Source organism: Antennarius striatus, chromosome 3 (assembly GCF_040054535.1).
Source record: "Antennarius striatus isolate MH-2024 chromosome 3, ASM4005453v1, whole genome shotgun sequence".
NCBI lineage: Eukaryota > Metazoa > Chordata > Actinopteri > Lophiiformes > Antennariidae > Antennarius > Antennarius striatus.
This window is the reverse complement of record NC_090778.1, coordinates 24,088,727-24,232,905: the sequence shown is the minus strand read 5'-3', so window position 1 is coordinate 24,232,905 and position 144,179 is coordinate 24,088,727. Positions and strand designations below refer to the sequence as shown.

The window sequence follows — 144,179 nt, the reverse complement described above, 5'->3', positions numbered from 1 at the left end:
AAGAGCTCTTGATTTGAACGACTGCCAGTATACTCTACAAATATAGCCGCTTGTGTATTTTTAAGTGTACAGTGAGAGCAACTTTGTTTGTAGTCGCTAATGTCAAATAAGCTTGTAAATGTGTAAAGCTATTTTCACAATTCCCAATAGCAAATTTCACCCTTTCAACCTTTATGAGTTAAACTTATGAGTTAAATTGTGAGGAAATGTTTGATGTATATATCTGTGGACTTGGATTTCCAGACCTAGAGAAACTGAGTAATCTTAATACACATAGACTTCTTCTTCTTTTTTTCTTTTTTTTTGTAATTTGCACGGCAGCAGTTTAGTTCGACTCAGCAAATGCAAACTGTCTGCTCCCTTTAATTCTTCTTTGTCTCCCTTTGCTTTGTACATTTCAGAAAAAAAAAGGCTCCCCCCCAAACAAAACATGTGACACATGTTCACCATAAAACAGCCCCCGATGATCAGGTTGTACTAAACACCAGCTGAAGGTCACCATGAAACAATGGCAATTCTTCAAAATGAGACTAAGACCACTGTGGTAGATGGCAGAGCCGACATAAAGACAAAAATAGAGTGGAGATGAGGGCTAGAGTGGGTGGGATGCTAGGGGTGGGTGGCTATTGGTGCATTTGAACTTGTGGTGGGCTAAGGAACAGGGGGCCCATAAAGAGGGAGGGCAGGTCAGGAACTGATAGCCCACAGGGCTGGTGGAACCTCGGCCCATGGAGCATGCAGCCAACTTTCCAGTCAACACATGAGTCAGTCAGCAGAGATGCGCCCAAAATAAATGGCTTCCCTGTTCCAGGCGGAACCACACCCTCTCGTGGTTTCTTAGAGGGCAGCGTGGGCAGGCCGGGCGACCGCCCCTCTGGGGTTTCTGGGACCGGGATGGATCTGAAAGGGGGAGGTGGCAGAGGTTGAGAGGGAGTTAGGTGGTGAGTGGGGGCTGTGAGGGGCATTGGGGGTGTGTTTGAGTTCCCAAAATGGCAACATTAGGGTGAGGAGCTGGCAACCCCTCAGTCTTTTCATTGTTTATTGTTTACCCGCACCACGGACAGTAAACAATGCAACGCCCTCTCTTTGGGCGCCCTGCGGCCGAGACTGGAGCTGGAGCTGACCTTGGAGATCAGGCGGTGGGCAGGGCCTCCTCTGACTTCCAAACCTTCATCGTCTCAAACACCAGGCTTCTATGGTCCGACTTAAAATCTCTGTCGCCGTTTTTTCCTATAACTTCTTTGTCAATCTCTCCACATCATTTTCATCAGTTTATTTTCTCAGTTTCTCTCATTCCTGTCTCTTTACTGTCATTCAATGCCCCCGCATGAGTGACAGCCGTGTGTTGACTTTCAGAAATAGGTTACCGAACGCTAAAACTAATCTCCGCTTCAGTCCCGGCGGGACAAGGACGCGGGTTGTTCACCCAGCTGGAGGTTAGATGCACTAACTACACTTTTCGTCCTCTTCTATTTTCTTTCCTCCCCATCTTGCTCTTCCTATTCTTTTCATTCTCTCCTTCTCGCTCTGTGTATGTGTGCATGTCCCTGCCGATGATGGGTCTCGTTAGCTGTCAAGTGTCATCTTTATTAGTACGCTCGGCGAGTCAAAGCAGTGACAAGAGAGAGCTGGAAGTCGGTCTTTCATTACCCCTGGCGACGGAAGTGTCATTCTCTCCATCTATTATTCATATTCTCTTTAATTTAACCAGGTAGAAGTGGCCTTGCAGCACAGCGCCCACTGAAACACGGACAAGGTTTTTATTTTATTTTTTCCCACAGTGAGGCAATCTGCTTAGCATTTTGTCAGAGAAATTATACATTCGACACAGGACTCGCAACTTCAAAAAATGCATTGAGATGACTGCCATCTGTTAAAAATATTATGAATATTTGGCACGAAGTTATCAATGCATTACTTCATCACATCATTGTCGTTTCAAACCATGTATTCATGAAAGGCTTGCTGTGATGTTTGTATTAAGACCAAACTGCTAAAGCATATCTATGTTTCGTGCTTGAAAAGAAAAAAAAATGCTAATCACCACACAATTAATTACATGAATATGATTAAAAAAATGTTGTTTGTTATTGTGGGGTTTTTTTTCTTTGCATACATTTCTTAAATTTGCTCAGGAAAAAAAGCATATATCTTAAGGGAGTACCACCTTGCCTGCATTAGATAAAAAAGATCAAACTGTAAGTATACACCCTTTAATCCAAACACACACACACACACACACACACACACACACACACACACACACACACACGCACACACACACACACACGCACACACGAACGCACACACACACACACACACACACACACAGATCTACTAAAGCCTTTTAGAGCTTCAACTTCTCAAAGTTGGAATGATAAGAAGTACAAGGGGCAGGGAAAAGATTGAGACAAAGGAAGAGGGAGATGGAGAGAGGTAGAAAAAAAAACTTTACATCTGCTAGCCTAGAATTAGAGCGTGAATGTATTGTCACTCAACTGAATGTTGCAAACTCCAGGTTCCCTCAAAAACAGGGACGTCTCCCTCACCGCCTTTTCCCCCTGAGGACTGGGTGCGTTTGGGGAGATAATTGACGAGTCCCCTGGCATGCAGCAAGAGAACGAACGCCACACTCAGGGACTCACAGCCACACAAAGCCTGGCTCACTGTGTGTGTGTGTGTGTGTGTGTGTGTGTGTGTGTGTGTGTGTGTGTGTGTGTGTGTGTGTGTGTGTGTGTGTGTGTGTGTAAACATCAGTGTGTTCGTCAAAACAACAGCCTGGAAGATAGCGTGTGTGTTCCTGTATGTGTGTGTGTGTGTGTGTGTGTGTGTGTGTGTACAGGATGTGTCTGCGTGCACTTAGACGTGTGTTTATCAGAGGAGGAGGAGAAAAGGGTGATTATTCCTTTCTTTGTGTGGCATAATCCATTTCCGCTAAGCTTGAGAGAGCACCCAAGAGTAATGAGAGATGAACCTGAAAGAGCCAGACTCTATGAATACAGTTCTGAGAAAGGCGTGTGCTCTTTCTTTTTCTTTTCATCCCCCTCTCTCTTCTCTCTCTCTCTCTCTCTCTCTCTCTCTCTCTCTCTCTCTCTCTCTCTCTCTCTCTCTCTCTCTCTCTCTCTCCTTCCTTTCCTCTGCCTCTCCATCCTTGTGCCTGTGGAACACTTCTGTGTTTGACTAACAACTGTTGTGTCTGAGCTTTAACTTCCTCCTTGCTTTCTCAAACTAGAAGATGGCTACGCCAGATCCAATGTGACAGATTGAATCCCACCTTTTCTTTCTTTCTTTATTTAACTAAAGTTGAAAACTCCCTGCCTGAGTAGAGGAACTGAAGGCATCACAGCCACGTACAGAGGAAAGTTTACAGACAAAAGTTCTGTAGAGTTGCAAAAGTATGGTCGGATTTGCAATTAGAGTCTTTTATTCAAAGCTTGGTCATTTTTATCAGTAAATCTGTAAGCAAAAAAATTACATCATCTTAATATTTGTAATAGCATTAAAGAAGTTAATTTTAAAGCTCTAAAATTCTTTCACATGTATCCTCAAAAATATAAGAAATTTGTGCAGTTTAATCAATTAATTTACAATTTTTTATTTGTTTATTTATTTATTTATTTTTACAAAAAATAGATATCAAATGTTAGAATATAAGAAAGAAATATGTTAAAATTTCAAGTGATGTCAGACTTCAAGTGGATAAAAGCGCACTTTGGAACAGTCTGAAAAGAAACTGTTCAAATAAAAGCCCCAAGCTTCCTATAGGAGCTGCTGCATGCATTCCCTACAGCTTCTCATTCATTTAGATGTTTTATTAATTTTTAAAAAAAAGATGTACAAAATCAAAAAAAACACGCTTCAAGAAAATCTCTTATTTCTCCACCATTTCTGGTGAAACACATTTTCCTAACTAATAAATGTAATAAAAGAAAAATGACACATATAAAAATTTGATTTTTTTTCTTCTTTTTTCGGCTGGGTGGTTTCAAAAAATCTGTCTGTCCAATCTCATTAGACGAAAAAGGGAGAATCCAGTCAGACATGACAAAAAACCATGATGCGGGGCCAAGTTCCTTAATATTCTGACTGGAACCTTATGTATTTCCCCTCTTGACAGATGTAGGAAGTTGGAAACTGTCATACTGACATTTGCATAGGAAAATAAGAACAGGCCCACACACATAAGAAGTCTTTCAATTTTTAAGCAGGCGGTTAACACTTTCATAAAGTCACAGTGTGACTCATTTAGCCATCATCGCTTGATCGAAACTCAACAATAAGATATATTAAACATTTCAAACTTTTATCTTCAATTTCACTCTCTAAAACCTACAGATGAGGCCAAATTAACACAAAATAGGTGCAAATGTTTCTGTGATTTTTGCCATTTCTGTGTGAATTTGTGTGTTCATGCGCACTCCAGCATATGTGTGTGCGTGTGTGGAGAGAGAGCGCATGCCAGCAGAAGACTCGGCTGTGAGTGCAGTAGGCTCTCGCACTTCAGTTTGTCCCCGCTGCGCGTGCTCCCACCCAACGCCTCCATTCCAGACCCCCTGCAGAGGCCTCTGATTGCCGTGGAAACCGCAGTTAAGGAGAAAATTAGGATTGCCTCCTCCCTAATTTAAAAGTACAGCTTAATTGGTTTCATTTATTACAGATGGAAATGCAAACTAAATGTTGTTGCTATCGCATTTCATAGGTGCGCTTATTTGCTTGGAGACATGAGATGAAAATAAATTATTCAAAAATTGTAACGGCGATTAGGATGATGGGAAACTGCTACAGTGCCACACTGGAAGGAGGGATCCAGAAAGACGATGAAAAATGTGTTCTAACCTGCACTATTTACCGTGCACACACACACACAAACACACACTAACACACACATAGAACCGTTCAGCACTTTTCCTTCAAGGTAGACTCAAGTGGGTTGAGTGTAGATGTGGAAAATTACTGCACTGATCCGACTACCCGTTGCTCAATCAAGACTCCAGCCTGTGGGCTCGGTGCAGGTATATTTATCTCTCGTGGTAATGAACCTTACATGCATGCAGACATGCAGACAGTGTATTGCAAAAAAGCATTTTGATATGCAAACACGTTCCATACGGATATGCATGCGTGTTTTGCATGTACCCGTTGCGCAAACCACCTAAACATTAGCGCACAAACAGTGCATATAAATAGAGTTCAAAACAATTTTGAAGTCGACATAAACACCAGTCTGCCGCCCTGGTTATCTCTCTCTCCCTTGCCGCAAAATTCCCTGGATCAGGGGCGTGCATGGTCGTACCAGAGGGCGACAGCTGTCAGTGGTCACCTCTCTCTCACTGACTTGTTCTGTGTTGAACCATAAACACACCATCACCACGTCCTGGGGCCAGGTGAGCATGCCACTATCCCGGGCACAACACAAACATCACTCCCAGTGTTGTCTCTGTACATATACGCACGGGGGGTAGGCAGCGGCGCATGTGCGGTTGAAGTTTATTTCTGGATGTATTCATTACACAGTGAAAGGGTTGCAGTTGGGACTCGGCAATTGTGGCGCCAGCGTGTGATTGTGGCAAGACAGCCTGACCGCCCAAAAATGGCTGAGCTAACAGGGACGGGAGTGCAGGCGAGGTTTACACTTGCACTCGCTAGCCTTTGGCAAGTCACAGTAGTCTCCTCGCGGCCCTGCCCGACGCACCTAACGGTGATTATTTGTGCCGTCGAAACCACGTCGCACTGCAACGATCTTGAATTATCAAAAAGACCTGAGAGCGTGGAGAGAGATCAAACGCCGAGAATCGGAGTTTCTCTGCCTTTTCGTTGAAACTTCACAAGAGGCTGTCGCCAAAAGGAAAGATGGAAGGCAAAAAAAAAAAAAAATAGAGTGAGGAATGGAGTTATGAGACATTACTCCCGTGGAGAAGTAACTGCTCCAACATCTGAATACGAAGAAAGAAAAAGCGAAAGAGAGTGAGAGAGAGACAGAGAGAGAGAGAAGAGGGAGAGAGAGCAGTTTATCTGATGGCTTTGCACATTTGAAATGGTGGAAAACTTGCTCCCATCACCTTTGCCTTTCAATGGCCTGTGCTGCTGAGGGTGATTCACTCTGAGATGTTGTGTAGCTGTTTTGTGATGAGAACACCCTCAGGGAGAGACAGCGGGACACGGAGTGTTAGGGTTCAGCTGTGTTTGCTTGCTTACGACCCGAGGAGGAAAAAAAAAAAAACAGACATAAAATCAATGATGAGACTGTTAGTGGAGGTTTAAAAGGGAGCGTTTAGAGAGGATCCCTGGGTGGAAGGTGATGTAGCTGCAGTTTGTAAAAAGCATGTGATCCAACTCCGCACTGCGAGAGAGCGAGGGGCCAGACAGCTCCTATGTGAAATGGTGTTTTTTTTGTGTGTATGTGTGTGTGTGTGTGTGTGTGTGTGTGTGTGTGTGTGTGTATGTGTGTGTTTGTGAAAGCATATAGGAGTGATTGAGCCAGAAGATGAGTGAGCTTGAGAGCATGCGTTTATATGATTTCGGGGGGTATTTCTGCAAGGTGGAAGAGTGAAGGGGTGGGAAGTTGGCGTATGTGTGTGTGTGTGTGTGTGTGTGTGTGTGTGTGTGTGTGTGTGTGTGTGTGTGTGTGTGTGTGTGTGTGTGTGTGTGTGTGTGTGTGTGTGTGCGGACTGTGACATGCATGTGCATACAAAAGCTAGCGCGCTGGTTATCAGTCTGGTGTGTGGCTCAGGATGATAAATCGCATCCCATTCTTTAGCGGCGACAGCTCTCCGTGGCAGCAAATCTGATTCTGGCCTCTTAAATCAAGACATGTGGTTGAACGGAGGCTGTGAGATCTGAGGTTTGCAATTCCTCTCAAAGAGAATGTCTGAATGGTCCTTTTGATAAGAAAACAGCTTGAAGCCATCCCACACAGGCATGAAAACAGCATGCACCTCCCGTGTGAGAGCCAAACAGATTGGAGGAGATGCGATGCTGGATCTGTTCCTATTACCCAACAAGCCAAGTGTGCGAAGTGATTGACAATGATTAAGTGTAAGAGGGTATGCTAGTGTCATTCCCTGAAACATATTTCCTACTTGTCAGTGTGTAGGAGGATTGGGCAGAGCCTGTCCATCAAAAAAGACAGGATGAATGCTTAGTCTCTATCATTTGCCGATCTTATCTCTATGGATCAAATTACTGTCTGACAGATACCTGAAGTCTCCTCTGATGTTTTTGCAACTGAATTGGTACGTGTAAATCTTCCAATGTGTGGGTCAGCTCCACAAAAAGAAAGGGTTATATGAAGCATAAAAAAACAAACAAAAAAACAACAACTCTAGCCTTGGAAGGGAATCATGTAAGTTTTAACTTGGAATCTGCTGTGGCGTCGCTGCCAAGTTTCAGGAAAACAGCACTTGTTGACAAGTTAGCTGAATCGTGATCAAGGCACCTGCCACACTGACAACCTGAAACAGGCACCATTTGGCAGTGCACGGGGTCGCCCGTTCCGTGTTGAGAAAAATGATGTGCCAAATTCCCCTTTCAATCATGTCATACGTGTAGAGGATCCCAACGGCTTTTACGCTGTTGGTTTTGGATCACACTTAACCGATAGCTTAGATGTGTTTATTCATGGCGCCCTATTAGGGCCATGCTGGAGATCACTGTTTTAATAGGACGTGCAGGTTTACGTACAAGTTCACCAGCTTGTGTTTCATTAAAGATCTGCTCTGTTAGCAACTTTGCAGTTAGCAACCTGCAGATTTCATCGTTTGATATATGATCTCTGTTACCACAGCAGCATGGCATGATGTAAATATTGAATACAACACGTGGCCCAGTCAATTATTTTAATGAATTTCTCTTTTTGTTTTTCATCACCTGTTTGGTGAAATCTATGAATTCATAAAGTGGAGGGCGATCAAAAAAAAATGTTACAAGACTTTTTCTCACATCTTATTTCAAGAGGCTGTTGTCAAAACGGATTTAATCTAATCCCTCTACCCAAACCTGGAGTGTTTTTTCTCTTTATTTAATTTAACTCCTATTAAAGTAAAACAGGACTCAGTAGAGCACACATCTTTGAAAAGCTCACTAGTCCAATTTAATTCAATCAAGCCTTAATCAGAATCAAACCAATGCTTTAGCTTTGCAACTATAATTTAAGGTTTGTAACAGCCAACTGTTCACATGTGTGTATACATATTGTCCAGATTACCCATGTCCATAATTATTCCATATTAGATTTATGAATACACATAATATTTGTCATAACTCATATATTATTGTAAAGAAAAGGTTTTATTTGCATCTTTAAAAAATTTAAAGGGTCCGATTTTGATCCAGGTTTTGCTTACTTCATGATAAGTCAACAACTGAATGGACATGGCTGACATTTTCACAAGAAGGAGACAAAACAAGAAAAATAGACTGTGTGCATGAGTGTTAGTATGTCTGCAAGTGCCCCTGCGGTTCACTGGCGCCATGCTCGGAGTGCACCCTGCCCCATGCCCCGAGTCAGCTGACATAGGCTCCAGCACCCTGTGAACCGCAACCGGAAGAAAATATACATACATATATAAATGTACGTATATATAAATATACCCTGTATATGTGTGTATATATATAAATAAATATATGCATCCTATATATCTATATATATATCCTATATATATATAATTTGTTTTTTGTTTAGTAGGTAGTCACGTGATACCATAAGGGCATTCAATTGGATGATGGCATCCGGAAGTGCGCTACGTTCCATGAGTCTCGGAATGCAGTGCACTTCTGTGAGACACAAAAGAGCTTTAAACAGCCGATAAGCGTTTAGGAAAGGTAATACAGACAGAAGGTGGTGTAATACCAGTATGGGGAGGGTGTTGAAATGTTTACATTACCGTAAATAATAAGATAAATAGTTTGTCGCTACACTGCGGAATTCGTTATTCGCGTGTGGTTCCTGGAACACATTGACCACGAATAACGAGGGTGCACTGTATGTATGTATATAAAAAGCACAACTGCAAGTAATACACATGCTTGAAAACATCTGGCGGTTAATTTCAAAGACTTCACATGCCGTCAATAACAACATATGACCAAAATGAAGCGGCTGAGCCCGGCGGAGAAATTGTTATATGTCATTTCTTCTTAATCGGTGCACAGGAAGGCATCAATGCATGCAATGGTTAATTAGTAAAAAATGAATGTGCCACGCTGGCAGTGTAAGAGGAAGAGTGAGATGGAAAAAAGTGAGTGGGAAGGCAAGGAGGATACTGAAGGGGGGTAACAATAGTTGCAGTCGGTGCTCTGTGTTTAATTTTTTTTTTTTCCAGGAGCTTCCTCTCAGGTATGCTGAGAAGAGGCATGCAGTAGCAGCAACAGCAGCAGCAGCGGTGTGTCTTTGGATGACCTATTTAGGTAATTGCACTCTTCATTAAAAAAACTCCATCTGCAAGAGAAATTACACTTCCCCAGTGGAATCTAGGTAACATAATCTCCCTCCGGCGGACTAATTGCATGGCATGATAACCACATAGGCTTGGCCTGCTTAATATTTCATCTCTTTTCAAATAATTATGGATCAGTAGAGAGAGGTATTGATTTGATTCATTAACTTCCTGCACTGATCCAAGGTTAACGACTACACAGATCCCCAATTACACGATAAAGATCAACCGGTCTATTTCCTTTGATTGGCTTCCACTTTATTATTGGCAAAGGTTGTATTGAAACAATACGCAGATTTGGAGGCGAGAGGACTAAGGAGCAGGTGTACTGTAAATGCACCATGCCTTGCAGCTATAAGCACATTATTGACAAGTAAAATGAAAGTGTGTGGCTGCATAATCTGCTTGGGAACAGACTGTGGAGATATTTTCTGTAACAGGGTTGCATTCCCAGTGAGACGCGTCTTTGAACTGCTGGCATCTTTTACTAATGGGAAGGACACACTGTTGCACATCCTCCTCTGAAAGTGTTGTGTGTTTTACTGAGAAATTGAGAACATTTCAATAAATTAGTTTCACAGAAGCAATAAGGGCCACATTTCAACCTTGCACTTTGCTCAGACACCTGCTGTGCTCTACTTGTGAACAAACAGGTCTTTAGAAGACAGGGCCTCAGGCAGGGTGAACAGGTAGAGGCAGCAGATCAGGCTTTGACTCTAGGGTGACTTACAAAAGAAAGGTTTGGGGGCATGTCTGCAAAATACTGTGCAGAAATTATGCAAAATCATATGTTGGATTTTACAGTATATAGATTTGTAAGAAAATACAATGATGTAATTTTATCATTATAGCCCTAGTTTTCTTTTTAAACCTCCCCTCTTGAACACATAGTCCTTTCTCATTCCGCTCCTCTGATTTCTAATCATGACTTAATGTGCTAATACACAATTTCAGTCTTTCAGTCCAACACGTTTGCTGTAAAGTATGTGTTTGGCCGCTCCAGGCTGATATGGAACAGACGTGAATGCATTAAAATGACTGTAATGTCCAAATTTCCTCCCATTAAGTTTCTTCTCCTCTCTCTTTCCATAATCGTTTCTCTTATTTCCGCCTACGCCGGTACAGGAGAGGAAGCTCGTCGTCACCCATCCGCCGATGAATTACATTTCAAATTCATCACATAGAGGACGAAAAAAAAAATTAATAAGAAGGAGAGGAGTCTTTCTGAGTGCAAGATTTCTTCAGTGAGTCTGAGAAGTGGTCATTTCTTGCAGTGGAGAATTGCACCTGGCTGTTGAGGTGATTGGCTGAATCCAAAATACATGATTTTCTTCAAGATCACAATGTGGTATTTGTTCTAATCTACCCCCCGCCATAGTTTTCCCTTTCAGTCTATGTCTAGGGACCTGATTGTCTACGTGGCCAGTGTCTAAAAACACACAAGCACCCTACAATGATCACCTGCTCTGTATCTGGATGCCTGCGAACCCTTCAAACCCTGTTATCTAATGTACAACAGAAAATAGCCACCACTGTATGTGTGTGAGAGTGTGTGTGTGTGTGTGTGTGTGTGTGTGTGTGTGTGTGTGTGTGTGTGTGTGTCTGTGTGTCTGTCTGCCTGTTTAGTGTTGCTACGATGCAATGAAATATACAGGGGCTTGAAAGTACAGCCAGGTGGCCAAGTACTTGTCCAGTTCTTTCTACGGTTTCACCACTGCCAACAAAATGTAAGCAAATAGAGGGAATTATCCGAAGGACATCTGGGTAGAATCAAGAACATACCAGCGATTATGAAGCGGCATTGGGAATAAAATCAAATCAAAAAGTTTCTCAAAGTTGGTGGTACCTTCATTCCATCTTTATTTTGTCTTTCTTTGATTGTTCTTTCCACTGTTTTTTACCTCTTCCCCTGTTCTTTCTACCGATGCCATCTACAGGCAGACAGTGAAAACAGGTTAGGGTTTCCACAGGGTGCACAAAGCTAGACCCTGGAACCTATAGGGGCCCAGAAGGGAACTACGCCAACTATTCCTCCAGTCATAGAGGCTCATGTTGCCTTTCACCATCCATCTGTGGGCATAGAGAGAGTGCAGACAGGCCAGCCTGCTTCTATTTGCCCAGCATTTCCATTCAGGGTGATGAGGTCTGCCAAGATTTCACAGGTACTGGTAATGTAAGCCTTGCTCCTGGGGTCTCAGTAGTCTAATTTAGGGGGTTTAGACAGCAGCTCAGGGGCATAGCAGCGGCTCGGTTGAATGGCTTTGAGTTGGGTCGGGCCCGTCTCTCAATCAGCCAACCTTCATGGAGCAAGACAGTCAGAGGAGTAGGAGGGAAGCATGGGCACTGCTTTTACAATTATTCCCCCCTCCTCAGCTTTAAGCTGTCTGTCGCTCTCTTTCTCACGTTACCTTTGTTTATCCGCGTCTTTCATGTGTTGAGGTTCCACAGCGTACGTAGCGCAGTGGCGTTCCCAGAGGGATCAGTCCCGGGCTGTTGAAATTGCAAAAATTGTAAATTTTAACAAGTGTTTAAAGTGAACGGCTGGGGACACGGGTCCGTGACTCCCAATGTTTGAAGTGTTAACCTGGGTACAGCTCATGCTAGCTCATGAAGGGGATTCAGAATGACATGTTTTGAGAAGTCTGGTCATAGCGGCTTACTGGATTTTCCCAGAAGTCTCACGCCATGCCAACGCGACTTGTACTGGCAGAAGGTTTGCACGCTTGAAATTACAAAAAAATATAAAGAACAGAAATGTTTGTTTTTCTAATTAGTTACTGCTAATTGAGGCCCCTCAAATCAGAAATTAAAGCAGACAAACTCAACCTGAGTTGTAGGCTGTTGGGAGAAATTGGATAATTCTACAAATCACCCCAGCAGGTACCTTCCTCAATTTCAGCTGTATTCGGGGATAGACAATAAAAACTACAGAGGGAAAATTATAGCAGAAATAATTCCTGTTTTAAGTAACAACCCAGTTACACCGGAGCCATTCAGAAGACCCAAAGAAACACTTGGAAGGGGTTAATTTGAATAATGAGTATAAATACTCTCTGAAGAGGCTCTGAAGCCTCTTCATTGCCCACTTCATAGGATTTTATTTAAGTAATTACATGAGCTGCGTCAAGGAAGTATTTTTATGATTTTATTGCCAAATAATTGTTATGTTCTCATTACTTCTGAATTAGGATGCTTTGGTCAAGTATTTGCACTACATATTCTCACTTTATACAAGTGTTTATCCGGCAAAGTAATACACAAGCATAACAGTTAAGCTGACTTGTATAGACATATGTGTACATCCTTTTTTGCAAACAATAAAATAAAACCACCATCAAATCCACTTCAAAGCTTATGCTCACAGACATTTCTTTGTCTGTACTGAAGGCCTCAAGTTACCCATTGATCCGATTTTGAGTTCTCGTGGTTCAGTTATGTCCCTCTCAAGATCTGAAAGAATCCATCTAGGTTACTCACTGCACTCCTAAAACCAACCCCTAAATCACATCCATGACATCTCTCCATCATTGGTTTGTTGCCAATTTACCTCATGGCAAAATCCCATCTGAGTTCTACTCCACCTATCCCCACCCCCCCACCCCACCCCCTTCATAGCTCCCAATTCAAACATTGGACAGCCTCTGGATAGACGCAGTTCAAGTTGTTTTTAGCCAGACATATCTCAAATGCAGCGTTAACAAAAAAATACCCCGAAGACACATATCAGTTTGGCTGAAAACAGGGTGTTAGGACGAAAACATTCAGAACCCCATGTGAACCAATATATCTGATGCTCTCCGGAGACACTGCGCTTCGGCTTCTGGTTTTTGAGACCAGCAATTTGGTTTATCCTGAGTTTTATCCCAGAGGAAAGTTTACTGTCAACATGGTGTTTATTATGTGAAGGTCAGATCTTTCACAAAGACAAAAGCTGTGTTTGTCTGACGGAAAGATAGCTCCGAATTTGCTCGCAGGGGTGAGTCTAACCTCAACGAAAATGATCATTTCTCATTGTAGTTTCAGGGCTGTCCATCAGGAGGAGAACTCACTGTTACGTCCACTGAACTCTTGAAGTTTTAACTCCAAACTTAATCCAGAGTTGGAGTTTTATAGCTCAACAAAAACATAGTTGGATATGGCACATTCCTATCTCTCAACAGACTTTTAACCCTAAACCTGGACTCCAATGATCCACTGTGTGCAGCGGGCATTTATCAAGTTTCATTTTACAAACTGTTGCACAAAGAGCTGAGTGTTCTCGGAGTGTACTGTATACAGATCTCAGAGCCTACATGATCTGCATATGTGTGCATTCAACCTCGCTATACTTAGAAGGGGATATTTCTTCTTATTTCTTATATCTCAGATGCAACCATGAGGTCATTTTGACATTGTGCTTATTATTGAACCTCAGTGGGTTTTTTTAAGAAGGAGAAAAGAGGAACCTGTGAAAAACATCAGTTTACCCATTGGAGTTTAAGGAAATGAAAAACCTCTGTTAAAACGGAGGCAACATCTTCTCTAGGGAGTTTATGATTGTAAAAAATTCGTTATTAAATTTTCACCCATATTGTAAAGCACATTTACACTATATAACTCACCAGAAACCCTTATGGGCACCTCACTGCTGCTTCACACGTAAAGCCCTCGTTCCTCGCGGTTAATGCATTCCAGGAACCACACATGATTAACAAATTCTGCGTTAGAACGACAAACTATTTATCTTATTATTTACATTATTTTAAACGTTTATGACCCTCCCCATACTGATGTCAAACCACCTTCTAACTGTATTACCTTTTCCCACACTCCTATCGACTGTTTAAAGCACTTTTGTGTCTCACGTAAGTCCGAAACTCACAGAACGCATCGCACTTCCAGACGTCGTCAGCCAATAGAATGCACGTATGGTATCACAGGACTGCCTACCAAAAATACGAGATGAGATAAAGTCATGAGCGTTGATGTGTGAATGCGCGAGGGCGCACTGTATACAGAACCATGTGCTCACAAACTCATGCACAACAAGAGAGAGACCATTTTTCCTCAAATGGGATACGACAATCCAATCAGGCGTGCAATCATGCTAAAACAGAGTAAACATGGCCAATTACAGAGCATTTTGCCAGGATACTGATTTGTGTGTGTTACCCCCAGGCTACAACGAGGCAAACAGAAGCCCTTGCCCGACTGCATGCTGACGTCCTCCCTTCACTTCACTTGCCTAACTGGATGAGGAATGACAAGTCAGTGTGCGTAATCTGTTAAAGGTAGAATAACAAATACCAAAGAGCCACTTTGGTTCCTCTATCCTCCAGCAGCCATTTCCTCCCCTGGAGGGCAAGTTGGACCAGGATTTATTAGACATAATTAACTGAGTGTGCTGCTCTTGTGGTAGCCCCCAATATTTAATTCACTCTTAAACAAAGACAGTCAGAAGGGATGTGCATGTTCTTTTAGAATACCTTTTCTTAAACGTGCACCTCCGCCTCCTTGACTAGGTAAGGGATGCTTAATGAATTTATCAGCTAACATGGCATAAATGGGTGTGGCCATGTGTATAACCACGCACGCATGACTGATCAGACACTGAATTATCAGAAAATGACAAATGTGAAAGGTATGGAACGGACTTTTAAACAATGATTACATTTTACTCAAGATGATTTCAGGTGAGAACGAGTTTATTTGATAAAATATGAACAAAAAGATGAATGCATACAAAATAAAAGCTGTGTTAGTGAACCCCCAGTGATAAAAATGTTGCATAATATACAGTTAATGGATAAGATAAGATATCAAAATAAAATGTTAACTTTATAACATTTCATAAAAACAAAAAGTATATTTTTAGGTATATTTAAGGGGTTGCTTTTTATTGAAATTAATCGTAATTCTCACATCCTGTTAAAAACAAACAAATCTTTTCTCATTTCCTTCAGTTGGTGGCATCAGTGGCTCATCTCTGTGGGATAGCGGTGGTGGTACTTTGGGCATGAATGGAACCAATCTCGCACAGAAAGAGGAACTTCTGTTCTTCCTCATGATGGATATTGTGGTGGGGAGGGAGGACAGTGAGTTATGTCTATCTGTTCATCAGTTTGTGTGGTTTCCAATCTGTGTTGGGACAGTCCGAGAATTGGAAAAACCCCTGTCAGTCATGACTGTCTGTCATCCCTGCCAGACAGCAGTGTTGAAACACTACAATTCCTGCAGACGTCACCTTTTGCCAGCTTGGTCCATCTGAGGCTTTGTGGTGGGTTTGTGGGCATTTAAGCATGGATTAAAGCATTGGGATGTAACACGTCAATACGATGTTTTCTTTCTTGCTGTTTTGTAGTATGTCCTGCATATGGAATGTGTGAAAGAAAATTCGCACCAATTAAGAACACACATTTTGCACGTGTCTCTATCTCTTTGTGTGCGCACACAACTCCACACTAACACAGGCCAATGTGTGCAACAACAAGACCGAGACAAGGGATGCCCTCCAGCTGCTTGTTCCATCTGATGAGGCAGAGTCAAGCTCTGATAGATCCCATCTACCTTGCCTTAACCTTAATTTGCTGGAATACGGCATGTCAAACAGCCTCAGGGCCAATGGAGTCTGTCAGCCAACTTCAAATGTTTTTCATTTCTTTCTTTTCTGTGACAAAGGGGTTCAAATGTGCATCCACTCAGGCAGCAGGAGATCTCGGTAGCCAGTGTTGTGTGATTTCAAAAACCCATGTCATAATCATATAAGTTTTTTTTTTATTTTTTAGATGTTTCTTTCAATTGCCCACATTTCGGCCATTGCCATATGTAATCTCCAAGTGGGTGTCTGTGCTTACAATGAATGAGATCTAATAAACCACACCATGATTACTTGACAAATAAACATATGCTACTTCTTGCACTAATCTAACCCACACTGATGTTACCGGGAAGTCTTCTTTGTTTGGCATAATTCTGCATGTGTTCTCAGTATAATACGCTTTGTTAAAAACACACTGCTTGGTCTCCTAATACTGGGTTGTCATGAAATGCAGACAGAGACAGACATTCTCAGTTCCCTATTTCAGCACATGTAATTGCTTTTTACTGTCAGCACAATGTTACTCACACTGACGATGTAAATGCTTGTTGAACGAATTCTTGAATTCCCCACAATAGATAACAATCCTTTCTCACTGTTCTCTTGTTTAGTTAGGTTATGCTATTTGATTTGCGTAAGGACAGTTTGCAAGCATCTCTGACAAATATGGATGTTTGCGTGTGTGAGTGCAGCTGTTTGTTCTTAATGCCTCTCGCGGTTGCCTTCTTGGCCTTTAATGCCGGAAGTCACCCACCAGTCACATGTGACATTGCTTTCTTACACTCTCATGTTGACATTGAGCACAGATGGACGGAGTCCCTTCCAGAACAGTTTGTCCTCATTTAAAGAAGAGCTGTTTGTCCTTCTAAACCTTGCTCACGATTCTCATTAACAACAGCAAAAACATAGATGTTTGTTCTACAACTTGGAGCATAATAATGGATTAAGTATGAATGCTGTTGAGCCACATTGATGTGTTGCTGGATTTATTTAATAACAAATACCATCCCCAAAATCTTTGGTTCTTCGTCTCCTTTCGGCTTTTCCCTTCAGGGGTCGCTACAGGAAATCAGTTGCCTCCATCTAACCCTGTCTTCTGCATCCTCTTCTCTCACACCAACTACCCTCACGCCCTCTTTCACTACATCCATAAACCTCCTCTTTGGTCTTCCTCTAGGCCTCCTGCCTGGCAGTTCAAAACTCAGCATCCTTCTACCAATATATTCACTATCTCTCCTCTGGACATGTCCAAACCATCTCAGTCTGGCCTCTCTGACTCTATCTCCAAAACCTCTACCATGTGCTGTCCCTCTGATGTACTCATTCCTGATCCTATCCTTCCTGGTCACTCCCAAAGAGAACCTCAGCATCTTCATCTCTGCTACCTCCAGCTCTGCCTCCTGTCTTTTCCTCAGTGACACTGTCTCTAGACCAAACACCATCGCTGGTCTCACCACATTTTTCTACACCTTTCCTTTCATTTTAGCTGAAACTTTTCTATCACACATCACACCTGATAACAAAATTATAACGTATGGTTTCATTTGCAGGATATTCTCATTTTCAAAGCATAAAATAATAATTAATATGAGACGATACCAGGAAATGCTCATATGATTTCCTCATCATAGTGCTAGATGTTTGTGTGACGGGAAGCTTTTGCATGCTCTCGTACAGAACTAAGGTGCTTAAAAGAAACAGAAAAAAAAAATACCTGAAAGAAGAAAAAAGAAATTTCCACCAGCCAGGTCATTAATGAGCATTGCTCATGCTGTCATGGCAACTGTTATCACAGTGATGTCACTAATGCCATCCGAGGCAGTGCAAGTGAAAATTATTGTCAGACTGAATTAGGATCCTCCATTTGAACTCAGCTGGTTGTCCTCTAGGCCCCTCATTGATTAGATATCAAATTGAAAGAAGAATAGGACTGCTGAAACTCAGACACCCTGATGTGAGAGTCATCACAGGATACGAACGCAAGCTGATAGAAGAAGGCTGACCCTATCCACCAACCTTGATCAGCATCACTGTTGACATATCTCTATTAGCCGTGGTGCAAACTACCATCTGCACTCACACTATAATTGCTGTGACATTGCCTGAGATGACTGACGTTCCTGCGCCAAACATTTTTGCCGCGTTGTTCGGAAACAAAAGTCAAATCAGAGGAGAGTAATAAAAGAAGATAAGTTCAAGATGATGCATGCAGCATTGCTCATCAAATTTGACATAATTAAGTGAAAAACAAATTATTTCAACTCTTTGGATGCAGGATTTGTTTTGTATTTATTTAAAACCAAAATTATAGGTTCATCAAGCTGAGCTTTTACCGGAAAATAATGAAGCATGGCGTAAAGTAATGCGGTGCTGCGAATGATGTCAGTTTAATGAGAACCATATTGGCCCGATGGCAGGTGGTGTGGGGGAAAGGGAACAAGTGAAAAACAGCGTGGAGCTTTAAGAGTCGGGCTCTGGAATAATCTGGATTGATGAGTCTTGTTTGGTCAACATGTTTGTGTGCTCTGGAATGCATGAGGTTGTGGTGGCGGACCACATGAGAGGAGCCGGGATAGAAGGCCCGATTCCTGTGGTCAGACATCGGCAGAGCTTCTTGCCCCATTTCAGAAAAAAAATGCAAAACCTCACTTGTGTTTGCTGGCCTGCTGTCGACAATAAACTCTCAACTGAAAGCCCGTTTAGTTACCCTTCAAATTTCCTGACTAGTTTAATATAGACATACATATGTTCCATTTAAACAAGCCGGGGTCTCATTATGTTTCTCAAATGGAAAATCCTCCATGAAAGATGGGACTTTGAAACGGACACATTGTGATAATAAAGACATTCTTCACTATGAATGAACATCAGAATGGTTCTGCTCATATGTGTATTTAAATTAATAACCCGCCATGTCTGCAACCTGACTGCTGACCACAAACTACAACACAACCTCGCCAAAACTAACTTTTAAAGTTGTTGGGATAGTATCGTTATTCCGATCCCTTTCAAGATCATGTGACAGCACTAATTGCAGGTTATGCATGCTGAATATGTCTGAAAATCTAAAACCAAGCATAAAATGTAGCCTCTGTTTCAATGTCCAGGACTTTTATGTTGAAGTTGAATCGTCTGTAAATATTTCGATCCAGTGAAAAGAGAGACAAAGAATAGCTTGGTGATATAAATGACAATTTTCCCATCACTTTCATTAGATGCCGTGTGAGCAGCTCACTGACCACAATAATTGTATATTTCTGCAAATAATTTGTTTCATACATATTGCATTAACAGCATGTGTGCCATTACTTTCAGATTATGTTTATATAAGACTGTATCATATGACCTTGTGTCAGGCTCACTGGTAGAGACTTCTGTTGAATTTAAGATGTCACATATGAAAAATGTGTGTGTGTGTGTGTGTGTGTGTGTGTGTGTGTTACATATATACATATATATATACACACACACACACACATATATATATATATATATATATATATATATATATATATATATATATATATATATATACATACATATATACACACACACACACACATACATACATATATACAGTACATATATATACTGTATATACATACATACACACACACACACACACACACACACACACACACACACACACACACACACACACACACATATAATATATACACAGAACATGTGGAAGTTGTCTGCATGTGTTTCTGCTGACATTTTGCGCATACACCAGAGCCATGTCACAAAAATAAAACAGAAATGCGAAAGAAAAAAACGTACATTTTAAAATAACTACGTTTGCAGAAATGTACGATGCCAGCATGCATTCTGGTGACTGAGTTAATTTTAAAGTGGATGTTGTTGGTCATGACCTTTGGATCCAAGGATTCGTGAAGAGTCCAAGCTGGATCACTGATCACTGCTCCAGGGGTCAGTCCACCGTTCTCTCTTGGGGATGGCTGGCTTCCCCTGGGTTTTGAGGCCATTGTTTTTTGACTTTGTCATCCAGCTATTTCTCGTGGTACTGCTTTGGGTTTTGCTAGCTGGGAGCAGCAGTCTGTGCTGTGGTGGCTGAGGATGCAGTGGTCTACCGCCTTTATTCTGTGGCAGAGATCATGATCAGGGTCAGAGGATATGATATAACTATACGGTTACCCTTCTTCAGATGTAAACAAAAAGTCTTTTGTTTTTTGGTGTGTTTTTGAATGTGGCTTTCAGATGATGGACAAACTTCTTGTCTGGGAAACATGTAAACTACTGTTTCTTAACATTCTTTATACATTTACACATCATACAACTTCAATGATCATTTAATGAAAAGCAGCTGCAATATAAATTGTTCTCCTACCCCGAGCAACAAGCTCATTCAGCGTTTTCTTACCAGACTTTTACTTTTTCATTCATATCTTACAATAATGCATGACAATAATTGGCTTAGGCTTTTAAATGATGCAGGAAAAATGACTGCTATTACCTCATAGGGCCATGCACACAGCATGACGTGAGCGCATTGAAAGGTTAATCACTTACAAGCAAATTATTTAAAACGGAAAAATACAATATTCAGTGAAGTGAAATAAGTTTACTGCCTTCTAGCAAATGGGAATCCTAATTTTCATTCTTTCGGTGGCTCTATGAGGTTGTTTTTTGTTTGATCGGCTTAGTTTGAGTTCTGATTTGGATGTCGATGGATGAGGAGCTAGAGAGCTACAAAACACAACAAATGCTACCTCAGAGGAGTTGTTACCAAATTCTTCAGTTGTTCTCAGTTTGGCAGAGCATCAGAAATTCAATCACCACACACTCATTGCTCAGTTTTCAATTTCTCATAGTGAAACAAACCAAACATTCTCTCATCGACAAGCCATGAAGTGCTGCCACTCATACTGACTGACATCTCTTAGCTGCAGCTAATGTTATTATAGATAAATAAGGAGGATGTATAATAATCCATATATGTTATTATCCCATTATGAAATTCTAGCCAGTGGCATCGCTCTTTGGAAACTTTTAGACTTGACTGTGTTTGCTCAGGGCCTATTAATAAACTAGCCTTTGAATGATGGAGTGTGTCCCAGGCAGAAAGCACATGCCACTGATGAGACACACACACACACACACACACACACACACACACACACACACACACACACACACACACACACACACACACACACACACACACACATGCACATAGAGAGAGAGAGAGAGAGAGAGAGAGAGAGAGAGAGAGAGAGAGAGAGAGAGAGAGAGAGAGAGAGAGAGGAAGGCTGACTGGACCAGAAAGGACGACTTCCACAGCTCCATTGCTATTTACAGTAAACCTCGCTCGCTTGTTCAGACACAGCTTTTTCACTCCTGCTCTTTATGCCCGGGTGGTGCCAGCACATCACACCATTTGACTGCCACCAATACACTGGCCCGCTGCTGCCTCCACCTCTGTTCTTTTTCTCCCATACCGGTTTCTAGTCAACTGCCACCTCATCTACCCCAGCAGGGATTGTTTCCTTGTTCTCACAACCCACTTTCCTGACCTGCTTCTCTGTTAGGTCCGTACCAAAAAACATCCAGTGGCTCAGATGGCTTATGAACAAAGCATACTTTTTATATTGCAAAAAAAAAGCAAAAAAAAAGAAAGAAAAGAAAACACTCATTTAAATAAAAACCAGTGTCTTTGAGTTATAGGATTGTAATTACAAAGAAAAAAAAAAGCAAACATGATTTAAATGCGGAAAGTTAACACGAACGCATACAGCATTGCTTGTATCTTAGAAGAATAAATTCATCTGTCTGCATTCACTACATAGATTAATGAAAGGTTTAGCATGTGTAGGTCTGGGCATAAACTTGTACACCAGTGTGTCCTACAAACAATTTGACCTCTAGGACAGATGCAACCATCTGACCGCTGTGGTTGCATGCAAATCTGGGTGGAGGAATTCAAACCCTGCCACCAGGAATGCTTTTCTCCATAGCTCTGCATTTCAAAAGCCGATGGTACACATTCCTAAAGCCGATCTCTCTAAAGCTTGACTCTTTCATAAACGCTTGTCCGAAGCTAAGACCTTCAAAATCAAAAAGCGCCACTTCAGCAGCTGAAATTTTTCGTCCTGGTTAAGTTTCTTTTGATCCCCGTAGCAGGGATGAGTAACAGGCCAAAACAGCAGCAGACACGATGTCTGCTCGGTGTGTGTGGTGATCACACATCTTTCATGGGAAGACCAGATCTGTGGCGGAGGACGTGATTTTGGTTAGCGTGCACTCACACACTAATTTTCACAAATGCTTGTGGTCGTGTATTGCTGTGAGCTATTCTCCCATCATTGTAGCAAGCGCTAACAATAGAACACACCTGTTGGTGTTGGTTATTACTGCCGAGACACCAGACACCATGTGCGGGATGCACACTGGGCTGACTCTCAGAAATCCCCTTGGGGAGCCTTCCATGTCTGCTTGCATGCAGAGAGAGATTCTGTCATTGCACACACATCAAGAAGGATATCCATTTATACATACACTCTGAACACCAGAAACACAAGCGTCCAATGGGCGTCTCCATGTTGTGAGGATCACATGCGTCCAAACGCTATAAAAGGTATTACAACTTCAATCCCCCTTGGGTATGGTAGGTCAGGTAGGCCCAAAGTTTAAAGATTAAGAGGAGGAAAGCAGCGTTATTTTACACGAATGGCACAAAGGGTATCAAGCTCACAAGCCCTGTTAGGGAAATATGGGAGCATTTCGAGACTGGCTATTCAGAGCATCGTGCTGAGACCATACAGTTCTCTTCGGCAGACCGCCAACATTCCCTCCCCATCCTCTCATGACTTACTTGTGCTCCATTACCAGGTCCCCATGCTAGTCAGAATGCACAGTGATGATAAATGTTTAGGGGAAGTCCCGTTCTGATCTATATTAGTATTACAAATCCAATCTCTTGGGTATGTCCTGTTAAAAGAGGGAAAACTTTAAGATCCCAAACTTCTACCAGTGTAGACCCAAACTATCATTTACCACCATATTGTTCACTGAACCGAGTCATCGGAAACACCCGGGTTTTAATTGCATCATAACATCCAAAGCAGATGCAAGCAATGATGAAACATTTGCAGCAAGAAATTAGATTTTTGATGACTCTACAAGCAAAGCCTTCAGTTGTTGTTAACAAACATTTGGGATAATCTGATGTGTGCTTACAACGGAAATGTTAGATTGAGAAAAACCTACATGTTGTTCACCAACTTTTTTATGTCAAAGACCCCTAAATTCAAATAAGACCAAAAAAACCCTCCTTAGATAAGACTTTGCACCGGATGATGTTTTATCAAAGGAACTGTAGCTCGTGATTTTAATAATCCTAAATTCTACTATTGTGTGATTTAAGGATGGAATTACAGTGAAAATAAATTCTTTCTTATTTTGCCAGGAGCCTCTGGAGGTCCCTGCAAGCCCTGCTTTCAAAACCACTGATGTAGACATTAACTTTATCCTTGTTTAGACTCAACATTTCATTTTCTGGTGAAGCATTTGTTAACTGCTCCATGTTGGCTACCGTGCACTGTGGAGTAAATAAAAGCTAAGCCTCAGTCTTTTCATGTTATAAACAGTCAGAGAATGGCCACTCGCTTCTATAACAACTGGAGCTTTCAACTTTCCTTCTAAATTTTGGATGCTATTCTCTGGACCATCTTGTATCCTGAAATTTGGCAAGAATAAAGGAACATTTTACCAACAGACTGGGAAAGTGAGTAGCTAACCCAAAATCAGAGAAATATAAAAATAATTATTGATTGTCAGTGAACATTTGTCAGCTTAGTGCTCACAATTAATTTACAGTCCATCCACTTACAAAAGACCAAACCCCGTCTTCTTTTGTCATCCACAGAAATCAATTTAGGAACCAGAGAATGGCCTCTCTGGCCCACTCATTATCCGAGCATACGATGTTGCATTTGTAATTCTCATGTAATCAAAATTGCCATTGATGTGTGCTCTCGTCCCTCCAGCAAGTCAATTCATGAAACATAGAGGTAATCACAATAACTGTGTAGTGACAGAATATGCTGATTATGTGATTAAGTGTGCATGTAATTGGCATTATTGTTATTTTTAGCTAGAAGTTAATTGCTAATGGAGATCCTAGTAATTGGATCACCCAATGGCAACACTGCAAATCTATTAGCTCCTAATAATTGCTGCAAAGTGAGAAGAGAAAGAGTGGGTGGAAGGTGTTTATGGGGGATAAGTAGCTGTCTCTGTGCTGTTCAGGGGAAACAGATAGCATTTGTCAAATTTAAGATTTACTGCTTTGCACTTAAAATTGGGAAAAATGTACCGATGAAGGGCTTTATGTTCTGTTTGAACTACGTTTAGAAATTAATCGTAGAGTGCAAGAGAACGGAAATGCAAACTAATCATAGAAAAATGGGAGGGGGGAAGGAAAACTGAATAAAAAAGTAAGCTTAGAATAAAATGGCGAAAGAAAGACAGGAGCCTGTGCTGCATCATTTGACAGGGGACCTCTTCAGTGCTATCAGATGGAGGCGTCAGAATGATGAGTCTCACGCTCACCCTCTCTCTCTCTCTTCCTCTCTCTCTTTCGCTGTATGCCTCTTTCCCCTTGTCTTCTTCCAGAGCAGGGACCAGTCGCTCACTGATAGAACAGGCCCATTAGGATCCCGCTATCACCCGCCACAGCGGAGAGATTGAAAGGCCCTGATAGCTGCTCTGAGATCCCTACAGTCCCGGGAAAATCACTCCATATCAGTCACTGGATCCCTTCCTTGCTTGAGACGGAGGGAAAGGGAAAGAGGGAGCAGACGGAAAGGGAGAATGAAAAGGCAGGTTAGACACCTAGTGTGAGTTAAAGAGGAAAACACAAAGAAGAAGAAGCTAAGAGGGAATGACAGAAACTGTCAAAGAGGTAGAAAATTCCAGAGCGAGACAAAAGGAAGGGGAAGTGTGTGAGTCTTTGTCTTACTGTCTACATGCTGTTTACCAGAGGAGACAGTAGCAGATATCCAGAATGGCACGATGAGCCTTTCTAAAGACGAAGCTTATATTGTATGACAGAAAAGAATCCCGTCTTCCAGTGTCAGAGTTTTATGCATCCACCAGTGACAAAAAGTAAAGATTTCAGATGCAGACTGCCATGTGCATTCTCACGGTCTAGTTATTCTGCCGTTCGTCTTTCTACTTTGTTCGAGAGCCATCATCACCTCTAAGCCGCCTCCAGGGAAATCCAGTCATTTAGGCTTCGGGGTCGAGGGTCCACAGGTCAGGCCGGGGCAGGGTGGAGGACGGGACGGGACGGGACGGGGGAACGAGGGGTACAAAGGCATGTCCTTGTATGGTTACGCTCTTGACTGGCGTGGCAGAGGCCGGCTCAGTGGTGCTAAGCTTGTGTGGCCTCCTATCACTGGGGGGGGGGGGGCAGCAGATCCAGGGCACTTAGTGGATGATTTCCAGAGAACAGACTTGGATAAACTTTGTGTGTGTGTGTGTGTGTGTGTGTGTGTGTGTGTGTGTGTGTGTGTGTGTGTGTGTGTGTGTGTGTGTGTGTGTGTGTGTGTGTGTGTGTGTGTGTGTGTGTGTGTGTGTGTGTGGGTGTGGGTGTGTGTGTGTTTCTGACATTGTGCTGTGTAAAACTAGGACATATTATACTGTACTGTATATCTCAGTGTCGTAACTCCAAATGTACTGTACATTAACGTCACCTGTGTGCATATGTGATTTGCATGCATGTTCAAAAGGGCAGCACATCTGACTCATATTTATGTCATCAGTGGACTTGACTCTGTGAGAAATGACTGATTGACTCATAAAGGTGAAAGTAACATGTGATGAAAAACGTAGGGGAGCTGTTTATCTCGCTTCTGATTGAATGAATGAGTCACTCAGATCAAAATAGGTTGCCTGAACCGGACTTAAAGTGAGTGACTTCGGATGTAAAAGCAAAGTTTTTTAGATTGCGGTGCGTGAAACTGTTAATCTATTTCCTCTGTGTCGTACGACGAGGAGCAAAACGCTGTGTCGCTGGCATTTTGGCTGCTCTAATAACACCTTGCCATTGAGAGGGTAATGAAGCATGTCTGCTTTCTTCATCCTGACAGAGAATGAGAGGGCGGACACACACACACACACACACACACACACACACACACACACACACACACACACACACACACACACACACACACACACACACACACACACACACACACAATGATGCAGAACAAGAGCTCTCTGGAGGTCAGTGTACCGAGTGTGACTTCAAATATCCTTTGTACATCTGCAGCAGAAAGAACAAGAGGGGGATAGTGAAGAGTGACAGGAGCGTCCCAGCGGTTTGCCTCGCCTTCACTGTAAGGCCGGTGCATTTGTGTCGTGCTTAGACCGCGGGACGCCTCCTGTACTGCCTGGGGGGCCCGTTTGAAGAGCTCAAGAGACTCCACTGTGAAGTCGCTGAGTGGTTTAACGGTGCAACTAATGCATCCAAGTTCCAGATCCGACCCAGCCAAAGTAGCAATTCCACGGAACGCTAGATTTCTATTAATTAAATCATAATTGGGTTTTATATATTTATTTGGTGGAGACATTGGCAGGGAGAAGAGTAAGATTAGGAGATTTGCATGTAAAATGTACGAGCTTCATTACACTACCTTGTCAAAGACCGAGTAATTCGCCTGCCTGCGGGGCACACAGATGGCTCTGTATGTTTGCTAATTTGCTCTCCTTTCAAGGTCATTAGTTCTGTTTGGGGGAACTAACGAAAAGTTTATTTGAGGTGGGTAAGTTCCTGAAATGTTTGCAGTGTGACAGCTCCTTTGTTGTGTGGACTGAAGAGTAGAAAGAGAGTTCAACATCATCAGGTTTCAGAACAGAACGAGGCCCAATTTAAACAATGAGATTTAACTCAAAAAGGAGTATTTTAAAATCTAATAATCTAATCAAAAGATTAAAATATGCAAGACCAGATACATAGAAATGACCTGTTTCCACAGCCAAATCAGTGGTCATGTGGGATATTTTTTTCCACATTTTGCTCTCACCAGCACTAATGTACAGAGTGTACTACCTGTATGCTATCTAAACAGCACCCAGCCACGTCTCCCTCAAGCTCATTACTCACTGGAGGTCTGGAAAGCTGAATCAATTTTTCAAAGTGCAATATTCACCATTTTCTCTTCCCTCTTTAGATGGGTCCTGTTTAGTTTTCTTGAGCAGGAAATGAGTTTTGACATAATGGATTTTTGCCCAGCATTACATAAACACTGACAGAATTGGCACAGTGTGAGGCACAGGGTGCTAAGCCTTTGTTTGCCCATAGACCTACTGGTCCTGTCACTCACATGCAGTCATAAAGAAAATAAAATAAATAAAATAGATGCTTGTTTTATTTTGCCTTCACAAGTGTTTGGCAATTATGAATCACAACACAATAATTTACATAAGGAGGACCATCAATTTAGTATAAACCTACACATTACCAGCTGTTTCTGCAAAGCAGAGCAGAAACGGAGTTACATTGTATTATGGGCTGTAAGCCATACAGCTTGTTCCTCTGTTCCCGTTCTTTGTAGTCTAAATCTGAATCAGTGATGAGCACGCTTTGATGACAGCTATCATTTCCAAGATTGTCTGTGACATTTGACTGACGACTTAAACAAAAGGCCTAGCAGAAAACGCTAGCAGAAAACGTCTGAACCCAAGAAAAATCAAAGCCGTGTCAGCATATCATTTTAAAAGAAATATATCGGCCACACAATGGCATTTGTTAGGAGAATAAGAGATAGATGTGGGCCTGTATCTGAGTATATGGTGTTACTGTAAGTGTGATAATTCAAAATTACCATGTCCAATCCTCTGCCTTCTGAGATAGGCATAGGCGGTGCTTCTTGTAGGGCTGTGTTTCATTTAATTATGAAACATATGAGGGGGAAAAAAAAGTTTAATCAGCCTGGGTATTATTGGGGGTGCAGCGCAGACAGTACTGCATAGCAGACATAGAATAAAAGGAATCGGTTTTATTACGATCTAACTGCAATTAGTTTAACCCTTTTTTCTCTCGCCATTTGTAACGCTATTTGGACCATTTCACAGAGCCTGGAAATTTGGGCAGTAACAGTGAAATTGATATAGTGGGGGGAGATATCATCAGCCCAGAGGGAAGGGTCGGGTGGGGAGCGGGATGCCTGCTTATTTCGCAGTCTGTCCTCGTGGCTTAAATCAAGCTAACTAGTAACCACTGATGAGTCTCTATTACACCACATCAAAGCTTTATCATTCATCTATCTATCTATCTATCTATCTATCTATCTATCTATCTATCTATCTATCTATCTATCTATCTATCTATCTATCTATCTATCTATCTATCTATCTATCTATCTATCTATCTATCTATCTATCTATCTATCTATCTATCTATCATCTATCCATCCATCCATCCATCCATCCATCCATCCATCCATCCATCCATCCATCCATCCATCCATCCATCTATCTATTGCTCCGTCTCTCCATCTCGCTGTCTGTCTGTCTCTCTGTCTGACTGTGACCTTAAAGTCAGGTCATAGTCCTGAATCTAATTTTTTTCTTCATATGATTTCAGAAATGGAAATTGAAATATTTTCTTTCCAAATGATAATAATATGACTAAGACATCTCATTAGCATACAGTGCAGGGAAGAAGTCTTTAATGAAGGTATCAGAAGGATCTTATTGTCTGGGGATTAACACTTTCTTTTTCTTAAAAGCCATTATTCAACATCGTCTAATGAATGTATTGTATTTATTTGTGTTATTTTTGGTCTTTCTTTATGTTAATTGGCTGTTTTCATATTTCTGCATTTACTTTTTTTTGTGTTGTTGTTCAAAATAGGGCATTGCAATTAATTCATTCTTTTTGCTGTATAATTAGAGGTTAGATTTATGTTTATTTCAGTGCAACTTTAAAGTTGAGATTGACAAAAACTAAAGAATGCACTTGTTTAACATGCCATTAAATGTCAACACTGTTTGACTTTTATTAACTTTTGAAAAGCCCTTGCTTTATAGTAAGCATATCAGATTGTACATCAGAAAAATACACCACACCAAGATCATGGAATATAAACTTTTTATCTGAGTGCGAAGAACACACAGGTAGGTGTAAATCGAGGTCCTGCTATAAATAATTGCAGTAGGTGACAAAATCAGGTGATTAATTTATCTTTTAAATTAATTTTAAAAAAAGCTTAACAGTTGTTCATAAATGCTGTTGAACTTACAGACCACATGTAGTCTCCTACATCTTTCCTTTCTGTTTTTTAATAATTAAATTGACCATGACCAAGGAAAATACTTCCTTCTGATTGGTTGTGAGTCTTCTTGCGTGAGTAAAGCGACATGTATTCCCTGTTATTCACTGGTAGAACCAAAACAAGTATAGGTTTAACAATCAGGATTTATATTTTTGACCCACTCTCTCTGTGTCAAAGGTATACACATTACAGTGTACATCAATGCATCCTGATTTACAAAAACAGGAGATTTAAGTTTTAAATTCAAAGCCAAATTAGCTCAAACAGTTATTTTTGGTCGTACTTGGCTCTGATCGCAGAAGCAAGAAGTTCAGCAAGATGCTAACATTGTCCTGGCAATATTCTCTTTGACCGCTTTAGATTTCTCCGAACCTCTGCTGTTCAAACTGAAGGTGTGAGATTAGATGCTCAGCAGTATAACACAAAATGGCACGATTTGCAACTCTTTCACCAAGTGAGGAGAATGTGTCTTGATCATTGGCAAAGCAAATGAGCAAGGCTCTGTGCCACATGGCCAAAGACTGTGAGTCCGCTGTTGGCAACCTTGGAGGAGATGGATACCTTCCAGTCGATGCCCGGGGCTGAGTGGTTCTCATAGCAATATGAATTAAGGAATGCTAAATTTGAATGCAGATAATGGATCTTAAAATTTCTTTTTGAATTTAAAATAAAAAATAAAAAACCCAATGCATATAAACTAAAAAAAACAATGCATCTAAACTGTCCATCTCTTTGTCCATTGGATTACACTTTAATCTGTAATCATCACAGTAAGACTTTGCAAAAATTACACCATGAATTTCCATGAAACTTGGTGGGAAGATGGGTCTTGGGCCAGAACAGACAACCAATTTGGTTTGGATCCAGACAAATAGGATTTTCTTTCACTTTCAGTAACAATTAAAACATTTTTCAACATGTTCTTTAATTTTTCAGAAAATAACATGGATCTTAATGAAAAAATCAGGCAAAGTTTAGGGGCTTGAAGCTAATGAGTGGGTGCAATTTGGCGTGGATCCAAACAATTTTGATATCGTACACATTTCATCCAATGGGCTGAAGATGGACCAATTACTGAAGCACAAGCACTACATTTAATTGATTTAAAATGTGAAAATTTAACTTCGATGATTGGAATTTGTATAAATGCACACATTTTACTTTCCTTTCAGAAATAACGCAAATAATGAGAGTCCAGTACGTTCAAAACAACTGTTAGTTATCCCTGTAGTTATTAGTTAGTTGTTAGTCATTATATCAGATAATCTGACATAAGAAGAATAAGAAGATCACAATTTGTGACAAGAATAAATGAAAAGGTGCTCTAGATCCACAGAACTTAATTATGTATGCTCTTATATATGCAGTAAATTAAATATGTAGGGTGTCAATGGACATCAACATGAGAATGATGTAATTTGTTCTCAATGTAAGTGGATTTTTGTATATGCAGACCTTTATAAGTGTGTTAGTGTGTGTGTGTGTGTGTGTGTGTGTGTGTGTGTGTGTGTGTGTGTGTGTGTGTGTGTGTGTGTGTGTGTGTGTGTGTGTGTGTGTGTGTGTGTGTGTGTGTGTGTGTGTGTGACAAGTCGAGCTCTAATGGCTTTGTGTGTGAGAAAGGAGACAGTCTGTACTGGTCTGACAGTGAAAAGAGGATAACAGGGAGATGAGGAGCAGAGAAAGAAAGAAAAAAGAGGGAGACAGAAAGAGAGGGAGGCACTCAGATACTCATTAGCCACCAGACGCTATCTGGAGTGTGTCAATAGAGTCATGTTAGTGGGGTGTTAGAGCATTGACCAAGATACGCTGAGAGAGGCAGAGAAAGACAGAGCGAGGGGTGCAGGAAGGGAAGGATGGCGAGAGCTCCCCCACCATTGTAGCACCTGTCACACCTTGAGATAATCATCCATCATGCCTCGCCACTGACTGGAGAGTGTGTGGTCCTTTTTAATGGTCGCCATTGACACAATTCGTCTTCCACGCCACCCACTGCCTGTCACCAAATTGCTACTCTTGCAAGAGGGGGGATAGATTCTATTGCACCTGTGCTGAGATGAGATGTGTGCATTATTTCCTCTAAGAAGTTTTGCCAAGAAAGGTGTGAGTCCTTTGTGTTGATAGGAGGGGAAAACACTGGCAATTGCATTTGTCAAAACTATGGGAACTTGGGAGGTCCTCGGTTGATGGCAACGTATGACAAACAGTCTTTGATGTCTGATGAAGCCTGATGGCAGCACTTGATTTCATAAAGGATGAATAAAAGTCACTTCAGCCTTTGAGTTCACAGCCCAGATGACATTGAAATATTGTCAGCTTTTCATCTGAGTGATTAGATTCCAATGAGAAACCCTCTTGAATTAAAAGTTACTTGGTAATATGATTGCAGGAATAAATCCATCTGTAAAAGAAGCCATGACAGCCGGGCAATTCATGAGACCATGTATATGAATAGGTATGTTTCAGTCCCTCCATGTCGATACCTGACCTTCGCACAAAGACTCTGTTGTTTCTTACAGACCCACATATGATTTAACATCAGTCTAGCTATGGCAGACATGTACATTGAGAGACATATGTGTAGAAAGACAAACGTCTAACTGTGCGATAACTTGCACGAGCTTGTGTGAAAGCCCACGAGCAAAAGGTGTCACGTGTGCTTGATAACTTGAAATCCATAGCGCGTAACTCACCGAGACTCTTCGTCTGCATGATGGCTCTTCCTGGGGAAGCTGTGGTAAGGTGAGCTCAGACGCTGGAACGGGCGATAATAGCGCATCTAACACGACTAGATGTCCCATGGTGCAGCTGGGCACGCGAACGGAAGAGGCCTAGCTAATGGGAGGACCACGGCAGGAGGGAGGCAGGCACCCAGTGCCTCTGGCGGCCCTTTAATGGGGGACCACGGAGATGCCTGCCTGCTGTGGTTTCTGGGTTTCAGATGATTCTAGTTTCAGGTGACATGCCTCATGCTCTATTAGCAGACTCTTCCGACCACAGTTTTCTTTGGCAGCCACACAGGTTCAGACTGCAGCAGCTCAGAGCAAGGCTCGTTTTCCACACGCCACCTTTCTCCTCCTCCATCATATACACACATAGACGCAAATAAACGTATAGAGACACACATCCACACAGAACGTGGGCATGCCGACACATACGGAGCTGAATTTCGATTTCATTAATATATATACACGTCAAGTCACATAATTGCACAAAGTTGTGCACATACATTGACAGACAGGCCCTGCAGTTAGTCTCACCGGTAAATAGAGGTCTGTTGATGTACACAGATATGCACGGAGTCCAGCACACAGACGTTCATATATTTTGTTTGGGCCAATAGTGCAGGCCGGCCTTGACATGGTGGCATTGGCGGGGATAAGAGACTCTAGCGGTGTTTGTGAAATATGGAGCTGTGTCCAAACATCCTGCTCCTTCCTGTGAAGTGGTTCAGACGCTGGTCCGTCGCTCGCCGCTCATTTTCAGCACGTTGACATTCTGGGTGGCATCAGTTCTCAGGCCTGAGTCAAACGGCTGTCTCCTGTAATGGTTCATTCTCACCTTTTAATCTTTTGGACCAACTTTCTGTCTGCTGCTCAACGTAGTCGTTAAGACTACGTTTGGTTCTCTACTTCAGCGGAGCGTCAAGGATACTAAAATGCTAAAGTGTTGCCTTCTGCGGCTTTCATTTAACTAAAAAGACAGGAGAAATTGATATTCCCTTCCATCAGAGCATATCCAGCACAACTTTTTGTCTTTGTGACAAGTGCATTTTAATTAAACAATGGCATCCTCTGTGCCGTTCAAACGACAGTTTCTAAAGTTATTGTTCAGTGATATGTAAGTGAATTCAACCGCTGATGTCTCAGTTATCATCTCAGTTGGATATAACTGCATTGTGAGTCATTCAAATTTGTCTCAGACAGTTTTTGAAATTCTTTTCCACACATTAGATTTCTTTAAAAACCTTGTCTCTCTATTAATAAAACCCACATCACCGAGCAAGATGGCTGCACAATATTTTCTCTCTCTAGTTAATGTCTGGACCTTAAGTGACTTTACTGAGGACGACAAGTGAGTGGGACATGTTTTGTTAAGGAAGTGTTTAAGGCACCTGTTTAGACATGTCAAACCCTGCACTTGTGTGTTCCTCGCAGACCATGGTAAGTGAGACCAAAGGCAACAGCATAGTAATTTCCTTTAATATGACCTGTGATTTAAATTCATGTCAATCACTTACAAAGACATTCAGAAATGATTTGGCATGCATTGAAACCATTTATCTCAGAAAGTAGGGATTTCTTTTTTTTTCCCTCTGTATATAGAGATCATTTTGACAACGATGAATCAACGCACTGATACACGTCTGTTTATGCCTCTGTGCTGTATATTTACTGTATAATCCGCATGGAATCCAGATTTTCAACAGAGGATATTTTCATCTGGGATGATCTGATTTTATTGAAAGCTTCTGTCAATCACAAGACTAACCTGTGTAGTATGTTATATATACTGTGGCTTGAGGGAAAATGGCAGGCGAACAGGCCCATAATGTTCAGGTGAAACCATGCATTGAAAAGAAGGAACACACACACGCACACACACACACACACACACACACACACACACACACACACACACACACACACACACACACTCACACACAAACATTAATTTGAATGTATAGCGATTTTTCATTGCTTTGCGCATAGTTGTTATAGTGTCTTTACAATATATAGATATGTTACTTTCACATAGTATACTAGGAGCAATGTAAATTTACCACCTAATATGCAATTCAAATAGTTTGTCACCAACCACATCTCAAAAATAGCCCAAAGTTTGCTCACAGAATCGTTTTACCACTTCAACTACAAGCGAGCATGTTTCCTTTGAATGGGGCCAATGGGACGGGTTCACCTGACCAAAAAGGAGCCCAACCAGCTGGCTCACGTGACTGTCATTGACTGCGTTATTTACATTCACATCACGGCGAGCTGTTTGCTGAGAGGGATAATTTGACAGTCAGATAAACAGACAGACAGACAGACGGATAAACAGAGTGTTGGCTACTGACAGAGATCTCACTGTCGGTCTCACTGCCACTCTGTTCCTTCTCTCAAGTCCAACAGCCATGGGGCAATATTTGAGCAGACAGTCACCAAGTCTTCCAAATATTGAACAAAATTCAGTAGCTGTTTTCTTCCAAGTGATTTTTGGACTCGCTGTCTGTTTTTTTTTTCCTTTTCCTTCTTGTGGTGGCAATACTGGCAGGATGCGCAAATTCTCTCCATTTCATCTACTTCCCTTCTTTGTAGCTTTGTGTGTATTCTTAACCAGAGTTAATCTAACCTAACATATTTACGTCAAATGACATTTTAAATGACTCTTTTTCCTTCATCCTAATAGGATAAAATTTCCTCTCCTGCCACGAGCTGAGCTACTAAGGATTATCTAGTAACATAAAAAAACAACATCTCAGCTTCGACATTCTGTAGGTGAGGATCATTGTTTTTAAAGTAACTTAAACCAGTGTCTCTGCGTAATATAACATTATAGTTATCTATATTTTAAGGCTCATTTGAGCTCATTTCAGACACAGTTTAGTCAGTGTTGCAAATGTACCTGCGTACATTTTTGTATCTTGCGGATGGTGCAGTTCCAACGGAAACTGTGGGGGGCAGTATAGCTGTAATTCAAACAAGATGACTAAGATCAGGAGGAGGATCTTTTCAAGATCTTGTCAGGAACAAAAAGTATTCAGCTTCTCTATGTTAGCTATTGAAACCTTTAAGTCTTCACTTCTGTGTTGTCGATGTGTTGATGCCAACGTAAAAGATGACAAGTGTGGGTGTTGATGGATGCAACTTTTAAAATTAATGTTCATACATGGATGATGTACAAACGAGACTCCACTGTCTGTTTAGTGGAGGCGTAACCATTTCGCGATATCAGATGGTGCAAGTGCTTATCGTTATGTGTCCCTTCAGAATGTGTCCGTGGGTGTGCATGAGGATACGCGTTCATTGTGTGGCCGTGTGTGCGTGTGTGTGCACATGTGTGTTCCGTGTTCTGTGTCTGCTGTTTCCAGTGACGTTGTCACACCTCTTTTGGTGTCCTGCTGTGTTTCCCGTGGCGTCCCGAGGTCCTGGATGCTGTCTCAGTATCGCTGCTGAGGATGGTGGGCGTCTGGCACAGATAACACTCTGATAGCTCAGTGATGGACAGCTGAGAAACTTTTTTCCTTTGCTCTCTACTCCTCCCCCATCCCCCCAACCCCACTCTGAACACTATCACAACCTGCTGTACATGTAGCTCTGAGGTGTGTGTGTGTGTGTGTTTGTGTGTGTGCGCGTGTTTTCGTTCGTGTATGTGTGTGTGTGTCTATATTTTTGTGTGCATTTGCAGATTGGATGGGGGTTGGTCTTTATTGGAAAGCGCATTATGAATCGAAATATTGCTTTGATGAATCTTGGAAATGAAGAAAAGTCCCTGAAACTTGAAGCAGTGGGAAAAAGAAAAACAAAAACACAGATACACGTAAAACAAATAAATTTTAATAAGAAATATGACTTGATTTCCTTTTTATTCATCTTCTTTTTCTACAGTATGTATTACCAGTTTTCTTCCTTCCTTCATTATATCATGACTTCTAATGCTGCCGCTGAACTTGTTCCTAAATTTTCAGTGGCTGTTTGGTTATTCACAAATGTCATTGGCATTCTTTTATTCTCCCCTCATGGTGGCCTGTGGGGGAAAGGCTAATATCTTGTATGTCAATTCCCAGCATGAAACTTTTAGATCTATATAAGGTTACTCATTGCAGAACTTATTTTCTAAGAGAGAAAAGAAATCCATTATTTATGAACATATTCCCAGTCCATGGCTAATTGTTTATTTTCTTCACAATTGCTTTGATGTAACCAGCAAGACACTTACAGAAGTCTGTCGAAAGCTGAATATTTTCTATTACACTCCTTTAATATATAATTATTGTGTCATTCCACTAAAGTTTATTTTAGTTCAGTGGTTCCCGTATGTGGATTTGAGTAAATTCAACAGATACTGTCTACGTCCCGCTCTAAAATGTGCCACTTTCTTCTAAGGCATACTCCAAATTTTTATTTCCCCTGACAGATATTTCTAGTTTTTTTTTCCCCGGCACTGCCGGGCAGTGTTTCCTTTTATCTATTTCGTGGTAAGCAGGCATTTACTTCCTTTGGTTGTGCTTGTAAAACAAAATAGAGAAATCATTCATCTGGCACTGAGCGAAAAAACAGAAACTGCTTTTTGAGTGAACTAGGCGGAAGGCGCTGTGTTTTTCACGGGGCTTTCTGTAATTAAGGAGTCTGCTCATTCCTCAGTTAACGTTATGTGTTGAGCTGCCTGATCAGCGCCCGGCAGTATTTAAAGAAGTTTTTTGGGTGGGAGCGGATGCGTGAGCTGCAGAAGGAATCAAAGTTGTAAAAACAGTTTAAACGATGGCAAAGAAGCAACCCCCCCCTCCCCTATAATTAAATTACAGAAACATACGACGCAAAAAAAAAGAAAAAAAAAGGAAGTAATGCTTCTGCATGCATACCCTTCAGATGTCCGTAGAATACCCTGGAGTGGGGCTGTTGAACAATTAGGAGAAGAGTAGTAATGATCCCAGGGTGGTTTTTCTATATCTTATTGTTCCGGATCACCCTAAACAGACTAAAGATAAAGAGAATGATTATATATCCCCCACTGTGAAATACTCTCTCTGGTGATCCTATTTTTCTTTTTAAATAAAATGCAATGCATCTTTTAATTCAGGGTAAATAACCATACATGCAAAAGGTTAAAGTTTTACATTTAGGGCTTAATATTTTACAAGAAAAAAAAATCTTGACATTATTTTGTCTTGATTTTAAATATTTTCTTTCACTCTTTGTGTGTAATTTAATGGCATCATATGCTAATATCAGAAAAGTTCTGTCAGTGTAAAGCACTGCAACCTTGTTTGCCGGGTTAGTGTGTTGTGTTATCCATGCAACCTGTATGATTGGCTCCAAACCAGCGGGATCCACATGTCTAGACTTAATGTTCCCAGCTGGCAGGCTATGGGGGAATGGCCCTCTCACCGAGACTTTACACAGAGCCATGTCGTTCAAATGCCAGGGTGCCCAGTGGCAGGATCTGGAGCTCTGTTCTGGATATCAGCTTTCATAGGATCAAAGCACTGGCAGCGATATCCTCCCCCTCATCAGCCGAGCAGCGGTGCAAAGACCCACGGGATACGATCAGCGGAGAAGAGGAGGGGAGCGAAAAGAGAGAGAAAGAGAGAGACAGACAGATAGACATGGAAGAGAGAGAGAGGTTAAGGAGACTGGTGAAGATGGGGGGGTGGGGGTGGGGGTTAAGGGATAGTGAGATGAGAGCTAGGTTAAGGGCCTGCAGGGCTTGAGAGGATGAGCGAACGAGGGGAGGGTAGATGGATGGAGAAGAGGGTTGTTAGGGATGTTTGAAGACAGCGGAGGGGGGAAGTGCTGAGAGGAGAGAGCGATGCTAGGAGTGCACGAGGTGGGGGTGGAAGGATACCAGGCCCGGGCGATGTGCGTGTAAACAAGACGAATACGCCAGTCTCATCAACATATAGGGCCTGGGTCTCTAGATGGAGCCCTAACAGCTGAGTTTCCCCAGAACAACAGCATCTGTGTATCTCCCTCCCCCCTCTCGCCTCACCTACCTTCACCACCCCTTACGCCCATGAGTCTCTTTACTCACCCGCTTGTTTGCCAAGAGCGACAGCACAACACCCCTCCTCCTCTAATACCCCACACCTCCACCACAGCTCCTTTTCCCCCTCATCCTATCCCCTCTATCATCTTCCTTAGAGATATAAGGAGCGAGGTGCAACACTTTCCTCTTCCTGCTCTCCTCCCTCTCTCCAGGCGCTTTTTGATTTCTCCTCTCACCTCCTCTTTTTCTCTTCCTCTTTCATATCCCAGAGAGCTTCTCCCCCCCCACCCTTTTTTTTTTTTCTCCTTGTGTTCATCTCTTCCGATCGCAAGTTCTCCTCAAGGTATCAGTGTGTGGTACAGAGTCGTGGCGGAGTCTTTTCTTAAAAGTGCTAGCTCATTAAGCAGTGAGAGTGTTTGGATATGCGTAGTTTGTATTTTTAGTGTTTGTTTGCGCTGCTGTGCTAGGACTGTGTTCTCGGTTCACCGTGCGTGTCTCTCTGTATGTGTGTGTGTGTATTTGTGTGTGTGTGTGTGTGTGTTTGTGTGTGTGGCATGCATGCATGTCAGGTGTAAAGCAGAGGTAGGAACAGTGCTGAGTCTGATTCTTTCTGTTCCACTGTGGCATTTGGGAAGCACAAACTTTATTCCTGTATCGCAATAACATCTGTTTACAGTGTTGAACACATGGAACACCAGGCGAGGCGAAACAACAAGATGTTTAAATATCTTACTGAATAATATAAGAATGTGGTGGCACAGTAGACGGTGTTTGTCGCAAAACCACTTTCTTATTATAGTTGCAAGCGATGGCGAAAGTATAGACAAACAAAAATCCATGATGTTGTTTTTAATATCGAACACGGAAACAGGTTGATGTGACCTAATTACAATGAAAACAAAACTTGGTAAAAGTCAAATGTTTTTGCTGGTATTTTAATTAGAATAAGTTGGAAATAAAAACTACCAAAGTACTGCTAAAAAACATTTGACCTTAACTTGACCTCATTTTTGGTTTTAAAGTTTATCGCTAAATGATTTATACATTTTTGATATATTATAGGCATTAAAAATCTCCCACATGCGTGTATTTTAACCATATTTTATGTCTCAGTGATGTTCCATATGGTGAGCTGCGTATAGCATTTTCAAACTCAACTTTCTAGTCATAGAAAAAGGAAAAAAATAAATCTTTTTTCCACATTTAATCGTTCGTCCCTTTCACTCCATCCTGTGTTTTGCTTCTAAATTGCACAGTGCGCTGTCTGTCGTTAACTTAATACCGCAAAATGACGATAGGTGGTATTTCTGTGACATGGCATCATCCAAACAATCAGGAGCAATGCAACAGACGCAGCGTATGTAAACCTGCTATGAACAATTTAGCTTTTAAAGAACCATGTTCGTATGGTACGAGGAAATGATTGGAACTACAGAGTAGAATGTAATATTTACATTTTTAAAGCAAAGAAATCTCCACGATGTTGCTAATATTTAGGCATTTTCACCATCCCTTTACAGGTTTTAAAATAGCAAACCCACAGAAGTTAGATTAATACCAATATTTGACATTTATTGCTAATATTTATGTTTAAAACTCCATCCTGACCTCAATCCTCACCATGTGTGTGGAGATGGGCCTGAGCTGGTACTGACATGTAAATGACAGGTTTGAGCTGAGGTGGTGACCATACGTTATTTAGCAGACTCAAAATGGATACATCTGTGCGCCCAGTTGCTGTCACCTTATTTCCTGACAACAGATCACATAACATACAGCACACACATGCACATATGACCGGGAAGCTTAGCCGCCCCGGCTCGAATCTGCATCCCCAGCAACAGGCTGGCACCTCGTGGTTCTGTCCCAGTGTGCATTTTGTGTGATTGTGTGTGTATGTGTGTGTCCACAACATGAATATTTCAGCCTTGACCCAGTTCCTCCTTGGTGGGGATGCCCTGTCTTCACCAGAGGAGACATGGTGTCATATATTCCAGGTGGTTAACTGAGTCACTCTGTGCACTGTAACATTTCAACCCACTTCCACTTAATCCATAAACAATCAGAATTTTGCCACGTCTCAAATGGTGTTCAGGGTCGCCTGGCAATGATATTTATTATGGGAAAATACATGCGACTATCTTCTATTATTTTACAAATATCTTATGCACAGATTATCGTATCAAGTTTTAAATGGTGCATGTCATCGAACTGAGCTCATAGAAGGAGCGATGTAGTGCACACACATTCTTTAACACACACAAGCACACAAAACAAACAAACAAACAAACAAACAAACAGGGTATGATGTGATGCCCTGAGGTCTATCCTGTATGTGCGGAGCCTTCCTGGAGAGAGGAAGGTAGCAGTAGCTGGCAGGCTCGACTCCAGATCGATACAGGTCTGCTTTTACCGCTGTTTGCGGACGCCTCCTCTCCACTGTGTTATTTTATCCTTCAATGAGCTCTGTTCATTTGTTGTTCATTTGTTCTGCTGTGTTGGCTCAATAAATCTTATATCATCTTTGTCCCCCCTCCTTCCCCATTACAAATAGTCGACTCTCCTCTGCCAGGTCCTCCACAGCATGTCAATTTGTCCTCAGCACTTATTGTCTTTCCAACATTATCCGGCAGGCCCATCTGTGAATCGGGAGAACAGATTTGATGGAAGTGTGTGATCTACATAGAGAATTTAATTTACATACAAGCATTGCACATGCAGCGTGAAACAATACAAAACTGTACACCAATGTATGGATCGTGTTCTTTCACCCGAAACAGCCACGCGGTATCATTGACCTGCCATAAACTCAATTTAGGTCACAGTCTGGCTGACCACAGGTGGTCTTCCTGTCACATTCACTGGACCATGCCTGGACTATGCCTATCACAAATCATAGTTTATTATATACAGGAGCCTGAGAGGCTCAAGTTTCAAAATGAGACAATGAGAGAGATGCAGGAGGTTGGACTGTGCTGCATATTGTAAATGGAGAAGAGGAGTCTGAGCCTCTCTGTCCACCACACCTTGGGAACAATGGGCGCCAGGCATGCCAGCAGAGCTGTCACTGCTCTCATTGCTGACAACCTCAGTGCCACCCACCTCTGTTTGTTTTTTATTCCCCTGCTTCTTCGTCATGGCAACCCGCTATGTGTTTCCTCATGGCAACCTGCTATGTTCCTCGCCATCTCCCATCCCTGGTCTCCTTTGCTTCCAATTCGCTGCCTCTTTTCTCCATGCAAAGCGATTCTCCAGGTGGAGATTGGCCATTTGGAGGGTTGTGGACTGGTGGTTTGACTGATGTGTGGTTCCTCCCTGAACCCCGGTTCACCCAGGGGACTGAGGCCCAGGGGAATTTTGAAGCTCGGTGTGGCTAACGTCCAGCATCTCCTCAGCGAGTAGGACCACTTGGCCATAGTTTGTGCTCTTAGTTTCAGACAAAGGCTGCCATGTCCACTAAAAGCTGTCAGAAGCAGTTAGGAGTTACATTAATTGCAGATTAATTTGGTTATTTCCCGAACAATTTGGGTACGAAATAGCCTTGTCGTTGGAAAGAAATGGCACACACATATTTGACACCATCCAGCAAATTTATGTTTGGATGAATGTGAATGAGCAGTTTATGACAACTGATTTATCTCCCATACATTAATATAGCCATGACATTTCAATCTGTCTGCATTATTCTTGCAGAAGTGCATTGTCTGTGCATGTTTGTGTATGTGTGTGTGTGTGTGTGTGTGTGTGTGCACGTGCGCACGCACCTGGGGAGGTGTGTATTGTAAAAGAGAAGATCACCTTGACTGTGACCAGTCAGAGAGAGCCGTGGGCGCTAAAACTGAGAAGGCGGGGTCGAACCGCCTCCCAGAAGGCCCAAATGTTCAGCACGGCCGTCTGCATCCCCCCCTTTAGACTTCCTGTCTCCCTCGCTCTACCTTTGCTTCACACAGACACACACACAGACACACTCACACACACACACATACACACACCCCTCCAGCTGAGAGGTCCCGGGAGGTAGTGAGGCTCACTGACTGATTAGGTCCCAGGTAAAGCACTGCCCAGGAGCGTGCTGTAAAGCCAAAGTCAATGACGACACTCACCGGCACACACACACACACACACACACACACACACACACACACACACACACACACACACACACACACACACACACACACACACACACACACACACACACACACACACACACACACACACACACACACACACACACACACATGCACAAGCACACAGGTGCACCACTGCTGTGTATCTCGAGCAATACCGTTCCCCTCACAGACACGTGCACGCCTACCAGACAGCTGTTTGTGAAGTTTGCTCACCACTGGGATTTCCCTACATTTTATATGATATAATGATATTATTCCCACTATTTGATGGGTACTTAGGCACCATGCCAGGCGGCTTGCTTATAAAAATGGATATCTCAGAATAAGAAAGCAAGCATTTGTGTTTGTGCGTGTGTGTGTGTATATATATATATATATATTTAAAGAGAGAGAGAGGGAGAAAGCGAGAGACCTAAAGACTCTTATATTTCTTTCTCATTAATAGACTACTCTTCAGTCCCGTTTTCTCTCATTTACTTTTCCTCCTTCCATTCCTCCTATCTAACTGTAACCTTGGTGTCCGTGCCCCTAAATGTTCTTTACAATAGCTTTGTAGATAACAATAACTTTCATTGCACCGTTCCCACATTTATAAACTCTGCACCGCAAGAGCAATTTAGTAGGTTTCCGGACAATGGCGGCGGCCTCTTGACCAATCCACGGGCAGTAAAATGATAGTGGTCGTTTGTGCTATTCTTCGCTCGCTGCCACTTTACAGTTGTCAGCCTTCTAGTAGCTCTGTAGTTTTAAGCTCAAACCGGAACCCTCCGATGCTATTTTCAGCTCGTTTTTGAAAACCCACTATTGTGGAGGTATAATTACATGCCTATACGCTGTGCTTAATTCTCAAACAATAGGGTGTACTTTTATACGACGACATGAAATTACTCTCCATTCAGAACAGTCTTGACTAGACAACACATCTCTTCATGTTCAGAGAACATCTGAGCTGCTGCAATGATTGCATCCATCCGTCCATCCATCTGTCCGTCCGTCCGTCCGTCCGTCCGTCCGTCCATCCATCCCATCCAACCATTCTTCCATTCATCCAGACGAACAGAAGTAAAACTACACAAAGGTAAGAACATTTAAAAGAAAATTGAAAATATTAGCATTTCTTTGTGGCCGACTGCTTTTTCAATGTAATTTCTTCCCCTCTCTCATTTTCAATCATGGAACAAGTTAATGAAGTTCTATAATGAATTAGTTACCACAGGCAACTGTCACGGATTCATTTTCTTTTTCACGTCCAGTTTTTCCCTTCCTTCCTCTATTTTTTTTTTGGTACCACAGCTCTGTTGTTGCTCAGTGGTCGCAGGCCTGTGTCTGACAGTGATGGTGTTGTTCCTCTGTTCCTTGGCCTCCTCCTTCTCCTCAGGCACCCAGCTCCTGACTCCTAATTGGTGGAAATGCTGGCAGCATCTGGTTCTGGCGAGTGTCTTTGTCGACAACGGCGGTTATCCAGCCGTTTGACAGCTGGTTGCCATAACGTCATCACCTTGGCGACAGACTGGACTCTGGCTCTGCTCTGGAGTACCTGCCACTCAGCATTACGAGCCGCCCTCACAGAAGAGACAGAGCATTTCACGCATCCAAGAAATGAGGCAGTGTCAGACTCAAATTTGATAATAAGCTTATTTCATCCACCACCACAACATACCACATCGAGCAGTCCTTCCAGCTCTCCATGACTAAACCCAGCCTGTGGGAAACGAACTAATATTTTAGTGGATGAATTATATGGCCTGTTAACTTAAAACAATTCTGTCAACACTGCATGCGCTATATTACCATTCCATATAACGCTTTTCTTTGCTCCACTTTTCGCCATGGGATTCCATCTTTACCAACAACAGGGAAAACAGATACCATATTGTCCTTGAAAAAAGAGTGGAGAGAATTACATCGCTGGGAATTCTTCTTTTTCCTGTTTTCATTTTTTTCCAAACCCCGACACTCTTGTTCTCTCCTGTTCTCTCCGCTACCTTCATTCCCTCGTGGCCAGATCCATCGGATTCCTGGAATACTCCAGCTCGATGCTCGTTTGTGTCGGCCTTTAGTGCGAGACACCGGCGCAACTTCTGCAACTGATACAGTCACCGCATTGTGTGTTTGATGCATCTGTGGCTTCGAATGAATCGACTACATTGTTTGTTTAAATGATGGAATTACAAGAAATCTTTAAGTCTGTGTTGGATGTCAGTGACGGTAAACAATAAAAAAAAAAAGGGTATTTTTTTTTGGTTCTGCATCGTTTGAAATTTGGGTGAATTTAAAAAGCTTATACATGACACCTGGATGCAGAAATCTATACTTCTCTTAATGGATATGCATCTGATCAAAATCAAATGAAAATCTTTACCGCCACTACGATTAATCATCCGTGAACACACATATTTACTCATATTCGCGGCAGGATTGTCAGGAGTCACACAAACATACACACAAAAGAAAAGCTTCATAAGGTAAAGTAAACACCTTAGGTTCCTGCGAGGTGGCACTCAGTTCCACACATCACATCGTATTTGCTGCTATTTCATATCCACGCATGAGCAAACACAGTGGTGGCTGTACAGGAGAGGAGGCGGTGGAGGAGCAAACAGCATGAGGGCACCGTGTTCAAACCATGGCGACCAGTGGCTCCTGCCTGTCCGTGGCCTCACAGCATCGGTGGCTCAATGCAGGTATTCACAAACTGGATTCCATTGGCCGCCAAAATATGTAACCAAACGGACACGGTGACTCTTCTAGGTAAACACTGGCCTGTGCCAAAGTCTCATTTTCTGCTGCTCTCAGGCTTTGTTTCTCTGTGCAGCCTTCGCCAGCCTAAAAATGAAAACGAGTGTGCTATTTAACAGACCTCAAAAACTCACATCCTGGAATTAAAGGCTCCCAGTCAGTAATAAAGTAAAAGCTGTGTTGGCACTATTTTCTTGCTATAAATGGTATTAATGATTATTTGGGGGGAGTTTTACTTCAAGTCTTGTTTATTAAGATCAATCGAATGACATCAAATTGTGATTAAGAACAAATATGTTAAGGAATAAAAAGCCATTTCTTAACCTTTTATTGGTCAGTTGTGTAATTATGTTCAAAATTAAATCTCTGTTTTGAGCAATAGAGACTCATTTCCTATCTGTTATCGTGAAATAGTGTAATTATCGTTCTACATTTAGTCTCACCTAAGCAGCTGTGGAAGCTGGATGAGATCTGATGAGTCGGCATCCTCCTGAAAAAGACAGACAGCTCCTGAGAGAACAAACCACACCACAGAGAGAGAGAGAAATCAAACCACAGCCCTCTGAAACCAGAGAACCACATCTCCACTCGCGGATTGTATTGTTTCTGCTTATTGTTTACTTGGCTGGTTGGAGGATTCATTGGTTACTGGGATGAGATGATCTGGAGTTATATGCTTCATGGTTATGGTATATCATTTGCTCACATATGAGCGCCTGCAGGTGACAGACATGATGCTCTCAGTCTGCGCAATTGACGATTAAAAAATATTAAAGGAAACATAAAATAAAAATTAAACCATTTGCCATTTTAATTGAATTCCTTTGGTATTATCCTTGTGTGGATATGAGTATGACTGAAAATTGAACACTTTTAAAAAATAAATTCTTTTACATTTTTGGAATTTTCTCATGCTCTTCTCTTTAGCCTAAGTGTTAAAGCGGTTGTTCCTTCCACTACAAACAGAGCATGTTCATTTAATGGAGGTAGTGAAGCGTGCTATTACACCGACTGGTGATATTTCATATTCTATATTTTTTACTGAACAGAAAACAAATAAAAACAAATCCCTTTAGCGATGCCAAAAATTTGGTTAGAAGCAAGACAAAATTAATTGTTTTTAAGCATATATGTGACAAATGACTTCTGTGTGTCATGTATGTTTAGTGCCAACAGAGTTAACACACACACACTTCTGACACTTATCAATTCAAACTTATTATTAGGTCCTGAATGAAATCAATCAATGTTAAAAATGACGTTGATACCATAATGATACCATACCAGGATCTCCAGGACCAGAACAGAACTTTTCAAACAACACTCCAATTGTTTGACTACAATTCAGAATTTGAACTTCAAACATATCATCAGAAGTCAAGAACTGCACAAGGTTGTGAGAATGTACCTGAACAAAAACTTACCATTAACCATTCTGCATGATTGTAGGCTACGACAAGAACACGCTGATATATTTTACCCAGAACCTCAGCATTGCTTGGCTACAGCAAGCAGTGGTCTACAGGCTTTCCACATTTATCGAGCATAATTGCCGCTTAAAGTCTTAAATTATTTATTATTGTGAGATCTGACAGTGTTGCTCAGAAGCAAATTGGGATCATCTTCCATGACCACCAAGGATTTGCAGATTGGAGGCAGAACTAAGTTTATTTCCTCCGCTCTGCTTTTATCCCTGCAAACGAAGCGTTTAAAAGGATCACCCGCGACAGATAACCACGTTACTGTACAGACGAATAACGCCGCTGCTCTTAAGATCCTGATTTTGTCTGTGGATTTTTTTTCCCCTCTCTCTTCCCTTCACCCCGGTCTAATTGCGCTGATGCTCTCCCTGTGGGTTTTAATGTTTGACACGGCGAAACGCTCTTAAATCCTCCACACTGCTCCCTCCCTTATGAGGCCCAGTATCTTTAAAGCAAAAAAGGATGTATGTCTAATTCACAAATTTATCACTTCGCAAAATGATGCATTAAATGAGAAGGGACACGCTCTGATTTGAAATGCTGACTTTAGAAAAGAAGTTCTGATTTTCAAAATGAGTTTAGATGGGCTCGCCTTCACCCCCTCACCCACCCGTTTGCCTCCCACGTCCTCTTGCTTTCTCAGTTGTATCACTCTCCTTGAGATGGAAGGCCATGGAGCTGTCTCTTTGTCTGCTTCTCTGTTTCACTCTCGCTTTCTCTCCTTCTCTATTTCCCTCTCTATCTCACCGACACACACTCATAACATCCACATTTTATTGCGTGGTTGCCAATTTACCAATTGCTGGTACATGGCTATGTTCTGCATGCGCCTGTGTGTTTTTGGAGCTTTTGGTATTTACATGCTTGGATAGTACATATATTTCTGTATTTTTTTTGTGTGATTGTGATCAAATGGGCCTCCATCTAATTACCTCTACTGTTGAGGACATTGTAATCTATATGCACCGTCTTTCAGAAAGCATGACTGATTTTCTTTGCCTAGCTTTGATTATCTGTGCTCACATTGATAATGAGGAACTTAATGTTACTCATGGAAGGACTTCCACAGATGTGCTTTACATTAAATTTTCTTATATATTGAAAATAGCAAGCATACAGCTCAGTTGTTATGTGTTCCACAGCATACAATCTCATTAAAACCAAGACTGCAAGGATGGTGATACTATCAACAACTTCTGACGTCATTTTCTGTGTCCTTCTCGAACAAATTTTACTGATTTTATTGACATTTTTGTGTTTTTTTACTTTTTAATTATTATATTTTACGTTGCCCTGCTTGTCGTAGACAGAAAAGATGCTTCCTAGAGTGCCCGGAGCTCCCAAGAGGGTAAAAACCACAAGAACATATTTCTAACAGCTTTTGAACACGGCTCTGCCGGCTGCGGGGCGACTTTTTCTCTCGACAGGTCAACCTGCCAAGAAACAAGTTAAAAGAGGGGAGGGGGGGGAGTGATGTAAAAAGAATAATGTAAATTTATGTTTAAGAAGCAGTGATCCCTGGAGATGTGTTAAAACAAGGGCGAAGACTAAACTGATGACAACTTCATCCACACATCCAGCCTGCACAGTAGCGGGAAAAGGAAGGTGTGCTGTAGCGTTCAGAGACGCTCCTTGGCAGTGTTAATGACAGCGTTTGGCTGCTGCTGAATTCATGAGGGGGTCCAACCAGCACATTGTCCTGTCGTGTTTGCGACATAAAGAAAAAAAATTAGGCATCATTTTCTTTAAGGTATTCATAGTTTTTCTGTCTTATACATATTCAACTAAAATACATCCATAGCCCTGGAATTTACAGGTCAGACTTGTCTTGGATCTGTGTTTCATTCCTTATTTCTTAGTTTCTGCTCATGTGGAAGCTTTTCTGCCTTTGTTCTGTTTCCCCACCCGTGTTTGTCTGAATGGTTTCACCTGTGTCGTGTTCGTACCTGTGTCTCGTTATCGAAAGGCACGCTTTAGTCCGTTTCCTCCTTTCGCGTGACAAGATATCTTTTCTTTTACATCACATGTTCCAGTTTTCCTTGTGCTCTCAGTGTTTGCTGAATTTCTAGCTTGTAGACTATTAAGAGGAATTTCTCACATAAGCTATAGCTTTGTGTTATGAATCAAAGAGTGCGGCCGGGAGTTTGTGAAAGCAATTCAAAGCATGGCCACATGAATAAAACTTCAAAAACATGACCTCGTCCGTGAACATCTCTGTCTGAGTCATGTAAGGTAGGTTTTTTTCCTTGTAATGGAGGTTGTTTAAGGCTAATTCTTCCAATGTACCTAAATTATTCTGAGAAATAAATTTCATCTTGTTCCGTTTTAGCCTATATTGATTTTTGAAAACATTTTTCCTGTGCTTCAGCTACGGGTAAGTATGTCTGTAATTAAATGATTTATTTTTGTGTGGTTTGATGTTATATACAGCAGGAAACTCAAGAACCAACAAGAATCAAGCAATATCTGCACAAACACACTGCATATCATGATAAAATGGTTTTGATGGACTAAACCATTTGCAGCTGTTTGGGAAGGGGGTCTCTTTGTTTAGACACAAAGAGCTGTCTGTCAAATTCTCAGCTGGAGTAATAATTTACGTAGAGGCAGAAAATGGTAAGAAAAGAGCAGATGAAATCCAACAATTCAGGATTCTTGCAGGCTACTGCCACGTTTTAGCCTGCTGTATTTTGTTAGAATATTCCCCACGCAGTAATGGAAAGGTCTGTTACTGAACAGATAATGATTGAGGGTCAGACAGCTGCATAGGCCCTCTTAAGAAAGCAAGTTAAGTGTTACATTCAGCAATAATAATCTTGCTCTGTCGTTGATCAATGCAAACTAAAAGTCACCTGACCTAAAGTTTTGGGTTTTTTTCAGTTTCAATAAAGAATGTCTTGGAAAATTATGAAATAAAACCTGTCTGTATGAATACACATTTTTTTCATTAAAAACAATATTGTTTTGGTTTGCTGGCCACATTTCTTTGGCTTAATGCAAAGCTTTAAATCAGAGCGAGTCAGCAGATTATTGAAGCATGGTAGGTGGTTAGAGGCTGGCTGCAGGTGTGTGTCCTCAAACAAGAGTTGGAGGAACAGAGAAATGGTAGAAAATCCTGAGCAGAACTGAGAGTGTGTTTGGTAGACATGGTTTACTTCCCTCCAGTCTCCAGGTGCAGGATCGTATTGTTGGGAGAAAACCCAACATGCTCACAGATTACGTATTATTTTCAAATATAAAATGAAGAATATGAGAAGGAGAAATGCAGCTATATGGATACATGTGCGCTGCTCTGAATGAAAAGGGTCTTTTCAAATCACGGCCATTCTTTGGTTCGTGGTGTTTTTTTTCCCAATTGATTAGTATGCTGGGATGCACAGTCAATATGTGTCTTTATATGTGTCTGTGTGTGTGTGTCTGTGTATATGTGTGTGTGTGTACGAAACAGTCCCAGAGGGTACATCATGCTCTATGTTGCAAACTGTTTCATCCCTCATTGTATATGACTCAAACACTGCTGTTCCCATCTGTGTTTATGCACCCCTCCCTCTTGATGGAAACAAATACAGCCTCATTAGATGCTGAAACACACATATTAAACACATGCATGCATACATGCAAAAAGACAACATATAAGCACCTTGTGTATATATATAATATATAAGATGAACACAGAACCTTATAAGACATTGTCTTCTCTCTCTCTGGATTTTGAAGGTGAGATTTGACAATAACAGCAACACCCCCCAACCCCCACCCCCCAGCTGGAATCAAATACTGCTCAAAGCATAAGACGGCAAATGGACAAACCAACAATATACTTATATTTCAATTGAGACCACTTGCAACCATGTCGGATGTCAATTCATTAAGCATGCATGCAGAAAGACGCATGCACACACCCATGCTTCTGTGTAAAGGATTAGCACATCTGTTTGCTCTTATTGAGTCCCAAGTATACAGGCAGCTGGTGTTTTCAAACTTTATCTCAGACAAGAAGTGGAATAAAAAAAATAAAAAAACTACATCACCAGTCTCCACAAACCCACTGGGTATAAAGAATGGGTGGGGGAGAGTTTGAAGAGACTGGAAAGGTGAACAGGTGAAAGAGAAAAGCAGACGAGTGTAGCTCTGCCTGCCACCTCTCTGCCCTTCGTTGCTCCCCCCCATCCCTGCATCACCTCGCCTCAGGGGGTTGAACAACTGCTCTTTATGGGGGGGCAAGTGTTCTCTCTGTTCTTTCCCAGCGCCTCTGGGTGTAGTACCGACTCTCACTACCCTGGCGATCTCCTGCCGCCTCACACTCTCAGGCTTTCGCACACAAGGAAACACAAACACACGCATTAACACACAGGCGCTGTGCAGCATCTGAACCTTCCTCCCTCTCTGCTCCTTCTCATCTTCCTATGTGGGGCTCTTTGTAGCCACTGTGCCTGAGCTCGGTGAGGAGAACAGAAAGAACAAAGCACAGGGAAAAAAAAAAAAAAAAAAACGATAGAGAAAAAGAGGACTGAGGTGGTGGTGAATAAGGGAGGGGAGATAAATGAGACAGGGAGCTAATGTTCACATTGCGTTGCGAGTGTCGCCTGTTGTTGCTCGCAGACCGATGTTCTGTGAGAGTTTGTGAGCCACAGCTTGATTTGGAGGTTGTCCCCAGCTGCGCAGGGAGACAGCAGCACAGAGACGTGGCAGAGACTCTAATTAGACAGGCCTTAGTGTGCTGAACTGGGGGAGAACCCCGGAGCGTGAGCAAACGCTGCTCAGCTCCCCCCTACAAACAGAACGGGAGGAGACCCCCAGCGGTAATTACAACGTTTCACAAACCAAGCAAGACACCTCCAGGAAGTTTTCAATCAGAAAAATCCTCTTCCACTCACCGGGGAGCTGGAGAGGAGTTGCATTTCATTAGCCCTCACCATAGGGTCCTTTTTTTAAAAGAAGGTGAGGATTAAGCCCTGACTGGAGGAGGTCATCTTGTTGTGTTGGCTGTAATGGCACGCCATCAACGGTGATTCAGCATTGTTGACACAGCATTTCCTGGGAAAACTTCGGTTTAATGGGGATTATTGTCCTTCAAATCCTAACAATGAAGAGCAGCTTGAAACACTAGTTTGCCTTTTACGCAATGTGGTAAAAGGGCAAACTAGTGTTTGCCTTTTTTTCCACCAGCCTACATTCATGGTTAGCTTCTTTTGAGCTGACTCTGACCACAGATTCATGCATTTTTGCATGTGTGCTGCTAACTAATGTGTAATCAGAATTTGTGTTGATGTAAGAATTGTTTTCATATCACAATTTTTGCTTCCATGGATACAAAAAATAAATAAATTAGAATGCAGAAATGTGAAGGATCCGGCCTTCTGTGTCTGAGAGAGGATCAGAGATCCAAATTGGGGCATCTCAACAAACTCGGTGAACTTGTGACAAAGCAGGGCTTATCAAACAACAGCCAAGATTCTGTTACTGCCAACTGTAATGTTTTCAAAAATGAAGTACTCGCACAAGTTCAGTTAGGAAGATGAAACCTTTGGACACTTGGGTTAAACTTAATTTCTTGTGCTTTTCTGTTATTCACACCTCTCATGCATCCACAGTCTTGTATTCTTGCTGTCAAGGTCTGGGTATCATCTCTTCTCATCTTCCGATCACACCTTTCCAATAACACAGTGACACAACGCCACTGTCAGCCTATCATCTTTCCGCTATCTTTTTAAACATGACTCTCTACATTCCCCGTCACCATCCACTCTCCCTCATTCACCAACCTCACCAGGGTTATCGGCTGCCACCGCCACCAGGGCCAGGCCTCCAAGGTCAGATATTTGTCTTGCTGCCAGTTGATGTCATCATCTTTCTCTCTTTACTGTTGGCCTCTACTATCCCAACTGCTATGTTATCTCTGAATGATGAGGTTCATGGCTCAGATTCAGAGTTATTTGATTCTGAACCTTTCTTTTAAAAAATAGTAGCATTTTAAGTTCATTTAAACTCCCAATACATACTTCTATCTGTGCACAGTGTGTCTGTGAACATTTATATTTTCATAAATCCTTCATGTAGATATTGACACAACTGTGGGACAGTAAGGAAGAGCCAAATGTTTCGGCAACAAATCATAAGCAGATTGTGACTCAACTGTGGCCATTGAGGTCATTAGGGACATTGATCAAAGCTAGTGCATAGGTAGATCAAAGCACTGATCTATGGTCTTACTCACACTGGCCTTCTCCCTGTTCTTTCTATTTTATCCGGTTCCTGAGTTTACAAAAGTTGAAATTTGACCTTGACCTAGTTTTCTCAAGGTCAAGGTCATCATCTCATCACTTTCTGTTTCATCTTTCTATCTCCAACGGTTGCGAATATATTTGGTGCCATCTTATGCTTTTGGCAATCAATAATTCCCTTCAAGTCTAGAGAATGATAGATAGATGGATACTGTAGATACTTCTTCTCCTTTCGGCTTTTCCCCTCAGGGGTTGCCACAGCGAATCAGATGCCTCCATCTAACCCTAGATTGATGGATAGATAGATATGTATATATTTTATAGATTCAAAACTGACAATATAACAATGTAATAACAACAAATTTTCATTTTAAAACATACATAAGGTCTTAAAGTTGTCCGCAGCACAGCACTTGTTCACTGATTTTCCTGTTTCTAAGAACTAGGGTGGTAATGAATGAACTAAGGGACAGAATATACCAAAAATAGAAAATATTTTCTTCTTACGTAAATGAATTCTAATTTTTTTTTTTTTTTTTTTACAAATAAGAATGTGTTACATAGTTAACTAAATTATAAAAAGCAAACAAACAAACAAACCCAAGTAGCTTCATTGGTGTTTGTTTACCTTGAGGATCATAAACCGGAATGTTTGAATGAAGAGGTAAATGTTGTTAAAGGTATAGGTTTTACACAGCAGTACCTGAAATGAACACCGCAGGAGATGGGATTCATGTTTTTTTAAACTAAAGTCAGCGTGTCACTGCTCTCTGTGCGTAGCCGTGTGTTCATGTGTGTATGTGTGTGACAGCAAAAAGGTCTGAAGGCATTCTCACGTAAGTCAAGCCAGGAGAACATCAAACACACACACACACACACAGACGTACACATGCTGCAGCAGTGAAAAACAACGCTACATCAATTATCCTACCTGCTCCACTCTGTCAATTAGACAGAGAAAATTATGTCGTATTTATTTTTTTACCATGTCTATCTTTATCACCTATTCATTTTTGGCCTTTAGTGGAAGGGTGGCAGCAGTTGTCATACCATGCTTGTAAAATTATCTATGCAAGTAGAAAATGTATAATCTATGCCTTTCCTGTTGGGATTAGACAGGAATGTTTGTTTACAGTTGTCACAAAATGTTAAGGAGGCAAGAGGAACAACAATGAGACATCTATATATCTATATAAACAAATGATCTTCTTTTCGCTATGTTTTCTATATAATTTTTCTAACATCTGAAAAATGAATTTGTATAAGCTTTATCTTCTCTAAACCCACATGCCTTTACTTCATAGCGGAGTTAGCAATTACAGTAACGCTAAACAGGCCTTAACTGTATCAAAAATTAATTAATATCAAATTTATTTAGGTTATCCATTGCTAAAACACATGGTTTTTGCATGCTAATGCCACATATTTCGAAGCATTCTTGCAATTCAATTACTTAGGAATATCATTAAAGGCAGCAAATTTACAGTTTAATTTGTGTGGACTATTTAAGTCGCTGCACAGCTACAGAATCCCCTTCCTCTGTAAGTGGATTAATTAATTTGAATCAATAAAGTCTCTTAGTGGGGTTGCACATTCCCTCAAAAAATAACTAACTCCGCACAAAGCCTTATCAGCTGCAGTGGAGGTCCAAACCCTTGCATTTCAGCTCAAGAAGGAAGTTTTGCAGAGACAATTACTGTCAGACGATTTCCGTCTCATCTATTGCTCTTTCGGCTTTTAACATTTCTGGAGAATGTTAATTTGTTTGTTTGTTTGCTTGTTTTTTTCAGCATGTTTTGTCTTGTTTTGTTCCAATATGACATTGACAGCTACACACAGAGCTTGTGTGTTTTAGCATTTTTGTATTATCAATATATTTTTAAACTGCATTTTGAAAGATAGAAGAAATAGTCACTGCATTGTTCTAAATCTAAATAATGACAAATCTAAACATCCTGGATATCAAAATGCTTTACAAGTTCGTTCTGTTAGAAAATTAAAACGAAACAAAGAAGGTTGTTTTGTATAAGATATGAAGAATATGAGTCGATGCTTAATTTAGAATTCATCATGATATAGTAATCATGTAATAGTATTTGATAGTATGCTTCCTGCTCCCTCTAATCACCCCATGGTGTGCATGTTGACGTTATTAGCTATTTAGTTTCAATCAGTACAGAGCACACTCTAGAATTACCATTATATATATATATATATATATATATATATATATATATATATATATATATATATATATATATATATATATATATATATATATATATATATATATATATATATATATATATATATATATATATATATATATATATATATATATATATGTGCTTCAACCTCTATCATAAAGTGATATTGTGTAACTAAAAGTATGCGTGGCGCTGCGACTGTTTTGTGGGGCCAGAACAGCAGTTTTTTTGGCTTTAAAAAATATCATTTGGTCTTGAAAATACAACATCAACTAAAAAATGAAATGTTGGCATTGAAACATTTACATTTGAAAAAGTTGTATTGGCACTGAAACAGAAGTAGTTGTACTGAAAAAAGACCAAAAAACCAAAAAAATACATATTTTACTTCATTTTGACATTTTCATTTCCACTGAAGGGTTTATGCATTTGCCAGTTCTAGTTTTTGTTTCTTTGTTTCTCTGGGTGTGTGTTTAGAGGATTCCCTGAAAAAAAAAAAGTTGAAGGATTTTGATTTGATTTTTTTGGAGGTTGGGCTTCAGAAGAAAAACTTCATTGAAAAAAGAATGAGCATCCACAAAGCAAAGATACTATGTGTCAGGAGGGATAACCAGGCCATGAAAAAAAAAAGATTACTTTATACAAACAGTGGGTGTCATTCCATAGCAAACCCACCATTCACCTCGTTCCACACACTGAAAATGAATACTAAATGGACAAACTGTTCAGAGATGGCCGATGAAAATATAGGAATTGTGTGCTAAGACCCGAAGCTGTTTTTAAAAAACGTGGACACACCACAAGCATTATAATCTATAACTACAGGACGTATTAGTATTAGCAATCAGAAAGCTACAGAATATATGAGGATGTGGGTATGCTTTTTAAAAAAGCACCCTACTCGGCAGGTTTTCAACAAAGCAGCAAGTGACTGAGTTGCTTGATGAGTCACTATGACTACCCTGCAATGTAAAATGCATGTAAAGAACAGTATTCAGGCTCAGTATGTCTGTGTTTGTCAGGGTTGTTTTTTTGTTTGTTTGTTTTTTTGGCTTCATTTTACATTTTTGGAAAGGTATAAAAGTGCCTCGTTATGCCTTCACATGTTGGATTACTTTAAATTTCAGTGCACTCATATTCGTGGCACTTTTGATTCCCACTTTCAATTCAGGATTTAGAACAGCTGTCTTAAAATATAAAGATTATGTCGTGTGATTTGTGTCGGTTATCTCTGTTGGTTTTGTGAGAGGTTTAGTTGAGGGACTTGCAGGAAGGTGAGTGATGACACGCATTCATCGCCAGAGACGTTTGAAGAGGAAGGAACAGAGTGTTCGTCTGTGCACTTAACCGGTTTATAGTCTGAGTAGACAGCTAGCAATTGAACCACGTGTATTAGCTTATCCATACATTTTCTATAATGTCACTTAAATCCACAAGTGGAAGAAAGTCGGTGTTAAATGCATCGATAGATAGTGATATGCAGATAATAGCTAGACATACTGTATAAATAGAAATAGAGCAAGAGAGTATATGTGCATGTTAGTAACTATACCATGTCTGTTCTTTCCTCCCTCTCGCTCACTTTCTCTCTCACACCTCCCTTCATCAGCGGTGAGGAATCTTGTGCAGAGGTGTTGCATTTCTGTTTGCGTGTCTGTCCAGTTGTAAAAATCTCAACAGCTACACTTGTCCCCAAACAAAAACTTGGAATATGGATCCATTCAAAATGGCCCCAGGTAAAGTTTGTCCACCTCTGGCTCTCCTTTTATTTACTTCCATCTATTTATTTCTATTCCGTTCTTCATTTTGAGGTAAAAGTGAAAATGCCAACAGTTGCTGTGCTTACTTTTCAACGGGAATACCGACTTCAGTGAGGTTACATTTTGTCGCTCAGTAATATCAAGTCCCTTGTGTAAAATGAGAACAACATGGATCATGGGTCTGAACTCCTCCTAAAAAAAACGGTTACAAAAAAAGGGGGCAATTTTCTAATGGGGACCAAACATTTTTCTTTATAAATGTTTGCGTTTTTGCTTTAAAGCTCGAGCCAAATGAAATGCAGAAGAATATCAGTGGATGCCCTCCACTTTCAAATGATAAACAGACAGAATAAAGACAGAAAAACACATTTACAAGATGCTGCCACTAAGTATGTCGTAAATTGCTGGAGCTACAATGACTCTCTGATGTATGGGTGCATCAGCCAAATGGTTTCATAACCACAGACATACTGTCTTAAAAGCTTAATTAGCTACATGTAATAAATAATGATCATTTAAGTTATAAAACTGTAATTATTTACAGTTCGAATATAACAGATATGCATTCCATGGAGAGTGCTGCCTTTTTTCTATTGGAATGAAACATAATATATTTCAACATTTGTACCTCTAACGGATTGGATGAATTGGATTGGGAATTTTAGCCGGAATCAAGGACACATGTTCCATTTTATCAGATGTCTCAGATCTATTCCAATGATCCAAACCACCAAATCTGTTTAGTGTGCCAACAGAATTGAAGCAACTAATTCCCCCCTAACAAAGCAACATTCTCTAATGTCTAGTTTCTATGTGTGTTCCTCTTCTTTTAGTCTTTAGCAATCATCATTGTTACTATTGTGACAGCATTTGCCACGTTTATTTCTGTACTTAGTGAAGTGTTTAAAATGTTTTTTTCTTCAATCACACTGATTACATTTTTATTTCTTCCATTTATGCTCCTGGAGGACGCAGGATGCTGTTTCTGGAAGTTAAAAGTATAGAGTATCTATTCATGTATTATTTTTCTCAATATATAAGCTATATGATTTCTTGAGCAGTGGTCAAGTCAACCTGAAACACTCATAAGTGATGACTCAACACAACAACACATACATCCCCTCAAAGCAGCTGATCATTCAAAATGTTACCAGTAAGCGGCTTTACAATGTTTTTTTTAAGCTTGTAGTTACTTTTTTTTTTCAAGCAAACAAATACATAACCATCAACAGACAAGAAATGGGCTTCAGGTACTGATAAAAAAGATCGAGTCGGATGTGACCGTAATCCTGCAGCAGCACCAGGACATATGGAATATCCAGAGACATACAGTACCTCTCCGTCTTGGTGGATCCATCTGTCAGTCTTTGGCAGTGCTTTAGAAGCTATCTCTGGCACATTTGACAGCCCCCACCTCAGATAGATGAGAAAATTGTACAAATGTAAGGGTGGAAAGGTGTAATTGAAGATGGCAAAGGGGCTGATTGGGAGACGTTTAAATGATTATTCTCCGGGGTTCAATGTGCAGGGCGTGCGACAGAGGCCATCAAGAGAAACACTTGAAATGATTACTGCTCTGAACAGGTGGATGACATGTCTCTCTCTTCTCTTGTGAGTCTATACGTCAATGTATGTAAATATGTTATATATCTGTGCTCGATGTGTATGGGATCTATCTATCTATCTATCTATCTATCTATCTATCTATCTATCTATCTATCTATCTATCTATCTATCTATCTATCTATCTATCTATCTATCTATCTATCTATCTATCTACACAAATATACACATATACAGTACATATACTGTATGTGTGTATAATATATACATATTCATGTAGATACACTCACACACACACACACACATACACACACTACTGGTGTCTGTGAGTGGATATGTGATATGGCTGGAAGGCATGTATTTAAGCCCCATGGAGTTCCTTGCTCAGAGCCGCCAAAAAGCAGGGAGGATTTAGATCAGGCACATTACAGAGCTGCCAGCATGATGGCATCTAACGGAAGAAACAAGACACCTTTATATGAAGATGCTAATTTAAGAAATGTCACACTATACTATGAAGTGTAATCAAAAGTTAAAAAAAATATACAAACATGCAGCAGAGGAGGGAAGACACGGCTCGACCCAGGAGTGCCCCACCTTGTTTAATGCACTCAAAACAACATTGTTTCCAATGATGTCTTACAGATATAGGATCATTGTTAACTAAAAAATGAAATGTAGGTACATCCGCAAAACAATAATCATCATAATGAAATAAGCTATATTTGTAGAATAAAAATCGTTCTGTGATCTTGATTAATGAAGAAAGATTTCATTCATGCGATGCAGATAAAAGAACGCATAAGAAATTTGGAAAAAACTTCACACACGCAGATAAGAAGGTTGGTGTAGCGCTCTTACCCGATTCTGTTAAACACATCAAGACTATTCTGCCATTCATGTTTGTTATTTTCTTGTTTTGTTGGGTTGTTTTTTTTTAGTTTTCATTTGCGTAGGTGGAGTTTTTTTGTGCAGAACATTTGACCAGTGGCTTCTTTATAAAGTTACTACTTCCACTCCGTTGCATGCGTGGCAGTCGTACTGTATATGCCACAATGAAACAACTGACATATCACTTTTTCCCCTGACATAGTCAGAAGTTTTCTATCTACGTGGTCTGACTCAGAGTTGTGTTCTGTCATGTTAAATGCAGCTGACAGAAGAGCCAGGCAACACCCTAAACCTCTGGTCTGAGACTTTGTTTTGCCTGGGACCAAAGCGCTGTACTCTGTCAGGGTTTGGTTTGCCGTTCCACTGCTCGTGTAATGCATTTGACATGAGCGAGCGTTACACTCGTTTGTCACTATAATCTGAAAGAGTATGGATAAACTTTAGTCATCGTATTATATCGCTGCTCTCAGTACAAATAATAACAAGAACTGCTTGTGTGTGTGTGTGTGTGTGTGTGGAAGAGAGAGAGAGAGAGAGAGAGAGAGAGAGAGAGAGAGAGAGAGAGAGAGAGAGAGAGAGAGAGAGAGAGTAAAGGTGATTTCAAGAATATATGTTTTATTTAATCTCATTCTGAATAACTGACACCATCAACGAAAGAGTTGGAAATTGCATTTAGTCTGAAGACCTTACCATGCCTTCATTTTTATGGGTGGACATTACACCAAACACAAATGAACACATGCACAAAGTTGAGTTTTTGACTCAAAGGAAAATCACAAAATTGAAATCATACTGAGAAATTTTGCTTCGAAAGTGTCTATTAATTTTTTTTTTAGAAAAAAAGAGTGTAGCTGCTGATTCTCATAACTAAATCTAACATAATCCATTCTTTGAAGAACTTTATAATGAACATTGATGTGATATGTCACAACACAAAAATTGCAGGGTGGAAAACGTTCTTTCTGTGGGCGGACAGAGGTGACTCCAAAACCACTTCTGAACCCGCAACCCCAAACCAACAAACTTTTAGAAAAAGCCACAAAAAGAACGTGTGAGCTGTAAAACTTGCTCGGAGCAACACTGATCCATCAAAATAAATAAAACATTCCTGTTAATAGTGATAAATCAGTAATTTGTCAGTTAAACCCAAACATTAAGAGGATTTGAGAATCAGTGCTGAAACAACAGGTTGGAAAACAAAAGGTTGAATTTGAAGCCAGGTGCGTAATAAAGAGAAATGAAATGAGGAAATGATTTCTCTCCCATTTCCGAGGTTGAACCAATAATTTCTGAAGTCGGATGATGTGATCCACACGTGCCTCACCAATGATCGTTTCTCTTCCCTGTGACAGCATAAGAACGTTGATTCGTCTGCTTCTGCTTGAAGCTCCATTTCCCTCAAAACATTAAGCGTTTGTTTTTCATTTTGTTTTTTAATAAATGCATACGTTAAAAATTGTGCTTTTAGAACCAGTGTGTGTCAGTAATTGTGGAAAGAACTGTCGTCGCTAAATGACTCCATTTGTTTTTTTTAAAAACAGAATATTTATGATGAGAAGGAGATTTTCCGTGTATTTCAGGGTTCTTGGTGTGTTCATCAAAGAACTCCCCATATGGACCGACAGTTATCATGAGACGTGGAAGTAGTAGGCAGACATAAGAGCAATATAAAGTTAATGGTGCACATACGGTATGCACTAATGCACAGTCCACTAAGTAAATATACTCCTAATGACCTCTCAAACAGCGCTGCATTATCTTGCATGGATTTCAATGACCTACAGCGGGTGTTTATATAGAAAGTGAATGATTTGTTATACAATAATGCTCTACTTAGTTAAAAGCACTGAAGTGACAAACACATCTGCTTATGGCGGCATGTATAATGCTCTGATTCAACCAGCTAGGGATCAGCTGCTTATGTGCTAATGCTAAATATAACCTTACTTTTAGAAATATACCGACAGGCGATCACTTGGCGTGCATTTAAAGGAAGTTGGGATCATTTTCTGTGTTATTAAGGAATTATTGAATATGGCGCAGTGAGTGGTTAAGTCGAGTTCAAACGGTATCACAAGTTCATAACTGTCTCCCCTTCCTAATGGCCTTCGAGTCAAAACATTTGCGCAGAGGTTTACTCGGGGGTAAAAGCATTCGCTAAAAGGAGAAAATGAACATCGAGATTAATTGAACGATGTGATTTAACTCAAGACGTCGCTGATTGAAACTTAAAGCGTGAATATCAATCAAGCGCTCAGTTTTGATATTATGAGGCTGGTCCGATGGACTCATTAGAGTTTGCAAAAATGTGGCTAATCGAGAAGTCATCCTATTTTCTCAGTCTTTTGTTAACGTCATTAATGTTTCCTCTAAACTCAGATACGGAGCTGACGTTTCAATTGGAGCGCCCATCACTTTAAAGATGGCACCTCGGGCCATGGGGCGAATCACAGAAGAAAAGAAAGGACAGCTTTTGCCACCACTCACATTCCTCAGACGAGTTCAGAAAGAATGGTTTTTATTACATTTTTGACAAAAAATAAATATAATAAGACAGCAGCTTGTAGCCTGTACATTACCTGCTTTCTTTCAATATCAAAATATGCTCAAAGTGATTTATATTCTGAAGGCCTGATGGTAGTCACAGGACTCACATGTATTTCCTGTACAACTGTCCTTAATGAAAAATGTGGACTTACAGAAGGAACAGTGTGGGATAAAGAGTTAGCCGTGGCACCAGCCATAATCCACCCTTCAAAACAGCCAGATGGGGAGGGTAAAGTTTCAGTCAAAATATTGGTTTTGGAGTGAGGTGCTTACTCGCCCTTTCATTCTCGCACACTCTCAATCTCTCTGTGTCCTTGTCTCTCTCAATCTTTCTCTCTTGTACTCTCTTTCGAACCCTCCACCCGCTGTGTTTTATCAGATCCTGTCATGGGGGTGGGGGTGGGGGTTTCTTATAAAACCAACAGAGCTCATCGGGATCGAGCTCCAGAGGACCGGTTCGGTCAACCCTTGTTAATCTGCCGTGGCCCCCGGTTGGGTTAAGGCCTTGCCTGGTATTTATCAAGCATATCAGATTTTGAGTGCTGATTTTAAAGTCAGCACTTCAAATCCTTTTCATTGAGAGTGATTTGTGATGAAAACGATGGTTAAGGGGACCTGAAGCAGTGGTCCTAAATCAGCAGTCTTACCCTGAGACGCTTGATAAACATACAGCCCCTGGGTTTCTGTCTGGGCCAGTGTGGCTGTGGGGCAGAAAGGTATGTGCTTAGTGGTGATTGTGCACCGTGGCCTCCCCTCATTCTCCGAGGCTGAACACACACAGAGCGACCTTGTGTGTGGAGCAGAGGGCTGGGCAGACACGCTGAAGTCAGCTCACGCCATGCAGTCCACTGTTGGCAAACAAAAACAACAAAAAATCCTTCTGAGTTACACATATGAACTCAAATATTAGCAAAAGAAGGAACGCGGTGCTCTGCATTATTACACATGCATGCAGGGATACACATGCATGCAAGTAAGTCTCATAATCATTAGCTCCGAGCCAGACTCTAGGGTCGCCCCAGAGTTGTGCAGAGTTGTTTTAAAAGCACTCATAAATCCACCCAGAGTTACATAAACATGTCAGTGAGTTCATTACAATAATTACTTTAATTTTCTGTTGATGATTTAATGATAAAGCAACAGAAATATAGAGGGAAAATAAAATGGGGTGAAAGGAGTTTTCAGAGGAGACGCCACGCCACGTTTCCTGTTGAGCCCCTGTCACCTCTCAGCTGACAGAAAACTTTGTGTTTCACCACTGGCGTAGCCCACGGTGGTGTGAGCCACAGCACGGACACACGGCTTCACCCTCAGTGACACGCACTAATGCGCAAAAAAAAAAAAGTGCACTGATGAATTCCATACACTCAGCTAAACAAAATCCTTGCACCCAAATCAAAGACAGTGCTTTTGGTGGTTGGGTGTTTTTTGATTGGGACAGGATGTTCTATTAAAGTTTACTGACTGAGTTGCAAACTAGTTCTTGTGGTCAAACCGGGTTCTAGACGCTGCCATGCTGCTGCTTTTCTTGTCCTTGCCATGCTCGTAATAACACAGTCGGACTTCTGTCCCTCTGTCCATCGATTTGCAGCCAAAACATGTAATCCAATAATTGAAACCAACACAGTTTACTAATGGTTGTGTATCGTTCAGACTTCATGGAATCAGAAGCAATATTTGTTATGTCAATATGTTGAACTAACTTTGATCAAGACATCGAATCCCTCCCTCATCTAGCAAGGGACGTCCTAATCAAATTAACTCCCATCAACAACCATCAACTACTCCTGACCCATGCAACCAGAAAAGATCACCGAATTCCTGTCCATGAGATCATCACGAAGATGCGACCGTAAGAATATACAGAAATACGGGTAGTCATGGTGACGGAAAGTTTTAAAAATAAACAGATTAGTTGATTATCTTTGCCCAGAAACATGAAAACAATACAGTTGGATCAATACAAAACATATTTCACTGTCAGAAGAGTGTGAATATCTATCATCATGGGAACTCCACTCCATTTTATCCTCACACTGTGGATTTCCTCTTTTTGGGTGCATTCTGGGAAAATACCAATCTATATTCTACTCATCTTTCCATAACGTCATCAATCTCAGCATTCGCAATTTGGTTGATTTTAGAGGTTTGCGTGCATTATTCAGTGTCATTACAGTATGTCCATTAGATTTTGGCAGCATACAGGTATAACATTCCAACTGGAAAACACTTAATAAATACACATTAATGCTGTGCCACCCCCGCAAAATGTGAAAACAGTCACAGAGGATGTAGAGATTTAAGCTTTTTGATACTTACATCTGATTGAATGTGTCATTTAGAAGGATAAATGCTCTATAGACAGGATGCCAACAGCTTATGAAAGTCTTTCTCCTGCGTGGAAATGTTTGATTATAATCAGGTATTTTTAAAAAATTACATTTCCTGAGCTTTTAAAGAAAATAAGTCTGTAGGTGGAATTTAAGATGTAGATAAACTGGTATAAATGAGTGTAAGATTAAAAAAATTATAGTTATTAGGCTTTTGCTATGGCACCTGTTATTGCGCAATTTAACCTTCTTCTTCTCCTTTCAGCTTTTCCCTTCAGGGGTCGCCACAGCGAATCAGTTGCCTCCATCTAACCCTGTCTTCTGCATCCTCTTCTCCCACACCAACTACCTTCATGTCCTCTCTCAACTACATCCATAAACCTCCTCTTTGGTCTTCCTCTAGGCCTCCTGCCTGGCAGTTCAAAACTCAGCATCCTTCTACCAATATATTCACTATCTCTCCTCTGGACATGTCCAAACCATCTCAGTCTGGCCTCTCTGACTTTATCTCCAAAACCTCTAACATGTGCTGTCCCTCCAATTCCTGTCTAACCTCATTTGTCAGCCTGTCCATCACCATAGTGAACAAGAAGGGGCTCAGAGCTGATCCCTGATGCAGTCCCACCTCCACCTTGAACTCCTCTGTCACACCTACAGCACACCTCACCACTGTCTTACAGTCCTCATACATGTCCTGCACCGCTCTAACATCTCTAACATACCTCTCTGCCACTCCAGACTTCCTCTCTTGGTACCCTGTCATATGCTTTCTCCAGATCTACAAAATCACAATGCAGCTCCCTCTGGCCTATTCTGTACTTCTCTATCAACATCCTCAAAGCAAATACTGCATCTGTAGTACTCTTTTTTGGCATGAAACCATCCTGCTGCTCACAAATGCTCACTTCTGCCCTTAGTCTAGCTACAGCTAGATTCCTTTCCACACTTCATCCTCTTCAATACCCTCCTCACTTCATCCAGACTAATCTCTCCTTCTTTGACCAACAGTAGTCCAATTTCCACCGGCACCCTGTAAGTGAACAGCACCGATGGCGTTCGTTGTTAACTCGGACCTCGACTGATAGGGTATGAAAGTCATAGGTTTGATTTGCATGTTTGATTTGGCAAAAGTTTTACGTCGGATGCCCTTCCTTACACAACCCTCTGTATTTATCTGGGCTTGGGTCCGGCACAATAAGACACTGGCTTGTACCCGCTCACTGATACATTTATTGCGCAATTTAATGCGTTAGCTATTCGATTCATTTAAACATTGAAAAGTGGAACTACTACTGAAACTCCACGCCACACGTTCACTACTATACAAAGCGCAGGTTAGCATGGCATTGCTACGTGGATGACAGGTAGCAGAGCAAAGGTGGGTCACACGCTGTCAACACACAAAGGTTTGAACATAAATATAACAGAGAGAAAGAACAGAAACCAGAAAGAAAAAATTAGAGGAAGACCGCGTGTGAGACCAAAAGAACAGGGGAGAAACACAGGATGAAATACAGAGATAAAGGGTGGGCAAATTACCCAAGTAGGACTATTATTTATTCTTCTTCTTCTATTATTATTATTATTATTACTAATATTATTAGTCATCCATTATCAGTACCCTCTTTCTGCCGCTGTCGTGGGGTGCTTGAGCCTATCCCAGCCTACTGGACGCGCGAAGCAGGGTACACTCCTGGCACGATACCAAAGCATTATCATTAATTGTATTATTATTATTATTATTCTTTTCCTTTCGACTTTTCCCTTCAGGGGTCGCCACAGCGAATCAATTGCCTCCATCTAGCCATGTCCTTTGAATCCTCTTCTCTCACACCAACTACCTTCATGTCCTCTTTCTACTATTATTATTATTATTAGTAGTAGTAGTAGTAGTAGTAGTAGTAGTAGTAGTAGGAGTAGTAGTAGTACTAGTAGTATTAGTATTATTATTTATTTTTGTTAAGAATAATTGTTTTAAATGTAGAACCACAATAAATTAATTAAAACCTCACATAAAAACTTTCTGTGAGGTTATGAAATTTATTCTATAAAAAGAAAACAACCCTTCAGAATTTTTTTATTTTTTATTTTTATTTTTTGTAATTTTGTCACAGTTTGTATTGCAAATGTTATTACATTTGTTTTGAATAAAACTATGTACATTTTAAATAATATTTTTATTTTCTTATCATCATAGTAACTTTAGACTTTGCTCACACCTGAATGGTAGCACAATATTGATCACTAACATCAAGATGATTTTCTCCAGAGGGATAATGTGATTTTAATATCTTAGAATCTGTAGGCTACCCATTCCCATTTCTTTGTTAGCATAGTACCTTCTCTTGTCCATGCTAGTACAGTCAGGTGTATGTATATAAACATATATCCCACATATATTTTGAAGCATTCCTTCACCAAACATTTTATGGTTATTATTCTAGCTCCAACAATGAAAGGCTTCACAATCATCTCTGCCAGTAAACAACTGTGTATCAGAAGTATTCCACTAATGAGAAGAATGACGTCTGCAGCCTAGTGTTTTAAACTGTGGATGTGTGAGGGGCAAAAAGGGGAGGAAGGGGTTTCTTTTTTTGCCACAGTGAAGATGGCAGCATTCTTTGTGGGGCAGCAATCCAGGGCATATATACCAGGGCTCGGATGTATGTGTATTTGCGCTTGATTTGGGTGGTGAAGGGTGGGGGCTCACTGATCCCTCAAAGGCTAAATTTACCCAGGAGTGATGGGAACAGGTGGATTCAGCTGGGACAGGGTGGTATGGGGTGTTAGGCTGGGGGGTGGGGGGGGTACTGGTAAGAACAAGACCTTGTTTCAGTTCAGTCAGAGACTGGGTGCAAACATACAGCCCAAATTTGGGGTTTCTATTCAAAGCCAGCTGGTCTGGCTTTATCACATGCAGGTCATTTATTCTTTCTTTTTACTTAATTTGTACGATTAATTTTTTATTTTATTTTTACATATTTGATTCTTTTTCATCGAGTTAGGCCTGAGCTGGCGCTTCAGGGTGCAACTTCCTGGGGAAGCAGAAAAACGGCACGGGTGAGTTTTTGCAGTGCACCTATTCCTTTCGTTTTCCCCTTCGTCTGGATCTCATTCTGTCGGCGGAAAAACTGCCTCTGTCAGCTTTCAAACTCAGCACAGCGGGTCATGACATGTTTAACAGATTAAGCTGTAATTTTGATACTTGAGCTACTCAATTTGAACGTTTTTGAAATTTATTTTGAAGTACTTTTGCCGAATTGTTTCATGACAGCTTCGTTGGAAAATGTCTTTGTCATGTAGTCCAATGAAAAAATGACTCCACCGGTATGAACAAGGCCAAAAGATACGCATAATTGGTGTTTACTTTGACTTTTTCCTGCTCTTTACAAAGAAGAAAGACATCAGCGAAGCTATAACGCCGCTTAAAAAGAAGTCAAGTCCCAGCTGTTACCAATCAGGAGTGCTTGCAGAATAGCTGACTGAGGCTCCTGTATGTGTTTAAGTTTTAAAAGTCTACGTTTTTTATTCCTCTAAGGCAAGACAAATGGTTTAGTTCACCAAAGCGGAACTTTATATTGTGTAGTTTCTCTGCTCCTAATTCTTCACAGTCAGTTTAGGTTACTGGTACTTTTAAGGGTAATTGCTTAGAACATCTCATTGCACAATCTGCAATTATCAGCGAGAGAAAAGAACATGGCCTTAACATGGTGTTTGCTTTAGGAATGACGCATTCCCTCGAGGTAGCTACCTAAGCGGCAAATACAGCCTTCAGTAGCAATATGCATCACACGCTTTGGTGTTTAAGTAAGACATATTGGACAAACTTTTAAAATTGAGACCAAACTTTAGTCATAGTAAATGAACGGTGAGGAGTTTATTTCGAACCAAATGGCTTCATGGGAAACATTAGAACACATCCCCGTGACGATACCTGTGCCAAAGCAACCAAACAGAAAATCCTGCAAAAGCAAAGGCTTTGTCTCATTGTGGCGAGCGTGGAACGACTGTTGGATATTGCCACTGGATCTTGGATACTGTAAGAGTCAAAGTGGTATTATTCATGAACTTAATATCCTTCTGTATCAAAGTCATTTTCTCCTTAATGTGCCATCTGCTGCCATTAATACAGTTAACAATAGGAAGTAGATTAAATTTTTAAAAAGTGATGTCTGTCATTCCGAGCCAAAAATCAAATAACATGTATAGATTAAAAATGCCTCGGTAGAGGAATGTATATGAACTTGAGTCTCTTATTCCACACCTGGGGAGAGTTACTGTACTCTTCATATTAGCCCTGAGAGGAAGGACCAGAGAAACTTTGACCCAGTTTACAGAAACTGGTCTTCTCCTATTAGCTTTTCTGCCCCTGAATTCCACCGCTTTGATGGTCAGCGGAGTCGAGGAAGCGCTTGTTTTTTCTCTCTGTGGGGCGGCAAGCGCTCTTATGCAGTCTCGTCCTGACCACTGAAGTTCTCCTCGTCCCGTCATTTCACCTTCACGCTCCACCATTAGGTTGTCGCTGTCCTCCGTGCAGTTTATCTTTGCTGGTTATATCTGAAACGTGAATGTAGATTAAAAGTGCGATTTTACAAAAGCAGAAGGATTTTTGAGGTTACTGCTTGTTTAGTTTCAAGTGGAATATAATTCAATGCAGGTATGCCTTTTGAGGTTTCCACTGCTGTTCATGTAAATTAATAGGAGGGTTAAGATACAGAAGGGTAATTTGCAAAAGCTGTAGTTAGTTTCCATGGTTATTTAGTGTAAACCACTGATCCATATAGTCTTGAGTTACCTAAGACATTTTACTGTAGAAAGTGCATTTTATTTTTAAAACAAATTATCACTGAACCGAGAGCTATTACACATATGGAAGCAGTTTGAATTGCAATGGGTTGGAAAGTAAAAGTGTCTTTGTACCACTGCAATGGCTGACAGAAACAGCAAAATATATCTCTCTTATTTTTTCATTTTCATTTTCTCCTATTGTCTTTTATTATATCATTTTTGGAAGATGTCCCACATTAGTCCAGCTTCTTGTACAAAAACTGCCTTTCGACCCCCCCCCCCTTCCCCAACCACAGTCGAGGCCAGAAAACAGTACGACACTCCGTCACCACTATCCAATGCCTGTGCGCCGGGTCCGCTTAAATCTACAAAACACAAGTGCTGGCACGAGTCAACTCCTTTGATCTGCGGCTAATCTCTGTTGCCTGCCTCCCCTCTGATCACATCTGAATAAGAATGAGTCGGGGTGATCCTGGAGGCAGTAAAAAAGCTGTAGATGCCGCTACTTGTCTGCAAAGCTGCGCCACGCAACATGGGTTTACGTCTATGGACCCTAGGCCTCGCCTATCGCACATCAGAGCTGAGGATCCCTCATTTAAACCCACAATATATTCCGCTCGGCTTGCTTTTCTTCGCACGGAGATGCTATCAGCTGCTTGTTGGGAGTGTGGGAGAAGTTGCACAGCCATGCTGAGTGATCTTTAATTGTCAAGGGAGTTGGCTGAGGTCAACAGCTGCGGGAGGGACTTTTGCTGTATAATGGTTACTATGGGAATTTGAAACACTGACGACTGTTGACTGTTGTATTACAGATGAAGGCATTGCAACATGCAGGATATGTCCTATCATCCAAACCAATTATTCATAATCAAATTAGTAAAAATCAAACAGCAATCTTGTGTCGTTAGTACAGTTTGTCAATAGATTTGTGTGTCACTGAAAGCCTGATCTGAAATCACTGAGATCACATGACCGGCCTGGATTAGAATAATATTTTATATAGATCAAGAAACAACTTTTTAGGTCAGAGTACGGAGGGTGAATTGAGGATTTTCACAGCCTGAGGAAAGAAGTTGCTCCCTCGTCTGGTAATATGGAGGCGGATGCTTCTGTATCAGCTGCCAAACGGCAACCGGGTGAATGTGCTGTGGATGGGTGTTGCCTTCTAAAATCCTTTGGGCTCTGCACAAGCCCTTCACCTTACCCATATCACTAATGGTGGATAGATGGGTACTAATGATGTTCTGGTTGTTTTAATCAGTTTGCCGTACAGCCTCCCTGCCCTGTGCCGTGCACATCCCATGCCAATTTGTAATGTTTGGAGACTGAATGTTTTCTATTCCAACTCTGTTGAGGTTAACAAGAAATCAACTTGGAAATTTAACCTTTTGAAGTTTCCTTAAGAAATACAGTCATTTTCAAACTTGCATAACCAGGGTAGAGATGTATGATGTAGATGACAGCTGCACTGTGCTGTCGATGTTCAGTGCTACCGATTTAGAGAGAAGGGTGTGTGTCTTGTTGACAGTGAGAAGTGAGTTGTTTTCTTGCATTACCTTGTAAGATTACTGATTTCCTCATTCATGGTTGCACAGTGGGAACAGAGCTGGTCTGAGCACAGAGCCTTGAGGAGCTCCAGAATGGAGGAGACGTACTTGTCAACCTGATCTACCTTGAGTCTATGTACGAGGCCTAATATACCATTTTAATGTGAACTCATTCGTGCAGTGATACGTTTCTCAGTTTCTCATTTCATGAGGAGAGGTTGTATGTTGAGCTGAAATCATTAAGGCAATTTGACCCTGATGAGAACACCCCCAATCCTCATCGCTCGGCCCGTGAATGAACACATTCAACAGGTAGGTTCAGTTTTCCAGATTGTCAATTGAGTGCCAAGTGTATCCTCTGAGGACACTGAGCTCTTTCCTCCGGCAGCAGGAGACAATCCAGCAGCTTCTTTTCTGCTGTTTTAACTACTTTCTGTTGTTACACTCTCCATTGGTTTAACAGGAGGTTTGCTTTTACTCTGCGTACATTTGACTTGAAATGCAGAACAACACATTAAAGTGGAAAAGTAGACCGCTTAAGAAAAAACAAAATTACAGAGTGTTCTTCCATCCATCCATTATTATATATGTTATGCTTTTGCAGTACAGCAGAGGCTTGGGCAGATCAATATAAAGAATATGTACAAATAGAAGGTAATGGACAGGACATTCTCACCTAACCTGTTGGATCTCAATGTAAAGCAGTGATGGTGAGTGTCACAGTTCCATGCTGCAGAATCTTAAGGTTTATGATATCTGTCTTCAAGCCAGTGAGAACACTCTTGTCACAGCATATGTCAGCAGTAGGATCAGGAAGCTAATTATGACCAGGGATGTTAGAAAGCCCATACATTTTACCCATTCACTCTTGCCTGGATATCTCTCATATCTGAGTAGGGATACTGATGGCGACAGTGACCACCTCTAACTGACGTGGTCAAAACAAACAGACGTGGTAAAGATAAACAGCACAAAGCTGCTGTTTCTGCTTGTAGCCTCTAATGTTCTGGATCACCTATCGCATTCCCTCGGTGTTGTTGGTGTTGCGGTTTCTCTCCAGTCTTTCCTGATGACTCCACTATTCCTCCTTGGTACCAGCTTTCAGGCTTGCTCTTGCAGTGCTCTGACTTCCTTGACCAACGGGCAGATTTGAGTCTCTTTGTTAACATAAAAGATTGAGACCAAAATGAGGATGGTGAGTTCTTTGAATTTTCATATTGAAGATATATTGTGGTTTGACTCTACCAATGGTGTCCGAGACCTCCTGGTGGGAAAAAAGAACTTATGGTCTCTGATCAATAGTTACAAAAGGAACTTTGTTCAACCGAGCACCATTGATGCTAACCCAGGGTCTGCCTTCCCTCGTCTTCCCGGAGTCTTGTCAAGGGATCAACTTGGTAATTGATTGCAAAAGTAAGAATAATTTAGGCAAAAAAATAAAATAAAATAAAATACAGTGACATTTTAGGAAGCTACTGTAGTTAAAACTTTAGCCATCATTGTCTAATAACCTAATATATAATAATAATGGCAACCACCTTTGCTTGAAAAGCAATGAGTCTTAATTTGGACAACTACAAGTGGTCCTTGAGGTAGACTTTTTACACACTTCAACAAGCAGCTAATACTGATACTGTATATTTCTGGTGAGTATAACAGTTCATTTTTGACATCATTTTAATTTCCACATGTTAATAAGCTCAAACTTACATAAGATCTATTCAATTTCTTTACTTTTAAAACTAGTAATGTTTCAGACTCAGCTTTTTGCACCTCATCAGGAAACACTGGTGGGTAACCCTTGAACAGAATAAAAAAAAGTAACATTGGTACCCCCGCTTTATGCGCATAATTACAGAAAGGGCAGAGAGAACAATGAAATAACTGTGCCTGTGCTGGAGCAGTTCATAGGCGATTAATTTTCAACCATTCAAAAAGAGGAAAAATCATTAGCAGAAAGTGAGTTTCTTTTCCTTTTCTCTCACATGAAGCAATCTGGTGGAGACAAAGAGAACTTTGAGCCCCATGCAAAACACTGGCAATCCTACTTGTTACCGCAGAAGAAACAGTTGGAGGGAAGTGCCAGTGTCTGGGATTACCACAAAAAATGAAGTTAATTAAAATATTTGTATGAAGGTGATGGTTATTAATATTTCATTTCATTTTATTAGATAATTTCACCAACACAAAATTTTATTAAAAATGATAGTAATTAGGGATTAGAAATACTGGGAAACCTTTTTTTTTGGAGAGTTTAATCTTAACCCAGTGTTTATTTGTTTGGAAGGATACACAGCTCCCCCGCAGGAGGCAAATTGAATTACACAACAGTGCCTGAATACACTTCTGTGAGCAAAACTTCTGTCCTTTTCATGTGTTGCAGGTGGAATGTGGATACCACCACTTATGCATATGTTTATTTTGTAAATGACAGGATGGCATATGAGCTGCAATATTAAGTTTGGAGTTCAATTAAGTGAATTAATCTGCAATTATCAAGCCCAATTATCCAGAAACAATGCAATATGCAATAATTTCACAAGTTGGCACAGTCTGATCTCCATCTCAGTAAAACATAGAGACAGTTTGATGAATAAAAACATCACATTTAGCTTGGTACCTATGCATGTAGCTGTGTGTGTTTCTGTATCTTAACACATATAAACGATTAACATGAAAAGAAAGAGCAACAGGTTTGATGAATGGCTCCCCAGTGGCTCTGTGTCTCAGCCAGTCAGCACAGTCACAGGACCATGGTGCTTTTCCTATGATGTAATTGGAGCATCAGGCAGAACAAAAGGGGAGCTTGTTGTTCAGCTTGTGCCTCATCCATAATGTATAAAAGGTGTACAGACAGAATACTGTTGGTTAAACACAACACATGCAAATCAACGGCACTGCCTCGCATTTGACATTGCTCAGTTATGCGGCCATTAGAGTTACAGAGGCCTTCCGACTCGGCTATTATTGCATTTAGGCCGTTTTGAGTTGTTTGATCCAATGGTGTGGTGTTGTGAAACTAAAATGTGACGACAAGGAAATGTATGAGATGGTACAGTGGATTTCACGCTGGCCAGACACAGGTAATTGCCAAACCACAAAGAAAAACTGTGTTATTAAAAATGAGACTCTGCATAGTTTCTGTGAAAAATGAGTCATAGCGTAATGGAAAACATCAGCTAATGATAAGTAGATAGAACTTTGTTTTAAATTTTAGTCCTAATTTTCTTTTTTTTCTTCTCTTAGAAACAAAATTGTTAATTTTTGATGTTTCTTTCTTCAGTTTTTTTTGAGACATGGGATCAAAAATCTGTTTATTATAAAGCCATTTTCAACGTACAAAATGAACTAACTGGTGGCAATTTCTATGGTAACATATCCTTGTAACATTCTTTTGTAAAGACAATCACCATGAGGAGCTAATTTATGTCACTTGGATTCGAAAACAGTTTTTCCGGACTACTTTCTTTCAACTGTGGAGCCTCAGGGGTAATATTGCTTGCAATCTAAATCGAAGAAGGTTAATGTCACCTTTATATTACAAAAGCTCATTTGAATGCACAAACAAACACTTCCCCAGAATAATGAATTTCTTTGTTTTATATATTTTGTAATGTGATGACATATGATTTCAGTTAATTAAAAGTGATTTTCTCACCTTTACTCACCTAATTATACTGTACAATGGTACTGTTCCCGCGACTGTAATTACTGATGATATTGCCCTCTGAGTTTCATTATAACCCTTATTAATAAGGGGCTCCAAATCATGTGTAATATAACACTTTGGATGTCTTACACAAAGACCAGGTGCAGATCGGTGGGGAAATGTCTCTCCTCGCTCCTATACAGTGTGACTTTTAAAGTGGGTTTCTCCTATATGCAGAAGCCAGATGTTCAGGCTGATTCACGCCTGTGCAGTCTGTAAGTGTCATTAGCAAACATTAGCAAAGACTAATTGTGAGCTGCATTTCAAATGTATTCTACATTTTTATTCTAAAGAATTTGTTTTAAAATTGAAACTCACTGACTTTTACACGTTATCCACTCACTGCGTTTGCTCAAAAACTGGGTTTATCAGTGTGATGCAGGACTTTTTTCATAACACATAACTGGTCCAGTTGGTAATTTAATAATGTGTGATAGTCTTTTCAGAGGCTTTTCTTTCCTGCATTCGCACACAAGAGTGTTCACATGCACACACGCACACACACACACACACACACACACACACACACACACACTGCACAGCCTCAGCTGAGCCTGTTAGTTAAATTGGCCTGCAGGTCTTCCTGCGCCCCCCCTGTGAAGAGATGGTCTTCACATCATGTAGCATCAATCTAGTGTCAAAACAGCACATGTCTCTCAAATTCATTAGGGAACGAATGTAGGGAGAAAGTGAAAACAGTAAACACCGAATAAAGACGGTAGCATCCTCAGACGTATCTGACGTGCAACAAATATGTCTCGCAGTGCTTCCGCAATAGCTGGCTAATTCTGAGGAGCGGTGAGGCAGAGTGCTTGACAACATCATGCTCTGTGACAGGCAGATTGTGTTTTCACGTGAGCATGATCGACAACAGATTGCACTGAGCCCGGGCTGCTCCAGTTTGCCCTGGAAATGTGTTTGTGTTTATCTTTTGCCTGAGATAGGCATACCTTTCTTTCTTCCTCCGTACAAAAAGCAGACAGGCTGTGTGTGTGCGTGTGTGTGTGTGTATGTGTGTGTGTGTGTGTGTGTGTGTGTGTGTGTGTGTGTGTGTGTGTGTGTGTGTGCGTGCGTGTGTGTGTGTCTGAGACGCATACTATGAGGTGACTGCCAGAAGAGGCTCAGGAAACAATCCAAGCCAGATCAATATCAGCAAACCACAGTTATGTCTTTGACTTAAGTTGACATCTCTGCCCCCCCACCCCCCCCACCCCTTCCTCTTTTTTTTAGGCACAGCTGATACCGAACCTCATGGAATTGCATTCGCCCTAAAGTCCAAAGAGTGCATGTGTGTGTGTGCAAACCGTGACTATTTATTTATTTATTTATTTTTGAAGAATTACATAATCGTTTTGGCGAAGTTGTCGATTTTCATCCACCAGACTTTGTCAACCCACAACACACACGTCAAAAAACATAAGTTCAGGATAGAATGTTCTAAGAGTGGGAGGGAGTGACAATGGCTAATGAGTTGGGCATGGAAAGTTTCAGATAGCAAGAATCTAATCATGTACTTTGCTTTGATTGAGGGAAAAAAAATACTTTGGCTGAAGATAACACGAAGACGATTACATACAAAATTTAGCCATTAAAGTGCACGCGCTCATTATGGACCTGACTCCATTGACCAGTTGTCAAAAGCACAATGTGACAAACTTTTAAACAACATAATCCAATGCAACAATAATCTGAATGTGGTGCTTTGAACAGTTTCTTCCACTCGGTAGTCTCAGGGGCAAATATACAGTAGGTCTTCCCTTCTTTGCATTAAATGTGTGAGCATAGGAAGAAGCTGATAAAACGCCTTCACTGTAAGTTCATCCCTGTAGACGAGTCAGACAGTCACTTATGAATATTCATAAACCACTGTTTTCCTCGTTTAATGATTTCAATCCATTCAAATGTATTCAACCCCTTCCCCCATTTATTTCTTTCTATTTTGTGTGGCCATTAAACACACATGTGCACACGCGCGTGCACACACATTCCCATAGATGTTAACACAGATCCTGCACACTGTGTGCAAGGTGCACGCAAACAATTACCATTTCACCACATGTTCACTCTCTCCTCTCCCGCTCACGCTTGCCTATGTTGCCTCTCCTCCCAGGTGCCAACCAAAGACAACCTCAAGCACTGCAAACGCAGAAAGGACAGGCAATCACTGACAGGCAACGGAACTGGGGGACACGAAAAGGCTGCAAAAGAAGGAACACTGAATGTGGTATGTACGATCATGCATGCGCCCAGATGTCAGCGTCGTAGGCTATTTAATTCAGTCTGAAAAGAAGGAATTTATGTCTGATAAATGTGTCAAAAAATGTTGTATACAATGCTTTTGTTGGTCATGAAGTCACTGTGTCTAAAAGACTAGACCTTATTGATTATTAGGGCGATCTGAGTGTCAGAGGAAATGCTATTAAAGATTAAAGAGTCAGGTGATGTTGAAGGTGGTATCTCGAGTCATCAGACACCAGCAGCTTCAGTTACAGGCCGTAATGTCGGCCTGTCAAGAAGATTAGGCAGCTTGATTTATTTATTAACTGATTTCATGTTCATCCATTTCCTATACCCTCACCGACGGGTCGGCTGTCTGCCTGCGTGGCTCGTGCTTCATAGGTGAACTTCAAACGAGCGGAAGGATTAGGGTGCTGCTTGATGTCCACTTCGTCTTCACGTAGTTACCAGTGACAGGAGTGCACTGGAAAGCTAATCCTAAAGGGGAACGCTTCACTGTTTCTCTGCAATAAGTTGTGAGAAGTTTAAAAAGAGATAAAACATTTTCAGGAAATGGGTGGAAATCATTAAAGAATTAACTTTATGTGAATATGTCCTCCAAAAAAATATGCACCGATATTTTCTTATTGTGATGAGAAATTAATAAAATAAAACTCCAGAGTGAAACCTGATGGAGTCTCAGGGTATGACAGGCTTCATTCGGTGCAATCATTAAAAGTCTTTAAATTGATACAGCACCCATATAATGTGAACATAATAATACCAAGGCATTACAAGGCCTATCTGGAGCACATCTCTGCACAGAAAGCCATCCCGCTGCCTGCCTGCCTCTTATCTGAAGTGGCAAACTTGCTGTTCTAATTGTTATCTTCACACTAATAGAGTGGATGTTTTGAAACCATTTGGTTGGATGGATAAAGGCTTGGTAATTCCCCCATGCTTACTGTCTGTGTCAGGGCTTATCTGCAGCAGATAGCTGGTCCTGGAGGATGATTGACGTCGTGCAGGAGGTGGAAAGTTTGTAGTGACTCAGAAAGGAGGCGGCATCCATGTTGCACAGACATGGAGGAATATCCGAGGAATTTATTATGGAGTTGCAGCTTATTGAACAAGATATATGTGTATTTTTTATGAGTGCGATCCGTCAGTGTCGTGTAACTCAGATTGCTTTTTTGTGCAAATATTCAGGGAGTGAAGAAGTTTGTCTTCTTTAGTAGTGTCTTTGCATAAAAGAAGGACATTTGCTGTGGATTCTGCAGGTTGCATGAGTCGAAGTGAAGTTTTAGAAGACTTCTCATTTGATGTGATTTTTATGAACGCCCAGACAAACACAGCAACTTTTAACGGTTTGCATTTAGCCGTCTAAAGTTGGCATCAGACGCTTGACGTGCTCTCCGTTGGTTCATTACTTGAAGCACACGTTCCCCATCATGTTCCACTAGTGGTCCTCTTTGAGCGCTTAATTGCGCGTCCACGCTATCGGAGCTGGAGCGATAATAAATTAAGAGCCGTGCCTCTGTCATTAAAGTAGAGTTTGGAAATGTGTGCCCGCCCCCTCAAGGAGTGAAAAAAAAAAGAAAAGAAAAGAAAACAGAGAGGAAAAATCGATTATTTCTTCTCGCACTGGGAGAGGAAGAGGGTTTGGGGGAAAGACTCGCTCAGGATTGTGGGAAGGAAGAGAAACAGCCTCTTAAACATCACCTCCGAGCTGCAGACGTCCAGCAGCTCCTGACTACCAGCACCGCCTCCGCTTGCGCCGCACCGCCGGGTTCCTCTCCGCTCACCGGCACCGCGCAGAAAGACCGGGCGAAGTGTCCGCGCCGCCTCCTCCTGAGCAGACACTGTCCGATCAGAGAGGGAGAGAGAGAGAGATAAAGAGGAAGAGAGAGAGAGAGAGAGAGAGGGAAGGAGAGAGAGAGAGAGTACTTTTCTCTGACATTATAGAGACTCCAGCCGCGTACTGCTGGTTACTTTTTTTTTTCCTCCCGGCGACGTCCTCTGCTAAGTTGCGCTCCTGGATTTTAAGTGCGTCTCAGCGAAGTCTTGCCAACATCAAGCAGCGGCTCCAACCCTCCTGTCAGTCGGCCGGACCGAAGAACCGGCGGACCGCTTGTATCTGTATTTCACTTCCACCTCCCCCCCTTCTCCCCCCGGACAAAGATTTCACGCGAAATAAAGTAAGTACCGAGCTCACACCACCTGACACTCATCCACTCATTTTTCCATGTCTTTTCTTATTTTTTTTTATTCTGAATCAAACTTGAGTTGTGACGCGCGTCGCCTCCATCGATAAAGTGCGGCAGCCGCGTCTATTGATTTGTTGTGGCCCCAACGGACTTAAAGACAATTTGTCACACAATTACAACCTGACATCAGACATCGGGAGAGTCCAGTTCTGTCTGGTATTTTAGGGACAATCGTGTCGTCCCTGTTTTGGCTGTTCTCGTGTCCACATGCAGGCGCAAAGCCCCCCCACCACCACCCCCCTAAAGCTACATCCACTGAACATTGCTGCTCACCTCAGCACTGAATTATTCCCAACTATCCGCGCTGTGGGCTGACTTCGCAAAAGTTACAATACTCGTTTTTAAAATTTAGTATTTAACTTACCAGACTTGCACAATAGATCCTATTTATGTATGAGGTAGAAAACTTAAAAACTCAGTGAAGGAATCAGGGAGGAGGAGAAATATGTGAAGTCTACACATTCTTATATTAAAGATAATTTACTTCATTAAAATAACAATAGAAATTAGCAGGCCTAACTTAATATAAGTTTTCTATAAGTTGTTTAAACATACCAAACTGTGGTGCAGGATTATTGTCACTATAATTATTATTATCATCTACAAATATATAAAATAAGATACACAGTACATAGTAAGATTTTTCCATAATCAAAAAGAAAATACATTTGTCAGACTTAATGGACAGTTAATTCCCACGCAGCATGAAACTCTGATAAAGGTGGAAGTTAGTGATTTAAAAGCTTGACTTCTAATTTTATTCTCTGACTTTGTGACGCTTTTTGTCATCAAGACTCGCATATCTATGATGATTGAGTTTAGTTTAGGCTCCTGACTCAATTGAACTTGTTGCAGCGATTGGAATAATAATGACATCATAATTAACCCCTGGCAATTTTCACAGGTCACAGCTCAAATGAAAAAAAAAAAAGGTTTTGTAGAATGTGGAGGCCCACTGATGAAATGTGTCGTTGAAGTTGAGGATGCTTTTTTCTCTCTCCAGCACTCTATTTTAATCTGTGTGGAATCGACTGATTTGTGTGCGTTTAAATCTAAAGGTCAATTTGTGTACCAATATTTCTGTGAATGTGCTCTGAAGAGAACTTAAATCTCCGAAACTACGTTTTTAAAAGTTTCGAAAATGCAATTGATGATGAGACAGCTCCTGCTTGACAAAATTATTAAAAGAAATATAAATTATCCACAGCTTCTCGTCAGATTTATAAGAACTATTACACTTGAAATGCAGATGATTAGATAGCATACTGGAGAAACTTTTTCAAGTGATAAAGTGCATCTAATGCAAATTTGAGTGTGGGAAAAGTGAACTGCTTGTACTGTTATTTACTGCTTGATTGATTTTCAGTTAAATTTGAAAAACAAATGAGGCAACCTTAATAAATAATAAGCAACGTGAAAGATTCGTGATTAAATTTTAAGAGCATGCATGTTCTGAGGATATATTCTCTTTTATTTGCTTTGCTGCTGATAATTGTATAAAAGTGTTTTACACCTTATCAATAATTTTGACCCCCCTCATTGTCAACGAAGTCGTTCTGTGTGGCCTGTCTGGCCTGTTGCTCTCTTGGGATTTAGTGTTAGGTTAATCCGCTCAGAGGAAGGTGAGCGCTCGCATGTGGACCCACGATTATACACAGAGGACTCTCTCAGCCAAGATCTGTAATCTCAGAGACCCTACACACACACACACACACACACACACACACACACACACACACACACACACACACACACACACACACACACACACACACACACACACACACACACACACACACACGTGCACAATTACATTCAAATAAACACAAATGCAAACAGCACAGGCAGACTTCCTATGTTTTTCTCTCGCACACTGACACCCACACTGTTTGCTTTTGTTTCTCTTATTCTCTTTAGACCTCCCTCTCTCTGTATCTTTATCTCTCTCTCTCTCTCTTGCTCTCTCTCCCTTTCTGCCTCTCTGTCTCTCTCTCTCTCTCTCTCTCCAAATCGTTTTGGGATTTTGGGCACTGATTCACAAAACCAACAGTGACAACACTCTTACCCTTCAACAGAGAGAGGGATTAGACGGTCACGTGTCCCTGTGATTGGCCGGGGCATTGAGCCGATTGTCAGGGCACTTTGCTGTACACCAGGGGCTCAGTAAAGCTTTAGTTAAACGAAGGGAAGGGACACATTGTGTGCCACGGTCAGGGTTTACCATGTGTTGTAAAAGTGCTCAGACAAAGTGAGGATAAGATGTACTAATGCTTATATCTTTAATTATAAAAGTCACATTTAATCCCTTTAAATGTGCAGATTCCATGCTGTCTTTCTTTAAAATCAGTAAGGCATACCACTGTGTCTGCCTGAGAGGACAGACACATAATACTGTACAGGAGTCTCATTTTCAAGATTTCCACCTTGTGGAAAACCAGATTTGTGAAAACATTTTTCTTAATGGAAAACATCAGAAGCATTTAAGCAAATAATTAACTGCTTCTTTTGCTTTTTCAGGTTTTTTTTTTTCCAGTAATGGTTTCAAATATTTTGGAAGAGGTTTTCAGGGTTTGCTCAGTAAAACACTCGTTTGCTGATTGCAGGTTAGTGACTTCTGCTGGTAGATATTGAAGTACTGTAATTGGACTTCATGCCCTGTGGCCCAAACAAGAAGGAAATATAAGAAAGAAATCATATTTACCTGATATATGTGGGGCGTATAATATCTGAAACTGTCAAGGGACATTAGTGCGTCTGCTGTGGAAAGCAGTGGATTGTGGGTTTTTTTGCACCTCCAAATAAATGTTACATCTTAAAAAATCCAAATGCAACAAAAATAAAGATCAGCTCCTTTTGCATTGAATCTGCACGAAACATATCATGTTAAAGCATTTTCTTAAGATAATTTTTCTTTTCCTCTTCATTAGCAGATGAAAACATTTCACTTTTGTAATAACTCAAGGGCTTGTCGCGTTCTTTACTGCATCAGGCAGGTGTTCCCTCTTTTGCCACGTAGAAAGAAAAGTCCCTTTTTAAAATTTCCTTCATTTTTTTTTTTACAGCACTAAAGCAAAGCGAAGGACTCAACCTCACCATGTGTTTATTTACTCCCTTTCATTGTTCTATAGCTGTTGCGCGTGTTGGAAAAACGCTTCCCCAAATGTTTCTTAGTCAAAGGATCTCTGTCTGTACATCACCGTAAGAGCTGTAATTACTAATAAAACTTAAAAAAAAAAAAAATAGTAATCCAAAGTAAATAACATAGTCCTTGAATGGTTTGTGTCTTGAATGCATATATTTGAATATGTCCTGGTTTTTGCATAATGATGCAAAGTCTTCTGTCTCTATCTAGTAATTAGCAGTGTCGTTCAGCAACTTTCTCTGTATGCTGTAAGTGGATGGGGGGGGTGTGTGTGTGTGTGTGGGGGGGGTTTGTTCACTGGGGTGTTAAAGATCACAGAGGAATATATCAGCCTTTGATGTTTAATTGTATTGTAAAACACACTTTAGAATATTTCTGCATAAAGTAGACTTCTGGCTGTGCTGTGCTTTGTGTTTGCTGTTTCTTTGTGTGTTTGTCAGTCAGTATCTGTGTGTCTGGGACGTGTGTGTGTGCACACGCACCATCGCGCGTGCATGCGCGTTCAACTTTGTGCCTCTGTCTCCGTCTGTTTGCGCGTCAGAGTGTTTGTGTTTTTGTGTTTTCTTTGTCTGAGTTTTTGTGAGGTTGTTGCTTGTGTATATTCAAATGTCTGTATTTCTTCTCCTCCTTTATTCTCGCACTGAAGAGGGTACGATTTGATGTCTTGGATGATGGAGCAGTATGGAAAACAGTGTCAGGGTGGGTGCTGAAAAGGCAAACTGAGAAAACAGATGCAGGAAAAAAGACAGAGAAAGACACACAGATAGACAGCTCAGATCGAATGGTGTTTGAGCCGAGACGACTCGAGAGAAAAACCGCGGAATATTTCTCCTCCGATTTGGTATTCTTCATTAAAGAGAGACGTTTTTTTGTGTGTGATGTCACCGATGTAGATGAACAGGATGTCCTGCCTTCTTCTTCTTCCTGTTTCCTGTTTCCTGCTCAGCCTGAGGGTCATTATGGCAGCAGCTGCCTGCTGGGTGGTCTGTGCTCGGCAGTGCTGACCACACAGTCATATCATCAGCTGCAGCCCACCTAAAGAGACACCCAAAAACACCTCAGCGTGCTTGAGGCCAACTCCCTGAAATATTTGGACAGGGAGAGAGTCCTGGGAGGCAGGAACGCTGGAGGAGTACAGGGAACAGAGGATTTGAAATGATAAGACAAGGAGAAACATTTAGAGTAGAACAGAGGCTTAAATACTTTGCCTAAACATCCAGCATTTATAAATGATTTTGTTAGCTTGTCCACCAGATGCTCACTTTAGTCATCTTCTGTGAAAAAATTTACACAGCATCCAGGCAATCGAGGCAACATACCGAGCAGTAAATCCAGAACAAACTTGTTAAGGTTTGCTGCTAGTGTGCATAAATATAGCAACAGAAGGCGGGCTCCGTCATAAAGCATAGAACCCCACTTGTGAACGGTGACAGGACAACTTCTAACCCCCCTCCACCCCACCCTACCCCGCCCCCATCATTTACTTTTAATGTGGAGCACATTTGGATTAGACTCAAAAAAACACAAAAAAAATCTCACCAAGAAAAAAAAAAAAAAAAAAAAGAGTGTGGAAATGAGGTGAGAGTGAACAAACAAAAAAAAAATCTCAAAATGTTTTCCAGCGGATGTAATTTATCTTTGTCACAACTGTAACATAGCCGAGTCATTCTGCAACACGGTCCGGTGAGACGCGCACAGAGGTAGCTCTGTGCCTTTTGGCCTCACAGAGCTCACATCCAGCTGAAAAACCTCGCTCACTCGGCTGCCGCAATCCGCACCGCCGTCGTCGCCGCCGCCGTCGCCGCCGCCGTCGCCGTCGCTCAGCTCTTCCTCGCTATCGTATTTTTAGCAGTTCTTGTGTTCGCGCTGAATTCAGAGGAATAGGAAATGGAATTTTACCCAGCAGGCTTTTTGAGTGATGTTGCTCTTGTAATGAAACTGTGTCACACTAAATTGCCAATAATAGGCGGTACGATTGATAAATCTATCTCTTTTTTTTTTTTTTTTTCTGCTTAAAGGAGGAATATTACGCTCTTAAATACGGCGCTTATTTTCACCGCAGAGATATCAGGGCAAAGTGTGTAACATCACGAGGTTCGCTGTTCAACTCCGAGGGGACCCAGGCTGTTGAAATTGCTGTTAACACCATCTAAGTCGAGAAACAGCTATAAACGAATCCACGCTCAGCGCTCTCTAAGGCAGAGCACGCAGCTCAGCCACGCGGTACCCTGCCAAAGTCCACACCAGCGTTCCTGGTGTTCCACTGTCATCTGTGCCATTCCCACACCAAAGGCCAGTCTGCAAAGAATGTGCAGCACCGAGTGACGTCTGGAGCGCTGACATGACTCTGCTGACCCAGAAGAAAAGTCACGGAGAGAGTCGGACCAAGAAATGTAGAGAAAGACAAGGTGGTGAGGGGAAGGGAAAAAATGAAGTTTATCTGAAATCAAACAATAACACACAACACCATACAGCGATATGGAGTCCCCTCAGGGTGGAGAAGGGTGAAGCAATCCAACCCCCACCCCCCCCACTCACACACACACACACCCACACACACACTTTTCTCTCACTCCGTCAATTTTTCTTCTACTCTTCTTCTGGTCCGGGCTCCCTCTGCCCCGTGATGTATGGCTTTTTTCCTACAGTGGCTCTTCCAAAAGTTCAGCTCGTGATGTCATTAATTTTATTCATTCTTTATGGATGCTCTGTCTGGAAAAAAAAAAAAAGAGAGAGAGAGAGAAAGAGAGAGAAAGAAACCAGAGGGGAAAAAGAGATAGTGACGATGTGAGGAGAGATGGAGGAAGAGGAGGAGGGGGGTGATGGTGTTGCGGAAGGAAGATTTTCAGTGCAGTTGCATGTATAATGAATGAGGGGGCACTTTGTTTGAAACTCCAGCCCCGGCGCTTCACTTCAAGGTTTGCTGGGCAGAGTGGGGCCTTGTGATCTCACACCAGCCACTCTCTTTATCCTGCCAATAGACACTTTCACCTAGCACTGTGGTTCGACCCAGTGGAAAAACAAATAACCTTGTGTGTGTATAAGAGAGGGAGAGAGAGAGAGAGAGAGAGAGAGAGAGAGAGAGAGAGAGAGAGAGAGCCCACTGACAATGGAACAAGGGCTTTGGTGGAAACGGGTGAGGAGCTGGTGAGAGGAGATAGGTGAGTTTGTACACCAGCAGCAGTGCAATGACGCCCAGATGATACCGAGGAGAATACTGGCACCTTGCCCACACTTCCTAAATAGTGCTTTATACAAAAATAGCTCAGCCTTGATATTGACTTTTGTCTGCCCATGCACGTCCGCATGTGTGCACGGATGTGCACTTTTGAGCACGCTCAACAGAAGGACAGAAATGGCTTGATTGTCTGCTGGGGAGTTTTTCCCCACTTGCTTAGCTTGTGTGTGGCGTAGTTGGATTTTTTTTTTTTTCTACTCCTGTCGTGTGTGTGTGTGTGGATCTGAGTGAAGTTTAGTGAGCCAGCACCTTTCATTATTTGGGCTAAAAATGGCCCTCCGTCTTATTTTTGGCCCCTTGCTGGACTTGGGGTTTTATAAATAGCCGAGGAAGTGTGTGCATGTGTGTGTGTGTGTGTGTGTGTGTGTCTGTGGAAGGGGAAGGGGGTGGTACCTGTCGTGGCTGAAGCATCCCTCTGGTAGAGTCCCACCTTCTCCACGTCATATCCATCCACCACCCGGACCCCTCTCTCTGGGGACGCGGCATCGACCCTCAGGGGGGCTGAGCAAAGAGGATGGGATTTGAGAAAATCAGTCATTGGAGTAAAACACCAACAGACTCGCAGTCAAATCGGTCGACGCTGTCGGAGATTGTGAAGTAGGGATCAGTTTGTGTCTTTTTTTTTTTTTTTTTTACAGAGAATAAGAGTTAGTGTCAAGATGCCAACGCGATATGATCTCTTCAGAGTCAAAGCTGTGTTTTTTGTTTTTCATACACTTGCTCCAGGGGTGTAAGGTCGTAGGGTGGCTTTCTCTCCCCTCTGCCGCCTTTATGCCAAGGTGTCTTGTTAATTTCATCTTCTGCATCTCAGGCAAATGCAACGTGAGCAGCGTAGAGAGTGTTAACTTTCTGTGTTTGCTCACATTCTGCTCTCACTTTCTTACAGGATGTTATGGCTCCACGTTTTTTGGGGTAATGAGAGTCATAGAAGCACGGAGCCTTCGGTTATAAAAAAAAAAAAAAAGTACAGGTGTGAACAAACTTGCATTTTTCATAAAGATGTCAGACCTGACAGTCCTATACAGCCTGTTTATTCTTAAACATCTACAACCATTCATCTGTGTTTTTTCAGTTGAACTTATCTGGGGTCAGCTGATGTTTAGTGTCTCGGTTTTACTTCTTGGATTCATCCATTCTGGGTCCCTCTTTTTGTTTGTTAGACCACCATCGGGCATAAATAGTTGAATTTTCATGGTACAGAGTGGAAAACAGAGTATGTTCTGCTTTATAATTCCATTTAACACCAACGTCATTCCTCTCGTATCCTCACTCGAGATATTATTCGCCCTCTAAATGAGTGACGCTCCACATCTTTGCCCCTCATAATAGGGCCCCTGTAATCATATTGGGAGTGAGACAGAAGGAAGAAAATAGAAAGAGGGAGAAATATTTGAAAAAGCTTTTCTGCCCTTGGTGGACTGTCTCTTTACACAGTCGAAGAGAAATCATTCTTTTCTCTTCTTTTTTTTTTTTTTTCCTCATGTGCTCTTTTCTCTCCTTCTCCGTGAAGGGAATGGTGCTGCCTGTTATTAATGTGCTTTTGACAGCTTAATTTGATAAGCGGGCTACTTGTTAAAGAAGCCTTGGATTGTTCTCATAGAAAGAACACGCTTTTTTTTTTTTTTTTTTTTCCCTCTCATGTTCTTCAAAATGCTGCCGCACAGTCTGTCGATGACCCAGTTCTGAGAGGTGGTCGAAAAACAAGGAAGAGCAGAGCAAATTCCGCAGGGAGAAAAAAGAAGGGAGAGGAGGCAAGAAGGGTAGCTGGAGAGGGAAAGAGAAAGAGATATATTGAGGAGGGATACTATAAGCAAGAAAGGCGCTTGTGGGAAGTTGACTCAAATCCTTTTTCTTTCTTGTCTCCCTCCCGCCTCCTCCTTGCTCTTCCTCCTCCTTGCACTGAGCTGCCTACCTTGTTGGGCTCCGCTTCCCTGTATAGCCTAATCGGAAGAGAAACGCTGGGAACGATAATGGGGATTAGCTTCCACTGCTTCACCAGCTCCCTTTTGGTTAAATACACGTGTAATGAGTTGTTTATTTGGGATAATGCACAGTAGACGCAGCAGAAGCCCAGAGCTGCCCTCACCTCCCGCCTCCACCACTTCCATAGACCCACAACAGACATATCTGCATCAAGTAAATACATAGCGCAGGATAGCAATGCAGCGATGGAGATGTGGTGTGAATGCCGACGAGCACAGGTATGTGCGAATGCATACATTCACACACTAAACCTCCTGCAAACACACACCCACACACACACACACACACACACACACACACACACACACACACAACCGTATAAAATTCCCACGCACAGCTGTGATGCAGGTCACTTGTTGTGGAGGGCTCCACAGAAGGATGGGGAGTTTTGGAGTGTGTTTGTGTCTGGAGGGATGGGGGGATGGTGGGGTGGGGTGGGGGGGCAAATGTTCTCAGGCCTGCCTTGGGTCATAAGGCTAGGGGATTTTTCTCAGGGTGAAGAGAAGGGGAAGAAATTGAACGATTTGAGAAAAAAAAAATGAAGGGAAGGAACCAAGGAGGATAAGGCATGAGCCGTGCCCACTGGTGTGTGTGTGTGTATGTTTGTGTGTGTGTGTGTGTGTGTGTGTGTGTGTGTGTGTGTGTGTGTGTGTGTGTGTGTGTGTGTGTGTGTGTGTGTGTGTGTGTGATTCCCTTCCGTGCGTGTGTGTGTGTGCATGTAGTGGAAAAAGCTGTTGCCTTGTGGAAGGGACGTGCTCTGCTATCATGAGTCGAGGTTGGGGGTGGAGGGTAGGAGGGGGCAGGCGAGGTTATGTGAACGGTGCAGCTGTGAGCGCAGCGGAGGGATTTGAGTTGAGGGGGAGGTGGTGGTGGTGGGGGGGGGCTTCCAGGGAACCAGGTCTTTCACTGAACCACCAGCTCGCAACAGAGAGGAGACGACGCAAACCGAACCAAGCGGCGAGCCTTGTGAACTGGGCCGCCCCTCCTGTACGCCACCCCTCGATTGCCCCCCCCACACACACACACACCCTCCCACCCCTCAATCATTCCTCCGCTTCTCCACTCTAGCTCTTTTTACTTCCCAAATAGGCAAAATAAATAAATAATTGTTGATGTTCGATGGCAAGGATAAGAAGAGGAAGGAGAGAGAGAGGAAGAGGAGAGGAAAAAAGGAGCAGTCATGATTTATAAATAGTGTAGGGAGTGCTTTTTGGATGGCCATTTGTGGTACTACTGTCCATTTTCATCTCTGACTTCAGATTACAGCCACCAATAAATTCCATTACTAATTATTGCGATCAATAATGATAATTCGACTCATAAAAATAGTTTTCAAAATCACCATATTAGGAATAACTTTTGTTGTCTTCTTGTTTTGAGGGATTTCCCCATGACTTGAGGTACAATTCCAAATTTAAAAAAAAAAAAAATTGCTTAAATTTGGTTAAAACTTCCTCCCTGCCTCTCTTATTTTTTTGCACACTGAAAGATTCAGAGCCCACATAGTGAACAATGGTGAGGAAGAGGAGGACCGAAAGCACGCTTGTCAGCCGGCGTGATCAGTCGCTGCGGAAAGACAAGGCAGAGGTGGCTGAGAGACGACAGAACACAGAATGGCTTCGGTGTGCACTGCTAATACATTCAGCCTGCCACCGTATCCAACAACAAGGCAAAATATCACACAACTCACTTCACAAGATGTTCCTACAACAACAACTTCAACAATAACAGACATATAAGTGCACACACACACACACACACACACACACACACACACACACACACACACACACGTACACACACGCAGCGCACAGGCGTGTTCACATGCATAAACAACCACACGCAGCGTGTTTAAAAACCAACCATAAGAAACAAGAATGTTGAAAGCAAACAAACAAGTCAAAATGTAAGCAACTTGTCTGAGACTTGGTGACACACACACAAAAAAATAAAAAGTGAAAAATGGAGAAAAAAAAAACATGTTTTGTTTTAGGAGAAAGGGAACTAAATTGCTGTGGTGCAACAAACATTTTTATTTTTTTTTTTAACAAAAAAAAAAATAAAAAAGAAAAGAATTTCCTGGTAGATTTTTAAGCTGAACTGTGAACTATGTGAAGCACGAAAGTGAGCAGCGAAGTTAAAAATAGAACATGATCCAATAGCGGTTACGTTTTGGCAAGATGGGGTCATCTCCATGTGATACGGTGGAGGCCTTCGCTGCAGCCACATATTGTGCGGAGAGGCACTCTTGCCAAAGCTTGTAGCTTCGCAGCAGTAATTTAATATTTGTTTGTCTCTATTATTTTATCCTCTCCCTCACTCCTTTCCCTCTCTTTTCTCTCCTGCTCATGGGGGTTAAGTAACAGCGAGCTTTATCAGATTACTGGGTCTGAGGTCTCTTTCAAACGTCTCTTTGCCATCGTGATTTCGTGCAGCTGTGCAGACTCTTTAATCATACGCTATCTTTTTTTCACTCGCCCTCCTCTCCTCTCCACCCTTCTTTCTCCACGTCCCTCCTCCCCTTAACATATGTTAATTGGCTGCTTTCTGTGACAAATTACGAGCGCTCGCTTTGATGAGGTCGGCTTGTGATGGTGCTGGGAGTGGAGTACAGTGGAACTGCCAGACCCTTCGCCGGCCCCCCCCCCCCCCCTTTAACCACTCCAAAAAGAAGCGCTGCACCCAGCCGGTGACTAATGAGAGACTTGGACTGGGTCTGGCCCGACTCTGGCCTTGGTGGGGGCCACTCCCCTAAACAGAGGCTGATCTGTAGGTACCAAACGCCGCAACACACCCTTCCACAATCATACAACCTTTATCCTCACCGCTAGCTCTCCTTGGGGGGAACTGTGAAGAGAGTATTCCTAAAAACCTGTGTATATATTATTTTTTCACTATAAACATTAGAAAAAGTTTTGCAGGTTGATTTTCTTTTCTTTTTTTTGATTGAATTTAATTTCTTTGTGTTTCAATTTACCAGAAGTCACCTAAAGTATAGATGCTACGTGTGCTTTAAGGCCTGGGTGTGTGTGTGTGTGTGTGTGTGTGTGTACGCGTGCATGTGTCTTGTGGTGAAAAGAAAAGTGCCTGGAAAAGTTACACCAGCCCCGTTTAAACAAACAGTACCAGTGGAACGATCTCTGTTAAATGATGCGCGGCGTCAACAGGGAAACAACGCTCGCTGATAATCAGCACAATCAGCTTGTGGTAACGAAAAAAGAAAAGTAGAGCAAACCTGACATCATCATCCCAGCAGAGTGTTTTTGGTTGGGGTTTTTTTAAAACCTTTTAGATGCTGGGTGGGGTATTGGGGTGTCAAATTATGACTCTTGTCTTCCTCCAATCTGTTCTCTACCTCTATCTCAGTCTCTCCGTCACACACACACTCTCTCTCTCTCCCCCCTCCATGATCTAGGTTACTCAGTTTCCTAGCAGAGCGCAGGGACTGGAGGGAGAGAAAAAAAAACCCAGAAGGTCGAATCTATGAAGGACATCCTTGTTGAAGTGTGCAACCTTCTACTTCTCTGCAAATTATCCACACGTTGTGCATCGACTCACTTAAAGCAGTGCTGGGTGCTCTTACTGTAGCTCGGCGAGGCTGCAACCGTGACAAGTAATACCGTTTGCAAGCGTCACAATGACAGGGAGAAGCCTGCGTTAAGCCTTTACCTGTTTACCTGTGGAAGTTTGTGAAGTTTTTCTTGCTTTAAGTTTGATCTAAGCTAAATCTGACTGATGCTCTTTATGTTATAATCAATCAATCAATCAATCAGCTTTTATTTATATAGCTCTTAATCATATCTGAAGATATTTCAAAGCGCTTTACAGATAGAAAACCAACAATGCCCTCCAGAGCAAGCATAAGCGACGGTGGTGGGGAAAAACTCCCTCATTGAGGAGGAAACTCCGAGCTGGACCCAGGCTCTGGAGGGGGGTCATCCGCCTTGACCTGTTGGTTGGGAAATAGAAATACATTGGGGAAAGAGATAGGTCAAGTAAAAGAGATGAAGAGAGAGAGAGAGTGGCAGATAATAGTTGATGCCTTCAGTGAAAGTCATTTGTTTCTTCTTGTTAAAGGTTACATCTTCAAAAATGACCTCTTTATAGTATCATTATTAGGATTAAAGGAAAGTAAGTTCTGCGACTCCCCCATGACAAATCTCCTGCCCCCCCCCCCCCCTACATCCTGATTTGACTTTCAGCAATCATTTTAATGGAAATAATTTTTTTCCCCCCCCCATCTGCAAGTATGCACAGCAGATAATGACCCTTAAAAAACCACGCTTGCACCACGAGTGCAATATGAGGAAGGTGGCGATACGACGCCGGTTAAGGGAAAAAAAAAAAGGGAAGTTCGCCGGCATCTTGTCGTTGCGTGAGAGTTAGCTGTGTTAGCATTAGCCCGGAGGCTTTAATTGAGGACAGGAGGGAGCATTTAATAATTGCTGTCAGAAGATCAAATTTAATTCTCCTCTCTCCGCAGCCACCACTGCTGTAGGGTAGAGTGAAACAAATTGTCATCGGAGATTTCTAAATGAACAAAGCTTTTAATTAGGGTGATTAGAATGCTGTGGCAAAGAGGGAAAAAAAAGTGAGTGGTGGTGGTGGTGGTGATGGGAGTGTGTGATGAAATCATCAGCAGATTGTCTTAAGTCGTGATTTTTGGTGCTGGGGAAGAGAACGGGAAGCCGTTGTCCACGGGACGACTGGGAAGCCAGCCATGATCGAGCAGAAGTAAGTGTGGCCCATGCAGAAACGAGCCCCTTGAAAAACCTCTGATGCAAACACACACACATACACATACACACACACACACACACACTGCCCCCACTCCACCCCCTCCCACTGGAGAACATTGCTAACATCCTGAGACATTGTCATACTCGGCAGGGAACATAATTGGGTGAATATGTCAGTGCTTTGTGTTCTTAGTGACATGACTCCCGGCGGTTCCTGTGGGGGCTGGGTACTCTCATCGAGGACTTTACACTGCAATTCGACTGCGCTTATTCATTGTTCATTATGGCGTCACGTATTTGTGTTGTTTTTGCTTATAATAGATGAGCAGATAAGCAGGGGTCAACTGCATATCTAGATATACGCTGTATGAACGTGTGATTGTTCCACGTGTGCTCAGTTTCTCTTCCCATCCTTTCGGTGTTGGTGGTCGCTTACACCTGGGTCCTACGTTGCACGGGTGGTGGTGGGGGGGCAAACATGTCAATGGAGACATCGAGGCAGCCATGGCTTTGTTAATGACTTTACAGCGGATGGAGAGAGACAGAAAAGAGGACGAAGAGGTGAAAAGTAACAGGAAGAAGCGAAAGAAACTTACAGGCCCGTTGATTAAGTGAAACCTCAGGAAGTTTTTTTGTTTAACGCTTCTATTTTTTATTTTTTTTACCATTGTTATGTACTTGGACTCTGTCACCTCTGTCAGATTGATTTGCTTTCTCCATAATCTTGTTCTATCTCAGTACTTGAACGCGTCCAGTACCTCTCCTCATGCTCATGGAAAGACTGAACGCGCTGAGCGGTGATTCATTCCGGCCTTTTTCCGGCGCTTCTCCAAATCGTGGCTCAGTGGTGCTTCTGCTTTTTTTCTGTCTCTTCTCCTTTTTTTTTTTTTTCTAATACCATTTTTTTCCAGCTTGGCACAACGGAGTGCTTGTGGCAAGTTTGTCATTTGCGGTCTTCTGAGTTTATTTGTTTGTCACTTATTGCTTGAAGTCATGACAGAGAGCTGCTGACAGTCCAGAGGGAACCACAGCGGCTCTTCTTCTTCCCAGTCCCTCGTCTGTCAGGCTTCGCCATTGCTTTCACGTGTGCCCTCTTGCTCGTCTGCCACCGGCCGGGCAGCTGTGGCTTTACGGACTTGGCCTCCATTCAAAATAGCGTGGTGGACACATTGTCAAATCTTTTTGTCCTTGGCAAATTCAGCGATGGGGCATGGAAAGAGGGCTCTCACCTGTCTCAGCACTCGCTCTGATGGATGTGAATCTGTCCCAAGGCCTCTGTTTGCTGCTGAGTGAGATATGCAGCTGCCCAAACAAAAGGGCCTCCATTTGTAAAAAGATAATATTACACTCAAGTTGATGTAATCTTATAATTAACAAAAATCAGTAACTAAAGATAAACACTTGGACTGTTATATTACTGCAGGTAGAAAAGCTCTTGTTTGAGATCTCAGTTTAATGTTAAAGTTTGTGTTTGAACAACCCCCCCCCCCCCAAAAAAAATGCAGTGCATTCAGTATCTAGAAGTTTGGACTAGTTTTACATTTGTCCTTTAGTTTTTGCATTTCTTATTTATTTTACAAGTAATTCTTTCTATTTGATCTTTGACTGGACGCTAATTTGATTCTGCTTCAAACATTTTAAGCCTATTTTCATGTCAATCTCTCCTGGGATGGAAAACCAGCACAGCTAAAGGTGCGGAAAGAACTGGCAGTGAAAGTGGAAAAAAATGTTTTTTTTTAATACTGATAATATGATAATAGCATATAAATCACAAGGAAGTCTTTTACATCACAATAACTTCAAATAGGGAATGTAACACAAGGCCCGAAGTTGTTGTTTGTTTGTTTTTTTGCATCCAGAAAATGTGTACCTCCTGTTTGTTTGACGATCAGAATTTGATTTGACAGATTGGTTTTGGGAAGGATGTGCTCTTTGCTCCTATAACTAATCTTTGCCTGCTGATGGTCACATTCTTCCACTATTATCTTTTCTCTGTGTGTGTGTGTGTGTGTGTTTCCTGTCTTCCAAGACCCCAGGCAGATCTGATGGATTGAGCGATTAGAGAGGAAGCAGTGATATCAGAGTCTTATATTATGAATGAAAATCAATTAAGTTTAAAATTGAGGTGTGAAGTTTCAACTTGGGAAATTGGTTGAACTTGGTGAAGTCGAAACTCAGAGCTCATTGTGCAGCGCTGGAGCTCCCACTTATAACAATACACTTTGTTCCACAATGTCAGTCACACTTATGAGCGCTTGACAGAGTGTATAAAACTTATACCAACCACAGACTATTGGCTCACTCTCCTCTTCATCAATAGACAGGTGTCCCGGTTCAAAGTCGTGCAGAGATTGAAAATAGAATACATGTGAAACTGTCTCTGTCTTACTAATGATCCAGCTAAATCATGAGCTAATAGAGAGAGACAGGTGAAGACATATCCTCCAACACACACACACACACACACACACACACACATACTGCAGACTCTCAAATTCAACTTTAGCTAGAGCGCTCCCTGGGATAATAAAAAATAAAAAAAATAAAAAAAGAGAGGAATGAACACATTATGAGATGATCCACCGCTATCGCTCTAATCCCCAGATGTACATGTTACTAATCTCTTTAGCTGCTAACATGTTAAATTAGCTCTAATATCTGCTGAGATTCAGAGCCATAGAGGCCCACCTACGTGTGGGCTACCTCCCAGGTTTAGGTCACTCTTCTCCCCCAGCGCTCGGGGGAAAGAAAAAGAGATATAGACACGATGGCGGGCATGGGGGCGGCGCGGGTTGAGGGAAGTAGCAGTGATAGCCATTCGTCACCCTGCCTATCTCAGTCTGACAGATGTGCAGTGCAGCACGGCACACAGAGGAGTCACTGCCTTTAATGACATTAGAGGCACAATGAGAGCTGATACACTTTTTTATTTTTTTTATTTTATTCCCATCCCGCCTAGCCATCGACTCACTCTTTCGCCTGATCCTTCCCCTCCTCTCATTTCTGTTGGTATGTCTCCATCCATCCTGGTAGGAGATAAAAAACAAAACAAAACACACACACACACACAAAGTGTGCCATCATGCAGGAATAAAAGCACAAATACACATAAACACGCACGCAAACACTCCCACATTTATTTCCAGCACGTGGAAGTATAATACAAATAAGGCAATTCTACGCATCTGAAAAAAAAACCAAAAACAAAACATCCACATGACAGAATTGCTCAAATAAAAATGGAACACTGTGAGTGTGTACTGACATTCAGATTGTATTTGGAAAACCATATTAAAGCGTTTTTGTGTTGTTTTTTTTTCATCCTCCTCTTCAAGGAAATGGGAGTTTATTTAAAAAGAGAGAGCGTTTATTTAATGTACCATACACCTCCTAAAAGGTTTACTTACTGCAGTGTAATATGTTATTTTAAATCCTCACAACCACATTTCCTAGGAGGATAGAGGATACTGGCATTATACTGTATATGTATACTTTTTTTTTTTTTTTTTTTCAGGACACATGCGTTTTCCAAATGCGTTGCAGATGTACCACGAGACAAGGCTGCGCTGGCGAGATGGGGTTCCTTGGAACAACATCGCCCAAATCCTGTCATGATAAATCACCCCCAACCCCCCAATTTGCTATAACATGTGTAGAATTAGGATTTTGTGAGTTCCGCACACGCCGCGTTCACAGCCGGGCCAAAATAACACCGAAGTAACTGATAAGGTAATTCAATGCAACTTTTGTTCTTGGAAGTGGCGCTGATGTGCATTTCCTCTTCGACCCTGATCACGACCAGAACTCTGCAGCTGCTTTTTTTAAAAGTGACAAATAAGTCCTGAGAATGAGTCATGGTAAAAGTTCCTCTTTGTGTCACCCCGTTGATTCACAAAAGTCATCTTCAGTTTCTGTCCTCAATAGCAAAAGCACATTAACAAGCACCCAACAGACCATCTATTAGAATGTGAAAAAGCACCGTGTGCTGTATATTAGTTTTTAGTGACTAAACACTTGGGAGAGAGGCGACCTAGAATCAAGCCTTGTGGTGCACTGAGTGTAGATGTTCCCATCGTCCTCTCAGCTCCACTTCTGAGACATGCTGAAAGAAAGAGAGAGAATGCTCATTAGATCAATGTGCTGAATCGCTGCTCCCTCTCCATCTCTCCCATCCTCCCCCAACCTTCACCCCCCCACCACCACCAACACCGTTCCCTTCTCTCCCTTTCCGTCCGTCTGCTTAACAGATGGGAGGGTCGTGGATGCAGCTCTTCCCCTCCCCCTGGAGAGGCCTGGTGCCTGTTCGAAAGATCCCTCTTAATGCTTCACTCTGTTTCCCTCTGTTCTCTCTGTTTCTTTGTTTTCCGTTCCCCTTTCTTCATCACCTTTTCAACTCAAAAAGCACGGGACAAGGGTTTTAAAACAAGCCGAGGAGCAACTGCTGTCTTTTTGGTCCGCTCGGCCTCATTGGTCTCCGTCTCCGGCCTCCTTCCAGGAGGTACCAGGATGGTGTGAACGCTGGCGTATCGTTTGTCAGACTCCACAAAGGAGATAAAGAAGTTCCGTACTGTGTTCTGCATTTTACGCAGCTCATTCCCTCTTTCCCTATGCCTTACTTTGGGATTAGCAAATTGGCTTAATGTGTACAAGCTTGTTAGTTCTTTCTTCTGTCTTGCTGCGCGTGTCTTCCTCTCCCCTCTCGTTCCTTGTTCACCTTATTTTCCCTCTCAAGGTCGGGTGTCAGTGTCGGTCCCCTGTGACAAAATTCCTGCTCAGGATTACTGTCCCGAGCCACTTGACCATGTTCACTAAAAAAACAAAAACAAAACCTGCATTTCTCTCTATTTCCCTCTTTTGACTTTGAAAAGTTTAATTGGCTTGAAAGGAGATGGGTGGAGAGGGAAGGGAGCCCGCTGGAAGATGATGGTGGGTGCTGTTCTTATTCGGGAGCTGCTTGGCAGTCATATGGGAAGAGGCTATGGGGAAGGGAACTTACATCCTCAAGTAGGAGGATGGGGAAGAAGGGATTGGCTGAGGCGGCGGGGTTGGGGGACACACTTGCAATGCAAGAGGCTAAGTGGCAACGGAGCCTCACCTTGGGGGAGTGTTGGCTGGGGTTGACGCTGGTAGCCAAAAGCAGGGATTATATGTTCAGGACATGGGCTTAGTCTTAGCGTTGACGTTATGTAAGGCCTAAGGTGTTGCCCCTGCAGTTGTTGACATTGAGCGCTTCACTTCTGCTCAGTGGGCTGTGGGAGGAACAAGGAGGAGGTGGGGGACAGGGATCACACGGGTAACGCCTCCTTGTTTGGAGCGACGCCCAGGCTGGGCTCAAATGCTGGGAGGGGATGATGTCGTCAGACTATGATTGAGCTGCACCGGCCTGATTGAAATCCTCATCTGTCTGTCTTGTGCCAAGCACCTTGGTGTTGCCTTGTAATCCCTGTGTGTGCTTTGTTTTCCTCCAGAGGGCAGCTCTTTGTTGTTCCGTCTATGGATGGGCGTGTTTGCACAGAGCAATGTTAGAATGCTTTCAGAGCTGCCACTGAGTAATTTTAGATGCTGTTGTTATTATGATAAAGCAGTCCGACTATTGTCCCAACTGCCAAAAGTGATTGGTTTTATTGTCTCAATTCTTCCATAGGAGGGAATATTATTTTTTTCTTATTTCCATGATATTGTTTCACTTTGTTTCGCTGTACTGTGAAAACTTTGATACGTTTTGATAACTTTGATAAGATTTGGATAAGACGGGCAGTTCACGGCCTCCTTTTTTTTTTTTTTTTGCAAATACAAAGATATCCAGTTATGCACATCTGCTACAGGCCTTGGTCTGTTTCAAAGAGCTGCAGCATCCCTGGATGTTTCTATTACACACTTTCATTATCAACGTCCTACTCTCTCGCACAAGGAGGTCAAGTGCATAGCAATGTGCTGTTCTCACCTCGGGGTTGGGGAGCTTCCTTGTGCTTTCTCATGCATGTTACTCAATAAATACATGGATTCAGGTTAGGGGAAAGATGAAGTAGAAAGGATAACAGAAAAAGGAAGCGCATCACAATGAGCATGCAAAGGAGAGGAGAGAGAGTGAGGAAAGGAACAAGGGTGCGTGCAGAGAGAGAGAGAGAGAGAGAGAGGGAGAGAGAGAGAGAGAGAGAGAGAGAGAGAGACTGACATGTCTTTTGGTAAAGCGGTGTCGTCTTCCACATCAATGTCTGATGCTTGTGCTGCCAGGTGCCGGAAATCTGGTTCAGAAAGGAGAGAAGAGAGAAGAAGGGGAAAGTAGAGAATAAAAGGCAGGGTAGATGGAGGATTTTTTTTATTTTTTTTATATGATGGCGCTGACAGCTCCCCTGCATTGCACTGAGCTTAAATAATGGGATGCTCATTTGCATAACGAGGGACGTTATCACCTCTACTGTCAAAAGAAAACACAACAACAGTTCTTCTGCTCCTCCCTGAGATAGATTGGGTTGGCCTACTTAAGCACTCTAGAGAGATGCACTGGAGCTCTGGCATAGCCAAACTCACACAAGAACACACACACACACACACACACACACACACATCCACACACTCGTGCCCATTCACACACACACACACACACACACACACACACACACACACACACACACACACATGTGTACACACTCTGACACACAATCATTCAATCATGCAAACTTTTTAGAGCTATCTTCTTCACATGTGTAGTCCAGTTCATCAGCGGCCGCCCTCTGTTCCTCAAAGGCGAACACTCATCTGTGTGCAACAAAGGCACAAGTGCGGATTCTCAGATGCTCCTCAGTCGCACTCATTGACACGCAGTCGCTCCATCTGGATTAAATCGATGTCGGAATTATATTATACTTTAAAAAAAAGAAAAGAAATCTTTACGTGTTTTTTTTTTCTTTCTTTTACCCCCGCAAAAAAAAAAAAAAATGCAAGACTGTTCATTTTATTTTACATCTGTATTCTATCCCGTGCCTCACATCTGCCATTTTGGAGATGAGCTGCAGATAGAGCAGTAAAAGAAAATAAAAGCTTTGTCTAGCGGTTGCACTGTCAATACGATGCATTTCGTGGGAAGAAACAAAATGTATTTCTCAGTTTGGAGGTAATGCTACAGCGTTGGTGATTAGAGCATTTAAGTTAGCGGCACTTCCAAAACACTGTCAAACTCTCTGTGAACGAAGCGAGAACCTGACAGCACTGTCTCCTCTCATAGTCAGTGCCCGGGAAAAAAAAAAAGAAAATGCAAAAACTGATTTGCATGATATCGACAGTGAAAAACACAGTGGTTCTCACAACACTGTTGACAGATTCTTTGTCTTTCTTCACCCTCCCTTGTGGCTGCCATGATGCCACTTTTATTATTTTTTCCCTCAGTATTTTGCCATATTTCATTTCATTTAATGCTCATCGTCTCCTCCTCTCCCCCCCCCACACTCTCTCCCCCTCCTCCTCCTCCTCCTCCTCCCTGTTTCTTTCTTGCAGGTACGGATGCTGGAATCTTTGAGTTGATTGGAACAAATAGAGAGCAGAGAAGAGACAGGTAAAGAAAGGAGTGAAGAGTAAGAAGAAGAAGAAGAAAGAGCAGAGTGAAGAAAGCGTAAAGTTCTTTAGGAAGAGGAGAGAAAAAAGAGACGGGGACAATGGGGAGGAAAAAGATTCAGATCACACGGATTATGGATGAACGCAACAGACAGGTGAGTCCCTTGGGGGGTGGGAGGATGGATGAGTGTGAGGGTGGGGAAGAGGAGGTGGCGAGGAGATGGGGAGGAAGGAGAAACACCCCACAAAGCCCTATCCAATGAAGGTCTTCAGGGAGTCTGGGCAAAATGTGAACTGGGCGACAGAGAGGTGCATGCAAGGATATTGCTGTGGCGGGGGGGGGGGTTCCATTGGGGTATAATGGCATGTTTGTTCCTCTTCAATTTAAGTGAGGCTTTTTCCAAAATAAGGGATTTGCATGAGAACGTTCCTCGTTCTCTAAATCTCTATCCCACCCTGAGGACTGCAGCACTCACCCTCTCACACCATGTCATCCACTTTAGCACACCAAGCGGTGGAAGATAGCAGGGTATGAGGAAACATAAATAAACAAACAAACAAACAAATGAAATTTGGGTGGTCTGAGGTAACACTCAGGACTGGGCCAATAGTAAACAGACACAGAATTGGTATTTGGTCTTTTAATAGCTGCTGTAGCTTTTCATCTGTTTGTCACCAGAGACACAATTTTTAAACCAGGCATAACATTGGAATCCATGCAAGATGTGTTTTAAACACAGCAGGGACTACTTGAATGAGACTGAATGAAATCGCCGACAGCTTGATAGGAGCAGACAGGACCGTCTGCGGCAGGAAATGGACAGAGACAGAGCTCTCCCACTGCCCTCGAGGCCCACCATTGATCACTTCCTGTGGCACGACTGACCACTGACACTTTGTCAGCTTCTTGGCAGCCCAATTGGATCCATACGCTGCTAACGTTGCCCCCGGACCAACGGGTCAAATGCGCACGTAGACACACACCTTTGCCTGAACACAGACCCACTATACCGCTCCCATCGCATCTGAGCCCATTTAACGCAGTCATTTGCGAACAAAGTGACATAAAAAGTGTTGAAGGAACCTATTGTTCAATACCGGAGGAGTAATTGAAGTGGATTGTCACCCCTTGTCATGACTTACCTCTCCGAGGGTCGTTGTAAATAGCAAGAAGAGACTGAGAATGTGAGCAGACCTGTGATAAAGCACAAACGTCCAGTAATCATTACGCTTATCTATCGCGTCTTAGCCCGATAAATAGGTGGAAAGATTCTAAAAACACACTGAAGATGGAAGACCGTCCGCATTTACGTGTTCTGATTCATGTATTTGTTATTGAGAGAGAGAGAGAGAGACGGGCAGACAGACGAAGAGCAAGGAGGTCACAGAGTTTTACATGAGGACTGAAGCTATCGTGTTGCAGCAGCACCCACACTTCCCTCTTACTGTTATCTCAGCCCTCCTCTCTCATCCCACCTTAGACCGGGCCAGCCGGTTACACCAGGCACTCCGGCTCCTGCGGATAAGGAGGGAGAAGAGGGAGACAGGAAGGACACCTGAGGGGAATCGATGCCTGAGATATCCGGGCTTTACTTACAGGGAGAGGAGTAGGGACGAGAGGAGAAGAGAGAGAGAGGGAGAGGGTTCAGGGAAAGGAAAATCAATATATTGCTGGATTTTATTGTCTCGAACTCAAAAGTCATCAATTACTTATTTTGTTGTTTGTCCAAGTTGCAGTTTGTAACGACGGAAGTCATGTGAGAAACACCACATGCATACAGAAGAACCTACAGCCCAGATAAATGACGTCATCTCAATTGTGTAGAGGCGGACATCACAAGACAGCGGAACAGAGGCAGACACAGAAACCTAAGTTTTCTTCTTGAAAGGAAAAAAAAAAGAAAAAAATCGGAAACTTTGAATTGCATATTCTCACTTCCTATTTAAGGAAATGTCCCAGACACCCAGCCAAATAAACAACGGTGGAATTTGTGTCGTGTTGCTTTCAACCTCACATTCTCTACATACTTTTAGTGTTTATATCAGAGAGGTGTTTCAGTCTCCTTCAGCTCCTTGGTGAGTTTATGTATAGAACAGATTTTTTAATGAGTTTATGATTATCATTTATAATTTGTAGCTTAAAGCACATAACTGAATGCATTTAACCAAGCATGTATATGAGAAGACATTTAAGGCAGGAGGACTATAAGAAAAATATTTTACTGTTGGACAGCTTTGAATAAATTTTAGATTATGTTTCCTGGCAAACCAAAACTAAGTGATTTTGATTTTGGATTTAAAAAGTGGAGATTTTTTACTAATATTTAATTCCTCACACACAATAAATATGATTATAAATAAGTAAATAAATATACTTTAAACATTTAAAGATACATATAAAAATCATTTAACCTTTATAATGAACATTTGAAGCACATTTCAAAGGCTTTTAACTTGCAGTGGAGTATTTTCAATGCGGTGACAGTTTTCTGCTACCGCTTTTACGGTATAAGTTGTTGATGTTGTGATAACTTTTTTTTGAATATTATAACTATCCAATAGCCCAGAAAGGTGTATATAATAGAAGGATTCCTGTTTCCATCCAAAAACCTTCCCTGACTCTTATGCATCTACATTCACATTAACCCTTAAAGCCCGACTATCACGGCGCCGTGATCTGAGCGCATGTGTTTTTAAACCCTTCTTAACTAATGAAGTCTGTCATGTGGGTTGCTGTGGTCATGTTTCCGTGACAGTATAGATGTGAAACTTTCTTCCGGTTTTTATTTGGAGCCGATTGACCCCGGAAAACCGGAGATCTGATAATTTACATAAGAACAAAGGAAAGCGCTTCAAAGCGCTCCTTATCCACAGGCGGCCGACGCCGTGTTTCTCTCCATGTAGTCGCCATTATACAAGTGATTCACGTGATGTAAACATGTTTTGCGATTCGTACATGCTTGTCATGTGATGCAAAGACGTACCATGATTGGTGCATCTTGTTACGTGACGTAAACGTCACAATAACGCACGCCATTACGCGCACGATTTACGCTTGACGCATGCGCATTCTTACTTTGAAGCACTCCTTTGTAGAGTGACAGAAACTACATATAGTAATGTTAGAAGTCTATGGCAACCTTTTTTGAGTTCAAAATCAAATTCAATGAGCATTTTTTGGGGTTTTTATGTACAATAAAATACAATTTGTTCCACTTTCGAATTTGACTGTGTCTATTTGGGCCCAAAAAAACTCCTTCAAGAGTGGCACAAATGACACAAACTATAAAATTATGTTAGAAGCCTATGACAACCTTTTTAGAGTTCAAAATGAATTTGATCAGCATGTTTTTGGTTTTTATGTGCAATTACATAATATTTTTCCATTTCCGGATTTGACTGTGTGTGTGTATTTTGCTCCAATATGTCAATATAGTAAGTTATATGGAAATAAAAACGATCTTCATATAGCTGAGGTTGTGCTGAAGATAAACATACCAAGCATGGGTATGTTAAATCATTTTAATGTGGTATATAGAGACAAATATCAAAAGTACCAAAAAACGGCCAAAATAGGTCAGTGCTAAAAGGGTTAAATACTGCCGTTCATCTTGGAGTGGCACCATTCTGTGTGGCTGTCAACACCACCTTGCCACCTACGGGGCTAAACGGCCTCCCCGTCCTCGCCCTCCCTGCAGCAGCTGTATCATAGTGGGCACAGGGCCTGTCTCTCTCTGGGCGGCCACTTTGGGCTGCCACCCCCTAGCCCCCAAACACTTCCCCAGAGCAGGGGCAGAAAGGCTAGCCCTCCCTGGCGTTGACTGGATGCCCGGAGCTCTGGACAGTAGGCAGCAGTGTGTGGGCCCTGGCTCCAAGCTCCCTGACCACTCAGACCCTCTCCCAGCCTCGGTCACATGAAAGGGCCCCCTGTGCCCCAGCATACAACCCGCCACACACACGCACACCTACACACACACACACACACACATGCGCATGCAAATGTACGCACAGTGCAAGATACAGGTCTGTGTTTGAGTGTGCGTTCACTCACCGGTTATAGACGTGAAACACAGCGAATTACACACTCAGATACACACTTAAATGGTGTGTTTAGTGTCTTGTCTGTGTAGCAGAGACAAACAAATGCTTGTCAACAACATGGAAGCATCCCAAATACACGTATGTCTGGAGTCTGTCTTGGGTTTGACTAATTTACTGCATTTGGATATAATTACTGTTACCTCTCCAGCCAGTAAAGTTGTGGCGGGTTTAATTTAATTTGACTTGTTTATGCGAAACTGTGTACGTATGTGTGTGTGTTTATGTGCGTGTGTGTGTGTGTGTGTGTTTATGTGTGTGTGTTTATGTATGTGTGGGGGGGGGGGGTGACATGTGGTTTCCAAGGGGGAAAGGACCCAGGGCCAAAGGTTAAACATGGATCAGGTCATCAGTGACAGGAAGTAGAACAACAGGATCCCGCCCTCCTCACAACTCACACAAAACAACAATCACTCTAACACATACTTGGGTGGGGGGAAAAAAAAACAGCATGACATGCTTTTAAGTTTTCCTACATAGGCTGCTCCTTTTCCCTCTCTGGTAACTGCAGCGCTGCAACTGGAAAAGAAAATACAGGTCTTTTTGTCTCTACGACAAAGTATTTCTCTCTCCAATCAAAAGCACCAGGGTGAGAAAATGTGCAAGTGAAATTAACAGCAGGAAAATAATGAGGCCCACAGGGTAGCTACTCACCCCTGCACCCGCCTATAATTCCCTGTTTCCCACCTCCTACCTTCTCCTACTTTTACCACAGCAAGTGGCACTCCGCTCATATGTTCAGCACCACCAGGTCTCAACTGAAAAGGGCTAAGTAAGCGCTCACCTTCTCCCTGAAGTCATTTCGTTATGCTCTTCTACCCTATCAACTTATTTCCCCTTCTGTCTCTCATTCACCTGTTCCACACGTAATTCATTTTGCACCTTCACCTCACTTTTTTCCACCCCATGGGCTCACTTTGTTGGCCTTTTTTTTTTTTTTTTTTTAGTTTTCAGTCACTTACCATTTTGAATCTTAGAATTACAGTATTTTCCCCACTATAAGGCGCACTGGACTATAAGGAAACCTTCAATGAATGGTCTATTTTAAAACGTTTTTCATATATAAGTGCATTGGATTGGATTGGACTGGATGCACTGTCAGTTTTTGAGAAAATCAAAGGCTTCTAGGCGCACCTTATCGTGTGGAAAATACTGTAGTTGAAATGACGTGAGAAATTGTTAATTCCAAGTCGTCTAGAAAAAAAGGAAAATTGAACAAGACTTCATTTAGTCGAAATTGTGGTTAACGGGGTCCTCTTATAGCAGAAATCCCAGAACAGATAAATGTGATCCATATGAAAGTTTAGGTTTATTTAAGTCGGGAGAAAAATGATGAAAAGTGAAATGTCAGGCCTTAAGTATACAATACAAACCACAGGAAAAGTTTATCCACCTCCTTCGAATGACTACAAAGTTATTTTTGTCATTCCGGTTTTTCATCCACACTTTTTTTTTTTTTTTTTGTAGTTGCGGTTTTTCACTATAAACAAGAGCATTCAGAGACGGAGCTCAGCCAGTCATTACAGGACGGTCAGAAAATATAATCATGAACAATGTGAGCTTGCATGTATTTTACAGCTCAAAGTAAAACTAGTTTCAGCTACTCAGAGGAGACATTTTGGATCGGGGTACTGAGTGAAGAAGTGTTTGGTGTTTGCTTCCTGCTGCTCCTACAGTACGAGGAAGGAGTCCTGAAAATGGACAATAAGTGGTGTTTTGAAGAGAGAAAAAAATACGTAGCATATATTAGAAAAGGGACAAAGCCTCTTTTGTCATAAGGCCTCTCTTGACAGTTTCTTTGGCTGTGAGGTGGAGTTCAGGCGCAGGTCTCCGGCTCGTCTTATTTCGTTTGCGTGAGCCCGTGTCTTCCTGCTCGGCCCCTGACAATGGGATAAGTGTTTGTCTCGAAAACCAATTGCGCCGCTCTATATCTGACTGACATTTCTGTGTGTGTGCTCAAGTTTGTATGTCCCCGCGTGGCCATGTTTGGTTTGCTAACCAGCAATTTTTTGGTGCCTCTCTCTCTCCACCCCCACCCCCCATCTTCCTCCCACCTCCTCCCTCCCCCAGGGAAACAAGCAGGAGGTGGGAAGCAGAAGCGAAGCCATTGTGAAGGGGAAGCCACTGGCCTCTTCCTGTTATGAGAGGAAATGCATACAAATGTGCTTCCTGTGCATCCACCCCTTTCTTCTACCTCCTCCCCCTCCTCCTCCCTTCCCTCTTTTTCCCTCCCCTCTCACCCATGTGGCAGACACTGAGCAACTCTCCTTTTATTTTTGGTCCTCTGTTCACTCCGGCTTTTTGTTATTGTTTTTTTTTAACTTTTCATTCAGAGGAAATCTGTGAGATTAGTTCACTCTTTATTTTAACGTAACTCTTCAGGTGTTTGAAGTGATTTTCCAGTGAAACATATTAATAAACACAACAAGAACGAATGACAAAAATTGTAAAATTTGAATCTGAAGGTGAGGGATACGAAAAAAATCTGTTGATACTGGGGTGTGTGTTTGAATATGTTGGCCTTTTGGGCCAACGGAGTCAGTAAATTGTATAAATGTATACGATTTATTGTATATTGTGTTGTATTTACTGTATATATATTTATCACAGAAAAGGGGTAAATAATGGATCCACATAAATGACAAGCAAACTGAAAGGATTATATGAAAAAAATTACAATTTAATTAACGTCTGAGCTGTGATTTATTTTCGGTATATTCAAGACAGCTCTGGGACAACAATCCTAGATGATTTTCTTTTCTTATAAGGTCGTGTTAGTTGACTTTTGACAGTTATCCTCATAAACACGTCTCTGCAACTTTTTTTTTTTTACGAGGAGTGTGCGTGCAGGGTTGAGAAATTTACCCTCTAACCACATCACAGGAATACATGTAGACTGTCCTGGAAAGACACCGAGAATGTTTAAAAGCATCTCATTTTGCCACGACACTTCACAACATCTTGTTGTGTGTGTGTGTGTGTGTGTGTGTGTGTGTGTGTGTGTGTGTGTGTGTGTGTGTTTGTGTGTGTGTCTGTATGTGTGTGTAAAGATAGGTTTCACACCATGCTCACCAATTTACTGTGAAGAGATGCACTTGGGTTCACACTTACACACACACACACTTGTACATTATTAGCACACATACAGGGTTCCAAATACACCGTAATGCCTTGCACATTCTCATTCTGTGAAAGAAATAGAATTGCCCATCTCAGTCGAAAGAGTACAGCATCAGAATTAAATTAAAAGAAATAATAAATTGAAATAAGACAGTAATAATAATATATTCCATTATTTTCTAAATTTATGAGCAGAGACCCTAATCTTTTCTCAAATAGTCGACTATGTGTAAATGCTCATTTGTCAAATGGACTACGTGCTGCGCCTGTGCAGAATAGTCGACCCTTGAACGCAGGACGAGCGCGTTCGGTCCAGAGAGCTCTTCAGTGCTTGCACAGGAAGTGTAAGTGGTGACATCACCATCTTGAATGACAATGAGCCACAAGGGGTCACATGACGGCATCATGTGAGGCCAAGAAGCCAGGACAGAGTCCAATCACGCAGTGAAATCGAATCCCCGGTCATAAAAATTGCATAAGTGAGATTCGGTACAAATGATGGTTGCAACAGTGCGGACTTAGATGTGCTGTCTTTTAAGCTTGTGTGTGTGAGTGTGTGTATCTTTAAGTATGGTTGGATCTGTGTTAGTAATGCATTCTAGTTGGAGGTGGCAGGTTGTATGTGTCAGATTGAGATGTGGGGGTGTGGGGTGATATTTATGAGTGCTATTGTTTGGTCAGTCGTTCTCCTCCTGCGGTGCTGAAGTCAGCCAATGAGCGAATTTGAATACGTGGGAGAGCATGCATGGTTCCTCATTCTCACTGTGAGTCTTGACAAAACTGCATGTCGAAATGAAACAAGTTTGCATTTCGTGGAGCCCCTGATGTTCGTGAGCCATCCGACCCCACCCCCTATTTGAAACTAGCCGTCCTGGACCTCTGGGAATCTCACCCAGACCGCCACAAGTGCCACGTACCACCTTTTGAAACATTAATGACCCTGGCAGTGTGTGTAACTGAGCGAGTGGGTGATAATGGAGCTGGGCTGGCAGCTAGCTGTGTCCTGTGTTTGCCCGTGGTGCCCCTTGCATCAAAACACCAGTGGGAAGACAACACTCCACACGTCCTCATTCTGAATAAGTCTGCTTTGACCTCACGTCCCACAGTCCCGTCATCCCGTTCACTCCTGTATCATTTGTACTGAAAAAAGCTGCTGGAATGATGGAAAAGTTCAGTTCTGGGTACCAGAAGCTCAGACTGGGTTGGATTTGACAATTAATCTTACTGGCATAAGACACCTTTGGATCTTAAGACATTAAGAACGAGGCTTGTTTTTGTTTCATATTCCAGTATGACTGTGTAAATGTCAGCATGGTATTTAGAACCCAGGGGAGCTTTTGCCTCTCCTGCCATCGGTGAATCAGATGTTGCACACGCCGCGTTTTGTGCCGATTTAGAATGCAGCGTTGTCGGTGTGAGACTCTGTGTCGTGACACACCGCTCGGCCTGATGCGGTGATATCACCGGAGAACTTCTAGGGCGGAGACGCCGAACCCCAATGGGGTGGGGATTTGCTCTTAGTAGGGGAGGGAGACAGCAAGAAAGACAAGGGTGGAGGTGAAGGATGGTTTGATATTCAGTTTCCATGGTGCATCCTGGGAGATACGATTTCAGGAAATCCAAAACTATCTATCAATAACCATCGAACCTTATCTCCTCTTTCAGACCTCCAAGTTGTAAAGAGAAAATATGAGGCATAATGCATGATAGATTTATGCTGTATAGCCAAGCGTCGCCTGGATTTACCATGAATACTGCAGGGTTCCGACAGCAAACAGTTATATTCTTTATTGGTATATTGAAAGCCTGTTTAACAGAGTGTTGGGGGTTTTTCACTCTCCAAATTTTTGGCCCACTGAAGTGTCAGAAGAGAATAGACAAACATGCAGTTAATCAACAAAACAAAATCATTAGCTACCAGCTGGGTACAGTCTTGGCCGTGTTTCCTCTCTGTTTAAAGAAATAAAGCCCTGTCGTTACAGATCTCCAATGTAAATAATACAGAAGAAAAGAAAAGAAAGTTCAATTTGAAAATCAGAAAGAAAGAAGCTGGCGGCGACACATTTTTTTCTTTCTCCCGTACAACCAAAGATCTCACACAAACACACACACACACACACACACACACACACACACACACACACACACCTTGAAAAGAAACCAGGTGCAGCTCACTGGAATTAACTCTCTTCCACTGCACTAGTTTTGATCCAAACAATAGAGGAATAGAGGCTGTTCTAGTTTGACAATGTGGGCACTTGTATTTGTGCGTTATTAAAGGTATCAATCTTTAGCCTTGCACACACACACACACACGCACGCACGCACACACACACACACACACACACACACACAGGGAGACAATATGCTCCATTAGACAAGACATTTTTGTGGTTAAGTTGAGTGCGTTGTCACTGTTAGAGCACACACACAAACATCTTCAAGAACAAGCAGGGAGCCCATCCGTTATTTATATCAATGGCTTGTTATTCAATATGAGCGGTGGTTAATTGGGCGATGCAACAACTGAACAATGTGTGTTAATGTTACTGTGAAAGGAAAAAAGGATGCCTTTTTTTTTTTTTCAAAAATAGTTGTAGGTGTGTGAATTTCTTTTATTCGGTGACAGCAGGCACATATTAGAAGGATGATTTAAGGCGATGTATGTTCCACGATGAACCTCTTGAGCTTTGATGTATGAGCAATAACTGATCTTCTTTACCGTTATCTGTCTGAGACAGAGGGTTTTTCAGTTCCTTAAATGTGAGCCCAGCTTCTTTATTTTTTTTCTGGTTTGGTGGATGAACTGTTAGAGTCAGGCGGTGTTGAACCGTCAGCTGGCTTCACTTTCCTTTAACCTCCCTGAAGACCTTTCATTTTCTAGTAAAAAGTTATTAACATAGGCAGGCAGACTTTTCAAACTACAATTAAATAATTGTGAGACGTCATAGTAGCTGACTTATATTAGAGCCTGTTTAACAACATTCAATCTCTGTCTTTGAATGAGATTTTTTTTAATTTGCATTATTCTCACTTTGTCTAATTATTACCCTCCAATTCTATCTTTTTTTTCCTTCCTAGGTGACATTTACAAAGCGAAAGTTTGGCCTGATGAAGAAGGCGTATGAGCTGAGCGTGTTGTGTGACTGTGAGATCGCCCTGATCATCTTCAACAGCACCAACAAGTTGTTCCAGTACGCCAGCACAGACATGGACAAGGTCCTGCTTAAATACACCGAGTACAACGAGCCTCACGAGAGCAGGACCAACTCCGACATCGTGGAGGTAGGTTACAGAGGAGATGCAGATGGCACGCACGCATGCGTGCACAGATGCGCAAAAGTATGCACGCATGCACACTCGTGCAAACATAGAAGCGCAAAAGCAGACAGATGGTTGTGGCGTTTGTGACTCATTCAGCAATCCTCACTTCTCCCTTTTTGGTCTTCACACTTAACACGGTGTAAAAAATTATTGCTACCATAGTTTAGGAGTCTTCCTCAACAGTTCAATCGAAATACTCACAGGATCAGCGTTCATTATTTTTAAAAAAATGTGTTTATTTAAATTTCCTCCGCTGTTTGAAACATATGAGCAGAGGCCTATCATAGATCTAACCCTCCCACCACCACCACTTGCCTTTGGTGTCACGTCACCACTGATGCACCTCTTAGTGGAGGATGTTGATCAGAGGCGGCTTTGGACACATGTCGGCATCGTGGTTCAAGGTGATGTTAAATGGTGCTGTCATGCTGGCCAGCTGGCAGGTAGATAAACAGGAAATGACGCCAGCGCCCTCCAGGATCCTTAAGCACTCAACATGGACCTGTTATGCAACTGCCACACCTTCGCTCTGACAAACGTGGCTGGTCGAATGCACATGCATTCTTGCAGAATTAATCCCCCCTGTTTTTTTTAACTTGCACCCAGACATTTAAACTCACATATGCTGGCCGATTAGTCCGAGGCTATCGTGCAATCAGACATATACGGCCAAATTGCTATTCTTTAATACGATGGTTGTGTTGTGTTGAATTATGCAAAAGGTGCTTTTAATTTTGTGGTGTCATAAGAAATAGAAATTTGTACATTTTCAAAAATAACTGCCCATAATTGAGCATTAAAATGAAATCGTGCTGCTTTATTGTAAAAAAAAAAAAGACAATTAATTGCCCCACTTTAAAATGACATTTAGACTTCTCCAGTCTGACACTGAACCAAACATGAAGCAGGGTTTTCCTGCTTTCACATGGGTATTCCTGGGCTTGATGCCCACCCATGAGTGGTCTGACCCATTGGGAACAGCCCTGATATTCCAGATGGCCCTGTGCACCTGACTGCAAAACATTTGAATTAAATTTACTTCACGTTGGTCTAATCTTTCATAGTCATAGTTACATCTTCGTTCAGACCAAGTTTGATGATTAAAAAAGCAGCATGAATAAATAAATAAACTTAAGAGTGGTCTGCTGTTGTCATTACCGCCTTTGTTTCATCACTATTTCCACCTGGTGCTGTCAAAAATGTAGCGTGTTAATGTCTCCCATACATCAAGGAATGCAGCACTCAACATATAGCTTAATGATGAAAACAAAGACAATGGCCTGGGTGCATTAACATGGACAGTATTTAGAGGCACAAATAAATCCACTAGGCACAGAATAATAGCTTATCCCTTTTTTTGCAAAGAGATGTATGTGCTCTTAATCTCTTCCTATAATTCACATTATTGACTCTTTTGAATTATTAATGTGGCTGTGGCTATAACTTTGCAAGCTATTATTCCACTTGTGTCATAGTGTTTTATATTTTGTGCAACTCTGAAAGATTAAATAATCACTAAAGCTGTTTACATAAATACTGTGCTTAGTTTCAGTCTTGTTAGGAATGCCTGTGTTCTTAATTTTGTACAAAAATGAATCGTATCCAAGAACATCAGCAGGGATGGAAAATAATCCTCTTTGCATCATGTCATTTGAATGAACCCACTTAGCCTCCAGCCAGTCTCTAGTGTCCCCTTAAGCATTCAACTCCTTTATGGACTTTATTGTATAGTCCATGAATTATCTCTAGTCCATGAGAACTGTCATGTTTCAGCAAGTACCTGCCAGAGAGCCTTGAAGCTTTGTCTTTAGCTGTGTCTCCATTAGTGAGCAGAGGATGGCTAACATGTAAACAGCCACGTCGGGGGGATGACGCCGTGCTGCAGAGGACTACCTGCTCTGTGATCCCTTGAGGACTCTCGAGAGACTCGCAGCGGGAGAAATCGATCTGAAGAGGCCTTTAGCTTTAGCTATGGCGTGCTAACAGGATTGGCCGCAGGGCTGACACTAGCACGTTTAGCATGTGTGGGGAGGAGGAGGTGGGGGGGGAGGGATCTCACACCCACCGTGCCTTGTGCACTACCGCTAGGCTACGTCACAGGTGTAAGAATGTGGGTGGCTTTGTTTTTGTTTTTTTGAGTTTGAGGAGGGTAGGAGGGAAGTGGACTTCCTGTTGAGATGATAGGATGAGGAGGAGGAGGTCAAGAACAAGATGAACGAATGGATTTGGGGATGGAGACAAAAGTCCGTGCCTCAAAAGGATAATGAGTCCTTGCACATGAGATCTGATATGAACTTCATTCCAGATATATAGAGAGCCCTAGCCCTTTAGAAGTATACAAAATGCATGCATCTCTCCTTGTGTAGCTGTTTTGCCTGAAGGTGTAGTGGGAGGAGAGACCGAGGTAGGGGAGCGGAGCTCAGAGTGTGGGCGGCTGGCACAGAGGCCTGCTACATTAGCAATAAAGCTCTATGTAATTAGCATGTCTTTGGTTGATAATTAGCGTTGTTGAGAGAGTGGCACAGAGAGTGTTGCACAGACCCTCTAGCTACAGCATGCTGGAGGCCTTTTTCTCTCTTCCTCACCTTCTTTGTTGTTTTTTCCTCTTTTTTATCCTTGTTTTCATCGAACATACATACATAAAAAGTCTTTTCATTACATGGAATCTATGTACGGGTCAACGGGTATATGTGCATGAGAGGCAGAAATAGGGAGAGGTGGTGGAAGACAGAGAAGAGGTAACAAAGGTCTCGATGACTCACTTCAAAACAGTCTCTGATGGGAACGGCACTTTAACAAATATATGTGAAAGCAAAAGCTTGAGAAGCCAGAGACGACCCTCGTCTAAGCATAATTTTTTTAAACAAAAGAGTGACATACGTATTATAAATCAAAATACAGGTCATTTATGTGACATTTGCAACGCATGCTCACCCAGATGATCACAAAAATGCAGGGACAATCTGAAGCAAACTGAACACATGTTTTTAACGGTTTAAATGCCACCGTTTAATCCCAAAAGGCACATATTGGCACGTAGGATACGTCTGTATCTAAGCTCCCCCAGGAGACGGTAATACAACATGTACTACAACGTGTTATCCGCTGCTACATAAACAAGTGGGCAGGTCCACCTAATTAATGCTAATTGTTCAAAGAGACATCTGAGCTTGTCGAGGCTCTTACTTGACGAAAGCAGACACAGAGGCAGATACTCCATCATGGGATGTCCGTGTGTCGTCCTGGCAGGTCTACAGTACGCCCCAAGTCTGGCTCCAGATAAAACAGTCAAACATGCAGATAGATTTCCTATACTTGCTGTCTGCCAGGCCGGTTTCCTGGACATGCGAACAGCATTAGAGGGGAAGCTGTATTGGGAAATGACAGGAGAATAGATCTACCTCTCCTTTTTCCTCTCTTTTTATTCCTGCTTAAGAACAATCTCTTTGAGCTCTTGTTTGGTGATTTATTTTGCCAGTGTGGAGGTTGTTAATTGCAGTGGTACATGAAAGAATCCTTTCTTTCCTCACCCGATTTCAGATCAAGCCTAAATCCCAAACCCAGCTCTGGCTTGTTCTGGCTGTGATTGAATGGCCCTAAATCCAACAACACTCTCGGGCTGCGCCAAATCCCTGTTCCACAATGTTTGTTTTTCCCTCTGTTGAGGCAAAGAACACAGGTTTATAAAACAGCTAAAGGGTTAGCACACTGACTGAGCTGTGATATGGAGCCGTTTCCCCTCAGTGGCTGGATATATATGGGAGTAAGAAGGAAAGGATGCAATAAATTCTATGCATACCATATGTACGCATAAAGTTTGACATATTGCACTTAAACAGACGCACACAAATGTGTGTTTGTCCTCCGTGCTGCTTGAGTGTATGCATGTGCACGTACATGGTGTCAGTTGGCTCAAATGATGCAGACCTGATGTCATTGTGATGACCTCAGCCAGCACAGCACGCTCCGATGTCATTGGCTCCAGTATCACATGGAACGGCACATGGCTCTTGATTCTGAGCTGACATCCCTGCATGCCTGCTCGCCTACCTGCCCAAGGAAAGGCCATTGGCCAATCCCATTTCCAGCAGATTAACCTAATCTGAAAGTTCAGCTCACCCCATAATCTCAAAGAGCAGCAGCACAAGGATCTGCCTCCCCACCTATCCTGGACTCCTTCCTCTCCCTTCTTTTTTTTTCTCTCTCTCTCCCTTCGTACCTCACCTAGAAGAAACTACTGAATGAGGGGGGGAAGGGGAGAGTCAGAGGGATGGATGAGTGTGAGAAGGGAAGGAGGGAGGGAAGGAGGGATCGTCGGAGGAAGGCTGGTAATTATTTCCAAAGGTCATTCTGTTAATGACTACCCGCTTGGCTAATGAGATTCAGCAAAGCTCCCTCACCATGTTTCACCCTGGGTATGTTTCACCCGTGTACCGAGATGTGTGAGAAACACAGGTGTGATTTCAGCCCAGTGACAGTCCGAGGGGGGGTGGGGGGGGTGGACGAGAGAAAAGTAAAGGGGGTTGGGAGTGATAATGAAATAACACAAAGAGAAGGTAAATCAAGTAGGTATGGGCTATACGTCTGAGAGATGGGAGAAATAAAAGGAGTAACATGTCAAACCCACAGAGGTTGCTGGATTCCAAATGCTTCAAAAAGCAATTTTAATGCATTCTAAAAACTAAATACGTTAATTTACCTCATAAAAATGTTCCTTTGATTCATTTTAATGCCATTTTTTCTGCCTTCCCACCATAATTTTTGCAACTGAAGAGGACATGTGATCTCCCTCTCTGAAGTCCCAGTGTGCTAGCTCTTAAGAAAACATTTTCCAGCATGTATGCTATTCTATGTTCTTATTTGGTTTCCAAACAGCGTGCAGAACATTAGCCTTAAGGAGTTTTCTGAGCTGATCAGCTCAATGAATGACTTCCTCTCATGCCTCCAGAATGTGATAGAATTTCTCCTACATGAATGCCCTCTCTGAGCCATCCTGTTAGACTTTAACGTATGTTGGGATCCTACAGAAATAAGCGAGTCATATTTCATCTGCTGTCTTGATATTCGACAGTCATTATGAGATTTTAGGATATGGAGAGTGTGACGTAACATGAGGTGAAGGTCAAGGGCGGAGTTGTGACCACGATCACAGTACTTTAGTGTTTACTAGTGATGAAGAGATCAGCAACATGGCTTGTTTTTCCTGGGGAACTGAAGATTAAAGTCTGAAGCTGCTTTGACTGACTAAGTAAATTAACCTTCTGACATTGGCAGGCCAACAGTATCGCGTTTTTGTTTTTTGTTTTTTTGAAAAAAAAGATTCCAATGATAGTCCTTGTGAAGTTTTTAAAAAAAAATCGTATAATGCTGGTGTTACACATTGAACAGTTGGTGAGAGAAATATTTTTCACACACCTCTACAATCAGTTTGTGCTTTCTATTTAAAGTCTAAAAATTAACAATAATGGTGCATTTGGCTCTGGAATGGTTTCACCGAGTTACAAACAAGCTCAAAGGTTGACGGAGACAAAAAAAACCCACATATGTGAAACATCTTTCCACTGTTCAAAGTGTTGTGAATTCCACCAATGGGGACTTGCCTTTGTCCTCTTCCCTTTCCTGTCTTTATTCGTCTGTGTCTGCTCGCATTTGGACATGAAGCCACTGACATAAAATAGTTTGCCCCGAATGTTGAGGACGATGAGACATTAAAGATAAAACTGACAAAAGGCTATCAATTTTTTCCAGTTTCCACTTTTCTGTCACATTTAAATGTGATGTCTTGACCTCACAACATTGAAAACTAGTTTCCCAGGTGTTAAAATGTGAACACCAGGCCCAAAAACAATCATTGCCATCACTCTATGTTATTTGATGTACTCTTTTTCTAATACATTCCTCAAAAAGTGTTAGCAGCCTAAAAATAGCATGTGGTGAAGCTAAAAATAGTTGCCTAGTTGGCGGTCTTTGCCGGGAGAGGGTACAAGAATAGGTATGGAATCTCTGTCTCCCTTTTCTCTCTCTATTTCACTCCCCCTTCCTTGTGTTTGAAACAGAGTGGGTGGGGAGGGGTTGTTTTTGAAACAGGCGAGTGTTAGCAAAGTGTCAGGCTATTCATTCAGCCTGTATTGGGCGATTGACCATGAAGAGTTGCCTTCAGCGACCACATGCATAAGACGATCGGTCTGAGACCCTGCAGTGCCCATAAACATTTGATCCCTTGGATAAAGAGGTCTATTATTTTGTTCGCTTGTTTTTGTGCCCCGGCATTTTACCAAACAGAGGCCTTCTGTATGATTGTTTTCAAAAAAGCTTTATCATAAGAAGTACTGGAAATTTATGTTATCAATTTTGCTGGAGCGTTTTAATCAGAAGATTTGCCTTTGGAACAAGGGGCTGATCTCAAGAAGCGTCAGCCTCCCACCATCAAGTTAGTTTTCTCACACTTCTTGGCATTGTCTGCTGTGAATTTTAGACTGGCACTCTAGATCACATCTGTCTGCGGCGCCAGCCCCAGACATAAAGAGACTCAGTTTACTCAGTTCTATTTTATAGACTATATGCTTCCACTTTTTAAGAGGGGCTGAAAGCAAAATGACAGATAATGTATATGGTCTAAAGGCGGAGTATTTTATTCCACATCAGAAGCCTGTTGTCCAGAAAAGCAGAACCTCGGACAAGAAACTAAGAAGCACTTGGATTGCTGTCAGAGGTGTTTTTTAAGGTCAATATACTGATGCGGAAGTCTGAGGTACTCGAACAACAACAAAAATAGGTTTTAAAAATAGACTGTTTGAAATGTGCCAATGTGCGGTTCCTGTGGTGTGGGGCAGGCCACTTCTGAGGACACGTTGCCAAAAGGCACGGATTTTCCACAACACAGCTCAAAACAATTCACGCCAGCCATTAAGATGAAATGATGCCTTGTTCTTTGAAACTATTTGTGGAAAATTCGGAATAATGAAGACCTATTTTTACAGATGGCATTCCTTGCCCTGTCTAGAGCTTCCGCCGTGGCTTCAGCCCCTCCCCTGCCATGATTGCTGCTGTGGACAGGGTGTGGAAACTCAAGGTCACAACATAGAGGTCAACCGGCTGGTCATTGTTACTCAAGGCCTCCCTCGGGCTCTCTTTTCCTGCTGTGGCACCACACGATAAGAGACGGAGAGACAAAAGACGATAAGCGACGATTAGTCAGGGACAAAGGAGTAGAGGATTACTGGAGGGGACCGTTTTACCCATTGCCACCCGAAAAGTCAACTGCAGTCATTTTACTAAGGCTGTAAAACTGTCTGATTACCTTAAAGTTTGTAACTGAAGGCTTTATCAATAATATAACGGTGTTAGTTTTTTGTTTTTGCCATTTATATTGCAAAAACATGTAAATACTTGCACTTCGATTGAAATATATTCAACTGGAGTGTAGACACTACAATAGATGGGTAGGTCGGGTGTACAGACATGAGTGTCCTCTTTATTCAGTTCCACTGAACTGGCATTGTGTAACATAATGTCTATCAGGGTAATTATACAGTGCAGTGAGTAGTGTGAATGACCACTTTGTTCCCAGGACCGGGTTCCTGCTGTAGCAAACAGTGTTGGATTCTGACATGTGCTTAGTGTTTGTCTATTCCATATGGGAAACGCTGCACCATCTGGTATTGTGCTGTGTCCTGGCTAGCTAAGACAGTCTGTCTGTGAGTGGGCTCTCCTCTGCTTTGGACTCCTCTCAATGGCGATTTTAGCACATCCACCATCAAAATGCCACAGTCTGGAGAAATGTTCCCAAGTGTGTCTCTTTTCTGTCCTGCTTTTATAATGTCTAGTTAATCTAGTAAACTCTAGACAGTTAGTAATTCCAATTAACCAGTGTTATTACTGAACAAGCGACCGTTTCTCCTGTGGATGGATCCAAGCCTTTGAATCCTGATAGCAGTGCAGCAGGGCACCACGAGTAAAAGGCTTCAAAGCCACTAAATCACTGAAATGTCATTGATGCATCGCCTCAACTGGTGCATAGGGAAGCACAGATGATGACTGCAAAACACAGGCAGGGGCAGACTGCGATTTGGGGACCCATTCCTCAGATCGCTAACCTACAAAATCAACCATCTACCCCGTGTATGCTCACTCAACACACCATGCAGCCATCATCTATGGGCATGCCCCTTGACATGGTCCTGGCATGTTCAAACCACGCTTCATGAAACTGTGGCCTTCTTGCCTTTGGTCTACCATCTGCTTCCAATAAGCTAAGCCAGCTTGATCCCTCTGATGTTCTCTCCACTCCAAGAAGCAAAGAGAGAAAGAAAGAGTGAGGGAGAGAGAGGGACAGAGAGAGAGAGAGAGTGAGAGAGAGAGAAACAAAATGAGAGCAACCAGGAATGAGCCAGACAGAAAAATGGAATAGAAGTAAAGAGAACCATGAGAGGACATCACAATCACAATATTATCCCATTCCCTGCCGCAAGCAAGGCCACCTTGAGTACTCATATTGTGCAGGGGTGCTGGGGGGAGGTCTGAATCGAAAATGAGTTCCCAACTCCATCTTGTTGTTTCTGATGGGAAGGGACAGCCTTTCTCCCCACTGTCTCAACCGTACTGACACTAAGCCAAATTTGCTCCTTATCAATCTAGTCTGAAGAAATTGAGTTTGTCACTTCACCAAAGCAAAAAGAGCTCTCCATTTTCATGTGGTGTTTCAACTTTTTGTTAATTTTTTTCCCTCTAAAACAATCATGGTCAAAATTGTTGTAAGTGTAGTGTAGTACAGTTGAGGAAAACGTTGTATTTATTGTTGCATTAATCTTGTCTTGTTTGATTTAAACTTTTACACAATTTTCATTAAAAAGTATGTAATTACTGTAGCCCTTACCTTCAGATGACATTTTCTTCTAGAATGTTTCAGAGCTCTTTTAAATCCTGTTATGAATCACTTTAGGGTCTTATTTCAGCTCAGAAGACTGCATGTCCTGCATAATGTAGGTGCGCAGTGTGGTCACACTACCTACACCAATTCTCACACATTCAAAAAACAGGTCTGCACAATTTGTACACTGTCAAGTCTTCAAGGAATATTTACAAGGTAGCCTGAGAAAATGGACCTGTTATCTACAGCTTTAACTTTTGACAGACAGATGCCAAGCCCCTGAGAAAACCTGTTTATTCCAGTGACATTTTAATATATTCTAACAACGCAGTTAATTCAATTAAACATAAGTGGCACAGTTATTGGTGCTTTTATACTGCACTCCCCTGTCAGCAACTCTGGTGCAATATAAGCCATAAACTACTTCATTTATTGGGGAAAATCCTTTGTTCCACAGCACTATAGTATCTTCTTTCATAAGTCTTGGTTTTGCTTACAGCACTATGTGTATTCTGTGGCCCATACAGTGTTGGCAATGATATAAAAGGCCTATTATAAACTGGCTGTTTTTGTAGAGGGTTTTTGCACTGATGCTGTCAGCCACTGGTTTGAAGACATTGAGTAACATTTGCTGGCCTGGCTGTCGCCAATAGCCATAAACACAATATTGAATGTGTTGTACCCTTCAGCTACTGCCAAAATAACTGCAGAGAGGAAGGGTCTCCGTTGAAAATCCTTCCAAACACAAACCATGACGAGCTAATCTATGAGAAATGAAGACCCTTGATCGAGACAACTCAGCTTCTGTTGTAGCTTAAATTGAGGGAAATAGACAGAGGTAGTAGACAGACTGAGCGGCAGACTAAGACAGAAAGTTGGGAGCAGAATGATTTAGAGAGGGCGAGCGGGGTGGCAGAATGCCGAGCAGAAGGATCCAAGTATAGCAGGAGGTCCGGGCAGGCGTCAGCTGTCCCTATCAGACCCCCTGGGGCACCCAGAATTCGCACCCAAATACTCTCTACAGAGCTTCTTAAGGTTATCACCCATACCCGTAACTATGAAATGAGCACAAGGCTGAACTTATCACTGCGTTTAACCAATAGACATAGTAAATCAGTCCCCTTGTAGCTCATTCTGGCCTCACTCAGCCTTCCGTTTATCTCCATCCAGGTCGTATTGCCTCTCTCAGCCTTTCTTACTGTACTCCTCCTGCCCATTGTAGCCCAGGCCAGCCTAGGGGGGAGTGCAGTGATGAAGGGTACCGATGAGACAGGTGTCCTAATATGTAGGACGCTGTGTCTATGCTGTGCCTACTTCACACGGGCCCTGTGACAAGTCGAGTCATGAGGGAGCATCATGAAGAAGGAGTTTAATTAGGAGCATGCCTCCAAAGGGGCCACAGAGAAAGACGAGGAGAGCCAAGCAAGCATACACAGCAGACTTTCCTCTTCGTCATACTTTCTTCTCATTCTTTCCCTCATATTTCCTCAGTTTGTATTATGTCCAAATGTTTTGTTCTATTGTGTTGAGCCATTGCAGGAGTGAAGGAAATTCTTCTGTATTCGTAGTCCTTTTTCCCCTAATATACAGTGCTTAAAAGAAAAAAAGCTATTATTAATTAATGGTTGAAAAATTGTCATCTATATAAGCAAATGCTATGGATCTACCATCAACTTAAGTCATACTTGAGAATAAGTTTGCTTTTTATGCCATTGGCCATTTTAAGGGAATAAAATAATGAGCATTTCTTTATAAAACTGAAAATCCGAGTTATTTGAAAAATTGAGTGATGTTAATATATAAATAATAATTTGGGGGAATATTTTTCTGCTTAAAATCCCTGCACAAGTGTTTCTGTTTAATCCACATTATATTAACATATTTCCACAGCTCATGCCAGCTCTTCATCCTCATTCTCCTCTTATTTTCAGTATGAGGCTTGCAGCTCTTCTTCCAATGATCATTATTCTCTCTCACTTTAAATGATGTCTTTGATGCATCTTATATAATAATAATGTAACTGAATAACAGACTCAGACTCTTGTTGAGTAGCAGTCCAACAGCTCTATAGACCATTAGAAACAACATACATTTCGATAAGAAAAAAACATATGGCATCATGAAAGTAGGGCGCTAGGGTGGCGAGGTGGAGAGCGTACGAGTGTAGAGGCCCTTCTATGGCAATTGAGCACTCTGCCTGATCTGATTGGTTGTTGGCTAGTGTGTCAGCCTTTGGCAACAGGTGTGATGTCTTTAAACAGGTGGCCATGAGTGGGATGAGTGGCATACTGGCTGTGTACCGCGCCCTCAATGTGCTGAGCCCTGTTGGAAAGCTAAGCCAGGGCCACATGCTTCATAGTCATATAACACTCACATCATGCCTGGCGGCACCCCATCGACACCCAATGCAACCATTGCCCAACTCCACCCCCTTCAGTGAGACCACTGGCTAAGATGCCCCATATGGGTGTTACCTTTAACCTAGGCTTGGTTGTCCTGCCCCATTGCCTCTCTTCCTAGAATGGAAGTGAATCTCTCGTGCGCTAAGCTAGTCGTGGAAATCTGTACAAGTAAGAAGAGAAGTTGTTTTTTTTTCTTACACGCATTCTCATGTGAGCAGATAAAGGCCAGTGGTTCAGCTCTTGTCAGTTCGATATGATGCATCGCCAAGGCCAGAACGGAACTGCACCAAAGAAGAAGCAAAAAAAAAAAATCACATCTCACACCTCTGCCAAAAAAGAAAGCATGCTAAACCTCTGCAACCTCTGTTTTGCTTTCGACTCATCCACCTCACATAGAGCAAGAGTGCCTGATTCACTGCAGGTCTGTTAGATGTCAGATCTCCTGCATCGCCTCGGTTGATTTGTGTGGTGTGATTTCCTGAAGACTGTCAAAGATGTGAGAGACGCTTTTAAATTCAGAATTTCAGATTTCCACTCTGGGGGCCAAGTGAGGATTCAGAGAAAGAAGAGGAGAGCCGGCGAATGTTGACATGCTTACAGTAGCTGCCTCGCCACGAGACGCCTCAGGAATCAAATAGTTATCACACAAACAAAAGAAGCCCTCTAAGTTCACTAAAACCACACTCAAAACAGGCCTTTGTTGTGCTGACATGAGAGATGACTAGATTGTTATTTGTTTTCTAAGCAGGCAGATCGCTCCTTGTCACTTCTGCTGCTGGTTGTGATGGAGAAGCTAACGCTCGTATCTCTGCTGTGAGTGAGCGCTGACAGAGAAAAACAAATGAGTAGGAGAAGTTCACCAAGATTAACTTATCTTAGCATCCATCTTCCTCCTTCTCCTGCTTCGGTCTCTCTTTCTTTTTTTTCTCCACGCTAACACCCACCCTCTCACACCCACACATGCACACACACAAACACGGACTCCTTCCCCTCTTACACACACACTACAACATACACACACACACACACACACAGATACACACAGAGAGTTGCGCATACACTTGATCAGCATCAAATACAGGGTGTGCTAAAGTAAATTTAATTACGTCTGTCTGATATGGAGCTTCAGATGAAAGTAGGAGAGCTTGGTGTGAAGCGACGACTGCACAGACAGGAGCAGGCCCGTGATATTCCTCCTGTAGACTAATCTCCCTTTATTAAAGCCAGGAGGAGAGAGAGAAGGGGGGAGAGTCAGGGAAGGACGGGAGGGAGACGGTGAGAGAGAGAGAAAGGGAAAGAGAGGGATGGTGGTGCCTTTGATTAGATCTCTAACTGTCAGCTACTGTACTTGTCTTCTTTGTCGCTCTCGTCTTTGTCTCTCACATTTATGAGGCAAATGAACAGAGCACCTATCGGTAGAGGCCGTCTGCTGGAGCCAACACACTCCTAATGCGCTCTGAAACTTTATCCCCGTTGTTATGATTGTCGACAACATGTAGGGGGGGGGGGGAAGGACAGAGGAAGCTGCTTCTCTTTGTCTGTGACGCTCTCTTCCACGTAGAGGGAGTGGTGAGCAAAGTGGAGAGCGAGCCTTTATGTTGGCGCGTCGTCTTTTGCGTGTATGTGTGTGTATGTGTGTGTGTGTGTGCATGTGTGTGTTTTTCTGGACACTATAATGGGGGCAGGTGGCCATCAGGTGGCCAAAACTGAAACTGCCTCAATGACTAGGACGTGTCACAAACATGAACTCAGGGATCGTTGCTGTCAGCTCTGTGTCATCAACCCGAGGGGATTATGGTTAATAAATGAAGGTCTCTTGATTCATTTTGTTGGTCAAAAGTTTGATTACTATTTTGCTCTCATTTTTGGATGTGATTGAATCCTTTTTTTTGCCATCTTGAATGTTTATTTCACAAAGCAACCAGTGTATCCTCATGCCACCCCATGACGACAGATGGTTAAGATGTTTTCTAGAGACATCTCGAGCCCAGTTTTCTCATGAAAAGAGTATTTTGTATGAAATACATAATTATTTTAGAGAGATGTCTGAAGCTGTCTCTTATTGGACTGTACCTCACGATGTTCCTCCTTATGATCCCTGAAGGTTGAATCTTAAACAACTGGACCTGACAGTGTTCCAGACCTTTCTAGTCGCTTCAGATTCAACCTCTAAGGATTTCCATGACCTGGAAGAATGAGAATTTTGCACCAAACACACTGTCCTCTCCCCACAGTTCATTCCCATTTGTCCTTCCCGAACTGTTCACCTGGGTTAGTTTTTTTCCCTAACCGCCCAAAAAAGCCCTTCAACTATGTTGTGCAACTGCTGTGTTTGCAGACGTTGAGAAAGAAGGGCCTAAACGGCTGCGACAGCCCCGACCCTGACGCGGACGACTCGGTCGGCCACAGCCCCGAGTCCGAGGACAAGTACAGGAAAATAAACGAGGACATTGATCTGATGATCAGCAGGCAGAGACTGTGTGTAAGTACCTCTCATTGAACCCTTCAGCCTTCCTCTCACCTTTTCTTTCCTTTCTTTCCCTTTCTCCACCCCATGCTTTCTGTCACTCGTCCCTGTCTTCATCGTTGCCTCCGACCACCCGTGTCTTCACCCCCCATCCCACCCCACCCCCCCCCACCCCCGCCACCACCACCTTTCCTCTTCCTGTCTTCGTCTCCCTCCCACCATCCGTCCGTCTGGTTTGCGGGACCCTGACAGGCTTTGAGCAAGAAGGAGAACAAAGGCAGCGAGAGCCCGGAGCTTGAGTCTGCTCTCATCCTCACCCCACGCACTGAGGAGAAATACAAACAGATTAATGAAGAGTTTGATCACATGATTAAAACTCATAAGATACCTGTAAGTACCGGGTCGACTCTCAGCAGGCTAACAAAATGCTGACTGGCCAGTCATGTTTTGAGCTAACACAGCTAACCGCCACTGTTTGCCACTAAACTAAACACAAAGTGAGAGTGAGAGTCAGACTGGAGTGGGATCATTCTAACAATGGAAGGAATAACACTGCTTTGATTTTCTTCTTGATTACAGTCGAGGATCAGTCCGTTAATTTTGACATCATTTTAAACATAACTAGCATTCATCTTCGCTATAGTAATTGCAGACTTTCTCCTGGGTTCCCTCCTTGAACCCATTACCCACAATGCTTTGCCTGGATCTCAAGGGAGGTTGCGGTCTGCGTGTGCTTTTCCTTTTCCTGCACCAAAACATAGCGCTCAGTCACCCGCAACAACAAGGACTGGCACCGTGGTGACGATACAACGGCAGACATTCTGTCACTATTAAGTTTATCTCCTGTAAAAACTTAATTATCTCTAATCCTTACTGAAATAATTGAAGTTCGTGAGCAGGGGAAAAAAAACTTCATTTAAGAAAATGATAATCAGTTTAGATTTATCAAGACATCTCAGCTCCTGGATTTACTTTATATTGTGTTAATTTTTCTGAAGAGTTTAATCTATAACCAGCTGGCCCCGAAACCACAAAATGAAGGCTGCGCTCTATGTAAACCGAGCCTGCCCTTCATTCAGATCGCACCATATTGGAATGGTTAGAACTCCGGCCTCACAGAGAAAGAGATAATTCCATGTTAGCAAATTCAGAGAGGAACACTAGTGTCTTAGACGCGTGGAGCAGGGGGAGATGTGGTTAGAGGCAATGCATGGGTTGGTAAATTGGGGTGGCGGGTGGTGGGGTGGAGTGGGTTTGGGATTGGCGCTGGGTGGGGATGGGGAGGAACAGCAGGGGTTTGTGTGGGGGTGGGGGTGGGGGACTCTGCACACAACAAGTGGCAGTTCAGTGTGGTCAGGGTGGCTGCCAAGCACTGGGCCTCTGGATTGCAGGAGACTGTTGAGGGGACTGTGGGGAAAGGCAGAGGAGGAAATGATTGAAAACAGGAAGGATGGCACCGGCTGAAGGACAGATCACAGACGGGGCCTTACACCCAACAATGGTGTATGTATGCATAAACATTCAGATGGGCCAGGTTCTCCTCACTCTGACCCAAAGCGCAGACAAGTCATGAATTATAAGAAGAAAAAAACAAAAAAAACCCCAGCGAGGAATCCAAGATGGAAGAAATTACAGAAAGTCTTCAAAAAAATAGAACCAGACTTGCCCCCCCGCCCCCCCTTTGATTTTTAAAAGAAAGCATCGATAGCATTTGGAGGGCCCACGCCTGTGTAAAGTTGCAAGCGAAAGCGAAATGTGCAGAGGCCCGCAATGAAATATGGTTAAAGTAATTGTCTTCGGTCTTTGAAATAATATTTGGTTTGCTAAAAGAACATTTAGCAAAAGGCAGAAAATTGAAGAAGACGAAGCACGTAGCCCACATCCACGTAGGCCAGGCCGATGATTCCCATGATGCATTTGATGGCTCGGAGACACATGGCAGCAATTTAGGGGCCTTATTTCTTACTTCCGAAAGCTAACATGCTGGATCAACCACTTCCAGGGCGCTCCTAAGGTTAAGCCCTCCTGCCAAGTGACACAATAAATTTGACAAACTAAGCGCCTGGAGCTGATGGGCTACTTCTACTCAAGCTCCTGAATGAGACTGTCGACTGATACGTGTCTCTCACTAATAAATACTTGACCCAATGAGACGGGAAAAAAAAAAAACCCTAACCTTTCCATTTTTGAAGTTTCTTTTGCAAGAAATATTGGATCCCGTTTTCAGCGAGGTGAAGACAGGCTGAATTATCTTTAGCTCTTTTTGCAACAGCGGGACACCATTGGCTTTATTCCCAGTAAACCATAGCCTTCTTATTTCTTGAATTTAATGAACTGGGAATATAAAACAGCGTAATATTTCCCCAGGTCAACCTATTGCCTGTAAAGTGACAATCACCCCTACATATCAGTGTCAGGAAAGGGCATTCTAGCTACTTACCCCATCATTTTTGTGTATTCCCTCTCTTGTACAGTATTATTGGTTCATGTTGTTTTGTTTTCCCTTTTATTTTTTGCACCATTAATGTTGCATGGCTGCTTATTCATAGTCCATTTGGCCCTTTGAACTTGGCTGTTGGAAAACTCTTTTAGGCTTAAAAAGTTCCTTGTGTTCCTGCAGTGTTTCTGAATCACTCCCTCTCTCTCTCTTTCTCTCTCTCTCTGTCTGTCTGTCTCACTCTCCCTGTCTTACTCTCTCTCCATTTCTCCATTTGAACGCCTCTGTCTGCTCACTTACTGCATCCATCGCATCTAATCAAATGTGTTTCCTTGCCTTTCGTCTCCCCTCTCTTTGTCAGCAGGCCGTGCCTCCATCGAACTATGACATGCCCGTATCCATTCCCGTGAGCAACCAGAACAATCTCATATACAGCCATCCCGGCGGTTCCCTAGGCAATCACAACTTGTTGCCACTGGCGCACCACGGCCTGCAGAGAAACAGCATGTCTCCCGGAGTTACTCACAGACCTCCCAGTGCAGGTAATACAGGTAGGACCTTACATGCACTCGTTGCAAGTTCATTTATCCCACCTGTCTATCTTCAGAACTGTGAGCGTGTGCTTGTCTGCCATGCTAATAGACCCCCCCCCCCACTCGTGAAATGCGTGATTTATTTCACGACAGCCTCCTGCAGTATTCCACCTAAAAGCAATAAAATAAAGTCATCCCTCTCTATATATTCACATGTTGCCTGCTCAGGATTTTTCTTCAAAGTAACTTTATGATCTCATATTTTATATCTGTATCATAATAAATCCCAGCCCGCAGTTATGTTGATTTAGTGTGAGGTTCCACACGTGGGATGTCTGGCCCTATGTATAGGTGGTGTGTTGCTGGTGACATAAGCAGATCAGGCCTGTTTGGTTTATTATTGTCCAAAGTCCTTTTTTGTCCCTCTGGTCTGGAGGCTGCTGCCCACACCCTCACCCTTTCATTACAACTGGATGCTCGAAGCGCCGGCACAACCTAAATATGAGTTTTGGCGCTGACTGCATCCACACCAAACCACACGTGCTCCGGACCCTCCCACTCCTCCACCTCACACGGCTTAAAAATAATAATGTGCCATTTTTCTTGGACGGCGGCTTGACAGATCCACTCGTAACATCCAGTCGCCCTGTGTTAAGGTTTTTAGAGGGAAGCGGTATTACTTCTGGTGTCAGTTCACACATGATGTACCAACGGACATACAGAAATACACACACACACACACACATTGGTAGATTGCGATTAAATTGAGTTAGCTTCTGAAAGGCCAGTGAGGTGAGAGACAAGAGGCACGGTGGATGTTCCGTGGGTGTCTATCCTCTAATGGTTTCCACTCTTCTTTGCTCTCTTCTCTCTTTCATCTTTCAGGTGGCCTCATGGGTGCTGACCTCACCACTGGCGCAGGCACCAGTGCCGGTAAGAATGATCTCCTCTTCTCACACACAATTGTCTGCTGACACACACACACACACACACACACACACGTATACACCCACACACTCACACACACATGCAGGGCACCCACTCACCCACTCGAGGCCATAAAATGCATGACTAATAGTAACCCAAACCCAAGTGGAGATTTTGTCCATGATGTGTTGATGTTAGTGGTCGTGGAGGGATTGTTTGCCCGGCACTGGGGCTGTGACACATCCTGCCATTCAGCTATAAAACAGTAAAACAAGTTGGGGGGGTAGAAAGTATATTGCACTACACACTGAAGGAGCAGATTGACAGTCAGAAAAGATGCAAGACTTTTGAAGATGCACTTCAATTTCTTTATTACTTACACCATGAAGGCTTTAGTTTCACCTGTTATCTACTAGATGGGTTTCCAGCAAGACTACACAGGTAGTTCTTGTCTCTGACATTGCTAAATAGGGTATTTTCCATAGTTATGCCAAATCCACTCAACCGATTTTCACAATTCCTCAGATTCCTTCTCTTTATGGGGAGCTTGGATATGGGTCAGACGTGCTAACCAGACATCTGTAGGATTGCTCAGTCTTGGCAGAAGTGTACATGCTGGAGACTGCCACTCTAGTTTTTGCTGCCTCTTGGATCTGGATATAGATTTGACACGACAACGCCCATTGATCCCATTTGGAGCAACTTTCTTTGCCACTCAGAAACTGCCATCATATGTCTGCAGCTAAATTAATCCAGAAGAGACCATCCATACTATAATAAACCCATGGAGAGTGGAGCAGCCCATTTTTTTAGGAACATACGTTAGAATTCCAGTCAGTTGGTTTGTTCCAGAAGACATGTCAGACCCAGTTCACGGCAGAGACTCACAGTTAAAGGGTTACATTTTACATGCCTCATTTTATAGTACAGAGTGTAAAAATGGAGAGTGGGGGGTCAGTGGGGCACAGCTGGGCAGCCCCGTCTGGCCCCCAGGGCTCCATCACCAGGGGTCAATCCCTGGTTTCTCTGTCTGGTCACTCATCGCACACACAACAGGACCGTTTGTTGCGACGTGTGTTCCATCGGCGGCGTGCTGCAGAGCATGCTTCAAATGTAGCCTTTGTGTCGCCGTGCGGGAGGAACAGAAGCGCTCTGTGAGAGCTGCGTGTCGCTCGGCAGCAGCTAAAAAACACGACACGGAGACAGAGTCATGCGGGAGCTAAAAAGATTCCATTCAAAGCTCTCTTAAATCTCATCGAGAGGGTGAGCGAGAAAGACCGTTGGGTGGGGGGTAGGGGTGGGGGTTGGGAGCATCCCAAAGATGAATATCCACTGATGGTGGAAGCATGTGTGCAAAGTAGAAGTTGTTGGGGAACACAGATGGAATTCTGTGAACTTGGTCTGCCATTTTAACGACGCTCGTCTACGTGACTCAGTGTGAGGTTGCGCTAAAAGGGCCGTTTTAACGTTCCTCGTGTTCTCGACGTGAGATTTGAGATGATCATACAAGCTGTTGTCTGGTCCATGGGTGAGTGTTTTAAGTGGCAGAAAAAAAGAGCCCTTTGTGTGTATGTACAGTATATGTGTGTGTGTGTGTGTGTGTGTGTGTGTGTGTGTGTGTGTGTGTGTGTGTGTGTGTGTGTGTGTGTGTGTGTGTGTTTGTGTGGTTGAGACATGCACATAAACACAACACCTCCTCTGCACCTCAAACGTTTCATCTGTCTATAAAGAGAGGAAATAACAGCCGATTCACACGGAATTAACACAACCTGGGATTCTCCTGTAATTTGGGAAGACTGCGGTAGTCTTTTTGAGTTTCAATGCTAAACTATCAGAGTCTGTAATATCCACCAAACATTGATTACTTACTACATTTCACCAGAAAAAGGTCTTTGGATAATTCAGTTTCAAGTGAACGCCCATCTCGCCAAATTATTTTCATTATCTTTTTTTTTTTTTTTTTTTTTCAAAATGTCAGAACCTGAGAGAATTACTTTCCATTTCAAGCTATTATTAATTTGAAAGTTGCCAAACGAAATCATTTGTAATTTGCCAATCAGTAAAAATCTTTTTTTTGTTGCTGCCGGTTGCTTAGCTACAGCATTTTTCACAACTTTAACTACTTGAACTTCCAACATTTCCTTTTTCACGGCGTTCGACGTAGAAAATAAACTCTCAAAACTTCCTTGTCCCTTCGACGTCGTCACGAGGAGTCGCTGTGATTCAGTCGCTTGTGGCGATCGTTTTTTATATAAATTAAAGCTGAAACTTTTTGTTTGTCTTGTGTAACTACACTTGGCGAAACCCAGACATGGGGGTAACGTCTAAATCACACGAACTCCCCAGGTAATTTTAGTCCGGTGCAAATAGGCCATGTTACTGAAAGGCTGAGTCATCAAGTCTCGTCCTGTGGAAACACTGTGGGAAGTGTGTACGTATGCATATATGTTCCCTTCATTTATATACCGCATGTGTTCAATCTGTCAACTCTTTCGCTGGCTGAGAGAGAGCGTGAGGTGAGGAAAGAAACACGCTTGAGTGAAAGAAAGAAAGGGAGCTGATGAAGGGAGCGCCGGATCAAGGCCGAAGCTCATGAAAACCCTCCCACTCTATTTGTGCCATTATATAGCTGTCATCCATACTCCGATCGGCGCCCGACGAGGCACCGCTTGGAATTAACTAGAATATCATCCCACTTATCGCTCGGATGGCACGCCAATTTTCTGCTTTGAATGATCCGAGCGTGTTTTGTCTTTAAGACGTCACCCACCGGTTGACGGTCAGATGGAGGTGTTGGCGACAACCCTGAGTTCAGCGGATCACAACGGCATGCGTTTCTGCCTTTGGCGCCGCCTCACACCAACTGTAAGAGTTGGAAATGTGAGTGTGACACCTTGATTCAGTTGGAGAACTCATGGTTGAATGCACACATTCAGCCAAAACCGCAACGGAAGAGTGTCTGTGTTTGGGGAATCGGATGGAGCGTGCCTGTTAGACCACAACAGGACATCAGATATTTGTTCAGTAACAGTAAAATGTACATGAGTTTAACCACACCTCTTTTATATGTGTGTGTGTGTCTGTGTGTGTGTGTGACACAGAGAGAAAGAGATAGAGAGAACAAACGCTCTAGGGGGAAGAGGGCTTGTCAAACACATCTTGAAATGTGCTAAGTTATATCAGTGGCACCTATAGAGGCAGATTGTAGCCCTTCAGCTTTGACCCTACACATCTGAGAAGCACAAAACGCTGCTCATCTGAACCTCAGATGTTTCTCGCTTTGTGTATGTCTGTACAGCTGAAAAACAGACTCCTGGCTGGGATCTGTTCCCTTTTAGTACCTTCTCTTAATGGTTGACGGCCGCCTGCGCCGCTGCGCCAGGCGTTTCTGCGTTAAGAGACGGAGAGTAGATGAAACTCCGGATATCAGCTGATGATGTCGATGTCACTGAATGTCCTGAATCCAGAGCGATGGAGCTACAGAACGATTTGAGTCATGGTTCTTCTTCTTTAATGAGCGTGAACGGCTGATGATTTTCACTTGTGAGTGCCGGCACACGCCATCGGCCCCATGGTCATAGCTGTTCAGCAGGTAATTGACTGGACTTCCTCCGTCTCCACAGGAGGGGTAAAACACAGATGTTTGATAAACCGTCAACAAGATGACGTCCGTGTCATCGACCAAAGTGTGCATTAATATCCCTCCGTAGCTCCATCTCCTTTTTATTTTATCCATCTGTACAGAAACACTGTTTTACTTCCTGCTGGGTTATTTGCTAAAGCGTGTCAATGTGCAGTGTGTGTGTGTTTCATGTGTGTGTGAGGTCTCATTCATCTATCTCCACATGCATCCACTCAATCTCACAAAGGGCCAGCCATGAGCATTGGAGAGGAGGAGTGGTGGGGGGGTGGTGGTGAGTGGGGAGTGGGGGGGGGGACTGAAGAGGCAGCTGCCTCTTTGCTAATTCGAGATTGATACTGGAACTAAGAGGGTCCAATACAAAACACACACGTGCATCCATGTGCGTGGCTCTTGTCATACGTGTAGTCACGCTGCACACACTCATGTAGACTCACATGCATCCAGATTTCGCAATGCAAAACATTCAGCAACACCCAAAATCCATGTTGTTAACATCGTCTTATACGAGACTCACACATCACACATGCCAGCAGACACACAGACACACACATAAACACACACACACACACACACATTGCGCGCATGCATAAAAAACCATCGCATGCGCTGTTTTTCCGCATTTTCTGTCAGACGGCCTCATTTTCTGTCACCGCTAGCGGTCGTTTACTCTTCAGATTGTTCAATTTGAGACTTTTCATTTCCAAACAACAAAAAACCTCGCTCTCAAATTAAACAAAGATCAGCGAGGGGAAATTGCCCTGGAAGACATCTGCGACTCATTTTCCCCCGGAGTATATGATTAGGAAATTCATTTATGTCTAACGTATAATTCTTGCCCGTCTTTCAAGTGGGAACGTCCACACAGTGCCCTGTGTTCTACCCTTTGGAAGAAGGAAGGAGAAGTAAGGGGAAAAACAGCCTGTGGGATTGGGTTAGAAACAAAGTCTATGTTGCTTGCAAGAATACTCCACTCCGTTTCTTTTCTTTCTTTTTTTTTTTTTTTTTTTTTTTTAACGGCGTTGCTGCGATTTTGCCCCACCAGATTTTTTAAGAGGAAATGGGTGCTGCTGCTAAACCTTCTGTACTTCAGGGGAATGCAGATGCTGGTGGTAATTCAGCGGGGTTTTTGTCTGGAAGAACGGCACATGTGTTTTGCTCTGATGGCCAAATGATGGGCCCCATCCCTCTGTGGTCTTGCTACCCATAATTAGATGTTTTTTACATGATTGGTTGGCTGTTGCAGGGCACACACAACCTTAACTGACACTGATAGAGGTGGAGGGCGAGTTCCTCACAAGTGGATGCCTTCATTGTGTGATTACCAGGCAGTGGTGACCATCAAGGGGGTAAAAACAGGATGTCTGTTTAACTATAGTCGTTTTGTCGGTGCGTAGCGTTTTTTTCATGAAATTTACAAGTCTGTTCAGACTGGTGAACTAATAAAAATTCCACCACGGGAAGTTGAAATGAGACAGAAACACTTTAAAAGCTAAAAATGGATTCCTGTAACTCTTCTTTATGTCAAACCATCACAGACAACTGGACTCCCTCAACAAAATGTTCTTGTGCTCTCACAGGAAACGGATACGGGAACCACCGTAACTCGCCAGGTCTGCTGATCTCTCCAGGCGGCATGAACAAGAACATGCAGGCCAAGTCTCCTCCACCCATGAACTTAGGCATGAACAACCGCAAACCTGACCTACGCGTGCTCATCCCCCCTGGTGCCAAGAACAACATGCCCTCCATTGTGAGTCATCCCGATTTCTCTCCTCACGTCATCATTCCTTCCTTCCCTTCTCCCTATTCCCTGTTGTGCCATCTCTTCATATCAGACTTGGGTTCATATTTTGTACTTTTTTGCGCCCCATGGCGGCTTTTTGAACCAACATCTAAAATGTAATTCAGACCCAAGTGTGATATACTGGGAGGTGGACTTCTTTGCTGTGTCTGTGTGTATTTGTTGCACCTTGTAGCACCAGATGTTTGGTTTTTTTTCCTGCTGTGTTCCTAATACAGTCTTGATCTAGAATATTATGAATAGTTCCCAACATCCTCCTTTCACATGAGTTCTAGTTTCCGTTGGATCATGCCACAACAGCCCCATCACAAGATCCTTGATTAGCCGCCAATACTATATTCTCACTTACACTCACTAATTTGAATTTACCCTCCCCTTTTAATGCTATCAGTCCGAGGATGTTGATCTGCTATTGGTAAGTCAGACAACCTCTTAAATTTAGAAGTCCGAGCAAACTTAAAATCTGAAACTTCAGAGGTTTTCCAAACCTTAATCTCTCCAGAGCATAATAACCCAAAGTGCTGCAGTTTAACCTCATGGTGTCTCTTGTCTATACTGAGACTATTAAAGTAGGTAGATACAGCATTTCTCTGAATAGATTGGTCCTGACTCTCCTGAGTTAATTTCACCTTTATTGTTGCTGACTCTGCTGAAGACTGCAATGTCGCCTCACATGCCAGTTGTGAGGGGATATAGCGCCACCCAGTGGTGCATCACAGTAAAAGCACCCTGGCCTCTTTTCTGCCTCAATCCTCCTGTATCATCTCCTCCCTTACCTTCATTAATCTTTCTCACCTGCATGGAGTCTTGCGCTGCTCACAACTGCAGCTCACAGCTTTTATTACTCGGGGTGTAGCAGAAGTGAGGAGCAAGAAGAGAGTCCACTTTCATTTTTACATCTAACCTTCATTCTTTTCCGACAAAACCCTCCCCTCTACACCCCAAAGTGCCTCTCCCCTGGCGCCGCTACCCTGCGTTGCTGTGGCGACCGAGGGTGTTACTATAGCGACAGTAGGCTCTGGAAAGGGTGGTAAATGATAGGGTTGGCAAGGTTCAGCCGTGCCGCATGTCAAGTAATTAATTTCTCCAGAAGTTGGCATCACATTCATTCTCTCAGCATCTGTTGAGTGAAAGAAAGAAATTAAAAGAAAAGTCATTTCGCTCAGATTAAAAACGGAACAAAACTTATTTTTTAGTTTAATTCCATTTTTGTTCTGCCCCTTCTAAAGGAGACATATTCTCTCTTGCTTTGTGGGGAAAGGGGAGTAAAGGTGTGCATCACATAATGACTTTCTTCAGTTCTTTTTATTTGAACTGTTTATTGTCATGTTGGTTTTTCTCACTTTGGAGCGGGTGGGGTTGGGGGGGGGGCATCTATGTCACGTTTCAGCTTGTTTTTGTGTCTCATGTTTCTCATCCCTTTTCTCTCTGTGTTTCCCCTGTCTCCATCACAGAACCAGAGAATAAACAACTCCCAGTCTGCTCAGTCATTGGCCACGCCAGTGGTATCGGTAGCAACTCCCACTCTCCCAGGCCAAGGAATGGGCGGTTACCCATCTGCCATCTCTACTTCATATGGTACCGGTATGTACCACATGCACACACATATATACTGTAAATCCACTCCTATGAAGTATACACCTATCTCTAAAGCATTTAAACCACTCATAAATTTATATGACATTGATGCTAACAAACTGTATAATATTCTGACCCCCGGAGGCCCCACCCAGCACCCCTCAGAACCCAAATCCACCACAACATTTAGAAATTGCTGCTGTTGTCATATGTCAGTGGTTTTCTTTTTCTTTTTTTTTTAATTGCTTCATGTGTGGCTTTTGATTCCTCCCTCCCAAATTTAGATTGTCATACAACAGTCTAACAGCAGGTGGTGCTGTAGTCTCACATTACAGTGACATTACATCTTTCAGGGCCTCATCCACTGTGAAACTTTCTTTGAACTTCTCTGAACGCCCTATAATCTACATCTCCCCTGGTGTGTTTGTGCACAGAGTATTCCCTCAACAGTGCAGACCTGTCCTCCCTGTCTGGCTTCAACAGCGGAAGCTCCCTTCACCTCGGCTCCATGAGTGGGTGGCAGCAGCAGCACCTCCAGAACATGCAGCATTCAGCCCTCGGCCAGCTAGGGTGAGCGCAGCTGAACGCGAGGTGTTGCGTGGACGCATGATGCACTGCATAAATCATCTCTGGAGAACATTTTTGAGACACCTAGATAGGCCTTCACTGTTTTCAGCCTTTTGTTTGCAAGATCCAGCACATATATTACACCTCTTTGTTTTATTAGTGTGTTTGTGTATTCTTGCTTTCAAGCATGTTTGTGTGATACACTGAAGTATCACTCCTGCTTTGTAACTCTTTAACCCCCCGTTTCCTTTCCTTCCTACAGAAATTGCTCTAGCTCTCACTTATGTCAGGGTTCAAATCTGTCCCTGCCCTCTGCTCAAAGCCTGCACATCAAGTCCGAACCTGTTTCTCCTCCTAGAGATCGCACCAGCAACACGCCGGGGGGATACGGCGGCGGGGTACCGCCTCCCCAGAATCCCTCGTCCCGCCAGGACTCGGGACGGTCTCCCGTTGATAGCCTGAGCAGTTGTAGCAGCTCCCACGAGGGCAGCGACCGCGATGAGCACAGGAATGAGTTCCACTCACCTCTGGGACTGGCCCGGCCCGCCCTGGACGAGCGCGAGAGCCCCTCCATCAAACGGGTGCGCCTGTCAGAGGGATGGGCCACATGATAGCTCTCTCTTGTCCATGGCGATGCCCCTGAGTTGTCCCGATCACCCCCACATCCCCCCTCTCCCATCTTCCTCCTCCTCCTCCTCCTCTTACCCCGACAGTGCAGCATTAAGATGCCACCCCACCCGCCCCAAACGTCTACTCCCTCCTCTTCCTCCTCTCGCTCGATATCACGCGTCATTCACAAAACCCCCAACTCCGCGGCCCCTCTCTCCTTTCGTCTCTTTAACGCTGAAGGAAAAAAGGGACAGTCCCTTACAAAAACATGTTTGTTTTTAATCCTCTTTTTTTTTTTTTGCCGAGTGTGAGTGTGCTATACATATTGACATTATATAAACCATTGGGGTGTTATAACAGGGGTTCGGGGAGGGGCGGGCGTTAGTTGGGATGGGAGGGACGGGATGGTTGTTGTTGGGAGAACTATGCATAAATTGTATCGTGTGTGGATAAAAAGCATCACATATGCATATATATTTACACATGTGATTATGTGTACATGTATGCATATCAACAAATAAACAAAAAAAGTCAGGTACTCTGTTTCATAAAATGTACTTACACTTTGCCTCAGCGATATATCGATGATTAGAGACAGGAAAAAAGAAAAAAAAAACATTAACCTGGGAGTTTGTACAGGGGGGTTATTGTGGGGGGATGGGGGGAACGAGGGGGGACACCTTAGCACTTGAGTTGGACAAACAATACTTGTGTACAGTGTCGGTTTCATTGCTATATACCTTCTCTGCAGTTCTCCCTTGCAAAAATGTGTGTTAACATTAGATGATGTCATGTTGCAGGTTCAACGTATTTATGTAAATAGAGGGTCGAGTGTGGGGGTGGGGGGGTGGGGGCAGGGGTCAAAGGTTGCCAGACATTACAAGATTTATTTACTCACTAAATGAAAAGCTATTATGCAACATTTGAAGGATTGTACAGGTTCACAGGCAGACCCCCCCAATGCTAAACGCGTGGAACTGATGGTGATTTTTAGCGCTCCCCTTAAAAAAGCAAACAGACGGAGCCGAGCGAGGACCACACTTTGATCTAACACCTAAGTTTAGCACGATCGCGAAAACTCTGGATCTAGTATTAATATTCAGTGTTAATAAACAAAAAGAAAAAAAAAGGAAAAGTAAAAAACAATTGTACGATACACTTGCTTATATTTTCATATGAAAGGAATACAATGCAAAGCATTTTTGTGGCTTTTTGTAGTTTCTATAAGCCAGAATGTGTTTTTTGATAGCTTTGCTAATAAGAGATGGATAGTTCAACCCAGATTTGGGGGGTGGGGGGTGGGGATGACGGGGATTTAAAGCCCCTAAGCCATGAAAAACAGACTGAGATCCGACGCTTTGCTGAACTGTTTTATCTTTGTAGAGGTTTGTTTTTAAACGTGTATTTCTAATTATATATAATAATGGTAATATTAAGAATCTTTAAAAAAAATCTGTGAAATTAACATGCTTGTGTATAGCTTTCTAATATATAAATATATATACTAATGTTTTTTTTTGTTGGTTTCTTAGTGGAGTTTCTATGTGCAGCTGCACATGTTGTCTGGTTTGTTTCGTTTGATCCCCTCAACAGTGCTGTTCTGTGGGGGTGGGGGGGTTCGTATTTAGTCTAACCTTAAAAACCAGCTGGAGAGCATTGCCAGGGTTTGTGGAGAGATGGGCCTGAAAGCTGAAAAACAACATGTTGTTGGAAAATGTCATGAGACTGGAACTGGGGATGACACAGGAATAAAGAATGACTCATGATTGCGCATTATTGTCACACTTATGAGGAAGTATGGCCGCCCCGCAGTCCATGCATTTAGATGCAACCCATATTTCACTGTAAACTGACTTAATTTAATAGTAACTGCATTAAATTAACAAATTCAATACGGCTAATCTCATGTTTTTTGACATTACCAATGCTCCGCTCCATCTGCAATCTTATCTCGAGCTCAGGACGTTGCTCAAATCTCAGACGTAAATCTATACCATTTTCTTTTCCATCATATTTATGTGACATCATTTTTTTATTTTTTATTTTTTGCGAGCACGTCGAGAGAGCGATCAACCTCGATTGCTGAAGAACTTTGCTCGCGTCTCTTCATGTTCCACTTCTCAAAAAAAAAAAAAAAAAAAATGTTGTTTCCATGTCGTTTGTCGTTTGCCGTGTCACCAATCGCTCGGCAGTCAGACGCAGCAGGGTGAATTGATAAAGCTGGTGTGAAGCAAGCACAATTGTTCATTTTTAGATAAATAAATGTTTTGATTTTCTCTTTTTAAATGTTGAAACTAGCCACAATCTCTCTCTCTCTCTGCCTCCCACTCCTGTATCTGCTGTCACTTAAGTGTTATGATATTTCTATGTGCATATTTCATGCAGGTTCACTATGTTGTTACTGTATACAGTCTGTGTAGTCAAACAGGGGCAGAGCCTCTATAATGGTGTTCTTCTCTTCTTCTTTTTTTTTTTTTTAATTCAATACAAAAACGTTGAGAAAAAATAAACATGATGTTTAAGGCAGCAAAAGTGTGGAGAAACCAAAGCCAGTGGCATTTCTGTGTTGTAAACTCAACTTTTATTTTCACATTCATTTATGGTTTTTTGCAAGAATTGAAACAAAACAATAAAAGAATTTGTTCAAATGTACAATTGGTTTCACATTTCAATTCCAGTCGGTCAAATGCTTTGCACAACAAGCTGGTTCAGATCGACAGTGATATTCTATTTTTTCTTCTTCTCCCTTCTACATTGGAAATTACATCTTATGTTGTGTTTAATATTTGATTTTTACCCAATGAAATCAGCCAGACCTGATCATGTGACACAGATGCAAGCTGTTGCTGGTTGAATAATGAACCAATGGTCAATCATTAGTACTTTTCTGTAGTTTGGACAATATTTTTAGCCAAAGACGCTGTTATTTTTTTCTTTCCCCATTTTTGTGTTTGTGAAATTTGAAGCCATTCTTTTCCATCACCTGTTGATCAGTTGTTGCTGTTGTTTTTTGTTGTTGTTTTTTTTCACTAGAGAATAGAATCAATCCTTATACCTCAAAAAATTAACCCAAGCAGTACCTCAGCTGATGTATTGATAAGTCACTAGCAGTCATGTGGGGGCGGAGAGAACCATACAACTGTACAGCCATGTGTAATAATCATGTAATAACATTGCTTTAAGTCCCTGCATTCACCTGGGATTCTTTGTTGCTTATACCGTGTTTGTGGTTTATTTAAGTTGTATTCAAAAGCTGAAAAGCAATTTCTAAAAAAAAAATGTTGCAATGCTTAAAAAGTCGGTCTGTAGTATCAAATGTAGCTTGTAAAAACCTAAAAAATGAGGGAGGTTTGGAACTACTGTTTTCTGAAAAATGCAAGAGTGGCTTTCAGCGGCATAAGCTGGCCTTTGTCGCCACTTGAGACTAAGATGGTATTAAATTTAATCCACATCTCCGTAACTCAAGGGACTTGATTCAGCTGTATGTAGTGGAAACGTATGGGGATGGAATAAAAAAAAAAAGCCTCCTCTGCTGGAGGGAAAGGCTTATTTGTATTTTGCAGAGATTTCAGTAAAGTTACTGGCTTTCTTAGTGATCCTGATGTGACTCGGTCTGATTTCATTGTGTTTTGGCTGTTTTCTGCATGCATGTCCAAAGGTTCACTTCATATTGTCGAGAATGATGAAGATGAGGCATGGATGCAGGTCAATGCCTGATGCCACAGCAGCACGGCAACCTAAATAATGGCAATGGCATCGTTTTCACGTTTATTTCCTTCCATTTATATTTAAAAAATGTGGCATTTTGACATAATTATTCATGGTGAAGACATTTATTTGGCATTTAATTCCAAGGTTTATCTCATTTAACATCAGCAGCATCATCACTCACTGTCATACATCACCCTACACACAATACACATGGACTCAGCATTCACTGGGAAAAACAAATGTTCATAAACAATGGAAACACCCTGATCAATTCATATAAATCATACAGTTGTGGGGAATATACAAACACACAGAGGAAAAAATGTAGGCCTACTCATCCACTTAAAAGGAAACGGAAAATAAGGAACAGGAAAATAAAAAAGAAGGAAGGGTTAGTTCAGCAAAACCTTTAACTTCCTTGTCTTTTTTTCGGGTTTCTGTTCAGGTGAGAAGTCCCACGTTTCTGAACAGGTGGGTGCGTCACACGTGACGCAGAGCTACGTACCTATTGTAACGGCGGCGCGATCCTGACCTCTGAAAACACAAGAACAACATTTAGAACAAGAACACATTTAAAAAGAGGCAGTGTGGCTGCAAAAAAGAGAGAAATACAAACCATAAAAAGATTTGACTCTGGAGGCCTTTGTAGTACTCCTGACAAATGTGCGTTTCTTTTCTACACATTTGATATATTTCTTTACCTAAAAAATATCTCTAATTCACAGGTGTGGTGGATAAAGATAAAACAAGCTTAACAAAACAAAAAGAGTGTCTTAAATTAATTTGGAATCTGTGTTGTTTTCATCCTCTGTTTCCAATATTCCAAATTTTATACAATGTGATATTTTTCTTTGGCTACTGCTTTTAGTCCGGTCAAATTGCGTTTTGCGTGGCCGCGATTCGAAAGGCCAGGTTCATACCATTAATTAGAATTACTGGATAAAAGTCCAGACTTGAGGGTGAAAACAAACCGAACTCGACTTGTTTCGGTTCAGAACGGAAACAACGCGCCACTTTTAAAAAGACTCTGATCCGACAAAGAGATTTAGAAAAAAAAAAGAATAATAAAGAATAATAATAATAGTTAATAATCTTCTTTTGTGCGCACATGGAAATCTACCCGTGAGACTAGATTTACACATTCGCGTCGTCTTCGAGATACATTTATTCTACTTTGGTGCATTTTTTATCGTAATTTAAATTCCAGTTTTATTTTGCGACTTTTAATATGAGTTTTTCTAGAAGTCATCCTCTATTTAAGCGTTTAAAAAAATGAGTATTTTATTTTTAAAAACTCACAGAACCGGAAATAAAAATACTTCGTTTATACCGGTAGGAGGAATAAACAGTAAATTCGGTTTATGTTGTGTGTGTGTGTGTGTGTGTGTGTGTGTGTGTGTGTGTGTGTGTGTGTGTGTGTGTGTGTGTGTGTGTGTGTGTGTGTGTGTGTGTGTGTGTGTGTGTGTGTGTGTGTGTGTGTTTAATTCAAGAGTGACGCAACGCGTCTTCGTCGTTACCGTTATTGGATTCAAATTACGCAAAATCGAACGGAACGAAATCAGAACTCATGTCGTCCTTATCTATAAAAAATATTTAATATAACATTAAAATATCTGGTTTGATATTATATTAGTGTGCAACCGACATATAAGGATCATCTGTGTGTTCATCCTTTTGTGGTTCATGTAATCAATATTTATGCATTTTATGAATTTTCTTCTCAATCGACTTGTTCTTTATTTTAAGGAGTTTTCTGGTTTTATTTTTATTTTTAATTAGGCCACATTCCGTAAACTCACACCCCGTCTTCCTTTAGAGCTCCATGAAGTCGTTTGGTGATTTTGAAGACTTAATTTGATGAGGCTGTGTCTGACAAAGTCACAACAGGGACTTTATAATTTATTACCTGCCGGGAATAATCTATTGCGACAACACTTCACAGTTTGTCAAAAGGTCAGAGCGATGAAGGACACGTCACGGTTCACCCTGGTAAACAGGCTGTTTCAATTTGATCCTTCGACAAATATACAGGGGAAATAAAAACCGACGGTAAGATCAAAAAATATATGAAAGAGCAAACTGATGAACGCAAAAAAAACAAAAATCATGACAGCAAAAATATGATAACACACACACTCTCTCTCTCTCTCTCTCTCTCTCTCTCTCTCTCTCTCTCTCTCTCTCTCTCTCTCTCTCTCACACATACACACACACACACACACACACACACACACACAGTAAACCTAAGACAGGAGACACTTCATGACTTTATGTTCTGGTTTAATTGACGTATTTTGTGAGATGAATCGGACTGCGGCAATTTAGGCGTCCTATTAATATTTGTTTTAAAGTAAATTCATTCACAATTTTGTTTATTTATTTCAACATGGAGTAATTTCTCTGACTATAAGTGGGGAGGGCGTGAGGTGGGGGTGGAGGGGCAAGCAGGTATGTGTGGGTGCGCGCTCTCCAGGAAGATCGAGAAGGCTGGCCGCGTTTTGATCGGCGTTCTCCAAAGCTGCCACTAGGTGTCACCATTTAGTCGTCCAGTGGAAGCCCCTCAAAGCCTTCATCCTCCTCATCTTCGTCATCGTCGTCCTACTCTAGGACGTTCAGAAGCTGTTCATGTAAATCGACCAGATAAACAAGCCTGTGTACTCACCGCGAACATTTTTCATGTCTTGTGTCAGCCTACCCCACCACACATTATTAAAATAAACGTCTAATTGTCCAACTGTCTAATTGCCTGACAAAAAAGGGATACTTTTAGTGCAACCTAAAATCAACACTGACATAATAATATAAATAATAATAATAATAATAATAATAATAATAATAATAATAATAATAATAATAATAATAATAATAATGTTCGCCATACACTTAGACCTTTTTGATCCATCTGTCACTCCCTTAATGGAAAAAGCAGAGGCATTTTTCGATACAAGGAGATGGAGACGCCACACACATAAGTAAATAAAAGTGTAGCTTGGCTAATTCATTTACTTTAACAATTATCATTTTACCAAATTCAAAAATGCTGTTTCCGGTTCTAGACGAGGTTCCAATATCTGCATCCTAGACGTCTGGCCTAGAAATATATCAATATACTGTATTCTGATGACTGCTGCCAAACTGATTAGATGTGAAGAATAATTGCACTCCATGCTCATTTATCTTGCCAAATATTAAATGGCACTTTTTTTTGCCGGTCTTTCGGTTCCCATTATATCTGCTGTAGAAATAAAGATATCAGAATAAAGAATGAATGTTTGCTTTCCTTTTTCCCGTCACATTATCCAATTTTCACTTTACCTCGAACCTGGTGGCTCTGTTGTTAAGAAATACAGCCAAGTCATTTAATCACCAGGAACAGAGGGAGTACCCGGAGTCCATAAATTGCGTCTTTCCCCATACATGATTCAAATGAGGAAGAAGTGAGAAACAGACTATTGTCCTCCCCCAAACCCCCCATTACAAAGTCAGCACCTTCGTCTACATTTAAGACAGCAAACACGATCTTACGTGATTTACTGTTAATATTAAGGATCTAGCTATACCAAGAAAGAATGGATATTAACAAATGACAAAACACTGATTCTATATTTCTTATGAAGATCAAAAATCAACGACGCTTCCCATTAAAAAGTCTCATATTATAAATAACAAAACATGAACAAAAAAACCGTGAACCCCCCCCCCCCAGTTCACGGAGGTTTTTCTTTTCTTGTTGGAGATAGTAATGGATAAAGATACAACAGCGGCTGATGAGTTGGAATGTGTGGAGCAACCAATAAATAATAATGTCATATTTCTGAATAGGCCATGAGTAAATGTTACTTTTCAGCGTGAGGAGCGCAGCATAGGTGGGTTAACGGACTCCTGTGGCTTTGAATATCTTTACGTGAGCCAGCCTGACCAGTGGTGTTGAGCCACGAGCAGCCAAGAGCAAAGGTTCAATGACGAAGGGAGCAGCCTATAGGAACTGAATCTGCTGTGGCTGACACCACAAAGTTTAGTCCTCCTGCAAAACGTTCCAACAACTTGATAGAAACGTCGCGCGTAACCGATAAGGAGAGATACAAGAGTGGAATCTGTTAATTGGAGGTAAGGTAAAACGTTTGAACTGGAGGAGTTGCTTTCTCTTCAGACCTCAAAGACGCAGCAAGTACATTTTTATAATTAAAAGGAATGATTAAAAAGAAACGCATTTCGTCCAATTTATATTAGTCTATGAGATAATTATAGATATTTCCCTACAAGCGCACTGCACTTCGAGGCGCGCTCTCGTCCTTGGTACCACTGTGGGCGCGCACGGACACAGGAGACAGCCTGAGAATTTGTAGCCTAAATGTCCGGGCTGCGTCACTGGATTGTTTTTACAAACTGGACAGGAGACTTTTTGGTTTCTAGTCTCCAAGTAAAAATTTTGTTGCTATGAAACGTCGTTCTCTGAAATCTCCTCCGTGTCACCCCTGAATCTCCTCTATTGTTTGTGTACCAGACAGCTCTTTGTTCATGCATGCTGCGTTTGTGTATTCAAAGGCTTTCGGTGATTTACATCATTTAGATTATACCAAAAAAAAAATCTTAATTTGTAAAACCGCAATCCCGCGGACACATCGTTCTAGCAGCAAATATCATTTTAACGGACGATTTGATTATGAGGTTTAAGATATTAGGTAATAAATACCATCGCTATAAAATGTTACACAAGGGCTGTACTTAAAGATCCTCGCAAAATATGTCAAATAAACTCTTACAGGTACGTAATGCAAATCTAGTCACTGAATATGCATCAATATTAAAAATAATACGCACACCAGAGCCAACGGCGTCGGAGAATTGCGAATGGCGGAGCGGGTCGTCTCATTACGCATGGGCGGCTTTCCACGCAGGAGCCACGGTTCCCCTTTTCTTCATGTCTCCCTTCTGTCCCGTTCATAAAGCCTCTTGGAAAAACAAACACGGCTATGTTGGCTTTCAAAACGGCAATCAAACACCCAAGAACTGGCT

General features: G+C 42.1%; 1 protein-coding gene across 9 annotated transcripts; it reads left to right on the top strand.

The window, feature by feature from the left end:
* The first annotated feature begins 66,721 nt into the window (after positions 1-66,721).
* Positions 66,722-136,083, top strand: LOC137592727 (myocyte-specific enhancer factor 2C). 9 transcript variants are annotated; one of them, XM_068311080.1, is made up of 12 exons: positions 66,722-66,816; positions 66,902-66,956; positions 76,051-76,164; positions 99,021-99,232; positions 109,377-109,580; positions 123,229-123,372; positions 126,156-126,345; positions 127,213-127,260; positions 132,475-132,647; positions 134,153-134,282; positions 134,711-134,846; positions 135,106-136,083. In XM_068311080.1, the coding sequence occupies exons 4-12, from the start codon at positions 99,179-99,181 to the stop codon at positions 135,452-135,454; spliced, it is 1,428 nt and encodes a 475-aa protein (XP_068167181.1). In that variant the 5' UTR covers positions 66,722-66,816; positions 66,902-66,956; positions 76,051-76,164; positions 99,021-99,178; the 3' UTR covers positions 135,455-136,083. The 9 variants fall into 9 exon arrangements, with proteins under 9 accessions (XP_068167181.1, XP_068167189.1, XP_068167187.1 ...); XM_068311088.1 differs by lacking the exon at positions 123,229-123,372 and adding an exon at positions 123,610-123,747 and having other exon boundaries at positions 66,747-66,956; positions 126,159-126,336; XM_068311086.1 differs by lacking the exon at positions 123,229-123,372 and adding an exon at positions 123,610-123,747 and having other exon boundaries at positions 66,747-66,956; positions 126,159-126,345.
* The last annotated feature ends 8,096 nt before the right edge of the window (positions 136,084-144,179 follow it).

Coding starts and splice junctions, on each gene's coding strand:
- LOC137592727 (XM_068311080.1), top strand. CDS start 99,179: ATGGGGAGGAAAAAGATTCAGATCACACGGATTATGGATGAACGCAAC. Junction 126,346..127,212: donor TCCCAGTGCAGGTAATACAG/GTAGGACCTTAC, acceptor TTCATCTTTCAG/GTGGCCTCATGGGTGCTGAC. Junction 134,283..134,710: donor CTCTACTTCATATGGTACCG/GTATGTACCACA, acceptor GTTTGTGCACAG/AGTATTCCCTCAACAGTGCA.